The following is a 127,936-nucleotide window of genomic DNA, read 5'->3' as shown; positions in this document are numbered from 1 at the left end:
CCTATTTACTTAGTCCTTGTTTCATGTAATTGCCCCTCAAATTTACAGTAACAGAAATATTAATGGTTTGGTGAAGTAATATTGCAATGTTACGTCATATTATCGTCAGCAAATATTTGGATCGCAATATCACGGCAAGTAGGCTACAATAGACTTAGAAACGGGCAAGGTCCTCTCTATAACAGACACATACACCAACAGAGTATAAAATGTGTATGCCAAAAATAAAAAATTATAAAAGAATAAAAAATACCCTTTATCTCGCATGAGTCCAAAAAAAAAAAAAAAAAAAAAAAAAACACTGATGTTTGTGTTTGGAAAATGTTATCATTGATCGGTGGAAGATGATCTACGGGAGGGTGATAGGGAAGCAACGCGAGGCTGATAGAGACAGATACGACGACTTGACTGAATGAAGTGATTGGCTATCCACTGTTCAGTAATATTTTATTTATGACTAATTAAATATATGGTTATATTATAGCCAACATGTGCTGGTCATTAATATAGAATATTTGGATTATGTTTTACAGTCACAAATGACCAAATATGTGGAGGTTTTGGATTAGATGATACAAATACATTCAAGTACATTTACAGAATTAAACTGATGATTGAAATAAGACCAAAAGTCAACCTCGTTTATTTTCGTGCTAGATGAGGTTGCGTAGCCTATATGAACCACTAGAGGGCAGAATGTTACTATTTTATCAGTTTTTTTTTTTTGAGAGTGAGATAATACTGGTTTCTTTCGGAGAGGTTGGCCACTTGCCGAACCAATATAAATGTTGAAAGCTAAAACGGTCCACTGTGAAAAAGCGGCTTGTTATATAAGAGTAAAACATAAGAAAAAAGAAACTCACCTGGACATGGTTATACTGTGACGGGCTTATAGGGAGGAATGAATGTGCCTCTAAATGTAAAAGAATGTGTGGTTTTACAATAAAATGGATTTTTTAAAAATGTTTTAAGTTTTTTTTTGATGGATGTGGGTTTATTTAACAGCAATTCGTTGTTTTTTCTTACTTTTTATTTAATATATATGTATTATTTACTTTTTTTTTTTGGTCTAATAAACTTTAGGACATTTGGACTTGTTTTTGAGAAATGCAGATTCCCTCTGGTACCACTTTTTAGCATATTTCCACACTTTGACACTATATATTGTTCCATCTGATTAGATGCTTTCTATGCTTTCAATTAAAAAGATTATTACTTTTCATTAAGTAATAATATAAGTATTTAATTCTATAAAGTGATGTAAGAACAATAATGTCACTTCACTCCTGAATGAAAATGGAACTAACTCACATAATGTCTGAAATCTGTGCCTTTTCTGTCTGTGCTCAAGTACAATAATGCAAGACAAGGACACACAAATTGCTTTTTGGCTATTATGTCACAAATATCAGAAAAAAAAGGTCAGATTCATCATACAATTGGAAAATTACCCAGTTAATAAAACTGGTATTAAACATTTCAGTATTCAGAAAAGCCTGATTTAGTGATGCATCTCACCAAATGTACTGTACAGTATCTACAACATGACAGTTCTCATTGGTTAATTTTCATGGAAAGTGGGATTAAATAATCTAACTTTCATGAATGCAGATGTAAACATTTGCTACCTTTCAGCACATGTTCTGTGTGGTCCTGGACTAAGATAAACATCCAGCTGAACAGAAGCCAATCTCCACTGGAGTCTGATCCACTTGCTGTACCTTGGGTTGCCAGATCCATTAAATGCTGAACTGAAAGGCAGAGTTTCCTTGTTGTTCTTACAGTGTGAAATGACCCAAACAACACAATTTTGGGGGAAAACTGAGATAAATTAGAATTAAGTAGACGCTTATAGCATTTAACCAATTTCTTCATATCACCATCAAAAGCAGTAATAGTGGTGTTAGTATTTTTAGTTTTGTATTGCTTTTTTTTTGGTATTTTTTTAGTAGTTGAATAATTTTTAAATTCTTTTGGTGTTCTTATTTTGGAAATGTTTTTTCTCTAAAGACAATGTTACTGTATGTCCAAGGTGGACTACTTTGCAAAGATTTAAAGGGGTGGTTGATTATGATTTCACTTTTTGAACTTTAGTTAGTGTGTAATGTTGCTGTTAGAGCATAAACAATGTCTGCAAAGTTATAACGCTCAGAGTTCAATGCAAAGGGAGATATTTTCTTTTAAACAAATCGCTGTTTAAGGACAACAAAAAACGGCTGGTAGGGACTACAACGAGCTTCTTCCTGGGTTTGTGTTGTGACTAATCATTATGTTTGATGTTTACATAATCCCTGCCCCCGTGAACACGAAACTACCTGTGATGGTAAGGGGGCGTGACGTTTCCGGACAACTTGCATTAGACTGTTAGCGAATCACGAACACACTGAGCCCGCTAACCAATCAGAGCCCATTGCTTATTTCTGAGGGAAGGGCTTCTTAGTACCAGGATCTCATCAGACCCTTTTGATGTAAATGGAAACAGCGGTGTAGAATAATGAACACGTGTTGCACTGAAAACCATTAAACACAATCAAGCTTTCGAAAAAACCTGATCAACCATCCCCTTTAAAGGATGGAAAATTTCAATCATCATCAGGCTGGCCCACTAAAACCATGGATTCTCTTTTAAAAATTAAACTTTATAGGGTTTTAGATTTAAATTGTTATAAGGGTTAAGTCTAAAGCCATAAAACAAATGCACACTTCTTAGTTTTAGTGAAATTTAAGATTACTGTATATCCAGGAATTTAACAGGCTGTCCATCCATGCATTAGCGATTGAGAGTTTTAGTGAGCCTTTCTGCAGATTACATTAAAATGCCAGTAGATGGTGTCAAGTGACCTTTATGAGGTGACTCATTGAAATCCATCAGTCAAAAACGATTCATTCAAACCACTATTCTTTCCGTAACTAATACGTTTTTATGTATTATTCACTTTATATCCTGGCTTTTGAGTCAGTTGTAGCAGAGTCCTTAATATCAAGTTCTTTTTATGATGCTGTTGTTATTGTCTTGTTTGTTTTTTTGATAGATGTACAGCACTTTGGGCGCTCTTGTGGCAGTAGAAATGTGCGATATAAATAAATAAACTAAACTCAAAAATTTAGTGAGAGGTACTTGTATCATTCAAACAAATTTGTTCAAAATACTTATTCATTTCAGGAACAAAACAAGTTGTGTGAGTCATTGGCTGTCCAAAATCAAATATTCTCTGTAGGTAGCCTACTTTTTAAGTCATACTTCCTTTTTTCAAGTCATGACACTTGGCAAATCTTTACAGTACCTAAAAACTCTTTTTTTATATTTTATTATTAGTTTATTATTAGTGTATTTGTTAAGTTATTTATGAATTAAACAGGCTGTACATCCATGCATTAGCGATTGAGAGTTTTAGTGAGCCTTTCTGCAGATTACATTAAAATGCCAGTAGATGGTGTCAAGTGACTTTATGAGTGACTCATTGAATCATTCAGTCAAACGATTCATTCAAAACACTATTCTTTCAGTAACTTAATAAGTTTTTATTTATTTATTCACTTTTATATCCTGGCTTTTGAGTCGGTTGTAGCAGAGTCTTTAATATCAGGTTCTTTTTATGATGTTGTTTGTTATTGTCTTGTTTGGTTTTCTTGATTATACTGTACAGCGCTTTGGGCTGCTCTTGTGGCAGTAGAAATGTGCTATATAAGAAATAAACTAAACTAAAAAAATTAGTGAGATGCTGAATCATTCAAACAAATTTGTTCAAAATACTTATTCATTTCAGGAACAAAAATCAGTTTGTGTGATTGGTTGTCTGTAATCAAATATTATTTGTATGTTGTCTGTTTTTTGAGTAATTTTTTTGGTAATTACTTTGACTGTTGTGTAAAGTATGAATGTGTGTAGTAGGAATCTATTCTGGACAAACATTTGGCATGTTGTCATTGTCATGTGACCTGCAAGCATCAGTTTCATTGCTTCACTGCCATTCACAACTCATGGGCCTCATGGAATAGTGAAGTGTCCATTGGCTGTGCACTTCAGAATTTTACCAGTCGTAGGCCATCCAGGTAGTTTATGCCTACTGCTTTACGAATATTGTAAACTTGGATATTCTTCTATTTTCACATACTGTTTTTTCCCCTACTATATACTGTAGGAGGGAAGTATACATATATGTTAACATCCACTGATTTATTTAATCAGCCAATATATTTAAAAGCACTCATTCAGGAACAGAACAAGTAATTCTCTTTATAACCGAGTCATTGAATAATTCACCTAATTGTAGTTGTACACTGTAGTACCCTTAGTGTTGCTTGCGAAAAACAGCCTTGTTGATATTTGGAACAACAGCCCGTGTGACATTATAGCAGAGTTTTAGCTGCTGTGGTCACTGATCATGATATTAGTTAATATAATGGATTAATGAAAACAAACATGTCTATGTGTGTAAAAATGTGTGGCACTTGCAGCACAGCAAAGTCTAAAGATTTTCAATGCATCTAATTTACGTGCGAGTCAACCATTAAACAGACTGTGTTGGAGGTATGTCAGTCTTTTGTCTTTATTACAGAGGACTACTGAAAGTGACGTGAATACTGTATAAACATCAACACCAGAGATGGAGCATCAATATTTCATCTTGAACTCCACTAATCAGTCTGCAGGGAAACAAACAATTTGTTACGCGCAAAAATGTCCGCCCATTTAATTAAATCTGCTGTGAGGAGAAGTCAAACAAGTGAGCGATCTGTCAATGGGCTGACGAAGACTTTAGAGAATTAATTAACATAATGTAAGCAAAGCACAAGGGCAGTTTAAAGGCATTTAAAGGGTCTTTGAGTATATGACAAGGTATCATTTTGTTCATTTTCAAAAAATTATGATGTTGTGATAAAGTTCATTATTTTCCATAATGTAATGATAAAAATTAAACTTTCATATATTTTAGATTCATTGCACACCAACTGAAATATTTCAGGTCTTTTATTGTTTTAATACTGATGATTTTGGCATACAGCTCATGAAAACCCAAAATTCCTATCTCAAAAAATTAGCATATCATGAAAAGGTTCTCTAAACGAGCTATTAACCTAATCATCTGAATCAACTAAATTAACTCTAAACACCTGCAAAAGATTCATGAGGCTTTTAAAAACTCCCAGCCTGGTTCATTCCTCAAAACCGCAATCATGGGTAAGGACTGCCGACCTGACTGCTGTCCAGAAGGCCATCATTGACACCCCCAAGCGAGAGGGTAAGACACAGAAAGAAATTTCTGAACGAATAGGCTGTTCCCAGAGTGCTGTATCAAGGCACCTCAGTGGGAAGTCTGTGGGAAGGAAAAAGTGTGGCAAAAAACGCTGCACAACGATAAGAGGTGACCTGACCCTGAGGAGGAAGATTGTGGAGAAGGACCGATTCCAGACCTTAGGGGACCTGCGAAAGCAGTGGACTGAGTCTGGAGTAGAAACATCCAGAGCCACCGTGCACAAGCGTGTGCTTTTGAACCAGAAACAGCGGCAGAAGCGCCTGACCTGGGCTACAGAGAAGCAGCACTGGACTGTTGCTCAGTGGTCCAAAGTACTTTTTTCGGATGAAGGCAAATTTTGCATGTCATTCGGAAATCAAGGTGCCAGAGTCTGGAGGAAGACTGGGGAGAAGGAAATGCCAAAATGCCTGAAGTCCAGTGTCAAGTACCCACAGTCAGTGATGGTCTGGGGTGCCATGTCAGCTGCTGGTGTTGGTCCACTGTGTTTTATCAAGGGCAGGGTCAATGCAGCTAGCTATCAGGAGATTTTGGAGCACTTCATGCTTCCATCTGCTGAAAAGCTTTATGGAGATGAAGATTTCGTTTTTCAGCACGACCTGGCACCTGCTCACAGTGCCAAAACCACTGGTAAATGGTTTACTGACCATGGTATTACTGTGCTCAAACTGGCCTGCCAACTCTCCTGACCTGAACCCCATAGAGAATCTGTGGGATATTGTGCAGAGAAAGTTGAGAGACTCAAGACCCAACACTCTGGATGAGCTTAAGGCCGCTATCGAAGCATCCTGGGCCTCCATAAAACCTCAGCAGTGCCACAGGCTGATTGCCTCCATGCCACGCCGCATTGAAGCAGTCATTTCTGCAAAAGGATTCCCGACCAAGTATTGAGTGCATAACTGAACATAATTATTTGAAGGTTGACTTTTTTTGTATTAAAAACACTTTTCTTTTATTGGTCGGATGAAATATGCTAATTTTTTGAGATAGGAATTTTGGGTTTTCATGAGCTGTATGCCAAAATCATCAGTATAAAACAATAAAAGACCTTAAATATTTTCAGTTGGTGTGCAATGAATCTAAAATATATGGAAGTTTAATTGTTATCATTACATTATGGAAAATAATGAACTTTTTCACAATATGCTAATTTTTTGAGAAGGACCTGTATTAAGATTGTTTTTTGCCATGATTTTGCCAAGACATGTTCCTGGATCAACATCTTCTGATGATCCTGGATCAACATTATTGTCCAAAAATATAGACTTAACCCAATCCCTACCCCTAAACCTAACCCTACCCATAAATCTTATTAAGAAGCTGTTTTTGTATCTCCTGCAATTCATCTTTAGAGAGATGTTTGAGTTTAATGAGACACTGATGAATTTAGATATTTCATAATGTGTATAATATTAATGAAAATTAAGCTTATCAATTTAAGCATAAAAAATACACAATACTGCAGTAACTTGTGTATTAAACTGCAATAACTTGCAGTGTTAAAATTGCTATTAAATGCTATCTTTTTCATATTTCCAAGGAAAGGATTATGCCTTTGTTGTATTCTCATCTTTGTCACATCAGGCCTGTTTGTTCTGTTTTCTATTTTTTTAATCACACTCCATCCTTTACTGAGACATCAGACAAACGTTCTGTCCCTCTCTTGTTTTTTGTCTCTGTCCCGCCTGTCTCTCTTTCTATTAATCTCTCTCTTCTTTGCCTATTTTGGCAGGCCTGTGACAGGTATTTGTTGAAATTCCACACACCCCGCAGGGAGAGGTATGTTGCCCTTCTTCTCGTCTTGGCCCTGGTGCCTGTCTCTGTCCATCTTGTGTTCTCAAATATACAGCACATGCCTGGGACACGCTAAGCCCAGATCACCTCTCTAAATCCTGCAGACTTCACACAAGTGTTATAACCCATTTTAGAGCAACACAGCAGTGGCCTGAGAAAGGAATATCAGCCAATGCCTCAACAGACTGAACTGGTATAGAACAATTAAAAAGCAACATAAAGTTCTTTTCCAGACAAAGTTCATAGTGACCTTGGCTGCTACAAAATATATGTAGAAAAATATTTTAGTGTTTTTTTTTTTTATAAAATGAAAGTCATTGGGGTCCAAAACAACACTGGACCTCAATGCCTTTCTTTGGTTGGATTACTTTTGTGTTCCAAAAGTAATACGGGTTTGGAATAGCATGAGAGTGACTTAATGATGACAGGATATTAATTTTGTCGCTACCCCTTTAAACTAAACGTCTGTCATACACACTGAAGACTTTGAATAATATTCAAATGCAAGATATTTAAAGTGTACCTAAAGTATACTTGCAATAGTTCCACTTTTAACAAAATCAAATATAGTTCAGCGTATCTTTAGTCGGACTTCAGAACTACTTCCAATAAAAGTGCATTAAGTACAAAATTAGTTGTTGCAATTTAACAGACTTTAAGTATACCAGTTTAGTAATATGTAAATAATATGTAAATGTTTATACACGAAATGGAATAAAACATTGGTGCTAAAAAGGCACATGTGACTTTTTTTAAATTAAAAAGAAATGTAAAAAAAAATCCATGTATGTACAAAGTTTTATTATAAACTATTGACATCAGTACACAAAGTCAGATCAATCTATGGAAAATTTTTGTTTTGGCCCTCCTGTAAAGTTGGTGAAATTTCACTTATGCCCTTCTGGTTCTCACCCCTAAATACATAAATCAATCAATCAATCCAAAAAAAAATTATAAAATAAAATGAAAATTAATAAAATAAGAAATCCAAAAATGACTTGAAATGATCGAGTAGTTTGTCATAAAAGTGAAAAATATTCAATAAAATAAATTAAAATCAATAGCAACTTTAAATGCTCAACATCACAAGCAACTTGCCATAAGAGTGAAAAACATCCAATAAAATAAAATAAAAATAAAATAACTAGAAATGATCAACATCACAAGCAATGCAATAAAAACAATCAATTCAATTCATAATAATGTCCACCATATTTTCATATTACTTAATAACTAAAATGTGGTCTCACGCATTTCATAGAACTTGACATTAGAAGTACCCAGTGACTTTAATGTCACAATATCCATTTTGCACTGAACTTTTCTGTAAAGAAAAGTGATCTGACATATTTAAGCTCTATTTATTTCAAAAATCACAGAAACTGTCTGACAGTAACTCACTGAGTGTTTGTGAATATTTCAGTGACTCAAATGCCTTCAGTTTGACTTATTTTACTGCGGTCACAAAATAAGTGCATTGAAAAATACGGAAGAGTTGAACCTGGAGACTGATTCATTAAGCAGGCTTTGATGATCCAGCTGGCTGCTGGCTCTTGCGGTCAACTTCACACATACTCTCCTTACTTCATTGATTAGATGTGTTTGAGTGTTTACCATATCGGGTGTTCAGAGCTGGTGTTAAGTTGAAGTGTGTCTGCAGTGTGTGTGTTGGCGGGAGTGCGGTAGATGTGCAGATATGTGAGTGTTGGCCTCGTGCAGATATGTGTTTTGATAAGGTGCAAAGCTGAATTTGGTGTCAGTAGCTCATGAGGAGATGGGGTTATAACTTTTTTGCTCTCTGTCTGTCTTTGTTCTCTTACTCTATTACTCTTTCTTTCTCACGGTGGACAGTCATATACACTTGGTTGTCCTTAACACTGGTCCGCCTTCACCTTATGAGTCATCTTCATTTTACAGGAAAGAGCATGTGTCCGCTGACCTGCTTGTGTGCTTCAAAGATCTAAAAACCATTAGAGCTCCTCAAGTTAAGGAAATGTATTTAATTTTTTTGGACATTTTTAACTTTTATTTGCTGTTCCCAGTTAGAATCTAATTTGATTTTGGTTTTTGTATGGATTACATATTCTGACCTAACTGGTTAAAATCTCATATTTTTTGTGGTTTGCACCAAAATTATATATATAAATAAAGGAAAACCAGTCACCATAATCAAAACTGTATGGTGCTCAAGTATCACTTTCACAATTTTTTGTTTCCCTTCTTGGTTTAACAAAACTTTAAAAGGACAGTTTACCCAAAAATGAATATTCTGTCATCATTTATTCACCCTCATGTCATTCTGAACCTGCACGATTTTCAGTCTTCTGTGGAATATAAAAGAAGATATTCTAAAGAATTGTTTTTCCATATATTCTTAGATAAAAGGTACAAAAGCTGTCACTGCAACGGTACCTTTTCAAAAGGTACATTTTGGTACCTTTAAGGTTCATATTATGGTGTTCTTGTATTATTATTATTATGTGATGTGTGTGAGAGAGTGTGACTCTTTGGGGTGTTTTAGTGTGATTGACTATGTGAAATATTGTGGCGGAGTATCTGCCATTTGGTTTGAAACAAACCAAACAGCAGAATAGATTAACTCTTTTGACATTTTGAAAAAATGTTGTGTTGACGTCTTTCCCGCAGGTGAAACAAGGTACCTTCGGATGTTTATTCATGTTTATTTTGTTCTTTGACTAGTAAAGAGGAAGAGATGATTGGTATTGACGTGATGCTTAAACTGAAGCGCTACCTTCATCTGTCACCACACATTAAAGAGCCACAAATGGTATGTATTGTTTGAATAATGTTATTTTAATGTTTGTTACAAAAATTAAAAGTAACAGACAGTAAAATAACAATTAATAAAAAATTACTTTAAAAAATGTATCATTATTAGAACATGATGTGTGGCATGAGAGTGCCATGGCTTTTCGGATGTAGCAACAGTAACTAAGGTGGGGGCAGGTCTTTGTGAAGGGTCAGTTGTCACAACTGGTTGCTGGAACACCAGGACTCTGCTGTTTGTCTGAAAAATAACTCACCCAAAACATTTAATTCAGGCTTCAAAACCTTCAGATACTTATTTCAACAGTAGGTAAAAATGTATTTGGAAAAGTCAATACTGTAGTACAGAAAAAGAAAATGAATATTTGTATTTATACAGTACATTCATTTTTGTAGAAATGTGTTACATGCCAACTGAAAATTCACCATAACTTTTTTTACACACTCTATTGTCTTCGGCTCACACCACCACCACACATTCTTACAATTGCTCTTCCTATTGCTCTTTCCGTGACAAGCAACTGTGAAGTTTTAGTTTACATGTAAACACATTTCTACAGATAAATGCACTGTACAAATATAAATGTATTATACAGTACTGCTGTAGCTGCTGCTATTTAGGGTTGTGGCGTTCTTCCTTGTTCATAAATGGTAGTGATTGTGCTGGGCAAAAACTCCCATATGCTTCCAAACTTGATTGATTGGCAAGATTGTGATTCTCTGTTATATTACACTGGCAAGGGGTGGAAAGTTTGAAGTAAATTTCCAGAAAATTTCTGAAAATTTACACAAATTTTCTGAACATTTGCAAAAATTCTGGAAAGTTTCCGGAAATTTTCCACCCCATGATGGAATATAGACTCATGTCTGACAGAATTTGATAGAATTTTGAAAGGCACTACACTGACAGTGTAGTGTAAGATCACTGAAAGCCCATTGACTTTTCATTGTCATGGACAAAAAACAAACATTTTTCAAAACATCTCTTTTTTGTGTTCCATTGAAGGTTTGGTGTGACATGATGGTGTGTAAATTATCATTTTTGGTGGACTATCCCTTTAAGTATCCATTCCTGTGATTCTAAATGTCAGCATACTTGAGTCTGATCAGAAATGCAGGCAGGATGTCCACACCATGCATCATTTTAACTTTTGCATGACTAAGGAGGTGAAAATGTCTTTTTCCACTGAAACCTTTTCTGTCCATTAATGGTTATGTATTTCTTTATGGTAGTTAGGGAGCGATACCATATTTCAAATGATTAAATGGTTTCCACTGCCTCAGCTGTGGTTTGGATTGTGACGCGTAACAAAATTTCATCCAACATTTTTCACACATGATTCAGTTCAGCCTCAAATAACGGGTTTAATGATATGTTCATTTGTCCTCTGAGTACCTGTATAACTGAAATCATTTTATGTACCTTTTATGTTTGTTGTTGTAATTCTTACAGTTTTCTAATAAATATGACCTGAAATGTTCCCTGCATGCTCCAAAACCCAAATAACTTTGATGGATGGTGGACATAAATATTGTTCTCTGACTTTTAAAAGTGTTTTTTTTCTTTGGTATACTGACTGTATTGCATTTGGCACTTTTTAAATACTAAATACTAAGTGTTCGTTAAAAATGGGTTGAAGGTATCTAATCACAAGAGAGAAGTTAATGATAACACCACAAATATCAGTCAGGGTTAGAGACTAAACATCAAATCACATTCAGTCCTCTGCCATTGAAGAATGAATTGTCTCCATTCCAAGGCCATTCATAACAGTGGTGGGTCTTTTATTAAAGACACCCTTCTTTCTCCAGGCTTTTCAGCACAGCTTCTCCTCATCCCTCCCTTCATTTGCTTCAGACAACATAAGAGTGAGAGATGAGGAGTGGGATATTCTACACCATCCTAAAGTTTCTCTAAGTCTGTCTTCAGAGGAACATTAACATCTCGCTGGGCTTCTTGATTCATACCTTGTAAAGAAACAATTTAATTAGAATTTCCTAGAGTGTCACAGTCTCGCGGTTTTAAGTGTGGATATAGGTCGACATATGGAACATGGCATCTCTGAATACTCAGTTAAGGGTAAGACGATTTTCGGATTATAAAAAAATAAAATTTAATGTAGGCTACTGTATAAGTCAAGTAGATTTCGTAAAATAATAATAAAAATAATGAAAAAAAAATGTAGATAATGTGTTTGATCGTATACTGTTGTATTAAAGTTGTTTCAGAATAACAGTTACAAGCTCAGCTGTTTTGTCTATGTCGTTCTCACAACCATAAAGCGTTCTATATGCGTAAATTAATAAATGCAAAGGAAGACCGGGAAGTGTTGTTACACATTTTGCTTTAACATCTATGGTGATGCGTATTTTTTTACTTTGATATCACCATATTTTTCTGCTATATATTAATTTCGAAATCTACAACGAATCCATATAAAATAATGTCAAGTAGGCTGGAAAGAGTGCTATTCTTGAATTTATGAATTTATTGTGCTTATCAATAACTTGTTCAAAATACTTATTATCGCACCCACTCTGCTTTCACTTAATTCAAAATAGCAAATAAACAAATTAAATAAAGAACTGTGCATATATACATATACGTAAAACGTGGAAACAAATCACCTAGAGAAATGCGTAAAACAAGCTAACATAACGCACAGTGTGCGTTTGTGTCAAGTGGCCTACAATATGTCCTATTTTGTACAGTATAGAAGTATGGAAAGTGTTAGAATCCTCCCCGTCTGGTCAGACGCGATATTTCTATTTTTTTTTTTTTTTTTTTTTTTAACAGGTGAAGAGTTTGTGTAGATAGGATAGGCTATATAAAATTAAACTAATGATAGAGATGCTATATGCGTCTCTGTTTTGTCATTTAACATTTATAAACACGAAATTACACTTTCTTATCTCAAAATAATTTCCCCTCTGTAGAGTAATCGTTTAAATGTTTTACAGGCAATACACCCTTCTGCTGTCACCTCATGAATGAGAGTGTTTTCACCCTGCAGCTCATTTTTTACTAACTGATGGTGTTACAAACACACGTGCTGCAACATTCCCCGATAGGCTGCACAAATTCGGTGCAGACATGCAGTGTTTGACATTTTTATATTATGAAAACAATAAATTACATCAACTAAAATTACAATGCTAGGACTCGTTTGGCACGGTTAACTCTCAGTTCCTAAAATTAGCCAAAAAAAAAACAATACATAGTTAATTGTTTTGTTTATTAAATTGCCTTATTGGTATCTCATAATTACTTATTTGTATTTGAATTAATAAATAAATTAGGCTAACTCTAGTAAATCTGTCAGTCGCTGTGTCAGTCTATTAAGAAAGGTGTTATTTAAAGTAAAGGGGTGCTAGACGCGGGGGGTACTGTGCCAGTGCGTCACTTCAACAGCAGCTCGTAACCCTGTCTCTCTCAGGGTCACCATGTGCCACCAAATGTCCATGCGCCCCCCGACACAGAGCTTTGATCTTTACAACCGTCATATGATGAAGAACAGGATTCAGAGAGCCTAACGCTTTATGACGTAGACTGCATGACAATTAAAGACCACAGTCACTGGTTTCTCGGTGTTTTTTTTCTTAGGTTAGGCAGGAAATGTATAGGTTCATAAGGATTTTTTTTAGCGCAGCTTACATCGCGCTGCTGCTGTCATTGATCCGTCTCGTGCCGCAACAATCATTTTGACAAGAAAAATATCTTTAATAATAATATTCCAATAATTATATATTATTAATAATCGACTATTATTATTATTATTATTAAGCAAATAGCCCTGATAGCCTAGCCTAGTTGAATTAACCCTTCCGAGTTTGCTGCGTTGAAATTTAAAAAAAAATTTTAATAAATAAATACATACATACATAGGCCATATATGTACGTACCTGGAGCAATTATATGCATTTTATTTAAGAGAGTCGCCTTTTACTGTTTCAGCTCTGCCGCTGTATAGCTAGACTAATTATCTTGCAAATTAGACATTTTAAACTAAATGTAGCCTAATTATATTGCTGATTAAAGTGATTTTTTCATTAAAGGGGTCATATGATGCGATTTTAATTTTGCCTTTCTCTTTGGAGTGTTTCAAGCTCTTAATGTATGAAGAAGATCTGTAAAGTTGCAAAGACTAAAGTCTCAAATCCAAAGAGATATTCTTTATCAAAGTTAAGACTCTGCCACACCCCCCTAAAACGGCTCATTCAAACACGCCCCACATCTCTTAAGTCACTATGTGGAAATATTTAATATTAATAACGCAGCCTAAACTCACCCTGACAAACTTTTGTAGTTACTGAAATGTTATATGACCTGAAATGTTCCCTTCATGCTCCCAAACACCCTTCAGCAAATGAATACATAGTTTAGGTAAAGAGACGAGGAAAAAAAAAAACTTTATTTAAAAAATAAATACAAAGATGTTAACAAACGTTTATTAAAATCACTATTTCTTTTTCCCTTTTTTGTTTCTCTCTCTTACCTCACCTGTTAAAGCGGTCCACTCACAGCTCTCCCCTTCTACTTTGGATTTCCTGATAACCTGAGCTCAGTACTAGCTGCTCGAAAACACTCTGAAGGTACCATTGACCTCCTTCTCTCAACGGACGGGAACTCATCTTGGGACCCTTGCTATCCACGAGAAATGGACGCCTCTGGCTCTACTTCCCTTTCCTCTTCCCCTTCACCTCCATACACCTTTCCCTTTCTCAATAACCTCTCCCTTCCCTCATCCTCCCCCTCTCTCTCCCCATCCCCAAGTGTAGCCTCCACAGCTCTCTTCTGCTTTTTCCTATCCCTCCTTTCTCTGCTGGGCATTCTGGGTAACCTGTACACCCTAGGGCTTCTCATTCGCCGTCGTAGGATGTCAAGAAGGCGGCGGCGTAGCGTTCCTACCTGTTGTTACTCCTGCCTCGGCACCTCTTCCCCTTCTTTCTCTCCCTCCTCCTCTCCCACCTCGTCCTCCTCCTCTTCCTCCCTTCACCTGCAGGTTCTGAGTCTGGCTTTGGCAGACCTGGTGTACCTCTCCACCGCTCCTTTCATTGTGTATGACAGCCTGGCATCTGACTGGGCCTTCGGTGAACTAGGCTGTCGGCTCCTGCTCAGTCTGGACTTGCTCACCATGCACGCAAGCATCTTTACCCTCACTGCGATGAGTCTGGATCGGTATCGAGCTGTGGCTGATCCACTCGCAGCCTCGTCCACACCTTCCTCTGGACTCCGGAGGAGTGGCTTTGGCCTGGGTTTTGCCGTGGCTCTCAGTTTGCCCATGATGATCATCACTGTGCACCTAGAAGATGGAGAGAACCAGGAAGGCAAGTTGTGCGTTCCCGCCTGGGATGAACAGAGTTCAAAAGCCTACCTCAGTGTACTCTTCTGCACCAGCATCCTAGGCCCAGGACTGGCCATCGGAGCTTTGTATGCAGCTTTAGGGAGACTCTACTGGGTATCTCAGACGCAACCTGCTTGGGCCGGAGGGGGCAACACCTACCCGCCCCGTGCACCGCGCCCCAAAGGCCTGCTCCTCATCCTGGGGATTGTGCTGACATTCTGGGCTTGTTTCCTTCCATTCTGGATCTGGCAGCTTCTACCACTGTACCGACCTGAGGTTCTGCGCGTGGTGCCGGTAGGCACGCAGGTGACCATTAATCGCATCCTCACAGGGTTGACTTATGGAAACTCATGTGTGAATCCATTCTTCTACACACTGCTGACAGGAAGGCGCAGGCGGACCAGCAGGAAGACGATAAGTGCAGCTGCACCGCTTTGCCACAAGGGCAGCTCTGAACAACAATAACAGCTGCCCAGCAGTTAGTACAGCCCATGACCAATAAGACTGTGCATAGTTATCTTTATAAAACAGATTACTCTTTTGGTGCTATGGAGCTTAACGATTATAGATTATACATGTGCTGTGCAAATAGTAATACTCTGTAATCCAAAGCAATGATGGTGTGTGTTCTCTGCTCCATGGACTACATATATAATTAAAGATAATCTGATCAGCATTGTGTATTAAGGTCCCTGCAATCCAAAATTAAATACTAAGTGATTATGAAAGTGCATCTGAAATATTTAGGGTTCATCACCTTTGAAATGGCAACCAAAGAAAATTCTGGTCAAACTGCTGCTGAATATCAGTGGACTACAACGTGTGAAACATCTGTTTTAAGGGGCAACTTGAAAGGGACAAACAAGCTTTGTCAGGATGAATCACCCCAGGATATTCTAACAACAGATGTGAAGTATTTAACTACCAAATTGGCTTATTAGTCTAAGTGCAAAGGAGAAATTACATAGTATAGATCTGGCTCAAAGCTAAAGGTCGTGTCAGAGTTTGCTCTTTTGAGGAGGATAAATCACTTCTGTCATGAAGCCAAGACACACAATCTCTCATTCTCCAATAGGACATTATGTTCTCCATGAGGTACTTTCATTATACTCAACTTAAACATTTTTTAGCCAACAGGTCTGTTAAAGACCTGACTTTGTGTATTTATTGGCACCTTTTGTGAATAATTTGTGCTTTGTTTTATTCTACCTGATTTTTTTTAGTTAAACAAAACTTTTACTTTTTTTCACAAATTTGTTCCATTTTTAAAAACTACTTCCTTGTCCCCCCAGCTTGTGCATATCAATGGACAATGTCAGCTAGAGAAATATTTCTGTTTCTATAAAAAATGAATAAATGAATAAATAAATTCAAATGGTAAAATCATACTGTATTCAAAAATTGCACCAAACCTGGACCCTTCAAAATATATATATATTTTTTATGTTTTCTTTTTTCAGCCTATCTGTATTATATTTGTTTTGTTTTACTGTTCAATAATGCATTGCTTTGCACACAAAAGAAAGCTTGCCTGAAAGAATCTATATATGAAATCTGGTGCTTTATCATAACATACAATAAAGAAATATTCTATGTAAGAACACCAGCATAATGGTTTATGATCTAAGTGAGTCCTCTGGGAATCTTTAGAAGACTTCCTGACCTGAAGAGCCCCACTGCCTAAATGTTACTGCAGAAACGTAACACTGGTAAAGCAGCAGTACTGTCCTCATTACAATAGCAGATGAGCGAGTTTTTCAGTGAAGAAAGATGGAATGAAAGGGCACAGAGATGGAGAATGTGAGAGAAATTACATAAGAAATGAAGAGAAAAAAAAACAGAAAAAGAACGGGGGTGGGGTGGGGGGGTGAGACTGCAAATGAATTAAAATGAAAAATTGTTTTCATTCAGGAAACATTTATTTATGTGTCTGCATTGGCCCGAACTATGCTTTTGCTAGCTTTCAGTTTTTTGTGTGTATTGCATGGGGGGTGTGTGTATTGCACTGCAGTGCTTGGATGTGACTGTGTTTTTATTGGATAATATGAGGCTTATTGAGTCTGTATCAGCTTTTTACACTTTCTGAAATTGACCCACAAAGTGTGTGTGCTTTGACCTTCAATGCTAGGTTAGTATTTTTGTAATGCTGTTTGTGACTTATTGACATCAGCATAGATAAGTACATAATACCTAGAAGGAACCTTTTATTTGCAGCATGTAAAATTCATGTGTATTGTTGAATGGCAGAAACTGTATTGGTTTGTGGTTGCCTGCTGCTCTGTGACGCACATGAACAAATATTGGTTTGACCGAGAGCAGAAAAGGACTGTAAATGTCTCTGTGTGTGTTATGGGGGTGTCCTTAGCTCCTTGGGGATCTATTTGGGACTTGGCAGAGTATGGAGAGTGTTTTTTTTCTTTAAGATGAGACATGATAAAATAACGTAAACTTAATAATACACAAATAAATACTGTATGTGATACACCTTGAGTTAGATAATCTGGATACATAAACTATTAATAATCAAACACCTAATCTGCCTTTGAACTTAATTTTTATGTTTGAGCTCATGATCACCGCACTATATCACACAACACTGATGCTCTCCTCATTGAGTCTAATACATCACACTCAGTATGTATAATGTAGTTTGGAAGAACACCATCTAACATGGGACTCCATGAGGACCTGATGTGTGCACCTCCCTACTCTTTTCATTTTCATTGGGCATGTGTGTTCCATTTACCTGAGGAACATCAGAGCATGTTGAAGAAGTAATATGTGCATATTGCTACCTCATGGTGTGACCACTTAAAGTCATAAATGATGTCCTCTGCGTGACAATATGCACACTCATATGCACTCATCCACACTGCACCCGTGATGAAAAAACAAGTAAAGCTATTTTATATTAAAGGCTAGTTTAGTGTTTACTCATCCCCATGTTGTTGCATTCATGTATTATTTATTGTGTATTTTAAGCAGTAAGTCTTCCAAACAGGTAAAATGTGATATATACAGTAAAGTTCCAAAAAAAGTGCCATTAAAAATAGTTCCATGATTAAGTCACTATATTTTTAAAGTCTACTGAAGCCATATGTATATGTCAGTGTTCACTTATGGGGAAGATTATCAGTGGATAATGTCTTAAATTTGGGTCAATTTTACATCACAAATTATTGTATGGTTTGGAATATAGCGCATTAGTTTATATGGACAACTATTTGTGATAATTCATATTGTTTTTTGGAGCTTGGCTGAATAAATCAATCTCTCATTGTAGTAGTAGAAGAGCTGAGGAGGCTTGAACATTTTGCCAAACATAATATTTTGCGTTTCACACAAAGAAAGGGAAATAATATGGGGTCAGAATGACTTAAGTAAAGGTGAGTAAATGATCCAAAAATGTTAATTCACAAGAAGAATTACTCCTTTAAATTTAGGCTCTTATGCTCAGTCCTTGTTCTATAATATAGGCAGCACTGATAGATTCATTTAATAGTATTTAAACATGAAGAAGTCTTTTGGGGAATGTTTTTTTTAAGCCTCATAGTTTTAATGACAATTTTCAAGTTCAGCTGGGGGGAGTCCGTCTGGGGTCCTGAACTCGGACCCGCTCTCCGTTGTTCTCCCTCAAGAGGGTCTGAATAACTGAACCATGTGATAAACTTCAAACATATGCTAGTATCCAGCAAATCCAAACAGTGGAAAATATTTTGCCATGAGGGGGGCAAGCAAATCCATAAGATGTCAGTTTATATTGGTAGTCACCAAGAGCTGGTAGTTGAGGTTTCCAACAATAACCACTGTGACTGTGTTGGAGAGAACCTTTTCATTTTGAAAAAAGGCAGCAGAAAGCTGTGAAGACATGGACTTCAGAGGTAGTATGGGGGGAAAATAGTTTTCCTTTTTTTTTCACTGCATCGTTTTGTGTTACCTGTGTGCTTCATAAATCCAACACATGTTCCTGTTCCTGGAATCCTGAGTGTCTTTCCATCCTCACACTTCCCCTCCTCTTCCTCTGGTCTGTGCTGCAGTGTTTGTACCAGGGGCAGGTGCCCCTCCCTTGGGCAGGGAGCTCAGGAAAGTCTCCTGCTGTGCAGACGGGGACTAGGCTGAAGTTTAGGCCAAGCTCCTGCTGAGAGGGAATAAGAAGCTCCCTTTTTCTAAGACACATACATAGACCCAAATTCAAAATTCCCATCTGTTTTTTTCTCTTGCTCTCATCACATCGCCCTTACTTTCCCCTTTCCCCCTCTTTATGAGCAGTCAAAGAATATGCAATTACCCCAAAATATATGCTTATCACTGCAAACAAAATATCAAACCATTTTTTGGGCTTTAGAAGCTCCTAAACTTTACAAATGTTTCAAATCAGTGCTTAGAGCTGACCACGTCATGTGATTTCAGCAAACAAGGCTTCCTTCAGCTGAGATCAGTGAACATATGAATGAATCTGTATAAAATGTACATTTGTAACTGATCCTGAGTCACTTTTATAATTAAAGTAGATAAAAAAGTTGTAGAACATGTTATTAACACATGAGTTTTTGCTTGATGCATTTACAAGGCTTTTAAGATGTTCCCTAGAGTGGGGAAATTTTGAAAGCTTCGCAAAAGAGAATCTTTTTGAGAAGCAACTGGTTTGATTTAAATCCAGACTTCAAAAAAGCACAAGCATTTTTCTAGTAAAATATTTCAGAGAAAAAGTTTGTGAGGTGTGTTAATTTATAAAAAAAAATAATTGTAAAATTTCTAATACTCCTGCATGATGTGGCCAAAATGGCCAGTGACAAGCAATTTACTTAAACGCAATGGGGCTTGGCATAACACAATACAGCCAAACAGAAACTGTTGTCTTGTACTGCAACACTTACCTTATACAGTCCAAAAATCCAACCCAGTCTAATGAGAAAACATATAGTAAGTATTTTCTGAGGTGACAATTGCATTTCAATCTGTACAACGTGGTTTGTAAGAAAACAAGGTCAGCCCTTAAACTGAACTGATGGTGCGGAAGCAGATCGTCCAAAAACATGTCAAAATCAAACGACCTTAGTGACCAATTCAACAATGCGTAAAATAGTTACATAGTGCCATGAGATTCTGTTGATCCAAATACTTTTGGGGCCACTGGTCAAGTTGTTGTGCATGATAAAAACTAAATGAAATCAGTTTTTGTAATATTTATCTGAGCTTGCAAAGACTCTTGAAGCAAGAAAAACCACAATGACTTGCTCAAAGGTGCTGATCATCGGCTTTAATACCGTAACTTATGTTCACACACATACACCAGAACGTTTATGTCAGCACGTTGCAAATAGTCTTGCTGGATGTGACTGAAAACCTGTCTAACACAGCCAGCAAACAGAAGAGGCCAGCAATTACAAGTGTCCCTCTGTAGACCGTGGGGCTGTGGTGCCATAAAGCACCCGTCTCCTGCCTCAATCCCTGTCTTCACACGTCGATGTCAGCCGCCAAGATCAGCAGCGAAACCCAGGCTTGCATACTTTGGAGGCCGGGAGTTATTCAAAATGAACATCAGAGCCAATGTTCACACTCTGGTTCTGACCAGCAAAACTGGTTTAAAATGCCATGTCTGCACCTCTCGCCATACTCGTTCTCAGCTAATCACTCTGTTCTTATGCCTGGAACTGCACACCTCAGATAAAGTCTGAGACAACTAGTAAAAATGCTTATATTTTGCATTTTTCTAATTTAACACATTGGGTTTTACTACAAATTAAATTTATTAGCATATTAATTAATGTTGGTTAAAATTGTACATACATGAAATCAAGAATATGATTTGTTCTGTACAAATTAAGGTCGCATATTTAAAATAACACAATATTTGCTAACGTTTGATTAGGGACCAAGAAAAATCTTTCATTTTATATCATTATTGCACACTTTATATTATTTTAAAACTTTGCTTAGACAAAAATTTTCAGTCATACTTCACTTATGGAACATTGCAAAATAACAATGATCGGTTTTTTGAAGAACAGTAATGCTTGTTGGGCTTTTGTAGAGATCTTGCACCTCCTTGTGGTCTGATGTAAATGACAGCACCTGAAAAATTTAATTCCTGCTTCATGATGTCCACACTGAAGGATGATGAATCTGGGAGTGCACACACATAGTTATGAATGCTCTCAAAAAGAGAATTATGTTAAGAGAGAGCCTTACAGTTAATTTGATAAAACATTCATTTACAATATTTAAACCCATCATCTCAATCAATAAGGATCTTCTGGAACAGTAATATTTTGCTCAATAGCAAGGTCAATTCAATGCCACATAATATTCACAGAAGTATAATTGTAAGAGAAAAGTTTTGCAAACGGAAATTAAAGTGTTGAGGAATATAAAAAGTGCTTTTGCAAACAAACATAAAGAATTGCAAAAGAAAATGAAGTATTGCGAGAAAAAATAAGTTTTGCAAACAAAAATTAAAAAAAAATTGTAGGCTATGTAACTTCCAGGGAGGCGTGTCCAGGCCTGTTGTTCATGCCCCAGTCCCTAGACTCCACCCCTTATGTCAAAACAAAGCCAACTCGTTTCTTTTTTTTTGTTTTTTTTTGTTTTTTTTGTTTGCCAGAACTTCTTTTTTCTCTCAATACTTAATTTTTGTTTGCAAAACTCTATTTTCTTTTGCAATTCTTCAATTCTTACATGGTATTAAATTGACTCCATAGGTCTGATTTATTAAAATCCACAAACTCAATTCTTTCGAAGCCATATTTATGTGCATGTTGCTATTTATCGCATTAAAGTTGTATCAAACAGGCCTGTTATTCCATGTGTCTCAATTTCATGCTAGCAATTATTGGCTAATTCAGTTCTCAGTAGGGGCTGTGAATCTTTGGGTATTGGACAGCGGATCGATTCAATACACAATTCATAGGTTTTTCGATTCGATCAAGAACGATTTTTGCAAATTCAGAACGATTCGATTCACAATTAAATTGATTCGATTAACTATTCGATTCTGCATTCGTTAAGTGCATTCACAGGATTATTTAAATGCTCCCCTAAATTCTTTAAAAAGCTTAGTCAGCGGTGGCAAATTTAACAGCCTTTATGGTTACAGAACCATAGGTTAGAGAAAAGAAAAAAAATACTTTTGTCCATTGTTGGATAAAACTAGATGCTAGCTTTAATGATGCTATCGCTTATGGCATTGACATGGCATTAAGTAGAAATGTATGTGAGCCAAGATTTTAAAAAAGAACTTTAAAAGTATTATAGGCTAATGTTTTGTCACACCAGGGGCATAGCCATCATTTCAGAAGTGACAGAAATGTCAAATACAATAATTTTTAAGTATGTAGTACGTAATATTATTATTATATTTTATATATACTATAAGGACTAAGGAATTATTTTCGTTATCTCTTATTTGCTATAAGAAATCAAAATACACTGCTGGACAATAAATCAATCATTGTAATTTATCATTTTTTTCGAAAATGGCAAATTTATATGAATGTTTTATATACTTCAAACAACATATTGTCACTTTTCTGCACAGAATAAAGTAGAAAATATATACTTTATAGTTTCTGTACTGTAATAAATGATCTGTCAATTAGCACTGCCAACAATCATAAATTTAATTTATATATTGTGTTTATTGTCTTAACGTGGCATCAGTTCATTCTGCTTTTTATACAGATTAGCTGCAGACATAGCCTGGTATATCTTAAGTTCTTTGAGCGCCAGATCACTTCTCTTTCAGTGCGAAAACTTCATCTAATGTACATAAAAACAAAATGCTATATTTAACTTTTCCTCTCCATCAGCTAATGATGATCCTTTAAGAAAACGCGCCCGATGTCTGTTTGCTATAGAAAAAATGCTACTTTCATGCATCTAATTATCAGGCCCCCAAAAGCCAAGGACCCCCCCTGAAGCACTTTTCATCTGCAAGATGCACATTCAAACTGTGCTTTTACAGTGTTTATCACCACGGCAACCATTTATGTCTGCCGTTATGCCCGAGTTGAACACTACTTCTCTGTGTATCTTGAAATTAAATGAAATTAAAATACGACATGCATTGAAGCTGTAATTAAATATTGAACAAACAATGCTTATCGTATTGTTTATTGTTTTAAATGCTGCTTACTTGTTTATAAGAACCTAAGCAGGCATGTGCAGAATAAAATTACACATCAAAAGGGGCTTGAGCACCTGCACCTTTTTGCTCTACTGAGCAACATGAGGCTGTTTTTGTTCTTGAATGAATCAAACGTTTAAATGATTCGGTTCAGCTCGCAAAGACTCATTGTATTAAACAGTACCTTGCTGCCACCTACGGCGGCGGTTTAATTTAATATTTAAAAGTATCTTCTATATATATATATATATATATATATAAAATGTTAAAATATCAGATGATGCACACACATTTAGAAAAGTGGCCCAATAAAAGATAAAAAAAAAACAAAAAAAAGAACAATTTAAAAACTTATTTCCGGGGCCCAACCTCATTTTCTTTCATAGGGCCCAAAATTTCAAGTAGGAGACCTCCCTGAGTTAAAAGGTGGACTGTTCTTAAATTAAAGCGCATGTGAAACCGCATTTAAAGCAAATACTCTGTAGCAGATTTCAAATCTAAGGAGCAACACCAGTGTAATGGCTTTGGGCTTAAAGATTTAGTTTTGGTTACACTATTTTTACGGGGGCACCAGCCAAGGATTTCACTTGACAGTAAAGAACAATCATGTACGATTGTTGAAGCAAATAAGAATTAATAAATTGGAGGGAAGGAAGTTGTCGTAGGATCAAATCTTGAAGGAATTTGGAGATATAGGCTTAATTGGTAATTTGTAGATCCTGGTTTGACTTGCAGTATCAAACAAAGGGGAGAGACACAACTGTACAATAAAATAGGTTACTATTAACAAACGGCCATGGGACTAGCAGGCAGTATACTAAACAACTACTAAATGGTGTTACAACGAAAGGATATAAATCGTGCACAAAGAGGGTGAAAGAGGTAAGGTGCAAGATGAGCTGATTTGGATGTTTACTGTAGGACGTTTATCTTTATCGCGAACTGTAGTTTCCTGGAATTAATTGAGGTAAACAGTTATTATAGCATCAACAAAATCAATGAAATTGAGAGCTTGTTTGATAAACTGCCATCAGTTATATAAAATCTAATGCAAATTAGATAATCATAAACTGCACAACTCTAAACGTCTGGGCCACAAATCATCTCACTTGTTGAATGCTGGGACAATGCTGCAGTGGTTAATAATAAAATCAGATCACATTTGTAAGGCCACGGAGAGGTCCTTGGTCTGGAAAAGGCAAACCGCGGATGCCTTGAACGGTGACATAAAATATCCAGGAAACCCCTGATGAACATCGCAGAGGGGAAAAGGATCTTTGACGAGACAATTTCGAAGTTGTGGCGAGAATATCCTCGTCGTTTGGAACTCGAAAATGGCGGACCACTGAATGAGCGTATTTTGACAGAGGCTCTGACAGTTGTTGCAGAAACATGTGCGATGGACACTAACGTTCGTGGTCATTGTGGCCTGGTGGCACTTTCCAAAAATCCCCAAATTTTCTTGCCGTTTCGCACATCTTAGCTTACCACATTTTTCTTCACGCTAATTAACGCACACAGTAGATCAACCAAACAGCCTTAGGCACACTCTTTGTGTTGAAGCTAGGCACACTTTTATCTTTCCTGAGCGATTTTATCAAACTTGGTCACCTGTCAGTTCCAAGTGCTTTTGATCGGCCGATGCGCTGTCGGACCGGTGGCCATGGCTATGGCCCCTCTGGAAACCTAGGTCTATCTGCATCGATTAGAAGTTCCAAGTTTAGACAGCATATGTCTTTGAAGATTTTCCTATGCGAGAATTCCCTTTCCAAACCAATTGTCCACAGCATTCACCACATTGTGCCTGAAAAATATGAAGACCAAAACATTAATGGGTACTACTGAGACCTTGACCCATGCATTCTATCTACAGTATAAATTAGCTAGTGTAAGGTCTGCCTTCATTGTTGTATCAATACAGCACTCACTAACTATTTTATGCAGTTCTAACAAATGGATCGTCGGCTTAACCTCTGCCCTGTTTGACCACACGACACACACTGGAATGAAGTTGAGTGAAGAAGTATAGTTCTGGATTCACCAAGGATTTTGAAAATGGCATCACTTCCTGCTGCCATTTTGGTGGCGATATAACTTTGACTCCTACTAGTCAAATCTATGTGATGGGCCTCATTACAAGCGAACAAAACTATTGATTATAAAGAAAATGTATGCAAAAGGGAATACACACAGTTCTCATCCTTCTGCTCATTTTTTGCCCATGTTAATAGACACTTCCTGTTTCTCATTTCTCACGAACATAATTTTATCACCCCACCACAGCTAAAACCTAATTGAGATATCAAAATATCCCTTCACAATTTTGACCATCCCTACTGTCTCAAGCTCATGTTGACTGAGTTTGTGGTGATCAGATGAAAACCCTAGGAGGTAGTATCTTACAATTCCATAGCCTGCACTGTTCAACTAAAACCCGACTAGCCCAAGCGCGCTTCAGGGGTGGAGATCTCTGGGTGCGTATGAATTTTGGTGGAGGCACTGTAGGTAAATACACGAGTGTGTGCTAAAGAGGCCGTGTAACATGCGCTCTATAACAATGCAGGGGTCACTGGACAGAACACACCGTGGCCCCGCTCATGTGAATCCCTACCCAGCCCTCGATAGCTGCAGATTCCGTAAAATGTTGCTGCAAAGTTTCAAGATTTCTTTTGGGATGGTCAGGGGCCTGAAAGCCCCCAAAACATTGAAAAAAAAAAGCGAGGGGCTTGAGACCCAATACCACGCTTAGAAAAAACAATAGCGCCCTGCCGCCTTCTCTGGGCTTGTGCCCTAATAAAGTAACGATTCATTGCGCATTAATTGACAGCTTAAATAATAGCGGTCAGCTACTGCGAAACCCACGTATCTTACCAAGCAATTTAGTGATAGAGAATTTGGTTAAGCATTGCAAGTTCATAATTTAGATTCCTGCTAAGCACTAGCTTTTAACATAATTGGCTTCTGCGATTGACCACTCAAGTACCTAAACACTGAACACTGATTTGTTTTGTAGTATTTGGAGGTTTGTACTATCCTTAAGAAACTATGATCCATAGTAGTATATCTAGGCCTTAAGATCAATTAAATGTGCCTGGATGCAACATAGCGCATAAAGGCCATGGAATCCCCTAGTTTGTTTCCTTTATCATCATAATGAAACATTCGAAAGCCCTGGTCACAAAACAGGCAGGGAGTCCGTAGGGGCAAAAGCATCACTGGTTGTTATCCATCTGCCATGCAAAGATAAAACAAATTCCTTTCAATATACAAAATATTACTTTAATAGTAATACTAAATTATTGAACTGGTTAGTGTTTTATAAATTTAAACCGAGAAAAATAATTCCTAACTTTCTAATGGGTTTTTATAATAGGCAGTTTTTGATGTTAGAGAGTAAAATAAGGTCCGATTATTGACTATATAGTCTGTCAGCATCTTGATGCAGACTGTTTTCCTCTGTAACGTAATAGATTTAAGATTATCGTCAATTCTGAAGCACTTGTGTGCTTTAAAAAAAAAATTGTTACATAAGTAACTACAACAGATTCACGTCATGCAACAAAAAAACCTTTCTAGCAAGCTATTAAAAACGCATCAGAAAAAACCAAAAAAAAAACGCTTTAGAAATTCACATTTGAGGTACAAAACTGTGTGTTGTTCAAAATAAAACTAGACATGGTTATGAACCTTGTGAAAGGTCTCTTCAACATAATGTTAACCACGATTAGTAACTATCAAAACTGCTGTTTGTAAAAACCCAAACAAAACAATATGCCAAAAGGAACAACAGCATTTAGCATTTTCGGACTGCTTGAAGCAGCAGCGCTATAAGCTTATGTTTCCTGCTGAGTAGAGATGACACACAGAACACTTCCGAGTCACGGACTCTAGCTTATGAGTGATGAGTGGGTATAGCTTCATGTCCAAACAGTCATCTCCTGATGGACAAGTCTAACACCCTAGAACCAAATCAACTCATGACTATGAACTTTTTATTTTTATCGGTTTACTGTGTAACACCAACCTCCAATTTTTTGTAAGTAGAATTTTAGAAACATTTTTAGAAGCTTTAAAAAGAAATGTGTATGAAGTCTTGGAAAAATGAGCATGAAATGAGGAAGGGCTGACCTGACATCAGTGAGGATAACCACAGCCTCTCACAATCCACCCCTGCAGGAGTGTATAATATGGAACCCAAACTTTCATCTTCAGGTCATAGAAAGAGCTGTCCTCCATCTTTTGCGGTCTTGAATTCTGGGAAGTCTCTTGGTTCACTTCGTCCACTCGCCGTGTTGTCCTTACAAGTACAAAGCAAACCATACACAATTTTAGGTAAATTATTTCTTTAAATTGTCAAAGAGATAGTGAAAACAACTGCTTACTGGGGCCATAACACTCCTCCCAAGTATTCTAAAGCCATAAATCAACCTCTTGTGATGAATGGACCAAATGTATTTTATTTTATTTTATTTAACAGTTTTAACATTTGAAGCTTTGTGTTCTAAAATGCTTTTTTCTTTTTCAAATCAATCTAAACTTCTCAAACCTTATAATGACAAAGCAAAAAAAAAAAAAAAAAATTTGATAAATAACATTAAAAACAAGAGAAAGCTAAGAAACATTGCATTGGCACAAGTATTAAACATGTAGTTCAGTACATAGTTGTAGAACCTAAAATCTATGGCAGCTTATATAGCCTTAAGTCTTTTTTGGGTATGATGAGACAAAGCAATCTGACTTGGAATCCCTGAATGCATCAGATGTTTTGAATACTTCCTCAAATCTGTTGCCTTAACAGCAATTCCGTCTCTCAGAATCGGCAGGCAGTTCCTCTGACCTTGTGGCTTTGGTTTTCTGCTTTTGATATGCAAAATTTGCATCTTTAGTCTGTTTCAGACCATATGTAGACATGTCAAGATGTGATTTCATTTTACTCACAGGTGGACTTCAAAGTGTCAAAACATTTTCAAAGTGATCCAGAGTAATGGGATGCAACCAAGTTAAGTGTCATAACAAGGTATCTGAATATGCACATCATGTGATATTTTTAGTTTTCTTCTTTTTAACAAATCGTTTTTTGCCTTGTACTGATGGAAACGATGGAGTGTAGATTAAAGTGTCATTACACAAACAGCTGTCATTAATTATCGCGAACGATTTCCTTAATCATGCAATAAAATCGACTGCGATTTGTTTGTTTTTTTTTTATGTGAACTTGTCAGTGAACAACGCTCTGTGTAGTAAATGCTGCTCTATCTGAAAGTTAACGCGTGATGATGCTTTTTACTGCTGATTACAGAACCGGCTGGCTTTCTAAACAAAATGCGCATGACAATCACATTCGATTAATGGAATTGCATCCCTAGTACCTCACTTATATGCCGACATACAGCTGCCCCCTCCAGAAGTAGTAAGTCCCGCCACACTTTAGATTTCTAATGATTATTTGAAAATGCGCCTCTTCCACAGAAACAGAGGGGGCGGTGTGAGCAGAGCTCATTAGCATTTAAAGTGACATGCACCGAAATGGGGTCGCTGTGAACAGAGCTGTTTTTGACAATGTAAAAATGGTGTTGTTTTGGCCACAACCACTGAGGAATTTTTAACCAAAGTATGTTGCAATACACATTTTATGAAGACCCTAAAGAATATACCAACTTGTGAAAAACAGGCATCTGATGTCCCCTTTAAACATTAGTACTTAATTTAATATTAAACTACATTTTAGGTCTTACTTGCTGATGTCTTGGCATTCGGGGAACCGTGTGTCATTGAAGAACGTTCCATTGAAGAAAAAGAAAGCAGACTTGTAATGATCCTAAAATAAATACAAATTCACTTTTTTTAGCTGTATGTTTGATATCTATGCCCATGTCAGTTTAGCCCTGCTCTAATGCAATTTATATGGAGTGTTTTTATGCCATCCTGTGTATGTGTTTGTTTCTAACCTTGCTGATGAACTGTGGTACTTCCTTATCCGAGTGTTGCTGAACTCTCCAGAGCACCTGCAAGATCACTGGCGCTGGCTGGTGTCGCATCTCTAGAGATCCCTCGAGCTTTTGCTGAGGCCCAGCCACATGCAGAGGTCCTGATATGCCCTCCTCCAGCTTACAACTGGCACGATTAAATAAAACAAGTGAGTCAACGGAGCAACCGTAACAGAGACTACTGCTATATGAAATTACATGCAGGACATTTTAACTTGAAACAGAATGGGATACATAATATTAAAGGTCAATATGATTTTCTCCTTCAGGAAAATTTTTCCCAAAGGGGGGGTGTTTCTCCTGAGGTTATCAGGCTTCTTACCCACAGACATCATCATCCTGCATACAAAAGCATTGCGAGTTGTAAATTTCATATTTAGATGATGTGTGTAGCATTAACTCACAATGAACATATCACCATTTCCTTGGCCATATGGAGCCTAAATGTCTATGGCAGCAGTGTCTCTGGTGAGAGTTTCTTTATAATCTTGTCTTCTCTTGCATTAATCTGAAAAGGCAGCATGTTTTGTACATATGTCATTAGATATTTCTACACTGTGCAAATCTTCCAATAAGTTTAATCAACTCGTGTTCAGATTAGCGAGATGAGAGACTTTAACCTACTTTAGAGTGGAGTAATGAACGACTCTCTGAATGGTTCTTTGTCTAGTAATCTTCATGTCGACTATCAGAGAATCAAACACTTAAAACAAGATAACATATGTCATACAATAGGTAACTATTAACAGAAATAAAATTTAAACAAAAAGAACAACACCTCTCTCTGTTATACCTTGCACGGACAAGTGTCAGTTCCTCCTGTGTCTTTTGCGCGTCCAATCCCCCAATACACTCCGTTCAATGACACTGCCACGTCCCTCTATCTCTCTGGGCTGGCTCACCGTATGAATACACCTCCGGATCTTCACATGTCCAGCCACAAATCTCTAACGCGCGCCGATATGGAAACTCCTTGGGGTTTACATCTATAAACTCATACACAGGCACGTTTTCAGTATTTACGTTTCGTGTTGCTTTTCTTCGCATGTCAAAGTACTGGATTCAGCCATGACGAGCTGTGAAACAACATTGGCGCAAACAACGTCCTTCTTCTTCTTCAATGGTGACCAACTTTATAGGAGCGCTGTCGCCACCTACGGTACTGAGCTGTACTGTACACCTACTCCTGCTTTGCGCTAGGGTTTGTGGGAAATGTAGTTTTAACAGTCACTTTGGCCTGCAACGAGATGATGATAGCAGCATACACCAAGCAAATGAGATGGAGATGCTAACATATGAGATACGAACGCTAATTATATTCACATTATATGTTTTGAGTTAACATGCAATAATATGGTGGTGGGACGAAAAGAGTGTGTTTCTCTGGATAGCTAATGAACCCATACAGTTCAGCTCGTAAAATTGAGTTACACTGACAAATAATTAAAAAGCTATTGTTTTACTAATTGTACTAATTAATATAAAAGTTTAGACCTGTTAATGTTTTTGCTGCTGTCTGAGGATTTCCAGTGGCTCAAGTGGTTGCCGAAATCCGAAAAACAGGGCTGCGTTCAGCCCTGACAAAACGGTGCAAAACGTTTTTTAAACAGAAACAGTGGTGTGTTGAACAACCTGTTCTGATGAGGCAAGAGTAAAACGTTAACTATGGCAGCTGAGAAGGTCATTATTGTGTTCTTTTTGAAGAATTTTCAGAGCCTGATGAAATCGGTATAAATATGTTTTATACTGCAAAATAAGCTCGATGTTACAGTCACTGCCCTTGCCGTCCAGAATAAAAGAGAACATCCCAATCAAGTAAAGGGATTTGCAATTACTAAATGATATTTAGACAGACTTAAAGAACAAAATACTTGCTCTTGTGAATTTATTTTGACGTTAATTACATTTTGCATGCTGTCTCTTTAATACCGCATGGCTTATATAAATGTTGCTGCTGATTGGGTTGACATGGTTTGACACACCCATCATCACAAGAGAAAACGTATCATCAAACCCGCTGCACAATTCATTTCCAGGAAACATGCGTTCAAAACCGGAACCGGAAATGCCAGTTGTGGACGGTTTTTGAGCTTGAACTTGCACCTGATTAATAAACAACCAGTCTGTAGTAGTTTTCTTTCAGATCAATTTGAAAATACACCCGCATAACCCCTGTTTAAATTAATATAACAATTTATATACTTCTACGACTCATTCCTTTTCTTAAAAAAAATTGCTTAAAGGCAGCTGTGAGGGTTTATTATTTTGCTGATTTATTTTGGTGAAAACCTACATCCCAGCTGTAAAATCAATTGCTATTTTGTAGTCCCCATGAAAGAAAGCCAATATACACTGAACACAACTATGGGGCACCATTGTGCAACTTAGCAAGCATCACAGCAAAAAGGATCCTCAGGTTGTTCCAGGTAAATGTGTGTGTAAATGTCTAGAGCCCCATTCTATTCTCCTATATTCTGCCTATAGGGCCCCAATTTAACTTTGTTCACTCGTTGTGATTGGTATGAATTGAAAAACTACAGAAAAGTAAAACTACTTTTAGGATTACTTGCCACAAGTACTAAGATCACACATCAGCTGCTCAAAAAAAATGTGTCAGTGAGATCGCAACTGAGCGCGAGCGCAATCCCGTGACAGTCGAATGGCGGTTAATAGTGGAGCCGCGTGGAAGGAGAGATGCTCTAGAGGGCACCATTAATTCATGCTTGTAGTAATTTAATGTGTATTAATAACTTTTGAGGCATTGAATGGCTATAAGAACTCGCGATTCATTCGACTATAAGCGTTAAATCGACACTGTCCAAAATCATTTATTCACGATCTGCCAAAAAATCCATTGCTTAATGTGCCTACTTACACTATGCCCTTGAAGTATGTACTCCCTTTGGTGAAGAAAAAGTGCACACTTTGAGCTGTAGTAGAAGAGTAAGGCAAGCTTTGGGACATACTATCACCGCCACACAATTGCGTCTTTTAAAGGACCGCCATACTTTTCGACGTTACACGCACCCTGTCACTGTAAACTGGCCTGTCAATCAACTCGTCGCCAGCACATCCTCCACATTTCATTTCATTTAACTTCTACCATGACTGGAGAGAGAAAGAAGTAGCTTGTTGATCTACCAGTCTAGCTGGTCTTTCATGCTGAGAACTCTGCTCATATTTTCTTCGTAATGACCATGAGCATTTAAAAAGTTAACGCATCAAATTGATGTTTTATAAAGTTCGCATTGCTTGTTGCAGATGAAATATTACACGGATAACAATAAATAAAAATTTTTTTTTACCAGGTTAAATGTTGATTATTAGTAACTCATACCACTTTTGGTAAACCTCTCTGCCACATTTGTCGTTTTTCTAACGCATTTTATTCATGTTTGTAGTTCTGGACCGAAACCTTCGCCTAAGCGTAATGGATTGTGGGCAATTTTAACCATTAGAGTGTGCACGGATCCACACTTCAAAAATCGACCTGAAATAGTAGACCATCCGGGGACTTTTGGCATACTCTTTTCAACATACTATGCTTTGGGACACACTTGCTGCGTCCCAAATGACGCACTATACACTATGCAATCATACACTATGTACCATGTAGTGTATGAATTATATAAGGTTATATTGTCATTCATAATCAGAATCTGATAGCCTCTCCCCCTTTGCTACGTAATTAAAGCTGCGACAGTTGACTGCATGAATAAGTGTCCAACATTCACTTCGTTTTTTTTGGTTAAGTGCATCATCCAGGTATTTAAAGTGCCGAGTTGGTCGAGTTGCGCCACGTTTGGCAGGTCGGGCGTCACTAATACAAAGATGAGATTTTATTTTTATTTTATTTTTATCAAGGGTCTGAATTATTGGCTTACTTAGCTAAAATACGGTTCACTTGTATTTAACATTTAAAATATCGTTCATTTGCAACTGAATAAACTTTGGTGGCTTTCCCTATTCTTAAAACTGAACAGTTTGCATCATATTTATCTCAGCATACGCAAAGCCATTTACAGAACATACGATTCTGGAGCGCTCTGGGTGGACTAGCAAGGGGAATATCTAGTAACGTTAGCAGGTTGCTGCATATTGGTAAGACGACACCTATTCAAAAATAAAAACTAACATTACTATCATTAGAGCTCTCGAGGAAAGCTAAAAACGATCGGTTGCCATGCGTTGTTGACTTTAGGCACCCTCATGGACCAGTCCGTGATTCAGCCTGAAAAAGTAAGTTGCCGTTTTCTCGTGGTTTTCGGAAGTCATACCACGAGCCAATGTTTGATCGATTAATTTTGCTTATTGTTTTATTAATGCAGTGGAACTGGTGGTTGTCACCATGTTGTTGATGCCATCACGTTTTGGGCTCAGGTAACGCCAGTCATTTAGGCTACTGTTTACTCAAGTCAATTTGATACGACAAAGATATCTCTTGATGTCTGATTACATTACTAGCTGCCATTGATAGTTTATTGAGATCAAAATTTAAATTCCTTCAACATTTATTTTTAGAGTTGCTGTTTTTTTTTAATAGTATGAGCATATCTAAATGTAGTGTGTTTTTTCAGTTGGGTTGTTTTTTTTTTTGTTTCGCAGAATGTGACAGAAAAAATTAATGAGAAGATAAATATTATGTTGGGATCGAAAAGGAAATGCCCGGCGCCTCTATACTGGATGGTAGCATCCCAGGTTCACACAAAGGCAAGTAATATGTGGTCAAATAGGAAAGTTTGAAAAGATTAGATGTGACTCTTTTTTCCATTTTCTATGCTAGGTCTATGTGGGGGCAATGATATTCAGAGGACAAGTGCTACAGGTGTACTGTGCAACAGCAATCAGAAGACAAGGTGTGTAAAAGCTGAGAAAATCAAGAAGGATCCGGGCCATTGTACCAAATTCCAAACCTTAATTTTAATTATTTGTGTACTTCCCTCAGGCCCCAGTACACGTTAGTGTGGGTGCAGGAGTAGAAATAGGGACTAATCAAATAGCAGCCTCAACAAGGGACATAACAGAGTGCAACAGCCAGTTCTGGAAGTAAAAATCCCATTTTACTGTGTATTTCTCAATCATTTTTTAATTGAGTTATTTTATTCACAGTCTTGTACAGCATACTATTTGTTTGATTCAAATCAAAGTTTGTAATGTGTTGTGGATTCACCTCATAGCTAGATGGTTTGGCTTTTATGCAAATCTCTGTTGGAAAAAAATGAATGGGAAAAACACTATAGAACCAAGGCTGCTAAAAAGCGGGTGCTACTGTTGCACTTTACTATAATCAGAAGTGGGTCAAAAGTATTTGTTTTTACTGGATATGACAGTAACCCTGGACTTTATTCAGAAATGGCTGCAAGTGCAACATCGCGAGAATAGGACTATTTGCAGATTAAATAATTTTTTTGACATATGAGCCGCCCAAAGTAGAATAGTAAAAACAGTATATATAGAATGATGGCTTTGACTTTGCTTACTTTCATTTCTTGATGTAAATATTTTTTTTATTATAGTGGGTAAAGCATTTGGAGGCTGTTTTTTTTTTGTTTGTTTTTTAACACTGATGTGGTTCTCACTAATATCAGATTTTTGATTTGTCTTTTTTTTTCTAGCGTTCTATATTTTGTACATTGATCTATGAAATACAGAGATTATTAAATGGGTCTGGATTTAGTGGAACTCCCAGAAGAACTGCAGACAACAGGACTTGCAAAAAGTACAAGTTCTACAAGCCATGTGTCAAGCCGCAGCAGGATTCCCGCTTTTTCACAGGTATTTACCTCAAACTGTTTTTGAAGAATGGACTGTTCACCACCATAGATGTGATTTTACCCCATGCATCTGAGCCACTGGTGTTGTCACTAGGGAAGTCCTTCCTTCACAATATGATTCATGGAAAAAAGTTGAAGTGATGTCCATAAAAAGTCAGTTTGCTTTGATGGAACCATCCTGGTTGAAGCTTCCAGAATCTTGGCATTGGTGAGAGCTATGAGAAATTTAAGTTCGCCAAAGTCAGTCTCCCAGGCAACAGGAGAACTCCCCTTCCCACAGTGCAACCCGCAGGAGTGCACAGGACTGTAGCCCAGCAGAAACGCCCGGGAGTTGGACACACTTGGCTCTTCATTGGGGTGCTTGCCCCAAATTGCACCGACAATATTCTCAGACCAGAAGCCTCAAATTATTAAGTACGTTTTGAGACACACAGACAATATTAGAAGCATTGACCTCTCATTGTGTGGTGTCCACTCCAGATATGAAAATCAGCCTGTTTTCATTTCTTTCTTCTGTGAAGATAATAGAAGATATTTTGAAGAATGTTGAAAAAAATGTTGGATTTTTTTTTTTGTACATTCTGTTGGATTTTCAATAGGACCGCAAAACCATTTGGTTACCAACATTCTTCAGGAATATCTTTTTTTTGTGTGTGTGTTCCACAGAAGAAAGGAAGTCATTATTATAGTTTTGAACAACATGAGGGGTGAGTAAATGATGACATAGTATAAAGGGACAGTTTTGCCCCAAAATGAAAAACGCTGTCATTAATTACTCACCCTCATGTCTCATTCAAAACCCATAAACCCAGAATTTTCTTACTTTTTGAGTGGTGCTGTCCTTTTTGGGATAACATTACTATTTACTTTAAATCATGGCAGTTGGGTATAGCATCCATTACGATTATCTTGAACATCTCCGATAAATGTTCGAAAGTTATGAATATGTGTTTTTCTACATGCTTTAGGGAGCAGAAAACCAGCGTTGCTGTCCAGCCTGTGGGAGAAACTGGAATGCTGGTCAGGAACCCTTGCAAGGATCCAGTCCTCAAAAACTGATGTAAATGGGACAGCAGTTGTGCTCTCAGGATATTGAGCAGGCGCCAGAATGAAACCGAGTCTGAAATCTACAGGTAGCTCTTTTTCTCATTGTCTCTGGGGGGTGGGGGTTGTGAAATAAATGCAGTCTTGGTGAGCATAAATGACTACTCTAAAACAAAAAAAACAAAATATTTTTCATATTTCTCTCCCCTCACCCAGTTACACTAACACACACGCTATCACATACACACACACACAAATCATTACTGATATGTATGTTGCCAGGTTGGTCTCTCGAATTTGTTTTTGCATTTAATTAGTTTTTTGTAAATATTGTAATAGTCTGTTTGCATAATAAAAAAAAAAAAAAAAATCTCCAAACGTTTAAAAGGTAGTGTGTGAAACACACTGATGCTTATAAGTCTCATGATGCCGCATGTAAGAAATCACACTTGATTGTATCATGAACCTCCTACAAGTGAAAAACCCTAAAGTAACATGTGAGAACAGGGACAATCTGTGACCGATGTGCTGTTTTGTGTACTCAGAGGATGAGAGAGGTGATAAATGATAAGGACTTGGAGATCAAGCAGCTAAAGGGAAGGAAGTGCCATCCAGCTGGCATGCATCTCTCCTGGGGCAGCAACTAGAGAGGGAGGCCAAATTAGAGCTCCCAGGTGCACACAGTGTTGATTGTTCAGTGTGTTTAGGCCATGACGCAGATTAATTACATCCACCTCATTTTTATGAACTTATGAGAATGCGACCCATCTTGAATGTGCTCGCCGCTTCCAGTGTCATCTGTTTCCATTTATTTTGGCGCTTATACAAAAAACTGCTTGATATTGCAAACTGGTAATTCATATCATATTATTGTATTATAAGTAACTATAAATGCACTAGTTTGTAGTGCAAATAGCATGTACATTTGTTGTTCTTCTTAGTTGTTTTACCTATAGAGCTACAACGCACATCAGGAAATCTCACATTATTGATAGATTGTAGCATTGTTCCATAATGTACTATGTGTATTAAGGGTTGTTCTTTGCAAGATACCTGAAGGAGAGTTGTGAGAGAAGACAAAGGAGACTGGGCATAAATCATCCTACAACATTTGCAAACAGAATATCCCAGCTGGCTAAGAAAGTGCATTCTTTGAGGGAAACTAAGGGCAAAATCATATTTCTTCTTTCTTAGATTCTTCTTGCTTTCCAGTTTCCAGTGGCTTAGTGTATACTTGTTTCTGCTTCTGACTTGTTTGGAGACAATGGCTAAAACCCATTGAAGATTTGTTTGAACCTCAGGGAGAGTAATTCGTGCTCCCACTGATGAAGATCACCTGTTAGAGTCCGTCACTGTCATCTTGAACTGCAGGATCTCAGTGCCGGATGAGCCTGTGAGAGGCTAGGACCTCATGTCAGAAGAAGCTTACGATCAAACCTTGGAGAATCTAAGAGGCTGTCAAGCCGCGGAGTAAAATATACATTCTTCTGATCCAATCAGTGAATGTGAATGAACCAGTGTATAGAAGAGAACTGTTCTTGTTAGGAGCCTCTCTTCCTTATTACAGTTTTACATTCCCTGTTGTCTCTTGTTTGACTGTGGCGCTATTTAAGATTGCTTGTGTGTGTTCTATCGATGGCGGAAGCAGAGTCACAGAACATTAGGAATGAGGCTCGAGGTGCTCTCTTTAACTGCTGTAGATACCCCCTGCAGGAGGTATCGCTGCCAATCAATGAACGCTTTGACAGGCTGGAAGGTATGAGTATATACAAAACAAGTACTATTTTATTTAATATTATGTTACAGTGTTTGATATTTTCAGCCTTGTTTTAATTTTAGTTTGTTTTAGTAATTTTATGTTAAGTCATTTATAATAGTTTTTTTTACCTATTTTATTTCAGTTTAAGATAAGTTTACGTTTTCTAATATTTCTATATTTTATTTCAGTTAAAAGAATGTTAAAGCTATCAACAACAGTGACACAAATACATCACTTTCCCAAATTTCTCACAGAGATAGTTTTTGTATTGAATTTAGTTACATTATAAATTCTGCAGCATCATCAGGATAAATTCCTTGAATCAGCCTGTCAGGAGGCTGTGCTCGATTTCTGGTCTCTCTCTTGTATTTTAGTTTTCTTTTGTTTTCTACCTAATAAACGAAAAAAGCCCCAGCCAGCTTTCTTTCATTACTGCAGCATTTTGTGTCGTCTGCATATATAGAAAAGTTGCATCCTCATTGACGGCAATGGCAAATGTGTGTACTCTGTTATGCTGGTGGAGCAGACCGAAGAGCGCTCTTTTTTGAGAAGTTCTGTGAGTGAGGAAGGAGCACAAACAAAAGAAGATCAAAAATGTTGCGAAAAGCTACAGATGAAGCTCTCCTTGCTCCTTAGCAGCTGGGCACACCAGGCTTAGCAAGGTGACGTTTGCTAATGTAAACCTCATCTAATTCATGTCTCCTTTTACTGGTAGGTTGAAACTTGTTTGGCTTTTTATTTAAATGATCAGACATGGGTTTGTAGTATCAAGGAACTTTATTTCTTGCTCTATAAGATGAAGCCGTTGTTTCAGTTTTCGTGTTTTGATGGAGAAAACATTCATTGACTGAAGAAGAGTTGCTAGAAGGTGTGGATGAGATCCTGATGAATGCTGACAAAGCCTTGTGTGAAGAACTCAAGTACTGAATCCTCTGGAAGAGTTTTTCTGTCCTGTTCTCCCACTTTTTCTACACTATCTGTTTTTTTCATGTGTGTCATTCCCTCTCTTGAGCAAAGGCACAAACCCCCAGGTCTTCTCCGAGGGTGGCTTTATTCTGTGCAGTTTCAGATGTTTGGGAAAAACAAAGCTCACAATTGCTGAATGAAACATTTTTCTCACTGTTAAAGGAACAAGATGATCAAGAGATGGAAATGTTGTGTAATGCCTTTAATAAAGCCATTCAGAGCATCCAGAGAGAACAAAGTATGTTAAAAGCAATCAGGCAAAAGTACACGAATTCAACACACAGGTCAGTCCTACTTCAAGCTTTTAAACTGTGTAATTGTATACAGTGCATGATCATTTTTCATTATCAGTGTTTATTTGTTAGCTGTAACAGCCATAAGGGTTTAACTGCGTTTAAGCAGGAAATACAGCAGTGGCGAGATCGGGCCCTCCTAAAGCAGACGAGCCTGTTTGCGGTGAAGAAGCGCATCAGGAGCTTGAGATCTCAGCTGCGCTGGAAACTGGTGGAAGTCAGACTGTCTGGAGGAGGTGAGAACACACTAATGTGGCGCTGAAAATCCACATGCGGGGCCACAGTTCACCAAAATGTACCACAGTGCCTGGGGGCCTACAGATGGCTGGGGGTCTAAATATTGCATTTATTGGTTGATTTCGATTTGTTTTTTAATTGTATTGTATGCAGCACTATTTATGCATTCTGTTTCATTGATTAACTTGGGAGAGCTGGTTGCGTTCCCACTGGAAATGGACACTTTTCTCAGTTTGAGTTTCCTGCAGGCAGAAGAACTGGACCTGCCAGAGATTCTTATTAGAGCATGGAAGATGTATTTTCAAGGTCTGTGAGCATTGGAACAGAGTGATAGTTATTCATTTTTTTGCAAATGTGTGCTTTCAGAGCTCTGCAGGACTGTTAAATGAAAGAGCTTTGACAGAGAACATTTTTGATGCGGACGGGGATATTTGATAGTACCCGACTGGGAGAGCTGAGTTGCGTTCGATGGAGACCTCTCTAAGCACAGATTTCCAGGGACAGAAAAAGTCCTGAAGTTGGTGGTAATATCCAAGAATGTTCATTTGCTTTTGCTTTTGCTTTGGTTCAAAGTATCAGGTCATGATTGCCAATGTGTTATGTTATGCCTTTGACTGGTAATGGCAAAGCTGGACATTTTTGGCATGCATCCAATTTACTTACTCCAGGCATTCAGTAGTGGTCACATGATATCGTGGGGGTGGGTCAGGAAGCATTGCATAGGCTAATTTAGTAATCTGTTATCTTTTACCTTTTTTTTTTTTTAGTGCTTTAGTATTAGTATTAGTGTTGTTAATGTTGAAAACTGCTGCTTAATATTGTGTGAAATCCGTGATACATTTTTTCCAGGATATATTGTTAGATATTAAATCTCTAGATATTGTTGCTGTCCATTGCTGAATGTTTGTAAAAGATTTAAGGGTTGTTTGCAGTGCTATGCTGTAGGATGATGAAGAGTCAGAGGCGAAGATGCTTGAACAAGCGCGCCCACTATCACAGAGCTCAGCAGCAGAATCCCACCACAACTGTTCCTCTCCTGGCGCTGTTTTGCGGCAAAGTTCTCTTTCATCTTTTACTATACTAGTTTCTTCATAAAGCAGAGTGGACCTACAATCTTCTGTGATGTTTTCAGCTCATGCGTTAAATGTCTTCTGTTTTGTCCAGTCCGATCCACTGGCATACGTCATGGTACCACACTACTCTAATGGAAGTCTCAGGGCCATTCAGAAATCCTCTCCACTGTCCTCTTCTGGTAAGTGCATCAATTCCAAATGTATTTGTCAACACGGGGTAAACAAGTGAAGTTTGTCAGATTAATATAAAGTTCTTTCAAAAGCACATTTTTAGTTTTTAATTTACTTAGACAAAAAAGTATTTCATGGCCATAACAGCCAGAATTTTGGTGCTTTCTCAAACAATTTGCAAACTTTTTTTTTTAAGGTTTTTTTTTTTTTTTTGGCCTTTTTTTTGTTATTGCAATGTAGGAGGTTAGGAAGGTGATGAAGGGTGTAGCTTCGGGACTGCAGGGTCTTCATGTCTGACATCTCTTACTCCTTGCATTCTCCTACTCTGCACATCCCAAACAAAAAACAACACCCAAAAGTGTTTTGCCATCGGACGGAGACAAGCAGTGTGTGGAGATTCTGCTTTTCACGGAAGACAACCTGTAAGTAAAAAAAAAAGCCGGCCAGGCAAATTCAGTGATGTTTATGGATTCATGTACTTTTTTTGGAAATGAAACAGCTCAAACGGAAGCATGACCTGGTCCTTGATTATAAATCTTTGTAGAATGCTTTTCTTAATGACTAGTGTTTTTTTTTTTTTTATAGAGCAGAGGGTTTACTGACAGCGGTGATGATGGCTGGTATGTCCATCGGAGAGGTCTGGTGGCTCCAGAGTTGAAGCAAGGTCAGGAGGGCGCCGCCTCTCCGGCCATCCATGATATGTATTCCTTCTTGGAGGCATCCTGCTCTGGGTAGAACTGTGAAACTTATTTGCTTGCTTGCTTACACTATCATTTTAAAAATTCTGGAATAATCATTTCTAAAGAAGACTTTTTTTTTTTATCAAAAATAAAGTAAAAAAGTATACTGTCGTGAAATATAATTGCAATTTAAACAAACTGTTTTCTATTTGAATATATTTTTGAAAAATTACTTTATTCCTGTGTTGACAAAGCTAATTTTTAAGCAGCCATTTCTCCAGTCTTCAGTGTCACATGATTCTTCAGAAATCGTTCTAATATGTCGATTTTCTGTTATTGCTGTTTAATATTTTTGTGGATACCGTGAAACATTTATTTCAGAATTCTTGAATAGAAGGATGAATCGAAAGGTCAAAAGAACAGCCTATATTTGAAAGAGAAATCTTTTGAAACATTATAAATGTCTTCTTTACTGTCACTTTTGATTAAGACTCGAGTAATACAAATCCAGCATTTCCAGCATAGGAATAAATTACATTTTAAAAACATTCAAATAGAAAACATTTATTTTAATTGTAATAATATTTCACAATTATTTTAAGAATTTTTGGATCAAATAAATGCAGCCTTGTTGAGCATAAGCTCTTAATTATTCAATTATTTATTTGACCATGTTATGTTCTTATTTATTGTCCTTTTTTAAATATTTTATAAAATTATAATTTATGAAAACAAAAATGAATACAATTTCTAGTGTGTAAAATATAGAAGTATATAAATGTGTAATTCTAAAAAACAATCTATAAAAGCAACATTAATTTTTTTTCTGTCAGTAAAGGAGTCTTGTTTGTTCACAGCTGCATGTTCCAGACTTCAGCGGAACTCTAGAGAGTGAGCGTCAAAATGTAAGTTCTGTGGTTTGCGGTCTGGTATGTAGAATAGAAGAGCTGATAAATAGTATTTTAAAATTATTAATCAAAATGATTCAAACATTTATCTCTGACAGGATGCCACATTGCACAAGCTCCTCTCGAAGCTGCTGATTTCATCTACAAGACTGTCTGCTTCTGAGGCCCTGAAGGAAGACTACTTCATCTCAGTTGATGTGTAAAAGTGAATTGTATTCATGCTTGCGTTCTATGCCCTTTTTATTTATAATTTTCTTCTAAGAAAAAAAAAAAACAGAGGTGTTTGTTCATTCCTCAAACCTTGTTTCATGTTCCTGAAATAAATAATAAAATAAGTTTATAAAGGCAGAATTAAGTGGAAATCTTGGTCAGTACGTGTATCAGAAAAAGATGATGTGCATTTTCTGTTTGTAAGATGCTTGGATTTTTTTTTTCCAATTTTTTTTTAAAAATGTTTTATCCTGTTCCAGCCCAGATCCATGTAATGTGAAAGGCTGTCAGCTTTAATCTCAGTCATTGACAAGACCTTACTTGGAAATCGCCCCATTCTGTTCTTTCTTCTTCTTCTTCTTCATCAAAATGTGACTCAAAAACGGGAGATGTTGGCAGTGCTAAAAGGGCGAACAGTTTGGCATGCTAGTGAATATTCACAGAAATCCTTATATGCAGTGTAAAGTAATTTCCTGTGTCATCAATGAATTAGTAGAGAAAATAGCACATTTTCATTTAGGGCACACTCACCCTTCACATCGCAATCTGTGATTATTGACCTTGAATTAGCCCCGTCACCTGGCTTTTTCAAGTGTTGTTATATACTCCACTAATCACTCTTCTTTTCTTTTTTTTAACACAGCAGTCCCAGCATTGATGAAGGCGTACAATTTTAGCCACTTAGGAAGATAGCTCATCAGGACTGTGGGAGATGTTCAAAGTTATGTAACGATGCGTTTTCAAAATCAGACCACAGAGTAATTAGACGTACAGTTAATTTGACCTGGATGACACCAAGGTCATTTACTCGAATATAGCACTATATAATATAAGGCTTTTACAGTTTCTTCCTAAAATAGAATTGTGACATAACAGTTAATTCAGCAAGTATTCAGAGTCAGACCCCTGCATTTGTTGTTCCCCACATTTTGCTAAGTTCTGCCAAAACGCTTTAAATTAAAAATTATTCCAGGACCCTTAAAGGAATAAGATGAAAATTGTAATTTACTCTTATGTTGTTCCAAACTCATAATTATACCTGAAACATGTTCTGTGGAGCATATAGAAGATATCTGGAGAAATATCTCAGTGTTTTGTTTTAGGTTTTTCTTTACCAGCATTCTTCAAAAAAAATTGTGTTCCTCAGAAGAAAGAAACAATATGAGGGTGAGTAAATGATGACAGAGCTTTAATTTTTTTGGTGACTATTATTTAATTTAGCACCTTCTGGCAGCGATTACAGCATCAGGTGAGTATGATGCGACAAGTCTGAGATATAGCCTACTTATTTGCTGCATGCAGTACGTTTGAGAATATTTTTCCCTTATAAAGTTGTATAGCTTTTGCATATTCTCTTAATAGTATACATATCTTTATACCTTGTTAAAAACAATGACGACACGCCGCCTTGTAGTCAAGGGCTGCACTTAAAGAGCCGTGCCCTCACATCTGCTGCTGTATATATACAAGCAGATCGAGCTGCTCACTGTCAGTCAAACCTCACAATGAAAGAGTCTGCCATCAGTAGGAAGGTAAGTAAAACAACCTTTCTGTTTGTGTTGTTTACATCGTATGTTGTCCGTCGCTCAGTTTATAAAAATGCGAAAGTTAAACCCACTCAAAACTAAAGTAACCTAAGAGTACAGTTGCTGTGACAGAGAAGTAGCTAAGGGCTAGCCTGTCACGCGTTTTCAGCTCTAGTTTAGCCAGTGATTTTTGTGTCTTATAGGCTATAATTGGGTTGTTAAACACCTAGTTCAAAACCCTTAAGGTAAATTCTTTATATTATTCCTAACGCGTCACATTTTATTATACATAAATTAAAAAATGTCGAAATAAGTGCTGAGTCATATGTTTACCTTTAGAAGCCTAAATTAATTTTTTGCTGAACAAACACATGCTGAGATTGCTAAGATCGATAGATGTTGATTGAGTGATTGTAATAAATGTTTTAACTGTGTCTTGTAGCGCCAGTTTGACCTGTATGTATAAATGCTTTTATAAAACAATGTATGTATAACAAGTATATAGAATTACTATATAACTAATATAATAGCCTATATTTTATTCCAATAAACAACAACAACGCTGCCCTGAGATGTCGTTGTCTTGAATTCAAAGAATGTAATTGATTAAAAATGTTTTTTTTTTTAGGCTGCCTTCACATTATTAGAAGCATTTATTAATTTGTAGATATTCAGTCATCATTTCATTTCAGTATGCAGATCTCCATCAGCCTGAGTGTTTCATGCTCAGTGCTGTGTGATGATGCGATTTATGCAATAATCATAACAGATGCATATCCATACACAACAGACACCCAGACTATCCTGCACGAGGACATCGAACCAATACTAATACTGCACTACGACACTATATCGAAGCTCATCACCGACAAGGAACGAAGATTTTAAAAAAAAAAGTGTAAATTGATCAATAAAATACAGCAAGCTTGGGACAATAGCTAGTCCCAAAGTATTTAAGCAAACAATTTGACAATAAGTTTCGCCAAAGAAAGTAGGTCTTAATTTAAATTTATTTTTTTACATAGTTTTTTACACTATCATATGTTTATGATCTTAAATAATACTTTCTCAATATTTTTAGGGAATATGTTGCGGATATCAAGTTAATTTTGCTGCCAGCAGCTTTATTTCCTCCGATGCTTTTGTTGCTCTGATTGTCACCTAACCTAATCTCAGGTATGGAAAGAGAAGCCAGTCCTGAGCCCATGTTCCTGAGTGTCTGCCTGTTGAATGAGGAGACACAAGAAGAAAGCATTCCTGACGTCAACTATATGATGAAGCATTTCTCCTGCAACACGACAAAGATCAGGTTAAAACTACAACATATTTATTTATACTGGACACTGGATAATTATAACTTTTTGTGCTTATCTAAGCCTCTCACTGATTGTTCCATTCTAAAAAAAAATAAGTTTACCTCTACTCACTTTTTCATGTTATATGATTGTGTCTTCTGAATTCGGAAATATCAGGTTGGTGGCCGAAGGTATTTTCCATCCGCAAGTGATGTCAGCGGTGAGGTGAGTGTGCAGCTTTAAACCTTTGCTCTGATACTGTTTCATACCCTTTGGTCATTATGTTCTGTATTATTAATTATACTGTTTGCGAATTAAATGCATTGAAGAAATTAATATTAGTGGTTTGTTACATTAATTAAAGCACAGACACATTTTTAACCTCATAATAGACTGAAAACATTTATAATTCATGAATATATTTTTAGGTTTAGCTACTTTTCAGACCTCAAAAAGAAATTTAAATTTCTAAAATATATTTTAATATGTGAGGCAAGCACTATTTAAATATGCTTGAAATATATGTAAATATATGATTACATGTATAAAGGCCAGTGACGATGATATCAAATGACATCTCTCATATTTACATTTTGTAAATATATGGTTTTTAGCATATCACATTTCAGAGTCCCTCAATGAATATATAAAAATTATACACACACACTCACACATTTTATATATATATATACACACACATACAGTGTTGTGAAGGTTACTTTGGAAATGTAATATGTAACAGATTACCGGGTACTCTATTTAAAAATGCAATAAGTAGTGCAACTATTTCAATTACTTTATTAAAGTAATGTAACTGATTACGGTTGATTACTTTTTTCAAATTTCTAACACCATCTTTTCAACTGGTAATCATTTTCAGACATTTCAAGCATGCAGGGGTTAACCTTACAGCAGTGAATTACACTGATCACTGTCGACTCGAATCTTCTAAAGGGGTTTAAGTTACCATAATTAAATTTTAAAGCACAGCCACCACAGAATGAGAGACTTTTAGCACTTGTTTTTACTTTGAAGATCGTTCTGAAGTCAAATACAGATTTAAAATCATAAGATACCGTTTAATAGTTATGATACTGTTTTGAAATCAAATCCTTGCATAACCCCTCACGACCAGGAAACACCCGGCATCTAATAAATACTTGCCGAAAAAAACAAAACAAAACAGATTAAATCTACTTACATAGCACACGCATAAATCCAAAAAGCAAATAAAACAGTTATGGAATAAGCGTGTCCTATTCTGTGTTCTAAACTCCTGAAACATTGGTGATTTTGATATTTTACAGCAGTCAATGCAATTTGGGAAAAGCAATCATATCTGTAATAGTGGAAATATTCAGATTGAACCCCCTTTGTGATCATTAACATTTTCATAAGTAACTATAATTAATTACACATTTTTCTCAGTTACTGTAACAGATTACAGTTACATTTATTTTATTGTCTAGTTACTCCCCAACACTCTCTCACTCTCTCACTCTCACTCTCACTCTCTCGCACTAATAAATGCTTTAAATGTGTTGATGCTGCCCTCTTCTGGACAATAAGATTAAAATAGAAGTCACCACCTGGACTGAAGATGTACCTGAAAATTCTATATCTTATTTTATTACGGTGTCATAGCTGATGATCATACCATAGCTTAAAGTGTGTTCCTGTTATTGCAAACATAATATTTAATGACGATGAAAGCTATGTTTTTATTTTTGTTAAACAGTTATTGTCCAAACTCCTAGCTCCCTAATAGATTCTTTATAAGGGGGGTTCTAAATGAAATATTTAAAATTATTTATGTAATAAAATTCATACATATTAAACACTGTTGCGTGGTCATACTTTGAAATGGCTCAGGAGGAAAAATATATTACGCTTTCTGATGCCTTTGAAACCCCATTGTTCGACTTCTTCAGATTCTCTTTACCGTTGGGTTATGCAGAAAAAGATGACAGGGCAGTTCCGTCTTTATTTCGCTTTATGGGCAGGGAGGATATTACCCACTGAGAAGTGCAGACTTTAATTTCTCCCGGGTTTGATGCTTCATGAAGGATGTTGTGATGGAACTGTTTTGTGCGGGCTTTGATTTGGCAGAGCTGTGTTTTCTAACTACCACTGGACACTTTGACCTGGGCGCTGCTGCCAATCTGGTTATATCTTCGGCGCTTGGTGCCTTTATTCTTGCACCCGCACGACCGCTGTTCGGCTTCGGCAAAACTGCGGCGGTAAACGCTGCCCTTTGCGTGCGGAGAGAAAAACGGCGTTTGCGCTTCTTTGCTGCCACGACTACCGCATTTGTGAACAGGCTGGACTTGCTTTCTTGCTTTGGCGTCTGCGCTGTGGCTGACTGCCATTGCCGGGACTGAAGGCATTATGGTCCGCTCCCGGGTACGTTTTCAGCAGAAGCTTTGCGGCGTGTTTTATTTCTGAGCAGGCGTTGCCAGCACATTTACTAACCAGCCTTTGCCAGTCGGCAGCTTTGGCTTTGCTGCTTTCTGGCTTCTTCCGTTTGTTTGCTGCGTGAAAGGGAAAACTCTGATCTTCGTTTGGCTTGCTGACTCGTTGTTACTACTTTACTTTGACTGCTGGAAGGCTTGGCGAAACTGAAACTGGTACCGGTGAAGCCCTGCGTTTTGATTGTGGCTGTTGTTTTTATTTGTTTGCACTTTGCTGGTTTGGGTGTTTGCGTCGGCTTTCTTTAAACAGCTAAAAAAGTTGAACAGGTGGCAGATGACCTTTAAAGCCTCGACTTTAAATACTGCGCTTTGTGGCTGGCGGGCCAGGAAAATAACACGGCTTTCGATAACAAAGACTGAGGATGTTCTGGAGGAGTCACTGGGCACTCAACAAATGAACCAGGCTGAAATATTTAAGCTGAATTTGGTTTGCATTATATTTATTTCTTTCTTCATTTCTCAAATGTTTTTGAACAAAAAATGCTGGCTTTTTTTGTTTTCTTTAAAACTGTTTTGTTTGTGGCTATTCATGCCCCCTAGGCAACTGGTGTTTGAAATGCGGATTTGACTTTTAACACTTTCTTCTTACTGTTGTATGCCTTCTTGCTCTCTTTGAAGCGCTATTTATTGTTTTGAGCATTTTGCCGCTCAGTTCTTTATGCCATGGGCTTTGCCCGTCTTGATGGTTCCATCCCCCAGACAAATTAACTTTCGTTCCTCCTGGCTACCTGGTGGAGTTTGCTAACGCCAGACTCTGGGGCTTTTGATTCATTATTGATGGCTTTGTTCTTTGGTTCTTGCATAATGCAGACCAGGCTGACTTATGACAACTCAGATTCATTTGTTCTTCTTGTTTGATAATGCCTTCCTTTTGCCCCGGCCCTGGCTGATGGTACCGGAATTTGTTTCTTTATTTGGTGGTTAAGCATTTGGCAAAGCTGGCAAACCAGATACTGCGGCTGGTCGGTTAACTATTGGTCTTCAGGCTGGCTTTCAGAAATGTTGTCGTGTTGAAACATTTCGTGCTAAATGTTTTTGTGGAAACCATGATGCATTTATTTTTCGGGTTTCTTTGATGAATAGAAAGTTCAGAGTGACCTACGGCATTTGTTGTAATATACATCTTATGTAACAATAACGTCTTTAGTCACTTTTACTGTTAATTGAATGTATCCCCTGCTGAATTATGAATTTGCTCTATTAATATACTGACCCCTAACTTGCCGGATGGTGGTATATATCAGTTTGATTTACTTTACAAATAATACGTTCTTCCTAAACGCATGTTAAAGGAAGCAGAAGTGGACAAACCATTCTCTGTGATCATGCGAAGTGTGTTTATTACTTTCAGAGGAACTTTTGATAGGGGTTGTTGTTATTGCTTGCATTTAGCTGTCTGCTCATTTTTTCCCTAATATAGTCTTGGGTGCATTGTTTCATGTAGGCCCCACTGACGGGTGGGCTTTGCAGTTTTAATGATGTTGGAAGTCTGTCTCTCACAGGTTTTTTCTGTCCATGAAATCCAGATAGAAAGAGGGGGTGAGCAGAGGGTTCTGTGAAAGGGACTGAAATTCATTTGCAGGTGAGTCGTACATGTAGCATGTAGTGTTATATATTCTGTTGTCAGAATATTATCCTTTCTGGTTGGCGTGTGTATGAAAATAAAATACTCACTTGCAGTACCTCAAAAATGATGGTAGGTTGCTGTGCCATATCCAGAGATGCTGAGATTAAATGTTTTTGCCGACGCTAAAAAATTGCAGCTGAGAGTTTTGCTTTGAACTTACTGGCCTCAGGTATGTCTTCTGTTATCTTGCCGTCATGGTAGAGTTTAGTGGTGTTTGTTGAGAAGCTATAATCAGCAATCGACAGAAACAGATCCAGGTTTTAACTTGTGGAATATCTTTGATCGTGTCTCTGATCGTAATATGGATGCTGTTGTGTGTATAAAGATAATGGTTTTGTTTATTGGGTAAAGTCCTTTTCTCTTGAATTCACCTCACTCATAGTTTAAGGGTCTTTAAAGGTTCAGTGACACAAGATTTCAAGACTACTTAAATGGATGAATCCACATGCACTGTGACACTGACTGCATGGTTAAAATTTCTCTGATGTTTTTATCATAACCGTTTTGACTTTCATTGTGTTTCAATGAAAATGGGAGAAAGCAAACTTTTCTGAGAATGATGGAGTGAATAAACATTCTGATGTGGACCTGCTTCTTCCTGTGTCCCCCAGTTGCATGGTTCGTTCCCATTGCTATTGAGAAAAAATTTTGTCTTAGCAGGTGAGCTTTTCTAGGTAAGTGTGGTAGTTGCCAATGCCAAGTCTGGCACAGGTGGCTGTAGAGCAGAGTGCTTTGAAACTCGGTCCTGGAGGGGCTGGTGTTCTGCAGTTTGAAGCCTGCCTTGGGAAGGCCTCTTACAGGTTTATGAGATGCTTTATAGATGGCTTGGTGCATGACATTTGTATTATCCACTGAGATGATGGCACAGGGGCATGGCTTCTGAGTGTTATTTCCTTTTTTAGACAAGTGACCAGGTGATGATATTTAGCAGAGCATTGCTTTGGTAACTCATCATGCAATGTTCTTTCTAAAATGTGAATGATCATTGTTGAGAGAAGCTGCTGTGACCTGTCTTTTAACATTTAAGAAGACCAGGCTGCAGCTGACCCAGAGTCTTCCACTGTGCTGAGGAGGCCCAGGCAACCAGTGGTGGTGCACTGTCTGTTTGTGGCTTCTGCCCAGACTAGGCGTACCCAGTGCTTTTCTGCTGAGTGGCTAAAGGAGACTCCATTGTTGCCTTTGGCTTCCAGCCTTCTGACTGCCAAAAGTCAAACAGGGGCGGGCTGGCCAGCAAAACATTCTTCTGTTAGTATAGGCTGCAGTGCCCAGGTGACCTGCCTTCTGTGCAGATGAGCTTTGTTGTTGGTACTGCCATGCTCAAGGCTTTACCCGACTTCTCCTTCCCAAAAATTTGCTGAAGTGGAGAGGGTGGCTGGCTTTGGCTGACAGCTCTTCAGGCTGTTGACCACTAAGACTTCTAATATTTTCTTTTCTCACTATTTTTTCTTTATGCCTTCCAGTGGCTACTGGTGTGCAGGAGGGATTCAGGACTGCTACTGAAATGTTTCCTCTTTTACATTAGACCCTTTGCTGTTGGTCGGCTCCTTTTTAAATAAGACTGTTTCTTCGGCTGCCAGACTGCTGAGCTCCATGCCTTGACTTGGTTTGGCTTTGCCTGAGGCTGGGAGGGAGGCATTGCTGTCTGGCCTGGGTTCAAACTCAGCTACCAGCTGCACACGTGAGGCTCCCCAGGATTCTTTCAGGCTGCCTTCCTGTCTGTCCCTTGCAGGAGCCAATTTTGAGGAGTCTCACCCCAGCTAGAAACAAAAACTAACAACAGGCAAAAATCACTTTTGACTTGGGTGGTTGTGCTCAGGAAGCCTGTTGCCGTCTCTTCCTGTAATTTTGTTTGTTGGGCATTTTAGACAAATGCCCCAATCTCATTTCATTCTTCCCACCCACACCCCACTGCAGCACTATGCTTGTTTGGCTTTGTTTTATTTCACTTCTTTTAAAACAGACACACAGGCTGCTCCAGCTTTGCTGTTCATTCCTATTAATGGTGCCTGGCTGGCCACTGCCCAGCCTTCCCAGCCAGTTGTCCTGGGCTGCTTGGGACTTTGGTGCTTTTTGTTTGGTATGGAGTGCCTTCCTTGGGACACCCAGCCCCCCGCCTCTCCCCAGCAGGCCCTCCAGACCTCCCCCAGTGCTGTGTGCCCGAGCAGCCCCCAGCATTTTGATGCCTCTGAGGGACCCCACTTCTTTGGAGGCTGAGCTTGCATTTCTCAGGCAGCCATTGGGGAGTTCTCCACTGTTGTTCACTGGCTGGGCCTGAGACTAACTGCACTTTTGTCTCTGTTTGAGTGCCTCTGGGTTTTCAGGCAATCAACTTTGTTAGCATGCCTCAGGCTTGCGTTTTTGTTGGTTGTTGTTCTGTTCTCAGCTGGAGAGCCTCCACACTGAGCACTAAGCCACCTTTTTGTTTAAAATTGGGGACTTTGTTTGTGCCATGCAGGTGTGGGCCAGCCACAGGGCTACTACTATTTCTGTGCTGGAAGACCTGTTGAGATAGTTTGAGGCCTGCTGGACTGCTTTTGAAAAAGTCTGCGGAGCTGCCCCCTGTGCAGGCTGGGCCTTCACTGCCACCTGTTCTGTTTGGGTTTGTAATTTTGTGTTTGTCTTTGGACTTTGATCCATTTTGTTTGACCACAGTGAACTTTGCAGTGCTGCCCCAGATGTCCACTGTTTTCATTCCTGCTCTTTACTTTGGTCTTCACTTTTTAGGCTTTTCCAGTGGCTTCCCAGGGGGATTTTTCATTTGGGTTCTTTACACTGTCACGTTGTTGAACAGCTTGTTGGGAGAGAGGATAATTACCCAGCTTGTTTGCCTGCTTTGCTATTTGTGCTTTTTGGGTCCAGGCTTTGGTCTCAAATTAAAACTTTCCTTTACCTTCTCTTATAAATCTGTGGTAAAATTATAAATCTGTGGTAAAAGCTGATTCACACCTGCCGTTTTGTCAGCGTCTGAGTACGTTAACTTATAAGTTATGCGAAAAGTTATATCTTAATTTCTGGATAAATAATTGTAATAATAACAATAAACTTAAAATGTAATAACAATGGGTTGGTACTGTCAGGTCAGTGTTTTCGAAGAAAGGTTTCCCTCACGCGCCACAGGTAACTTAACATTAGGCCTAGCTAACGTTACAGACGCAATGTCAATTAAACATGAATCGAAAGGGAACAAACGGATTTTCACAGTACTTAAAACTAAACTTACCTCTGAATTTCTGTGCTTCTTCTTCAGTGACATGTATTCCAGCTTCTTTTAGTTTTTCAAGAAGATCCTCCGTCGACAACGTCTGAAGTGAGACAGCCATGATGTCGAATAACCGTCACAATCTCTTCTTCTTTGCGCGCATAAAATGCACCGCGCGGGCTACAATCCCATTGGACCACACGAATTTAAAGAATGCCAGCTGCGAATATGCGTACTTCAACTTTGAGGCCAAGTTAAAGTACACCATATAAGGTTAAATAAACGTCAAATAATTTTGTCTACATTGTGCAAAAAAATTAGTACATGTTTTCTCTAACTCTAAATTAAAAGCAAAACTTAAAACAGCTCTTATATAAGTTTAAAATTAAAAAAAAAAAAAAAAAATACAGGCATACACTAATACATTTGCTTTATGTTTAAAAGTTATTGATGCTCTGCATAATCAATAAAATATCATGTGCTTGTGTAGCTACTGTTCAGAACTAGTCAGTAAAGATGTGTGGGCTCTTAAATATATTTGGTTATTTTGTGCATCTTTTCCAAATAACCAACAACTCATGAAAATGATTATCTTGATATGTTTTATTTTGTGTGACGTTTCATACACTTTGAATTACTACTTTTGTCACACAAGTGATTGTACCTTTGTTTGGGGAGTAAATGGTCCAAACATGGGCCCTCTGACAGTTGGAAACATATTTGTACCTTTTTTATCCTTAAATGGTACATATGAGTACCCTAAGGTGTAACTATGACCCACTGAGGGTACAAATTCACCATTTGTACCCTAAGTGTTCACAAACGGACCCCAACCGTACCCTTTTTTCTGACAGTGTATTTATATAACGCTTTATACAATACTGGTTGTGTCAAAGCAGCTTTACAGAGTCAAACAGGAAAATAGTTTGTCAATGATGCAAGAAGACAATAACAGACAAATTTTTCAGCTAAAGTCAGTTCATTGATGATTCAGTGATGTCATCATCCAGTTCAGTTCTCTTCCAATAGTGTCTGTGCAATCAGTCAAGCGTCCCCAAGCAAGCCAAAGCAAGCCAAAGGTGACAGTGGCAAGGAACCAAAACTCCATCGGTGACAGAAAGAGAGAAAAAACCTTGGGAGAACCCAGGCTTAGTCGGGGGGGCAGTTCCTCTCTGACCAGACGAAACCAGCATGGCTTGGTTTAATTCCAGACTGCAACACAGGTGCAGAGGACTTGTCTGGTCTTGTGCCGATGGTCGTCGAGGTCTTCACATGGGATCTGTCTCTGGGGCGCATCTAGTTGGCATGGTCTCTGCACATTCAGGGCTGTAGAGGTCGTCTCTAGGTGCTGATCCACCATCTGGATACAGACTGGATCTGGGTGGCTACGTTGGCCTCAGAATAAGAATGAAAGAGACTAATATTAGCATAGATGTCATTCTTCTTATGATGTAATGAGTACATCGGATGTTATGGGAAGTGTTCCCGGTTCCAGTAGACTTAATTAATGCAGCCTAACAATACTTTAACGGATTTGAATTATAGAAATTTGATAGTGTGTTGTGTGTATGCTAGGTTGAAGAGATGGGTATTTAATCTAGATTTAAGATGACAGAGTGTCTGTAGACTGTTTTGGAGTTTGGGCACTAAATAGGAAAAGGATCTGCCGCCCACAGTTGATTTTGATATTCTAGGTATTATCAAATGGCCAGAGTTTTGAGATCGGAGAGGACGTGAAGGACTGTAATGTGATATGAGTTCGCTCAAGTACTGAGGAGCTAAACCATTCAGGGCTTTATAAGTAATTAGCAAGATTTGAAAATGTATTTGTTGTTCAATAGGGAGCAAGTGCAGAGTTGACTGAACTGGGCTAATATGGTTGTACTTCCTGATTCTAGTAAGAACTCTAGCTGCTGCGTTTTGATCAGCTGGAGTTTGTTTATTAAGGGTGCACAGCAACCACCTAATAAAGCATTATAATAATCTAACCTTGAAGTCTTGAACATATGAATTAACGTTTCTGCATTTGACATTGAGAGCATAGGTCGTAATTTAGATATATTTTTAAGATGGAAAAAGGCAGTTTTAAATGAAAGATTGCTATCAAATAGCACACCTAGGTAAGTGTTAGACAGTGTTTTAGGTTATGAGGGTACAACGGGGCTAAAGGCGTCCAGGGGTAAAAGGCACCTTTGATATTATTTTCATCTAAAACACTAGATGGCACAAAAATGCACTTTCCAAAACATCCGCTTCAAGATGCACGTGTATTTTTGTCTGATCCTTAATGTGATCACGTGCCAAGTTGATTCTGTGCTTACTTGATCTAATATTTTTTTTTTTTTTTATTGTGATTTAAATAGCAAATGATAATTTCTAAAATGATTGCATATATTTTTTGAGACAAAGGTCTTCTTAATGATTTTCATTTTGTTTAAGATAATTAAAGCAACTGTTTTTAAAGGGGTTTAATGCAATTTTTGGTGTAATGCAATGTGTTTATGCGGTTTAAGGTTAAAAAAACACAATATTTTCTACATAATGTACATTATTGTTGCTCCTCTATGCCCCGCCTTTTAAATTTTTTTACAAAGCTTATCATTCTGAAAAGCGAGGTGTACGATGATTGACCAGCTATTCAGTGCGTTGTGATTCGCTGAATACCTCAATAATACATTTATTTATAATGCGCTTTTCTCACACCCAAAGCGCTACAACAATGTAAAAATAAATAAATAAATAAATAATTAAATGCAAAATTCAATGATACAATATAAAACAGCAAAATAAATCAAATCAAAACCCAATCAACACCTTAATCATGATAAGCAATTTTAAAGAGGTGGCTTTTCAACAGTTTCTTTAAAGTACTTAGTGTAGGAGCACTTTGAACATTTAAAGGAAGCATATTTGATAACCTCTGAGTGGCCTGAGAGAATGCTCTCTGTCCCATAGTTTTTAATCTGGAGTGGGGCTGATAAAGAAGAAGAGAATCAGCAGAGTGAAGAGGACGAGAAGGCATGTTAGGGGTAACTAAATCACAAACATAAGAAGGAGCCAATTCATGCACAGCTTTATAAGTTAAAACGAGTGTTTTAAGCTCAATAAGCAATTGAACTGGAAGCCAGTGCAAGTTACAGAGGACACGACTGATGTGTTGCCATGAGGCTGTGTGAGTGATAATACGTGAATAGTAAGCATGTGACAGAAATGTTACGACCACTTAATATGCTGTGATGCCATCTCCCTGCACGATGAGACAAAACCAATAAAACCCATTACAAACGAGGCATTTGTTGGATCCAGTGGGGACATAATTACTGATTATAATGACTTATACTGTGTTTTTATGCGTTGAGTTGCGTATTGCGCTGCGTAAACATAAAACAAAGTCTGAATTTCTGATCAGAAAAATGACAAACAACAAGTACTACTCTACACTGCTCGTGTTTGAAATATCCATGGCAAATTCATTAAATATTAAAAATGTACTTACAGGCGGTGAGTCAGAAGTGCCAGATTGTCCTTACAAAGTTGGAACTGCCCCACTTTATAGAACAGCCTTTGAGCACAGATCCATTGTAGGCTATGCAGAACTACAGGTTCAGGAAACAGTCCTCCACAAAATGTGTCACACAGTGTCACAAACTGCGGGCTTGAGTGAGGAACGGGCATTTTAGGAGGGGTGGACAAGTCTTAACTTTTATTAAGAATATCTCTTTGGATTAGAGACTCTTTGGATTAGAGTCTTTGCAACTTTACAGGATCTTCATGCACCAAGAGCTTGTAACACTCCAAAGAGAAAGGAAAAATTTAAATTGCATCATAAGACCCCTTTAAATAATGAAAGAATTTGTAAAAGTATGGTATTTGGAATATGTAAAAGTATGGTATTTATAGTATTAGGGGCTAAAATGATTGTTTTGAACAAGTATTAACTTTAATTATTAACTAAAATTATTAACTAAAATATAGAGCTGAGTATCATCAGCATAACAGTGAAAGTTAACACCATATTTGTTGATGATATCTACCAAGGGTAACATGTAAAGTGTGAAAAGCAATGGTCCTAGTACTGAGCCTTGTGGCATTCCATACTGTACTTGTGATCAATATGATATCTCCTTATTTACTGCTATGAATTGATGACGGTCAGATAAGTAAGATTTGAACCATGACAATGCAATTTCCCTATGCCAACATAATTTTGTAGTATACTCAAAAAAATACTGTGGTCAATAGTGGCAGACGCATATAGTGCTAATATCCAGTAGCAATAATAAAGAAATACAATCACGATCGGATGATAAGAGCAGGTCATTTGTAACTCTGATAAGAGCAGTCTCAGTACTATGATACGGTCTAAATCCTGACTGAAAATCCTCAGAGATACCATTTCTCTCCAAGAAGGAACATAGCTGAGAGGATACTGCCTTTTCTAGAATCTTTGACAGAAAAGGGAGATTTGAGAACAGTCTGTAATTAACTTAATCTCTAGAATTGTGTTTTTTAATTCTTTATTAAGAATTATTTTTATTATTTTTTTTTTTTTTTTTCAAATGAGAGGCTTATCAGGTTTTTTTAATGTTTTGGTTAGATATAGTAAAGACATTGATGAATTAATAATATTCAGAAGAGGATCTATGACTTCTGGAAGCACCTCTTTTAGTAGCTTAGATGGAATAGGGTCTAACATACATGTTGTAGGTTTTGATGATTTGACAAGTTTATACAGTTCTTCCTGTCCTATAGCAGAAAATGAGTAGAATTGTTCCTAAGGGCATCTATAGTGTGCAGTCCAAGATACCTTTTGCTTAATACTATGTCACAGGTATGATAAAATACCCAGCAAAGTAATGGCTGTGACATAAAATACCTGTTCTCCATATTACTGCTCAGCACCTGCAGAGGACAAATAATTACATTAGATCACATGTAGGGACTTCTTGCAGAAGGATGGCACATTATGATTTTGCTTGATGCAGCATCCTTTTAGTGAACATTTTATACTTGTCTTATAAAAGGAAACTAATTAACTAACAGACTTGATATTTAGTATATCTGATAGTGATTTTTCTTACTCCTTCTCTCCCTGCAAGAGGATGACGTGGATCTGGAGGCTCTTGTAAATGACATGAACTCATCCTTTGAGAGTCTGTATACTTCTTGCAGTGTGCAGACAGAATCCACTTCACTGCTGCACAACGGCCAGCCACCCCGGCCTGCCGCCTATCATACACACGCCCAGCCCACCTCCCAACACCAGAGACTGTGCCGGTCCCAGCCCATGCACATCCTCGCTGTCAGGTAAAAACCCTGCACATATATGCACACACACACTGTGGCCCCAAAAAGGATTTGGACTCTAATGCCACATGTATGAAAGTCATTGTATTAGACAACAAAACATCAAAGTGGCATTTATTTTAAAGAAAGATAACACACTTTCAAAGCAAGAAATTTACCATTGACGCTTTTAACGACAGAACTGGCTTTGCATGTTTTCACTGTTATCTCGGAATCAAACACAGGCAAAGAAGAAACAGAAACAAGGGACTGATTATGTAATCAGATGCATATGTAAAATAATGTGATCATCAAACATTAAACAGCATATAAATCAAAACTGCCTAATGTTACAAAACACATCTGTGTTTTGATTATCATTCTGAATCCGATCCAGTGTCCTGACATTTTATCCTACATGTCAGATTGTCCTACCAGGGCTTACTGTGCATGTGCACATCAATATTGCGTTAACTCTCTCACACTGATCAACACTAATTACTGTAAGGGTAGGATTAGGGTTGGTGTAGGTGTACTTGTTAATAAAGCTTAATCTGATGGGTATCATAATTTCATTCTGAAGTCATAACATAATATTATCCAGTGCAAGGAATTGTGCGAAAATTAGGCTCTGGCCCTGTAACTCATACGTTGTGTGAAAAGGAATAAAAGTTATCAGAATTTTAATGCCTGCCTCTAGTGTTTATTTCAACTGGCAACTGCAGCGGTTTGTATGTTAAGGTACATTTTTTGAGTTTTGTAGGAATGCAGCTACAATCAATCAATTAATCAATCAATCAATCAATCAATGTAAGCTTTTTTAAGATTTACACAATTTAATTAATAGTAAAATTCCAAATATGATTGAATTGAATAATCCTTATGTATTTCAATTGAATAATTGATTAATTGTTCAATTATTCAGTTAAAACACATAAGGATTATTCAATTTGATTTGTAATTTTACTATGAATTAAATCTTAAAAAACAAAAAAAGAATTACTTGTTTAATGAGTGTAGAGACACGTATTTCCAATAGGCCATGGGTAGAAACAAGAGTGCATGTTTTTTTTTGTTTTTTTTTGGGGGGGGGGGGGGGGTGTTTGGCAGAGGCTCTGTACTTTCAGATATTCATGCATCAAAATATTCTGTGGGCCACAGGAATTTTGTGAAAATGACCAAAATGATTTATTTATAAAAAAAAAAAAAAAAAACTTGGCAAGGAAAGAGTTATGAAGTAAATTGGTCTGAAATTTATAAAACAATCGATGCAGAGTTCAAGATGAAGTATTTGACAGTTTATGGCTGGTAAACATTAAGGGAACATGTTGCTAGTGACTTTATACACTAAAAATCACCTTTTAAATTTTTTTAATTACTCAAAAGTCATGAAAATCGATGAGAAATTAGTAAAAATGTTAGTTTTCAGATTATACTTGCATTGTTATTGTGCTATTTAGCTAAAAATATATATATATATATATTGTAAAAATAAAAGTGGGATGCATTTTAATATACGCACAGCACATTTTGCTCAAAGAAATAACAAAGCAGTGTAAATTAAATTAAAACGTCAAAGAAATTTCCAAAACAACACTACCCTCTTTTTCAGCTTGGCTTTCTTTGTTTCCATCAAGAGTGGCATTCCTGTTATTCCATTGCTCCATGCTCTGTTGTACCGAAACCTCTGAGAATACATGGTTCCATTTGGTTGAGCATCTTTTTCCCTCTTGGCTGTAGATCAGAGCAGGAAGTTTAGCATAACGAGCTCATGAACAAGGGTTCACTCAAGCAAAGGTTCATTTAGAGGCTACCGTTCAGACTTGAGTTCAGGTCAGAATTCCATATCACACACTCCCTCATGCTTTCAAATCTACAGCATGAATGTCTGTGTGTGTTTCAGTTTTTCTCTTAAGTCCACATTTCAAAAGGACTCCTTATCTACTGACTTCAAAAAATGGCCCAAAATGCTAATGTTGCCACCAGCCACCAGCCATTCTAGGCCGGCAGTAATGCCCACAGTTAAAGGTTGAGAGAAAAGGTTCTTTGCTCATTTCATGTCCGTGATATAACCGTAAATCTAAGATTTTTCTTTATTCCTCCAGAAGACTTCAGGAAGAGGAACAACAGTACCGAACGTCCTCTCTACCTGCCATACCCAACCCCTTTCCTGAGCTCTGCAGCCCTGCGAGTTCCCCTACGCTCAGCTCTGGCTCCTTTCCTCAGTGTCAGCCCTCAGGGAAATATGTAAGAGACCCTTTGTTCTAATTCCTCTCTCTCTTTTTTACTCAAAAATTTAATTTTTTATTTTATTTATTTACTCACCCCCATGTCCTTCCAACACAACGTAATTATCTCTCTTCCTTGAAACACAATTGATAAATTCTGAAGAATATTTGTGTTTTAAACTTATTTTCATAAAACATTAGTTCAAAATGTCCGGTCTCATGCTCCAAAAATCACAAAACAGCATAAAAGTAGCAGTAAAAAAATGCATGCATGAATCCAAAAATGCAATTGCAAATTATATTTTAGAGAGGGAAAAACAGCTTAAATTTCAATCTGTTTTATTTAGTTGTGGTTTTTGAGGAACTGGTTCAGTATGGACTGTCATTTGTGGAGCTGCAGAAAGATTCTTAAAAAAAATAAAAATTCTTTCTGTGTTCCATGGAGAAATTACACTTGGTTGGAACAACATCAAGGTTGGGTAAAATTTTTATTTTGTGTTATTTTGAAAGTCTTTTCAAAGATTGTTTATATTTGTAGATGTTACTGTTAGGACAACATGGGTGTTGTAATTTCAATCATGGTGAAATGCAGTGTATTGCTTTTTTGGTTTATTCTAGACACTGATTTCTAGAATCAGTGTCACTTCCTCTACAGTGTGACTCATATATTCTTACAGTAAAACTTACACCTCACTTACTGTAGTAATAAAAAGTTATGTCCACATGTCCCCTAAACCATAATTATATCTAAAATGAAATAAAATCCTTATGGGAATATTTAATGGACTTTTAAATGTTAACGGAATAGGACAGATGGGATGTGTTAAGAAAATATTGAGAAATGAGGTGTGAACAGAAAATGATTGAAGACAGATTTGAACTCAATTGCCCACATATAAGGACCACCATATAACATATCTAAACATATGCCATATGCACCACAATGCTAGACCATGATTTTGTAATTTTTAACATAGTCATATGTGCACGTGTGTCTGTGATGATGTGCCGGCACCTGTATGTATTTGTATACATTGCGCGTACATTGTTTGGATCACTGTGTGTGCATGCGTGAGAGCATCTGTTGTGTGCATGTGTGTACTGTATAGCTATCTTATCGGACTGAGGCCCTGATATATTCCTTGAAAGCCCTGTCATTGCTCCAGGCTAACCACCTCCATATGGGGCCATGGTCTGTTACCGTAACACGGCCCCCATGTTACTGTAAAAATCACTACAGACATTAATAAATTACCCTAATCCCTCTTTCTAAACTTTTATTGTCCTGTGGATGGAACCCAGTAGGAATCTAAGTGCTTGAGAAGGCTTTTGGTCTGTTCAAAAGAGAAAACAATCTGGAAGAATGCCTGGAAGTAATTTAAAACAGCTGACAAATCTTCAGTGACTGATGATGTCCATAAATGTAATCAAGATATCAAGCACATTGCCTGTTGTTGTATGCGAATTGAATGTGAATTATATTTGAACATGGGAAATGAGATCATATTTAATGTAGGGCCTTCCAACTTGTGACCCAGCATTGTTTTTACAAAGGATGTGAGCACCACATCTCAACACGACAGAATTAAATCACCTTCATTCTGATTAACCAGAGTGTGCCATTAGGAGCGCTGTATTGTTATGCCGTTTTTATATTTTTGACATGTATAACTTCCTTTTTGTTAGAGCTGTGGTGCCAACCAACGTTTTTCTCACTTCCATGAAAAACAAAAGTAGAAAATTCTGAAGAATATTATAGTGACCACTGTCTTGCCCCCACCCCCCAAAAAACACAAAAAGACCATAGAAGTAATTTAAAAAGAAGCCCTCTAAATGTATTATATTTATTAGCTTCTGACTAATAATTTTCATATCTCCACCTCACAGCCAATGGTCTTGCCTTACGTTTTACTAAAATAAAGAAAATAATTTATAAAACACGCAAGCCTAGCTCACAATAGGCTATCACTTTTAATGCTCCGATGCAAAGTAAACCACATTTTCTTTTTAATAATGTTACACATAATTCATATTATATAAATAATACTGCACACTATTTAAATGTATCTAATCTAAAATATGGTGTAGAGAAAATATAAGCACAGGCTAATAGGCTTGAGATTTATCCTGCTTGAATTCGTTCTAAGAAACGCACATATCTTCATAAGGACTAAACTTTCATCTGTGAATATTAAATATTTTTTCTTTCATTTTCCCCGACTGCAATCAAATATAACACTTCGGTGAGGCAAAGCTGACGTCTATTTGCGAAAATGTGCTTTGATGCGCTTGTTTGAAAACCTGTGATTAAAGCGGCACTCAGCGGTCAAAAGCTGCAAATGCACTTTGCAGACGCCGCGGCGGCGGTAGAAGCAACATTTTGGATGTCCAGCTACTGTATATAATCAGGGATCATTCTACAGTAATGTGCAGCTTGATACTTCCAGTGTAAATCTCAAGGCCATCGCATATTGATGCAACATTGGTCGCTTCCAGGGTAGACATGATGTGAGGCATTAGAACTAGTGGCTGAAAAAACATAACATACAAATCAAACAATCAGGTCACTAAAAGCTATTCTAAACAATAGATTAATTTTAATCTAATTTTTAAACTGTGAAACAGAATCCATCTACTGAGTATGCAAAAGTAAAGAATTTCACAATTTCGGCCCGAGCACCAAAGGAATAAGTGTTATGTGTCTACAGTTATGTGACTATGTAACAATCCTTGCAGCTGAGTTCTGAATGAACTTGTTTTTCAGAAAAAAATAAATAAAAGAAAGAAAACTTACAATAATCAATCTGTGATGTTGTCAGCAACACACACAGGGAACACTCAGGTAAGTGGCAATGGCTTTATTAAGATGAGGAGCAAAGGATCAAAATGATGAGAGAAGGAGAAGGTAAGTATCAACAGTTTAGTAAAACAGGCAATGAAACTTAGCTGAGCGAGTCTTTCCTTGTCTCACAGAGGGCGAAGGAGCAACGGGACCTCAAACACTAACACTATCAGGTAAGAGTCACTATTAGCAACCTTGAGACCAGACACTGATGCCGGGGAGTGTGAGTGGCTTTATAGGAGTGCTGATTGGAAACAACAGGTGCGGGTGATTAGAAGGCTGGTGTTTGGGAACATGGCAGAGCGGATGGTGATGTATAGCAAGTGACGGGTGAGGGAGTGTGAAGGATTGTGGGTAATGGAGTCCATGAAAAAAGAGAACCAGACAGGGGAACAGACAGGCCCTGGAGACTCATGGAACACAGGAATATATTAGCGATATAGGCACTCTTGGCCATGACGAGGGAACTAGAGCCATTGGAACAGGGAACTGCACTCCTGCCATGACGAGGGAACTGGAGCAGACTTAAGGGCTGGAGCAGGCTCTGGAGTGGATTTAGGGACCGGAGTGGGCTCAGGAATGGATTCTGGGACTGGCACGGACACCACCACCTCTGGTGCTTCTGCAGAGGAGGCTGCCACCTCTAGGAGAACTGCGGTGGTGTGTCTGGCCCAAACACATAAAATGGTGAATGCCATTACAGGGAGCACTGAATCCAGGGGAACAGTCTCTGAGGTAAGTAGGTCTGAGGACCTTGGGATGCTTGTTGCTCTGGCTGAAACCAGGGGTTGGATCCTCCAACCTGGAAGCCACTCTCGGATACCTTCGGACTGACATTGGTGCACTGAGCATGGTAGCCATGATGGGATAAGGCTTTGGAACAGCAGCCATGATGAGACGAGACTCTGGAACGCCAGCCATGACGGGACAAGACTCTGGGATGGCGGCCATGACAGATATTGACATTGGGCTGGAGGCCATGGCAGGTGATGACTCTGGACCGGACTCCTGTTTACCCATGGTAAACGCTGATCCATCTATATAGAACACGAACCTGATGTAATTTTCCAGCATGGGTCAGCTCTGGGCATGACGAATCGTATCTCCTCGTCCAGCCCGCACCAGAATCATTCCATTAAGGTGAGACTGTCACATGTGGAGAGATGGCATTTGTCCACAAACTCCAGTACATAGTCCTCTAATTCCTGGCCATTTTGAAAAATAAATATGGTAGCCCCAGAAGGGCTGTTATCATCCTTCGGGGCCACGTTGATGGAAGCTACTTCCAGCTTCATTTTGTTGTTCTGGTCTTCTATCAGCAACACACACAGGGAACACTCAGGTAAGTGGCAATGGCTTTATTAAAATGAGGAGCAGAGGATCAAGACAGCAAGAGAATGTAAGTATTAACAGTTTAGTACAATAGGCATTGGAACTTAGCAGAGCAAGCAAAACGTGTTTTTCCTTGTCTCACAGAGGGTGAAGGAGCAATGGGAGCTCAAGAGAACACAGGTAGGTAAATGCTGTCAGGCAAGAGTTACTAGTAGCAACCTTGAGACCAGACACTGATACTGGGGAGTGTGAGTGGCTTTATAGGAGTGCTGATTGGCAGCAACATGTGCAGGTGATTAGAAGGCTGGTGATTGGGAATGTGGCAGAGTGGAAGTGATGAATAACAAGGGACAGGTGAGAGAGTGTGAAGGATTGTAGGTAATGGAGTCCATGGGGAAAAACACAGGAGAAACAGGCAGGGGAAAAGACAGGACCATGACACATGTTACCAAAGCATGAATAAAATCTTCAGTGCTACGCTGAGAAATGATTAATGGAATTTGGCAATAATTACATTTCAGACAGAACCACTTGGCAAGTTACTTGAGTTTATTGAGCTTGGAAATACATAGACAATTAAGACACTTACTAATGTCTTTAAAGGCAAACAGCGGTAATCATGTAGATGTGGCAGTGGGACGTCTGTACTGTAGCTTGACTATGAAGATGATTGACTCTCAGCAGTGGGGTCTATGCCAGCCAGAACTTGAAAGCCTTAGTGATCTGAAACAAAAGAAGACGACAACCAGAAGGTGCACAGTAATATGCTTATGCTTATAATGTGGAGGGAGGGTGGGTTGCGAGCAGTTTGAGCATCCTTACTGAGCAGTAATGCCACATATATATGTCCCGTATCTAATTGGAGAATGGTAGTGATTGGAGCGATTTTACAGCTGACCATGTCAGTTGGTCGCAGCACTGTGCCTACATGGCCTGACTCAACTAACGCTGCACTCGATAACATAAAAAAATACAATTCATGAAATATTAGTATTAGAACCACACACACACAAAGCAAACCACTGAATATAAAACCAAGACTTTCCACTTGGTTGGAAATATTAACTGTCCAGTTATCATTAAGCAGAGCAAAAGATTGAGTTTTATATAAACTAGACCAAGACTCATCAAGAAGGACTTCTGATTTGTTAGTATTATGCTCTAAGAAAATCTTAGTCATCCATATGTTAATGTCCTGCAAACATTTAGTGAGTTGGGGGGATGTCACATATTGGGTTTTGTAGTTATGTACAACATTGTACCATCAGAGTAAAACTGAAAATTAATGCCATTAGTGTTAAAATATTACCAGGAGGTGACATATAAATAACATAAATAAAATAAAAGTGGAACCAACACTGACCCCTGTGGAACACCATGAGCAACTGAGCATACTTTTAATTTGAACTGCCGGTTATTTGATTTCACATTTAATTTAAGTGAAAATAAGATATTTGGAAGAATGTGTGTAACCATTGACAGTCCTCTGCTGAGTCCCATAGTTTTTTTTTATTTTTTATTTTTTTGCCACATTGAAACTATTAATTGCTATTTATGCTGTTACATTCCTGCCATCATACTGTACATAGTTTGGCTTGTGTTTTCAAATACACTTTGGGACAACTGTATGTGTTGGCTGAGTGTTGTATAGAGGCAACATAGTGCATTCTAAAAATTACATGTGATATGAAGCTGGTTTCTGGACTCTTTTACATGTTACCTTCCCACAGCTGCCTCTGGTTTGCACCCCCTGGATAGTTTTTCTCAAATGCACGCTCAAAGAAGTGCAGATGTCTGATGGACTCCTTGCCTGGTAAGAAACAAGACGTTTTGTGTTTACAGAATTTTCCGAGCCGCGGGCACTTTCTGACAGGCCCCCTTTGCTCTCCCAGATACCACATGGAAGGCACGCGAACCAGAGTGCTTCCACAAGCCAGCAGTCGCTTTGACAGCACTGCATGGCTCTGCAAATTCAGAAATTCCATGTGTCTTCTACACTCAAGTTTAAAGTTTATTTGTAACAGACTTAATAGGTTCTATTCCATTCTAGAATCTTCCACCCACAAACACAACAACAGCACGAGAGAGGGAAAGAAAGTGACAGAGACAGAGTAACCCGTAGGCTTTAATCCATTTAAAGCACTCACTGACATCAGGTTCTGGCATCCGCCGAAAAGGCCTGGAACTTAAATAAGGGGATGAGCAATATGCTTAATAGTATCTTACCTCACTTTAATGTGTTGATGCATTTTTACTTTAGAGTGAGGTAAGCTGCTGGAAATAACCCAGAACTGGGAAGGGCTTGCAGGCTCATCAAGCCCACACGATACGGCACAACTTGAAATAGGATGAGGAGAAATGCTTACTGTGTTGGGTATGCTGTAGATGTGTCTGTTTTTGTCACAGCAGGAGGTGATATTTAAGCAATGTCACACAAGCAAAAGGGCTGTTGTTCCAAATATCAGAGCAGGTAATCACAGCCAAGCTGATATTCAGACCTACAGCATGATTGCCAAACTGATATTTTGCACACTCGCATTCATGCTGTTGGCTAACATGTGACCCATACAGTAGTTAATGAATGAGAACTTAATGTGTCCAAGATACTGTCCTTAAATAACCATATTTGCAAAAAGAATATAACACGTTCATATAACAATTATCTGTGCTGTTAACCTGCCAGAACCTATTTAAGTGATGTCAGCTGATTTTCCATATGCCTATAAGTCTTGTGTTGTGTGGAATGGTGGTAAATTAAGCAGTCTGCTGTGATGTCACAATCATGTTGCATTGTGGTACGTGGCCTGAAGTGTACATATGAGTTGACTTGCCTCCTTTGTCAAAATTGAGGGATCGAGGGCCTGTCCATATACTCTTCCATCGCCCTGCGTAGGGACCCTGTTAATTGGAATGCAGCTTTGGTTTTTAAGTATGGTATGTTCTTAATAGCTTCCCTGCTTTATGATTATTATCATGTTTTTTGTTTAGTTCTTGGTTTCAATGTGTATATATAGACTTGTTTTCAGTTTCAGTTTGATGCATTTCTGTTTCTGTTAGATTACCTCCTTTGTGTGGTTTCTACACCTATAGATCCTCACCTCACCATTTCTTCTTCTCTCCACAACCTAAATGTTACACATATACAATATTTCTAGTTACTTTGTCTATTTTTGCTCTGTCAATAGACAAAGTTACCAACAAAGCCATTGCAGAGCAGTTGCACATCAAGACAGTACTGGTGTTTTGTACATAAGGGAATCAAAATTTTTGAGAGATTCAGTTAAGTGAATGATTCAATAACTCACTCATAAAGACAGCCACTTGTTTTGTTACTGAATTAATCTGCATTTTTGAACAAGTTGGTTTAGTGAAGAACTCAATGAATTGTTCCAAACCTGTAGATATTTCTTCTGCTTTTTTTTTTTTTTTTTTTTTTTTTTTTTTTTTTTTTTTGGTGCAATGATTTCATGTTTCATTAGTATGCAATGCTCTGATGCTGTCATATATCAGCATTTACACTACACATGCAATGTAGCCAGCGTTCCTTACAAAGTGTGGTTTAAGTGATGTGATCATAATTTTTCCAAGGCCCTTTTACCATTGTAGCTATTATTCCAGTGGTTACAATCTTGCAAGGCTTGAACCTAAAAGTTTTGCCACCTTAAATGTTTAGCGAGTTGTGGTTACACCACCATACATGCCATGTTATGTGTGTGCAGGTTATCACACCATTCACCCAAACATGTCACCCTATGATGCCAAGACAGTGTGGATCTTTATTACAGGGAAGTGCTGTAATCCATTTTTTGATCCACCAGCTTTGTGCACTGAGCTCACAACTGGTTGATCTCATGGTCTTAGAGGGGTAAATACAACCACTGGTATTCTGAGAAGCCTCGGGACTTTGTTTGCTCAGAACAGAGTTCCATGTGTTTCATATTCTGACAGATAAAAGGACCAGTATAAGAAATATGCCCTCAAAAATATGTTCAAAAACATATTTCCACATTGCTTTCACGTAAGACATGGTACTTTGTGATTACTATAGTATTTACACTGTACTCCAGTGTATGTCGAAGAATACCTTGGTATAACCTTAATGCATGACCAAAAAACATTCATTGTAGTCTGTTACCATAGTACAATGTTCATAAAATCACGCTGTTTCCATAATTATTTGGTATAAACCCATGGTACCATGGTACTTGAAAGAATACCATAGTATGGTACTTATCCAAAAATGGTATTACTTCAGTACCATGTCCATAAAATCATATGGTAATACCACAGTACTTTAATATACTGTAAACCTTGGAACATGGCACAGACTATAGTATGCATATACCATGGTATTTATACACTGTGTTCCAGTGTGCTTCAAAGAATACTGTGGTACATGTCTGAAAACATGGTATTACAACACTGCCATTTCCAAGTTAATACTTTTTACTAAGTAAAACTGTGGCAGTACTATGGTACACTGATGTTATCGGATGGTAATACTATTGTACTTTGAAATATAACAAGGTACTAAAATTTATGTATTATAGTATTGTATGGTACACCGTAGCACTTCCAAGAATACCAGAGTACTACCATGATACATGTCCATGCAAAGATACTTATAGTCTTTATAATGTCTGTTGGGTGACCATTAAAATAAAGTGTTATTTATTAAATATTAAGCAGACAGGGTCTGCTAATACTCTAATTACTGGTTGACATGTGGTTGCAAAGTTACTTACAGTCAGCAGAATGTCTAAAGTGGACTATCAAAATAAAGTGTGACCTATATAGCTATAATCTACAAACAAGTTTCATTTCATTTCTTTTTTTTTTTTTTTTGGAGATGTCAATCTTAATTCTACTAACCCTAACCCTTACAGTCTACTAATAATCTAATGAGAGTTAGTTGACAAGTATTGACTAAGTTACTTTTAGTTATTAGAATATCTAAAGTGGACTATCAAAATAAAGTGTAACTTTATTCTAACAATAAATATTCATATACCATGGCCTTTAAATTGTGCTCCAACATAGATTAGGTGATAATAAGGTACTGCCATGGTTATACATTTGGAACTTTTTTTGAAATGCAGGGTTGCTATGTGACATGTAACTTAGAAGATAGAAATTATATGATCCAGAAAAAATTAGCTCAGATCTGAGCTGTGTGTAGGATCCTGAAAGGTTATTTTGAGAAATGTGTGTCAGGTGTTCCTATTATATTGCAGCTAAATTACATAGCAAGGATGAACTGTAACACCTAAGTATATTACAGATAGCTTTTCACCCTCCTGGTCACCCGTGTGATGATGCAGTACGTGCCAGTTTAAGCCGGTGGTGTGTGTGTACGTGTCACATCACACATCCAGGTGAGCTCCTGGACATAAAATCTGGGAAGTGGATTTGGTACTCTCTGCTGGGCTAATACCAGTCACAACAGAGCTGTTGACAGATGCTGGCTTAGAGACTGGCCAGGCTGTGGTTAGTCTAAGGCTTCTCCAGAGTCAAAGAGCCAATTTTATCCTTTAGCCCACTGAGCAAGTCACAACCTGCCTGGATTGCTGGCTGCTAAGTACAGTTGTGACCGAGAACAGTGATTTAAGCAGTTCCTTCAGAAGGGACAACAATTAAAACAAGCCATAGAGTGCACGCTGCCAATAAAACCTTGTCCTAAAGGTATCTTGACCCCAGTGAACCCAAAAACACCCCAACCTGATTCCCTGACCCAGAGACTATGGCATATTCCTGAACATGACCTGCTGTCACGTTGTAACCTCTAAATATCACTGAACTATAAGGGACTAGAGAAATATGATTCCATATGTGTTTACATGGTCATATTTAATAAATCTAGACTGGAAGGTCCACACTGTAGAGATACAGCACATAGTTTTCAAACTAATATCTGTAAATGATTCTTAGTTCCTTGCTGTTTTTCTTATTGTATAAATCCTTCCTGTTCACCAGGGTTAGTGATTCTGCCCTGAACTGCTTTGTCAGCATTTTGAAGACTTATAGCTGAGGAGCTCAGAGTTGTCAGCATAGAGCAGCTGGATTCATGTAGGTCACGCATATGGCACGTAGCAATCAGGCTTTAGGCTCTCATCTGGAGTGCAGGAATGCATGTCTTTGAGAGAAAAAAAAAAGAAAAAAAAAACCAGGACACCCTTACGAAAAAGAAGTTTATTCAAGTGTGCTATTAGTATACTTCTTTTAAACTAAAAATAGGAAAGTATGCTTTTAGTTTACTTTTTATGTACTTCTCAGAAATGGGCTTTATGTACTTCTCAGAAATATACTTAAAATGACATTTAAGTATACTTGACTTATACTTACTATTACAAAAAGTCTAAATATACTTGAACTTTACTTTAGTATACTTAATAAAATAAACTTGAAGTATACTACTTTTTGGTAAGGGCAGAAAAAAAGAGACAACAGGGAAGCCAAAAAAAAAAAGTGCTGTGTGCTTCTCTGTCAGAATGCAAACATTTTGAACAGAAAAATTCAAACAACCAACCTAATTTTGTGCTGTAGTTATGTCTAGAAAAAAAATAGCAAAAGGGAGGTGGAGAAGGACATGGACTTATAAATGCACTGTATAAACATTCTAGATTTCATGCAGTGATCAGAACTCACAAATTTCAAAAGTAGTTTTTTGTCTACTCAAAGTTTTTTGGAAAGATGTTTCATCAGATGAACAATTGACATGTTGGTAAATAACTACTATCTATCAAACACACTGTACTTCTATCCCTCACAGCCTTGTTTTCATTCCTGACGGCAACGTTACTCTGGCTAAGATCCAGTGCGAAGACTTAGTGAAGCACAGTGGATAGTACCGTACAGAATTCCATATATTAACAGTGAAAGCACTTTCACCTTTGGCCTCATTCTTCTGCTGGCTCAGTTTGAGAACCTCATTCCAGTCGGTTCCTCACCCCATTCAAAATCCAAGTACTCTGGTTAATGACAGTTTAGAGCTGGACCCTTCAAAAAGGTCAGAGGTTAACTGTTTAATCCTTGGAGGAAATTTTGAAAATTTATGGGAAAAGTAAACTCATATCATATGGTACGTGGCTCACAGATATTTCAGTACTTGTTGGGACAAAGAAGTTTGTTGTATCTGAAGATGATTGAGTTGCTATGCCATTATTTTTTCCTCATTAGCAAACATGATATTTGACAAGTTGGAAAATGAAATATATGACCCTTTAAACCAATTTGATTGATGTGGTGCCAGAGCAAGACAAGCCAGCCTTTTGATATGTTTTTTTTTTTTTTTTTTTTTTATCTTTGTCCCACATCACCATCTGTTCATGAAAGAAAAAACAATTAATCCCATCGCCTGGGCTTTTGACCATTGCTCATTCTTAATTCGTAACATTTATTTAAGGAATAGTTCATTTAAAAATGTAAATTCTGTCATCATGTACTCACTTTCATGTCGTTCCAAACTTGCAATGGCTTTCATTCTTCTGTGATACAACAGAAAATATTTTGAAAAATGCTTCAGCTGTTTTGGTCCATATTATGAAAGCCAGTAATAACTTTGAATGAACAGTTTAAAATTTAAGTATAAACAGATGTATAAACAGAAAGTTTATCTACACTCTGTGGAGCATGCAAAGGACATTATGATTAAAAAAAAAAAAAAACAAAAAACATGACATGGGAGGGGAAATTATATTGAAATTATTTTGTCATTTGCTCGCAAAACTTTTGTGATCCTCGAAAAAGTTTATGTTCTTGCGAGTGAACACAAAGGTGGTGATGGAAATAATATGAGGTACAGTATGAGGATTTAATTCCAATGCTTTTGTGAGTCAAAGCAGAGTTTCTTGGGGACATGCAATTCTTTTTACGAGAATACAAAAGTTTTGCGAGCGAACGCAGTTCCTTGGGGGAATGCAAAACTTTTGCAAGCGAACACAAAAGCATTTAAATCAAATTTTTCTTCCAATCTCATGTTTGTTTCCATCACCATGTCCCCTTAGGGTGCTCCACAGGTTGGAGAGTGGATAAACATTCAATCTTTTTATGCTTACATTTCAATCTGTTCATTCAAAGTGATCATTGGTTTTCAAAATTTGGACTAAAACAGCTGAAACATTTTTCAAAATATTGTCTGTTGTGCGGCAAACTGAGTTCCTGGAGGCCCACAGTCCTGCAGAGTTTAGTTCCAACAAGTCTCCAACACACTTACCTGTAGTTTTCAAATAATTCCGAAGACTTGATTAGCTGGATCAGGTGCATTTAACTAGGGCTGGAGCTAAACTCTGCTGGACTGAGACTCTGTACAAATCAAATAATTGTTCATCCCACTCATACAGTAAACAGACTACATCAAATATGACACAAACCTCAGATGTGAACTAATGTCATACCTAATTGGTTCTCACACATCATGTTCTAAAGAACAAATGGAAGCCATAATGGAAGGACATGAGGGTAAGTATTGTATTATGTTAAACAACGTGTGGTGTCACATTTTGGAACGTAAAAATGCAACTACACAAATTAATCTTGCGTACCTAGAAGAATCTACATTCACATATTTGCATAAATCATGTTTCTGACCTAAATGATGACAGAATTGTCATTTTCGGGTAGCCTGATGCATTAAACAAATGTGTAAGTTTGAGGATTCGGGAAGTGTTCTTAAAACCTGTTTGAAAAAGAATGTAAATTGTGTTTGGGGTTAATACTGAATTCACATAACTTACAGACTTTAAAGTCATGGAAATAAAGTTTGAAAAGCTTACATTTATTGGACAGTGTTCAGCAGTTTATTTACATGAAATATTTTCCTTCATGTAAACCCTGTCTTTGTCATGGCCCAGAAATAAAATGGGATCAAAGTCAAAAGTCTGACCATGTTCAAATTTAGGGATGATGCTAAAGCACTTGTGTAGGTCTTTGTCAAGTGAATTGTCTTTTGGAGACTTCCAAAGGACAGCAGATATCCACTTCATGCTCCTACACTTAACAAGCCATGTGACAGAATAAGGTTAAGCTAGAGAAAGGTGACCCAGCTTGCATCATACATATCTAGATTTCATTACACATCAATCAGAATCTCTGTGTGAATCCTTTAACTGTGAAATGGATCTCTGCCATGTGAGCAAATGGCCTTTAGTTCCTCTGGTTATGAAGAGGAGGAGTTAGCGTCTGAATGGCATGAATGGGAAGAATTGGTGCTTGCCCTGAAATGACTGTTAATTTAAAAGTAATGATGTCATTCTTTTTGTGTGCTGGGTTTTCATCCCTTAAACAGACAATGATCTGCTGTTAGGCTGAATGAGCGGCCCTGCGGCCCAAGGACACAATTAAATTCCCTGCTTCTATTGGGAAAATATTTGGCTCTTCTTTGGTTTTATCTCAGTTGGATACCAAAGGCTAAAGAGGCTGTCCATTCAGGACTGGATTGTTGGTGCCTACGTGTGTGGCTGAGAGCGAGATGAGGGGCCAAAGGAACAGACGGCAGGGATTCATCCACACTGCTAGTGTCCGTGCGATCTATATGTAGTCTCTCTGTTTCTCCGCTTGTTGGCCCAGATGAAAAAGAAAGCCTTCTGCCAAAGAAATATGCTGACTAGACCATTTACGATTTATTTATTTCCAAATACTGTACTACAATGATTTTCTTTAAATTACATTTCATACCTTTTTTTATTTTATTTTATTATTTTTTTTTTTATTAATGTGTGTGTGTGTCTGTTTTTGTTTGTCTGTTTGTTTGTTTGTTTGTTTGTTGTTGTTTTCTTTCATCTAATATAACAGGAAAAATGCAGGCTGAATTGAAAAAAAAAAATTACTTACATTTCAGAATTTTAGTATTTGGCCCACTGGATGGAAATCTTTTGCTCAAAGAATTTTACATGATTAGTGTCACAATTGTACTTTTTTTTGGTTTCTTTGTTTTACATCCCCCCCCCCCAATTCCAGATAACTTTTTGTGTACATTTATAAGTACTTTTATAAATCCAAGATTTCTGACAGTCTTTTTGATTCCACTGTGTTTTAAGGCATTTTTTACTAGATCTAAAAAAAACATTTAAACTTCTTAAAGCTTTAAAAATGTTTGTAAGCCATTGTATTAATAAGTCATAAGTAATGAAATTATTATTGAGATTTATTTATTTGTTTGTTTAATCATCCTTATTTATTTTACCTTATTTATTTTTCTTTCTGTCCTCTCCTCCTTTGTGTGGGGGTGTTTTGATGATGATCAGTTTTGTAGTTCATTGAAACCTTGGTGTGGTGAAGTCTATAGTCAGAGAAAGTGAGTGTGAAGAGTGTGAAGCAAGCTCAGCACTTTTTGGCCCACCAGAGACTTCACTGCAACCAAAAGGCAGTGCCGGCTTATTTTAGCTCAAGGTTAATCATACGGTCGCAGTTACATTTTTGGAGTTGTGTCATCTGATAGGAGTGTCCTAGTCAAAAACACTGTATTTGTCACAATAGATAGAAGACATTATTATAGTCTGTTTGACACTTGTCAGTATTACCCAAAAGTAATGGCTGATAAATATTATATTAATGTTGGTATAATGCAAATACATTTGTATGGAAGCCCATTTCTGCCATTGAATTAAAAAACAAACAAACAAACAAACAAACAAAAATCTCACAGTTCTTACTTTTTCTCACAATTGTGAGTTTATATCTCACAATTCTGACTGTTTTCTCAGAACTGCAGGATATAAACTGCCAGTTTTGAGTTATAAAGTCAGAATTGTGGGATATAAACTTGCAATTGCGAGAAATAAAGTCAGAATTAAAGAAATAATTTTATTTTAAAAATTTTTTTAGTTTTTCATTTAGGGGTAAAACGAAGTTCGAAATACGTGAGCAGTGGTATACTGTTATCAAACATCCCGACACTGCCCACTCTGATGAAAGCAACATTTCTATGAATATGGAAATATGTGCTGTGAGTTTTCTTCTTGGTAGAAAAAAAAAAAAAAAAACGGAGAAAACAGCAAGCTTTTTTGTTTATAAAAATCATCTGTTCATAGCAACATGGGTATGTTTGCATGAGCTCTGCAAATGAACACTCCCGTGAAGTCACATCACGTGCATTTACTGTACATGGCACTTTATTCAATATATTGCTTAAAACCTATTAGCGGTATTATACATGAAAAACAGTGTCAGTGTCTCATTTCATCAAAAGCAAAGCTTAATTTGCTACTATAAAACGGATCTCCACTGTGCAAACATCTCACTTCCAAGGACTCGATAGACGAAATGAACCCAGAGAAGAGTTCCATGTGAAAGAAGGCAGAGCCTCAGTGCACATCTCCTATGACATAATCGTCACGGACCAATGGTAGTGCAGCCTTTTCTGGAAAGTTTGCTTTGGCAAGCCATTTCGAACTCTCAAAACGAACTTCGTTTTGGCTGGATTTTGTTTGAAATGACATCGGGGCCTTAATTTTGAGGGGAAAAAAACTAAAAATTATTTTCTTACAACTGTGAGTTTGTTGCATTTGCATGTTATAAAGTCAGAACTGCGATAATTTTTTTTTTTTTTTTTTTTTTTTTTGCTTTGCGAGTTTAAATCTTGCAGTTCAGACTTTAGGCTACAACAAGCACAATGCATCTTTATATTAAGCGATTTTGACTTTATAACTCCCAGTGGTGATATCTCGAAATTCTGAGACACAAGGTCAGAATTGCGAGATAAAAAGTCGCAATTACCTTTTTATTTATTTTTTTTCAGTGGTGGAAACAAGCTTCCATACATTTTAGTGGTGCGGTATTTCATTAAATTGCTGTTTGTGAGCCTTTCCAACAAATGTTTCATGCAGAACCATCATTTCCATTCATTCACATCACTTCTTTTTTTTTTTTTTTAGATTATTGTAGACAAATGAAAGTATTAGCCTAATAGATGTGGCAAAAATTGAGTCCAATCAAGCCACCCATTCAGTCAAGCCACACTTTCCACAGAACCTGTCATCATCCACCTACTCTAATATCACTCCAAACTCTAATTCTTTTCTTTTTTTTTTTTTCCAGTGGAGCACAAAAGGAGTTCAGAATGTCACATCTGTTCTTTTCCATACAACACAAAATGCTTGTTGATGAGTCAGGCCTCAAGCTTATGCTGACTTGCGAATGGTGTATTGATGACTATATATAAAGACAAATATTGTTTAAATTTGTTAAATCCAGTCTGACACAATAATTAGACAACAAGGAGCATTTGATGGAACAAGGAGCGCTTGACTCATGAATCAGCACAGTTACCCAAGCAGGCAGACAGGAGTGATAAAGGGGTTAGCTGTGTCTTGTTGAAAAAAGGAACACATTTTTATTTATTTTTTCCAGTGCCCTCTGATTGTTCCTGCTCTGGTTTTGTCTCAGTGTCTCATTAGAGGTGAAGTCAGGCCTCAGCCCTCAGCAACTAGGAGGAGGAGTCTGGTTATTAAAACAACAACTAGGAGGAGGAGTCTGGTTAATTAAAAGGCCCTTGCAACCCTGAAGGGAGGAGGGAGGGGGAACCTGTCACTTATTTATTTATTTATTTTAAATCATGTAATTATATGAGGTGGAGAGGGTGGCATTTTACCCCCACTAAGTGTAAAGGGCTTGCCAGCATGAGGCAAAAGGCACATAATAATACATAATAAGTGATATATTTTGTGTAATATGGAAGTAAATAATTACTGAAAAATATTTTTAAAAAGTTTCTACCATATCCTCTTTATTTTGATAAAAATGTCACAAAAGAATTGTTATTTTTGTAATTTTGTTTTTCTTAAAGTTTGTTCGATTGCATTTTGTGGTTTGGGGACAAAAACATTTGCCCGTGGACCCTTAATTTGAGCTATTATTATAATATTTTCACACTTTTTGCATCATTTTGTAAAATTACAACTTGATTGGAAGTGATCCAGAATACAAAATATTCTGATCACACACATCACATGTATCATCACTGTTACTTTTTTGTTCCCTTGGTAAAGTACACTTACATTTGAAAAGACTGTTTGAAGGGCAGGATTCTTTATTGTGGGGAAAATGATACCACAACTGTGTGGCAGTCATATAAATAATTTTCACACAATAAATATTGAAATAGTTCATATTTATTTACTGACTTAAATTTAAAATATACTGTGAACATATGCTGAGACATATAATGTAAGGCTAGAGTTTTATTAAAACTATTAGTTCTTCTGAATATTTTTACAGATTTAAAAAACAAGACTCCAAGGACCCACAAACACACATAGACATGTTGTCTTCTCTACAGCTATGTCTACCTGCAGTATGTAGAATAGCATTCAGGGATTCATCCGTTTCCAGGATTTTCAATCCTTGGGGCCTTGGGGAAAAGTATTGCAGAGGTGCTTGGACAGAGACAGTATATAAAACATATTATTTATACATACTGTATGGTTCAGAACATAAATGAAGCTGACACTTCTGTAAAAAGCAGTAGATTCATTTTAATTAAAAGTGTGAAGAAAATTACTGAGGAGGAGAACTGGCACTTTATTCCCTAAAACACTTGTTGATAGTCTTTGCGAATCAGAGATATGAGCACACTAGAAAAAAGGAAAGACAGGAATTGTGGGTCTTAGCCTGGAACTGAAAGTTAACTCCATTCCTTTCCTTTAACAGCTTTAATCACCTACTGGAAAACTAGATGTGCTAATATTTGTTGGTTTCATTAATGGCAAGTCTGTCACAATCTGGTGTCATCACTTACCTGACTTACTGATGAATTAACAACCTGAAGACATGAATTCTCATAATATGTAATTTATTTTTTTTATTTTATTTTTTTTTCTTGACACTGTCGGGAAAAAGGCTCCTGCGTGACAATATAACTGTGTTATGTAACTTAATAGATCTACTTTGGGATGAACTGGAACATCTCAGAGCTGATTCATTCATTTGCTTATAGCAATCTGATTGCTAACTAATCTTTGTTTTTCTTAGTAAATGGAGATTTAGCTATGCGTTGGAGGCTCTTCGGGGCTCTGAAAGATTCCAATGACTTCCAGATTTGCAATGGAAAAAGTTCCTGTGTTGTTTTAGACCATTTTGGATACAAACACTTGACACAGTTGTAGCTTAGTGGTTAGCATGTGTGCTCAAACACATAAAGAAATAGTTTTTGTCATCATTTACTCACACTCATGTCATTCTAAACTCATACTACATTTCATTCTTCTACAAAACAATATGTTTTGAAGGATGTCCAAGCAGTTCTTTCAATACAACAAAATCATATTTTGTAAAGCTTCACAAAGGTAACATAAAAGGAGTCCATATGACTTGTCTATATCCAAGTGTTTTAAAACCATGCAATAACTTTGTTTGAGTGACAGAGCAAAGTCACTGATTATTTATAGAAAATCTTGCCCTTTGCTTTAGCTCTCAGAACTTATTTCCTTTTTTACATATACAAATTTAGCAGGCATAAAAGTGAAGCTAATTTGACAAAGGGGGCTGACCCATAAAACTTTTGTCCCAAACCCTGTGAAATTTAGTGATGGCCCTGATTATTTTATCCAAAGAGATTTACAGTTGAGGAATAGAACAAGCGATTTACCATAAGATGGCAATAAACACAAGAAGGGCCCGTTAAACAAGGTTTCAGTCATTGTTTATAATAGTAAGCTATTTTTTATTTTTTTTTTTTTTTTGTGAGGAGGCAGTTAGATACTCACGGATAGATGAGTTTTTTTCGGTTGTTTCTTGAAGATTGTCAGGGATTCGGCTGTCTAAGTGGAGTTAGGTAGGTCATTCCACCAACAGGGTGCGGTGAAAGAAAACATCCTAGATAGTGATTTTGCCCCTATCTGTGATGGGACCACAAGCCACCACTTATTTACCAACCACAGGCTTCTGAAGGGGATGTAAGACTCGTAAGAGTGAGCAGAGGTAGAAGGGTGCGGAGCCCGTGGCTGTTCTGTAGGCAAGCACCAATGACTTAAACTTGATGCGAGCCACGACTGGAAGGCAGTGCAGAGAGATGAGAAGCGGTGTGACATGGGCTCTCTTGGGCTCATTGAAAGCAAGACGTGCTGCTGCGTTTTGAATCATTTGAAGAGGTCTGATTGCACATGTTGGAAGTCCAGCCAGAAGAGCATTGCATTAGTCCAGCTTAGAAATGACAAGGGCCTGGACAAGAAGCTGTGTTGCATGCTTTGTAAGGAAGGGTCTGATCTTTCTGATGTTGTATAGTGCGAACCTGCATGATCATGCTGTTTTTGCAATATGATTTTTTTCATCCATGCCGAAATGTCTGTCAGGCAGTCTGAAATCTGAGTAGGTACCATTGGATCATCTGGCGGAAATGAGAGGAAGAGCTGCATGTCATCAGCATAGCAATGATAGGAAAATACATGTGCCTGAATGATTGGTCCCAGTGATGTAGTGTATGTAGAGAAGAGGAGGGGCCCAAGAACTAATCCTTGAGGAGCCCCAGTGACCAGTTGATGTGATTTGTATACCTCTCCTGCCCAAGACACCCTGAATAACCTACCTGTGAGGTAAGACTCAAACCAGTGCAGTGCAGTCCTAGTGATGCCTAGCGATGAGAGGGTGGACAGAAGGATTTGATGATTAACACTGTTGAATGCAGCAGATAAATCTAGAAAAAGGAGAGCTGAAGATTTGAACTCAGCTCTTGCACTCTGTAATGCTTCAGTGACTGACAGCAAAGCAGTTTCAGTTGAATGGTCACTTTTAAATCCAGATCGGTTATTGTCCAGCTGTTTTTTATGTGAGAGGAAGGAAGAAACTTGGCTGAACATAACACATTCAAGTGATTTTGCTATGAATGGGAGGAGAGACACGGGCCTGTAGCTTTCAACAAGTGAGGTGTCTAGTGTAGGTTTTTAAGCAGTGGGGTTACCCGAGCCTGCTTGAATGCGGTGGGAAAAATGCCTGTGAGAAGTAGGGATGTAACAATTAACCTCGAGCTGGTCGGAACTCAATTGAAATATGTATATACGATATAAATCGGTTGAGATGCCAAACAAATCACGATACAATTGGTGTAGGAGTTTATATGAATGTATGTCTGAGGGGAAATGACTTTCTTTAGAAAAGTTTACATGGTATTTTCTTTTCATCTTGCCTCTGAACAATGCACATTAAAGCAGCGTTCATAAGCGCAGCTCTGCTTTGTTTACAGCGGTAACCCAGGAAACACTGTATCATTGCTGTTCATAAGTGCCACCTGCTGTCAAAGAGTGAATCTGCGTCTCATTCAGCTCATCTGCTGAGAGATATACAGATATACAGTTTTATGTAGTATAGTTTCACAAAGCTAAAGACAGACCATTCTGTTTTTTCTTCAAATTTCTAAATTATACAGTCTAATTTAGATTAAAAACTACTCATGCTACATGTATGCTGCATCTTTGTTTGGATCATGATTAAAGTTCAGTGGTTGCCTCTAATTTCAAATGAAAAGAGCACAGACGAAGCCTTAGTTTGTTTATATTAAGAAATGTATTTTATTTGTGTAACTTTTTGATTTAGGGTTTGTTTTAAAATTTTAATTTCACAAAGAAACATGCAGCAATAGCCCAATAAAACGACACCTTTTTGTTTACTCTATAATGTCTTTAATCTCATTTTGTTTAAAAAAATCATAAGAAAATCAAATCGTGAAATCAAAATTGTGAATTGAATCATGAGTTGTGTGAATCGTTACATTCTTAGTGAGAAGAGATGTGCTGAAGATGTGTGTGAATGAGGGCAGAAATGCAGGGGAAATCGGAGATGTGAGGAGACTGGGTCTAGAGCAGGGTTCCTCAATTTTCAGTTTTCGCCAAAGGCCGAATTCCGCCAACAATACCAAGCTAAGGGCCACTGACCTATATATATATATATACTATATATATATATATATTTGTTATTATTATTACAATTATTATATTATTGTTGCTTTTGTTAAAATAATCACAAGATGAATATTAAGATTTTTCCCCCAGTAGTCTTTTATTCAAACAATTAAGAATATTTTTGCATTTAGATACAGAAGAACTTTGCCTGTTGAATATTAAAAACAAATGAGCAAATAAAAAATCTGGATCTCCATGTCTGCCATGCAAATCAACTAACTGTTCCTGCTCATCTCCAGCCTGGATCTCTTCTCTCCACTATCCCTAATTGAAGATTCATTTATTAGATTTATCAGTATTAATATTTCTATACTTCGATTTTTTGGGGGTGATCAAACTGTAAAACCATGTGTCCCAACCAGACACAACATGATAAAAAGTATCGTTTCCATGTAGTTTTTGTTCTAACCACCCGCGACAACAACACGTGACAATAAGCGACATGGGATTATATTTTAGGAATGTTTTTTGTTTTCTGTGACCTTTCGGCAGGATCAACATACAAAATATGACAGTGATAATCTCAGGTAATGATTATGTGCTTTATTAAATGTTAAAAGTGTCTAATGTGAGTTTGAATATTATTTCTGTATAGCCATAGTGAAAGCAACATTAGATATTTTACCTCAGATCTTGAAAATAAATTAAAACAAACTTGTACATTAAAACTGTGAACTCACTGTGAACCAACCCGAGTATTCAATAACAAAGATGGTATCAGTCACTCACTCACTCACTCAAAACGGTTCGGTCCTTTCACATCTGAATCATATATTTTCCATGTCCACATTTTCTTTTCTACACACTTGCCATGTTTTTGCTGTCACATTGTACAGTATCTACACTGGGTGCGACAAAGCATTGCAAATCGAATTTGAACTTTAAAAAATAGAACGAGTCAGCAGTTTACTGTTGAAGATTTGTCGTTTCGTGCCACATTGCATCCAAGACAGCATCACTGATTATAATGAGTTCTATTGTATTTTACTGCATTGCGCCGTGCTGCTCTCATCCGGTGTAGACACAATGTAAGTTAATGTAGCTTTCTGATGCTGTGTTTGAATATTCATTCCACATTATTTGAAATTAGTGTGGGCCCATACCAAATACCAAAATCATAGATCTTTCTTATCTTATTTTACAAATGCTTAAACACAGCACGACAGAAATGAAGACCTAACATTCCAAACTTTAAATATAGTGTAAAGCCTCTATTTCTGCAACAACAGCAACTCAAAAGTATTGAAAAAAAAAAGACAATACAAACAACTGATAAGCATTTTTAAGTAACAGATCACTAAAATATTTAGAAATAGCTGATTCCAGTCTCAGTTGGAGGAATAGTCAGGTGTTGATGCTCTTTCCATTACATCAACATAGAGTAAAAAATACCTCTTTGAATTGGTTTTGTGGATGCAGAACAACACAAAGAATCAGAGAGAGAAAAATAATGCCTGGGAGAGGGAGTTGAATAGTTGGAGGAGGATGAGGAGTAGTTGGATCAGAAGAAGATAGGTAAGGGAGAAGAAGAGGTAAGGGAAGGGGTAAGAATGTGTGCTGGACTGTGCATTTTTATGTTTGTTTGTTTGTTTTTCCCTCTTATACATGTGGAACCTGTGAAAGCTATGGAATATAAAGGGTAAAGGGTGATTGTGACTGTGTTTCATTTCACAGTTCTGACTTTTATTTCTTGCAATTGTGAATTTATCTCACAATTCTGATAAAGTCTGAATTGCAAGATGTAAACTCGCAGTTCCAAGAATAAAAGTCCAAATTGTGAGATAAAAAGTTCACAATTACGTATCCTTTGACGGAAACAAGCTTGCATAGCAACCAAAGGCCATGTATGTTGTAATTTTTGTTGATCACTGGCATCAGCTACCATACGAGAACCATCCACATCCAACCCCCACCCACTGGAAAGCAATTTCAATCAAGGTTCCAATTGAATTTCTGCATAGAAGACCCTATTTTTTCTATTGTACATTCTATAAAGTAATGACTCATTCAGTTTTAGACAGTACTGTATGTTGCCAAGAATGAACACATTCAACACTTAAAAATGTAAAATGGGTTTCAGTTGAAGGTAACTAAATTACAAAAAACAATGAATTTTTATATTGTCTATTCAAGTAGAACTGAAACATGTATGTCAAACATGTACAAGAAAGTAAAGTTTTTTGTAAAGCCATCAACTGTTAGTATTTTGACAGTCACTGTGCTATGATCGACTATATGTTCCTATTGTATAGAAAAGTAGTGCTAATGTTTTGTCCGAATGACTCTATTTTGAATTGGGTTTGCTGTGTTTTGATAGAGTTACTGTAGTATATGTAGAAAAAGGTATTCAGCATTTTGGAATGTAGAGTTTGTATTTATTTAACAAAATGTGGTTTTGGACAGAAAATTAACTATTTGGCTAATTGTGTGATGTAGGTGTGTTGCTGTGTTAAGAGTTTAGAAAAAGAACTTTAAGTATTGAGTGAAGTGACGTGACATACAGCCAAGTATGGTGACCCATACTCAGAATTCATGCTCTGCGTTTAACCAATCCAAAGTGCACACACACAGCAGTGAACACACAAACACACACCGTGAATACACACCCGGAGCAGTGGTCAGGCATTCATGCTGCGGCGCCCGTTTTGGGGTTTGGTGCCTTGCTCAAGGGCACCTCAGTCGTGGTATTGCCGGCCCAAGACTCAAACCCACAACCTTAGGGTTAGTAGTCAAACTCTCTAACCACTAGGCCACGACTTCCCCATTGATAAACGCTTGTTAGCAATTGAAAAAAATTTAATATAGTTAGCAATAGAATAGGTGGTACCGGGAAAGACGCGCACATGGGTTTCGGTACCAGGGATCCAAACTTTTTGAAAATTTGCCATTTTGAATTGAATTTTGAGTTTTTAAAATTGTTTGGGTGTGGGGTGGGCTGGGTCTTTTCACAGTTCCAGACAGTAGTATCAACTCAATTATATACACGCTCAAAAAAAAAAAAAAAAAAAAAAAAAAAAAAAAAAAAATATATATATATATATATATATATATATATATATATATATATATATATATATATATATATATAATGCATTATTTAATTATTATACCATTAATAATTAACTTAATTTGTAGATAACTAGTTACAGGCACAATATGTAAGTTTTCGCAGCTAAAAGGGCGCATTTTCAAAACAAAGGTGTAGTTTGATGAATGTGGAGTTGAGATGTGGAATCATGGGAGTTGCTGTCTTCCTCAACCACAGCCGATGCAGTCCGACAGAATTGGGCAGAAATCATGTTTATGGATGAGCTAATGATTTATTAACATTGTAGAATGAAGCAGGGTGAGGCTGAAAGTTGTCGATGCGAAATGAGGCCGCTAAATAAGCGCGACACAGTCGACCGCTTCCGCTATTCCGCTGTTTCTATTCATATTGTGCCTTTAAGCATTTAAATAATTTACCATACTAGGCTGTTCGTTTCTGGGCTTATTTATTTATTTTTAAATGACATGAGACTCTGTGACTTCTTGCACTTGCTAGACTTCATAGTCATTTTATAATAAATCCAAAAGCAAGACTAAAAAAAAACTATTGAGTTGAAATGGCAACTTAGCTAATGAGTGATCCACTGCTGCCATCTTTTAGATATAATGGTAACTTCATGTCATTTTCAATCTAAGTCTTTGTTTTTCATCAGGAGAAAGTATTTTTCCCGTCTTCTTCATGAATGAAAGTGAACATTTAAAATGCATTTTGGCAGAGTTAAAAAATAATAAAGGCTTTAAATTATTATAAGTGTTTAAAAAAATGTAGGGTTTATTGTTATTTCTTTTTTTTTTTTTTTTTGCTCGTCTTTGTCACCCACGATTATTTTGCATTCCTGGGTACTGTGTCTTGCTGCCAGTGTGGAGCCCAAGAATCAATATAAATAAATATCATTACATTTACTTAGTAAACATTGTTTATTTAGCTCTTCTACATTAAATTAGTTGAGTTAACATGATTAGTTGTCAACTAATAAAAGCTGATTAAAAACATACCTCAGGTCAACAATGAACCACGAGAAACTACCCGCACTGGCACTAATGTATGGAAGCAGATTGGTCTCAAATATAATTCACGCAAAAAACACGATTCACACATGCATAGACAATTTCACATGCATGAAACCTAATTCACGTACACACAAAAAAAATTCACGTGCGTGAAAAAAAAAAAATATATTCACAAAAAGCAATTCATATGCGCAAAATAAAATTATATATTCATAAAATACATTTCACAAATGCAAAACACAATTCGTAGATATACAACTGTGCACAAAAACCTTTGAATGTTTAAAATGTACGAGTGTCTGAATGTACAAATCGTCATTTACTACGAATCCACTCGGATTTGCGTGTGTGTGTTTTTGAGACTTTCCTGGCAGAGCTCTCTTCCCACGTGGGTCTGTCGTACTCTTTAGCCAATCAGATGCGAGCTTACCATTCAACCAATCATATCATAAGCCACTGGGACTGCATTCAAGGAACACGATTCTTCGCACCTTTTGCGCAATATGGATTAATTAGAATGGAAATTAAGCCTTTACATCAGTAATCCCATAGACAGTAAAAGAAATGGACACAGCTACCCAATTGGAACTCAATTGAGACAAGTGAAGCCCATTTTTAGCGATTTTTAGCACTTCCGTTTCTGACGCGCAGACTCAAACTAAGCTTGATGACGTCAGCGACCTGTCTGACAGATGTAAATCTTCTAGTAGCTGTGCGTGCAAACTGCCATCGTTAATCTTGCAGAGACGGCGAGCTTGAGCGGGGAGTTCTTTGGCGTGAGTGAGCAGGAGTAAGTATTCTGATTAATTATTTTGTATAGTATTTTAAAATGTAACGCCAGGGCTTCTATGGGCTTCTCTCTTGACGTCTCCCCCGATTGCCTGCGAGCTTCTGAATGCAGTCTCAGTGGCTTATGATATGATTGGTTGAATGGTAAGCTCGCATCTGATTGGCTAAAGAGTACGACAGACCCACGTGGGAAGAGAGCTCTGCCAGGAAAGTCTCAAAAACACACACACGCAAATCCGAGTGGATTCGTAGTAAAATGACGATTTGTACATTCAGACACTCGTACATTTTAAACATTCAAAAGGTTTTTGTGCACAGTTGTATATCTACGAATTGTGTTTTGCATTTGTGAAATGTATTTTATGAATATATAATTTTATTTTGTGCATGTGAATTGCTTTTTGTGAATATAATTTTTTTTTCACACACGTGAATTTTTTTTGTGTGTACGTGAATTAGGTTTCATGCATGTGAAATTGTCTACGCATGTGTGAATCGTGTTTTTTGCGTGAATTATATTTGAGACCAATCTGCTTCCATACTAATTTGGACATAGTGGCAGCAGTTGCTGTAGCTAAGGCTGGTAAGCACAATTTTTAAGGTGGCAGTCCGTTACTGTAAATATGAAGATTGTACTGTGTCTTCAGGATTGTATTTGTACAGTATTGTATCTTCTGCCATAAAGATGAAGATTAATATTTTTTCTTATAGAATAAGCACATCGTTTTGAAAAATAAACAATTTATGTTCTATTATATGTTTTAACTACTTTTTTATATGTTGTATAAATATATATCTAGGTAACAAAGATATATTAACAAAATAATCTTTTAGAAGGGCCTTAGCTATTAATTTTGCCTGAGGCCCCCGCTTCATCTTGTTCGCCTCTGCCTACGATGTGGATTTTTACAGGGAGTGAGACTGTAACAGCATGAAATTCAAAGGAAGTATTGTTAAAGTTATAAGAGCATGTGAGGTATTTCCAGTTTTTGGAAATGAGGCCAGTACCCACACCTACCCCCACCCACACCCCCACCCAACCCAATCTAACCTAACCTGACGAGGGTGTGGGTGAAAGAGAAGTTGTTGGAAAGCGCACCAGGGATAGCTGTGTCTTCAGGTTTAATCCAGGTCTCAGTCAAGCCCAAAAGACTAAGAGCTGACTGAGTAGCAAAGGCTGGAAAAAAGTCAGCTTTGCTGACAGCTGACTGACAATTCCAGAGGCCCATAGAAAATGAAAGAGGTGCAATCGAAGAAGTGTGGATAGGACACAGGTTAGCATGATTGTGGCGTCTCCTGCGTGTTGTATAAGAGTGTTTACATTGAGAGACAAAAGGAATATAATGGAAACACATGTGGAAAGTTGTGGAGAGAGGAAAGGAAAGGAAGTAGAATAAGGGAAAGATACTGCTGTGTTTTGTCCATGTTGTCTTTTGGTTGAGTCACGCAGGTAGCGTTGCAGGTCTTTACCTAGTCAGTCTTCACACGAGGAGGGCTGAACATAAGGGCTGACACTTCGGCACCAGCGAACTGCCTCCACTTAAACACAGCTTAACCCTCTTGAGTGAATACAGCTGTCGACACCTTTCTAGCACAGCAAAGCCTATAGCACGCAAATGGCTTGAAATCGAAACTACTGTGGTACAGTTTGCCACTTAAGCACAAATTATCAGGTAGCAAAAAGTATTTTTGTAGATTCTAATTGTAGCTAATGGCAAACACCATGCACAAGCAGCATACAGTTTTAAAATAAAATAAGCATTAAATTAATTAGTCCTCCGTACTAGCAGATATTTATTCTAAATGAAAGGAAAAGAAAACTGGAAATAAGCAAAAAACGCACAAGCTCTTGCCGTGTCCACTGAAAATCGCTTTCTCCTTTGATTTTAGTGATAATGTTATGTCCCTGTTATACTACAAAAATGGCAAAAGATAAAAAAAAAAATTAAAAAAGTTCAAGATGGCGATGCAAACATTTACAGAGGATCTCCTATATAGAGTCCAACAGTCACCTTGTGGCAATATGGGTCAGTAGGGTAATGATGGACACACTGTACACTCCATGACATGGCTGCAGATTATGACGCTATGAGATGGTGTGCGCACATATGTGACCCAGTGTTCTCCCCTCTGACTGCTTAAATGGTAGAGTGATGAGTGAAAGAGAGGAGGAGGAGAAGAGGAGAAGAGGAGGAGCAGTCAACCCAGCTGGAGGACTGGAGAGTTTGCATACCTTTTATGTTACCACCCCTACTGACTCTTTCTTCTGGACTGATTCCAGTACTCCCTCCGGCCCTCTATCCCTGACTTCCTCTCGCTCTCTCCCTTCCTCCCCACCCCCATAACTGAAATAGTCTCCTAAAGGATTGAGTCATCCATTCTGTCCGGTTTCCTGTGGTCACAGAAAGTTAATTTTAGCAGCGGCTGCCAAACAGATATGTGTGCAAGTGTCAAAACGGAGAGAGATGAAGCCTTTAGATGAAACTCTGGGTCCATTAAAAAAAGAAAAACTCAATTCACTTCCACAGAAATGGGTGGGTGTAGTCTCTTTGTGTTCTTCTTCTGTTGAATTAGTCTGAAAGTGTGTGTCTGACTTCTTTCCTTGTTTGCGTGTATTTAGATTTGTGTGTGTGTGTCTGTGAATTCAGGGGTCACCAATGAAACCACTGGGGTTTGCTTTTCGTTTTTTTCCTCAACTTTAGTGAAGGAATGTTGGCATAAAGTTTGGCTAGGGGGGAAGGCAGTGAGCGGTGTCTCAAGTGCTGGCAATTGTTTCAGTTCAGCTGTAAAGAGTCTCGTGAGAGAAATTTCTGGCTTCAAACTACCAACTTCAAAGCTGGGCTTTTGAAAGTAAGAAAACTTTCAACAAGTCCTCACATGAAACTCATTCAAGACTCTGGAAAATTTAGGTTTAGACAGCCGAGAAGCTTTGTCTGTCTGGTGCTATCGCCGTCTTCACTTCAGAGGAACACACAATCTGCTAAAAACGAGCCTTTTCCCCTTTCGAGAGTGAAAAGAAACTGAAGATATGCAGAATGTGGGAAAGAAAAGTTAAGGCTGTACGTGCATATGACTGCGCGTCTGTGCATGTGCGTCTGTTGGTGTGTGTGCGTGTGTGAGTGCGACTGTGTCTGTGTGGGAATGATTACATCAGCTTGAGCTAGCCCTATGATTGGTTAGGGAAGTGTGGTTTGATTCACTACCTAAAAGCCTGTGGCTGTAACCCTTTGTGAGGGGAACAGAGGCAAGTTGTCTGCCAAGCTGGAAACAGTGCCATCTACATGCTCTGTCCTGCACCAAAGCTAGAGAGAGAGAGAGAAAGAGAAGGAGGGAGACTGTGACAGGTAGGATACGTTGAGCCACTGACAGGAAGAAGCATCTGCAAAGCATCGGAACTGCTTTTTTTCCTTTTTTTGGTCCTTTTTTTCTCTCTTGTGGAGTTGTGGAGACATTCGGGGAGCTGGTTCATCTCTCAGAGTGTGGAGGAGGACACAGGCTGCTGGGGAAAATGCCATCGTGTTCTCCTGACTGTTGCCTGCTCAGGCCTGGGGAGGTAAGATTTCTCCTCAGCCCCACATGTACAGCTCCTCCTGGGTAGTTCAGAATCCCTCTCCCTCTAGGCGACTAAAAAGGGTCTGGAGAGTTGATGTCTGTCTGTAGTGGGGAGAAAAATAGAACCTGTAGAATGAAAATGAAAATCTACAATAGAGTGTGATGGGAACGGTTACGTCCACGTTTTGAGTGAATGATGGAATTTGTCAAAGTAAATGGTGTGGAAAAGCTTTAAAGGCTGGCATAACAGATTTCTGAATATATGTGTTGTGGGGTGAGGTGTGCTGGAATAGAGAATTTTCGAGAAAAGCTAGTATGTGTGTGATGAAGGGGACACAATGGCACGGGACTCGTTTAGGGTGACTATTTCAAATTATTCATTTTTTCCCTACTCATATAAGTAAGAATGTAATCTAGACATGAAATTTGAATTTGAAAATACCTAGATCTGAGCATTAATGGCTTTTCACTGTGGAACAAAGCCTTAAAATATTGTCATATATTCTCTTTTTTGTGTGTTTGTAAAGATATTGTAACATCACATTAAAATATGTTGTGTATCACTTTTTAATGTTAATTTTATTTCCGTTGGGGCCCTGAAAATAATATTTCCTTGTGACACAGTAAAATTTCTCAATGTGTAAATGTGTTTTTCCATACAAGACATATTTTTATGTTTAATTGAATCTCAACATCATATCTGAGATCTGATTTTTTATTTTTTATTTATTTTTTCATTTATTTCAGATCATAAAAATCTTTAGCGAGGATGGGATGGGAAAGGTGGTGGAGATCCCAGCCGACATGACAGCGCGAGACCTGTGCCAGTTTCTCGTCTATAAAAACCATTGTGTGGACGATAACAGTTGGGCGCTTGTGGAACATCATCCAGCCCTGGGACTCGGTAACTGGCTTGCTAGTTTTCTAGGCTAGAGGGGAGCGAGTGAATTTATAGAGCTGTTTTAAAGTGTCTCTGTGTGTGTCAACCACTTTAGATGCAGTAATTATAGGGTCTTTTGTGCTAGAGTTGAAATCAATGATGACCATGTAAGAGAAGAAGACAGACTTCCTTGATTCATCCTTTTATGTCCTCGGGCTGAGGGGAATTGATTAACGGTTGCCGGGGGAAATCCCGTCTTACAGAGACACATAACAGGAAGTTAGGTTCCCCAAGAGTAGAACTGGTTCTGGTACTTTAGAGTCGAGCACGGGACTTTCACATGTTTTGTGATTCAGGACGAGTTTAAAGGTGACCCAACACAGCACCAAAGCTGTTGATGATCCAAGATTTAACCTAGATGATTTAATTCTATTGCCAAAAAAAAAGAAAAAAAAAAGAAAAAAGAAATCACTGCTTTGTGGTTGGCACAAATCATGTTTATTTGCATCCATATGCATATAATCCAGATGTAAAGTAGTTTGAATCATATTTCATTTTACCTTGCATAGTTCTGTTTGTATTTTTTGAGAATGAGAGCATGTTGACACCTGCCTAATTTGGCTAGATTTTAGAAGATAAACAGATGAATTTGTGTCTAAATACCAGACTTTGAATGGACACACAGCTTTGGGAAGTGTTTTTCATACCTCAAAAGTTTATAAGCCTACTGATTTTTCCATTCTAGCTATGCAGAGGTATATAATTAATTTAATTCTATTGTTTGTAATTTGATTTATTTTTTTCTCTCTCTGATGTTTACGACCTTATCAAAACAGACCTGTAACTCACTGGTTGAGAACTACTGCTTTAGCTCTTAGCGCTTTAAACTCAATCATGGTCAGTGTGTTTTTTGACGTTGACGGTTACTGTCAGAGTGCACTTGTTGTGGGCAAATCTCTAGGCTAACACATGCTGTGCATTAATTGGTTACCTCAAATAACCTGTGGCATGAATGTGAGGCTCGCTAGTAGAACTGAAGTCAGCCTAGGGCAACGAGTCATACAGGAAGTTCAGCCACCCGAGTGTGTGGTCTGGACAGGATTTTGTTTGGCAAACAAACCATTTTATTTTTTATTTTCAACTGCTCCCCTTCTCTGTATCATCATTATTTCATTGTTCTGTTTTACTTTCAGTTTCCTAGTGAGTGTAGGGATACAACAGATGATTTGGAAATATGGGAAAATTTTGGGCAATTTTGAAACTCTAGCTTGTCAAAAGCTAAAAGTGGTTAACCTACAGTACAGTCGGGTTAATATTATTATTTTATTTTTTTTTAAGTAGGTCGCTACATTATAAGCTTAATAAAAAATAGCTAACTACATTTCAGATATTAAAGGGGATAATGTAAATATATTGTTTTACATATCTAACTACCAGAGATTATTTTTAATAAACTTTTAATCATTTAATCGTGTTTATCTGACACAAAAGCAATGGGAATCTCAGTGACGTTAAGTTGTTTAGAAACTAAGCACTAAATACAACTAATAAATGTATAAAATCGCTTCAATTACTATATCTGATGAAAACATGCTGAACAGCATCATAAACTAAACAGAAAGATATATATATAAAATTAACCATATACCATAGAGATTTCAGTTCAGAGAAATCAGTATGGTCATTTATAGAATTGCTATTTGAACTGATTTGTCTGAATGAAATTATTCACTAAAATAATTGTGGGGGCAGTCGGACTTGCACCCAAGTCTCAGGTCAGGCAAGGATTGTAGGTGGGGGGAGTGAATAACCAGCGCTCTCTCCACCCTCAGTAACACGACTGAGGTGAGACCCTTGAGCAAGGCACCGAACCCCCAACTGCTCCCTGGGCGGCGCAGCATTGGCTGCTCACTGCTCCGGGTGTGTTCACTGTGTGTGTGTGTGTGTGTGTGCGCGTGTTTGTTCACTACGCACTGCTGTGTTTGTGCACTTGGATGGGTTAAATGCAGACCACCAATTCCAAGTATGGGATGTCATACTTGGCTACACGTCACATCCTTTCCTTCCTTTCCTTCCTTTCCTTCCTTTTCTTCCTTTTCTTCCTTTCCTGCCTTAAAATGAATCAGACTTCTCAATGCTACACATAAGAAATATATATATATAATTTGCGTTTAATAATATCCTTAGCTTGCTTGATTGCAAAGTTTGTGAAATACAATATTTCAAATAATAATGTAGTTTTAGCATACTACATCACTACATAGATTTTTGAGGGCAAAAACAGATTGTTACTATAAAAGCTAAATGTTTTGTAAAGCAGATCATCTATTGTCATGCTACTGGAAAATGTAGTTAAGTTATTTTTTGTTTAACATGTTTAATGTAAACCCAGTCTCTGAAAGTAGATCTTGTGTTAGTATTTAGTATTATTATTTGGTATCCCTGAGACCTTTACAATAATAATATTCATTTCTTCGTTTCATGTCTTGATTTACTTTTTCTACGTTGCACAACAGTATTGAATAATGAACAATTTGGAAAAATGTTTCATTTTATATTCAAAACAGGCCACATTTAAAACACAGGTCCATTCCTCATTTGTTATGGATCCACTCTGCTCGAATAGTGCGAAATGCGGTTGAGCGAAAGCATGACATCATCTCTCTGCAATGCTCGACTCTCTCCTTACTAAGCCAAATATTGAAAGACAGGATGATGGAAAAGCTTGTCACTTCTGAGTACCTCTGTATCTCCAAGCATCATTTCAAGATGGATGTGTTGTGGGGAAAAGTTTAACAGGGTTTGTCGTAAAAAGTGGATTAAAGTGTGCATAAATTGATATACAAAATTGTTGAATTGGGTGAATAATTGCTATATGCTTGCTATATGCTTTCTAGATAGTGACTGTATAAATGAACAAATGTAGAAAAAGAAGAGTTTAACTTTTTTGCACTGTAACAAGTGAAAATGTGCCATTCTTACCATAAAAGAGTAGTTTACTCAAAAATTTTAATTCTGTGATCACTCACCCTCATGTCTTTTGAAAATATAAAACATCATTGCACATTAAAGGAGAAGCCCTCTGAACAGTTCCACAGTTGGATGAAGAACATGTCCATGTAAGGGTTCAGAGTTAGTTTTTTGAGCATCCATGGGCAGCATTAGCTGCACCATCATTCAGACTGGTAGGACAGAGATTGTGAGAAAGACAGGGAAACTAAATAGAGGTCAATTTATGCACAGATCACATTGAGGGTTTTTTAAGTCAGTAAGTCCCTGTACTGGTTAAGCTGAACGGGGGGTGGGGAGAAAGAGGTGGTGTGCGGGGGGCTTTATCTCCTCCAGACAAACTCTCTTTTCATGCAGGCAGGGAATGCTCACCCTGTTTATTTTTTGTCTGCCTGCATGAATGCTAACAGACTGATGTCATTCAAGATGCAAATTTTACACCACGTTTTGGTTACAAAGATGCATTTACATAAACACAGACCTTTTCACAAGTGTAATACAGATTTGGAAGTGAATACAGTTTATGTGACTTATTTTGACCTGATTTTTATTATTTTTTTTCTCCGTCATTCCACAGAAAGATGTTTAGAAGACCATGAACTGGTTGTCCAAGTGCAGGCGTCAATGACCAGTGAGAGTAAATTTCTCTTCAGGAAGAACTATGCCAAATATGAATTCTTTAAAAATCCATTGGTAAGTTAATCCAAGACCTCACTTGAACTATTTCATAATTAGGTTAATATGATTGTTTCCTTCTCTTAGTATGGGTGCAGGTGTCAGTAGGTACATAAGTAACGTGACATGGATTAGCGCTAAAGGAAAGTTCCTCACATTAATGGACTGTTTTCAGTCTTACTTGGTAGATGCAGATATCAAGTGACATGATTCCAGTTCAGTGAGCTGCTCTCACACAATCCAAAAGAAACCCATGCCTCTTACTGTTTGGGCTGGTAATCAAACACTTTCACAAACATTCAGTCCTCTTGTAAATTCAGCCGGAGACAGAGAGAGGAAGGAAATCTGTGCTTTAACCATACAATTATTTTCGTCCCTTGACACTGTTTTAAATTGCTGTAACACAAGTACACTTTTGACTATAGAATCTTTGATGACACTTTCTTTGGGCCTATTTACACATAGTAACTTCATGCGCCTTGATTGATCAGATTGCATTCCATTTGCACTTAGCAAAATGTCTGTGCTTCCGTAAAATGAATAAAAACGGTCCCACTTTATATTAAGTGGCTTTAACTACTGTGTACTTACATCAAAAAATAAGTACAGTGTACTTATTGTGTTCATATTGTATTGCAAAACACTTTTGTTGCTATTGAGGGGGGATACAGGTAAAGTTAGGGACAGGTTTGGTGGATTAATGGTGGGTTAAGGTGTCAGGGATGGGTCAACAGTGTAATTATAAATGTTATTACAGAAATTAATTACAGATGTAAAAATATAAATACAATGTAAAAACGTGTATGAACACAATAAGTGCATTGTACCAAATGATTAATTAAAATGAAAGTACATAGTAGTTAAGGCCACTTAATTATAAATATAATTGTTTGTCACCCAATGATTGATCAGTCAGTTGTGGATTGTGGGATTGTCATTTGTATGATGATGTATTTCCATTTGAGAAGAACTGAAGTATGTGGCCTGAACAGCTAAATGTGGCTCATTGGAGTACTAAATTCCGATAAACCTGGATCTGGTTTCATCTTAATGTAGTTCATCTTTTAATATGGCTTAGGTTATATACAATATTACACCAATGATTTTCATCTAACTTTTAAAAAATTATGTGCACTGCAACTAATATTAGTTAATCATTTATTTTATTTTAATTATTTATAAATTTTTCTGAGCTATGCAAAGCTTTGTATTAAATTTCCAGAAATTCCTTGTGCTGGTAGAAAATTATTAGAAGAAAGTCAATGGGTGGCAGACTTATGTTTTTAAAAGTTGCATAATACTTCATTGTTTTGTTTGTTTTTGGACCAATGAGCCTTTAGAATAATACTGAATAATTGCTCTTTTCTTTCATCCACCTTAACCACAAAAGACAGGCTTTTTTTCTTTTTGTTGGAGATTGTTTTTGTTTTGGAAAAAAAAAAGTTACACAAGCAGATGAATGTCTTTTAACTTTTCTATCATTTAATAGACATTATGGGTAGTGTTTCAGAGCATTTACACAAGGATTAACTTTGCATGATACTACTAATAAGCTTTATATAACATTGAATTCATATGACTGTGTATTTTAGAGTAAATGGACTATGTATTTAGAGGATAAGGATTTAGCTGGGAATGTCTATTCTGACAAACTAAAGACAAATTAAAATCCTACAACCTTGAGCTAAAACATGTTTTTCGACAGAACTTCTTCCCAGAGCAAATGGTTGCCTTGTGTCAGGAGACCAGTGGGACCATCCCACCATCCCAGCTCCTGCAGGTACAACATAGACACGTGTTCTCTTTCCTATCACCCCCGATCTAACATCAGCCCATACATCTTTGAATTTTTTACAAGATAAGACCACTCTCTTATAATCTAGCTGATGACTGTTAGTGAAGAAATATACACAACACACAATTAATTATTTTTCATAATTGACTAATTATTACATTTACATTCACATTTATGCATTTAGCAGACGCTTTTTTTATCCAAAGCGACTTACAGTGCATTCAGGCTAACATTTTTTACCTAACATTAACTTTTTAACCTTAATTATTTTACATTATTTTATTTATGGTATGAATTTTTTTATTAATTTTTTTTTCAAAATAACATTTCCCTAAATATAAATGCATTTTGTCAGATTTAGCTTATTTCCCTGTATACCCCATAACCTTCCTGGATATCAAATTTAGAAAATATTACTTTTAATCAGTGGTTTATTAGCACATTTAGACCTTTGTTAAAACCTAGTGGTGAACAGTTCACACTGAAAGGAAACCACAAATCTTAGCTGACTGTTTGATTTATTGAACTTTCAATTATTTTCTTCTTTTCCCTCCAGAACTTTTTAAACTCCAGCAGTTGTCCTGAGATCCAGGGATATTTGTATGTGAAAGAAATGGGCAGGAAATCATGGAAGAAACTGTATGTGTTTTTAAGACGGTCAGGATTGTACTTCTCAACGAAGGGAACGTCAAAGGTGAGTTAACTTTGATACTGGAATGGCAACCCTGAACTTAAATTTAGCTTGCTTTCTTTCAAAAAAAAAAAAAAATGCCTGGTGAAACAGCTTTACCAGTCTATATTATGTACAAGCCTCTGTTAATGTCATCAGGTGCTGATTTGACCCCTCCTCCATTTTTGAGTGCTCTTTTAGTGCCCTCTCCCCTCTTTATCCATTAAATGAAATGAGCTGTTGGCTGATCTTTCACAGGAGCCCAGGCATTTACAGCTACTAGCAGACCTGGAGGACAGCAATGTCTTTACGGTAATAACGGGGAGAAAGCTGCACAATGCACCGACTGACTTCGAATTCTGCATTAAAGTAAGTTTATGTGGTCTGTTATGAGAACTCTTAAAGAAGATAAGCTTTGAAAAGTTAAATGTTAAAAATTAAACACAAATTCAGCCTAAAAGGCTTTAAACATTATCCTGTCTTGTGTAGAAAAACACAGTTAAAAATCTTACAAACTTTTAGTCAGCAGAGGGACTAATGTTGTGATTATGATAATTTGCAGCCTAACAAAGTAAGGAATGAAGTGAAAGAACTGAGGATGTTGTGCGCAGAGGACGAGCAGAGCAGAACATGCTGGATGACAGCCTTTAGACTCTTCAAGGTTGGTAGTGGAATCCAATTTCACTAGCTGATAGAACTGTGCCTTTTCCCTTCATCTGGAACCTTAGCCCTTTTCCTGACTGAGCTAGAACAAACACTCTTTTTTTTTGGATTATCCTTATCCTGGTTATTTTATTTAACCATAACCCTTCACTTGACTGATCTAGAACCTGAACGATTTTACTGACTGATCTGATACCTCCACTTTTAACTGACTCCACTGTTCAGTAAACCTAAGCTTTTCCTAACTGAGCTAGAACCCACACCCTTTCCCGGCTTATCTAAAACACACCTTTTCCCCTGGCTGATCTAGAATCTGTACCCTTACCTTAACTGATCTACAGTAGAACCTGAAAAAATTCCTGACTGGTCTAGAATGCTCACCCTCTCCAGGCTGATCTTGAACCCCCTCTTTTCCTTGCCTGATCTAAAATCCTCTTTCCTTGGCTAATCTAGAAACTACCAAATTCCCTGACTAATCTAGAATCCCCTACTTTCCCTAGCTATTCTAAAATCGGCACCCTTTCATTGGCTCATCTAGAAATAGCACCCTTTCCAGAATTCGAGCCTTTTTCCTGACAGATCTAGAACCTAGACCCTTGTTTATAGGCTTATCTGAAACCCACATCCTTTCCCTGACTGATCTATAACATGAACTCTTTTCTAGGCTGATCTAGAATCTGCATTCTTTCTCTGGCTGAGCTAGAACCCTCACACTTTTCCAGGCTGATCTAGCGTCTGTGCAATTTTTTTCTTTGACTGATCTAGAGCATCTGTGACAGACATAATGCAGTGATGTTCTATGCATCAGACGTAAATGGTGTATGACATTATCTTGTGTACTGAAAAGAAAAAAAATTGATTAAAATACAGTTATGACAATGCTTACCTTACACTTCCCTCTAAGGCTGCGTTTACACTTGGCATTAACATGCGATCACCGTGATCCGATCAAGCAGATCGGATCATCAGTCAATCAGAACATGGCGCGTTTACACTTGGCAACATCAACTGACTTCTCTATCTGGATAACCGATTGGATCTGTCTTTCCTACGCAATATTTAAATGATTCTGCAGAGAATGGCCCACTGCAAAGTCAACCTGAAGTGGTGGGTTTTCTTCTGAAAAGCATTTTCAGTCACGGGATATTTTCCAAATCAAAGATGAGTGTAGGAATCTCACTAGTCTCCACACGGATGTTCTCCGGCTTTTTCTCTGACAGTTCACAAGAGAGGGGGCGGCGTTTTGCATGACGTCCACCTGCAAATGCAGACACGATAGCTGGATTGTTACATTACACTGAGATCCGATCACAATGCGTCCTCGACTACCTCTAGACCAGGACACACTGATCGGATAACATTCCGATCAGAAGTGCGTTTACACTTGTCTTTTCAATGTGTATGTGGACAACATCCAGATACAGGTCGCATGTTAATGCCAAGTGTAAACGCAGCCAAATACTACACTCATGAGAGTATATTTGAGGAGCAAATTGTGGTCGAACACATTTCTGAATTCAGGCAGCATCATTTCACTTTAAGGAAAATGCAATGGATAGTTTTGTATATTAGCATTATGTTTTATTCTTGTGTTTTGTTAAAGAGTATCATTCTTTTTTGACTCTTTAACACTTTTTTTTCTTCCTCATAGTATGGAATTTTGCTATATCAAAATTACAAGATCCCCCAGCAGCGAAAAACGTTGCTTTCACACTTCTCAGCGCCTGTGGTAAGATCCTGCTCCTAACCTACTCCTCTCTTCCTCTTTACCTCACAGATGGAGCATTAATCAGACATGTGTCAGTATGTGGGCCATGATGTCACATTACGGAATGATTGTTCAAGTGTTGGCAGTGAAGTTATTATTACAGCTTGTCTTATGAATATATTATTCAATGCTGACAATTTGAGAAAAAAATAACATAGAGATGAAAAATAAGTAATTTAAAAACAAATTATAAGGAAACAAACCACAACAATTCATCCATGTTCATGTTATGCTTAAAATATTTTGACTATTACTTACTGGTTTAGAACATGTACTAGATATTGACCAGATAATTAGCAAAAGACAACACATCTGTAATATGGCAAACTCATTGGCAGTCATTGTTACTTCCGATCTTCTTTTCCAGAGGAGTGTCTCAGAGAACTCTCTGGTAGCCATGGATTTCTCAGGGAGGATAGGCCGAGTGATTGACAATCCCGTGGAGGCTCAGAGTGCTGCCATGGAGGAGGGACATGCCTGGAGAGTAAGTTCCAATAATCATATTTGTTTTGATTGTTTAATTATTTGATTTATATTTAAATTTAAATTTAAACTTGTATTCAAATTAGCATGATGTAGAAAATTTAAAGTTGATTGTGTGGTTTATGTCTCCCTGTGTTTTTGCAGAAGAGAAGTCAGCGTATGAATATCCTAGGAAGCCCCAGCCCATTACACGCCTCATCATTAAGTGGAGGTACTTTCTAAGTTTAATTAATGTCTTTTGTTGATTATTATCAATATTGTGACTTGTATTTACACTAGCAATAAATAGTTAATCAGGCTTAATCATGTTTATGAAAGGAGTGTTCATAAAGTGTTATCCAATTTAATATACTTTAAAATGTAAATTATTTCTGAGATGGCAAGGCAAAATTTTCAGTAGCCATTACTCTAGACTCATGTGATCTTTCACAAATTATTGTAATATGCTATTATGGTGCTCTAGAAACATGTCTTATTATTGTTCATTTTGAAAACAGTTGTGCTGTTTAATATTTTTGTGGAAACCATGGAATATGTTGTACTTCGATGCACTGAAAGTGAAAGTAAATTCTTTGAAGCAAAGTGAAGTTATTTACTGTCACTTTTGATCAGTGTAATGCATTCTTGCTGAATAAAATAATTTATTTATTTTAATGTAAATGGTAGTATGTTTAGTATGAATCCAAAGCCCAGACTTTTGGCTGGTAATGTAAATAAAAGTAAAACTGAATAATAATAATAAAAAATTGTAAAACAAACAAAAAAAAAAGAGTTAAAATTAATTTTCACTATACATTATAGGAACAGTTCATTAATGTCAGATCATGTAGATGAAGCCCTTGCAATATAAGAATGTGCAATACATGCCTTTAAAGAAAGATACCATTGAATGTGCACAGTATTCCATTGAAAACTGCTCACTTGTCTTAAAGGCATTTTGTATCTCCTTTGATCCAGTTATCCACAGAACTCAGCTTTGGTTTCACGGTCGTCTTTCACGGGAGGAGTCTCACAAGATGATCAATCAGCAGGGCAGAGTGGATGGGTACATATCATAGCTCATTAGTTATTCAAAACAACATTCTGGATGATTCTCTGTTCTAACTATGCAATATATACTTACACTTAACTGTCTTTTGTGCAACAGAATGTTTCTCTTGAGGGATAGCCAGAGCAATCCTAAGGCATTTGTACTCACACTGTGTCACCACCAGAAAATCAAACATTTCCAGATTTTACTGGTAAGATTTTATCTTTTTTTTTGCACTCAGAATAAATATAGCATATTCACTTATATGCTGATGCACATTTGGCACTCCTTAAAATACTCTGAAGTATTCCAAGAATGCAAAAGATTTATTGAACACCACCTTTAACTTGCTGAGAATGAGTGTGAAAGACAAGAAACCACCTCCACATAAGAGTGCAGATGCAAATGGTTGATCAATGCATTGCAAGTACATGCTGTACATAACAAGCATTCTTGCTTTGCTGTGCCTCTAACAAACCTCAATACTCTAGGAGGGCGATAGAGATAAAACCTCAAAAGATTAAGCCTTTAAACCTTGTAATTAATCAGGTATCTTGCTATAAGGATATCAGCATGACTTCAATTAACATGCTCAGCAAGAATATTTTCAAATTGTAGCTCTGCCAGTAGGGAAAACTCACAGTAGAAGAATAATATGTGTTTTTAAATCGCATGAAATGAAATTGCAGTTTTCAGCACATATAAAATGGTTAATATAAACTACTTGACTAATCTTCCTTTTTTTCTCAGTGTGAAGAAGACGGTCAAATGTTCTTGAGCCTTGATGACGGCGCCACCAAATTCACGGACCTGATCCAGCTGGTGGAGTTTTACGTGCTGAACAGAGGAGTTCTGCCTTGCAAGCTTAAACACCCCTGCACCACTGTGGCCTTATGACCTCCGTTTGCCTGATTCTGCCTAAAAACAAACACTCAGACGTCATGTGCTGTGGTGTAATGCTGTGCTGCTGGGCTGGAGAAAAGCACACTGCGAGAGCAGCTCGCTATCAAGGAGAGGGAAAATCAAAACAACAAACACAAACAGGACCAGCAAGAAATAAAGGAAATAAAGCTTGTGTGTTAGCTGCTGATGAACCTCTCAGCCACCTGCACACTAGACGTGGCCGGAGCAGGTTCTCAGGACAATCATCCAGAGGGAGTCTTCAGGATCCATGGTCTTAATCGAGCAGATAATGATTTGGGAAGACCAGCAGAACACTCGTAAATCACATTTGATTTCAATTTGCACTCATGAACCAGGAACAAGCAAGCTATAGCAATTTTTGCTTTCATAAATCAAGCAGATTTGATTCAAGAATGTCCTGTGAGATGTGGACGGCCAATTGGTGGTTTCAGTACTGTGAAAAGACAATTCCTGTGAATTCGTGCTTTCGATCCTTTTCTCTGGTAATCACTAGAATATTTAGACACTTGTCTTATTTTTTTTTTTTTATATGCTCATTTTCTTGAGCAAAGAACTCTCATGCATAATGCATTTGGCCTATTTTTTTTGTGTATTTTTTTTTTTTTTAAGTTTCTCCCCCTCACAAAAAATATAATGTGGAGCTCTCTATTGTGGATATAAAGAGGTGTGATGTGCCTTTTCTATTTTTAGGGGTATTTTTTCTCAAAAATGAAATTGGGTTATTTACTCACCCTATTGTTGTACCAAAACCGTATTATTATTTTTATTTTTATTTTTTTTATGTATTTCAAAGACAGCTCATAGCGACCACGGCTGTTAGTTTCCTGGACAAAATACACCACGAAAGTATTAAATACAGTGCTTGCGCTATATTTCAAGTCTTTTGAAGCAATATGACAGTATTGTATTGGAGACCGCAAGAAAGTTGAGTGCGAGTCAAGACCGAGTCCAAATGCTCCCATGTGCATTACAACACAAGAGTCCAGTCTTGAGTACTAAACCACTGCCATATGATACATTTGGTGAGGAACCATCTGAAATTTTGATGGCAAGCCAAGCTTACGTCCAGAAACTGGAGAAAAGACAACAACCTCAAAAAAAAAAAAAAAAAAAAAACTTAAAAAAACATACAATTTTGGAGGGACATGAAGGTGAAAGAATTATATGGCCAAATTTAGTTTTTGAGTGAACTATTCCTTTAAACATGAGTACAAAAACATGGCCTGACATCATCACCACATCCTTTAGGAATGGTGCCTTGATTTTAAAGAGGAGTCTGTTGAGTTCAGTGATTAATAACCACTAAACCCTCTGCTGGGAACTCTGCAGTGGGTCGCAGTCTATCAGGAGCTAGAACAACCAACTGGAATCTTTAGAACTGCTGTCATCTTCATTCCCAGCTCCAGTCTATTTTATTGTTGACTTTCATTTTTTCCCTCCATGTTTTGAAGATTGTTCAAGGACAGCACACTGTGAAGCCCGGGCTAAGAACACCCACAGAAAAATGGGGTTCGAATTTATAATCTGCCTTGTCCATGGTAGCAGTAGGTACAACGGATTTGTAAAGATATTTTTTGTACTTGTGACGCAATGTAAAGAAAGAGCCATGTTTTTAGTTTGTACCTATATTGTATTAAACTAGATAGAAAGGGCATAGCCACCATGTCTACAAGTTCACCTAAGAGACCAGTACATAGATAAATGCAAATGATGCAATCACTTTTAAATATTGCTTCAAGAAATGTATTTATTTATCTGGATTTGTTTACTTGAAATTTAGATTAGTTTTTTTTTTTTTTTTTTTCTCAGCGCTGTTCAATAATTTTCTTCCACATTTTTGTGGATTTCTTGGACCTCAGTTAAATAGACCCCCTTTCTTGAACCTCTTAATACTAATTCTTTGTCAACATCCTTCTTTTGAACACCATCTGCATAGTCCTTAGTTATGGAGAGTCATATATATATCTCACGACAGCTTTCTTTCCATTCACATTAGATGAACTGGTGTCTACACAATTATGGTCTATCTTGCAAATTTCTTATTGTTGTCTATCAAAAAAAAGAGTAGTTTATGTCACAAAGTAACATGAAGCTGTTTGTTCATTTTAGGATACATATAATTCATATAATCTCGGTTAAGTAAGGGATAATGTACAATCAGCCGCCGGCTTTCACACAAAAAAAAAAAAAAAAAAAAAAAATATATATATATATATATATATATATATATATATATATATATATATATATATATATATATATATATATATATATAAATAAAACTAAAAAAATTATCGAAAGTGCAATCCTGATGAGGGATTATTTTGACTGGACATTATGCTGCTTATTACACGGCTACTTACCAATAAAAAGTCAATTAAAAAATGAACATGAAATATTGATTTTATTGAAACTATTTGTTTATGATTGCCTAATTAAAATCAAGTATTTCAGAGAGCCGTGTAATAAGGATATGATCTCAGTCTGCCAGGTACTACTTAGACCTCATTGGATGATTTAACCACAGAAATAGACTGCAGGGCTTAAATCAGTGATATTGTTATTATTATTGTTCACTTGAATATCTTTCTCAGTATCAGTTAAGTTAATTAAAGTGTGTGTCAGTGTTGATTTAGATGCAGTTTGGGTGGGTCTTGCATTCACCAAAAGGCACAAGCATACACACACAAGCTTTCTGAACTTGACATTATGTCTTTATTTTTCAGGGTTTGATAAGTGAAGCTATACAATCAGCCAGCCAAGGACTAAACTAACAACACTGCAATTATGATGCTATTAATTAGCATATTCTGCAACCAGTTTTGATATACTATAATTCTAGTCTAACAGTATATCAGGACTTTTTCCACCTGATTCAGACAGATGGATGTATTGACTTTAGAGGTTATATGTTTTTTTTTTATGAGATCATTAAACAATAAAATGAAAGAATGAAACAATTTGAAATTGTAGGTTACTTAAAGACTAGTTCACGACATGTTACTGGTGAATCACCTGTGTGAGTAAAAGTGATCTGTATGGTAGTCTGAGTATCATTAGCGCTTAACCTACTTGTTCATTAGTTGGCCGTTCAATCTAAAAGTGAGTAGGATGTCTGTTCACAATCCAAACACTCGGGGCATCATTTCTAAGTTAACACAGTAATACATTACACCTCACATTGTCCATACAGATTTATTTAATTTGTCACATTGTTTCGTTTTTGCATATATCATGTAACATGCAGCTCAACACAACATTATAGTTACACTCCATTCATGTACAACTGTACATGTACACGTTTGTAGATACCACACTGAATTTTTGGATACGGATTAATTTTTATTTTTTTTCACAATGGCATATAAAATGAAGAAACTTGACTTATTTTAGTGCATTTGTATTCTTTGGTTAAGTGTGTAAATATTGAATCTATCCTATTTTGTGTTGCTTTGTCATGACCTTAAAGAATATGTTATGTTTGACAGAAAACTGGACTTTAATCATTGAAGGTCATTATTAAGCTAAATTGTTGTTATAAAAGCTCACTTATTCTCACAAATACACTTATTCTGAAAACAATAACAATTTATGCCTTGTAGATATTAGAGAAATGTTTGTTTAATATAAATCAAAGACAAATTCTTTTTTGCATTTTCCCCAATGTTGTTTGAAAGAAGCTGGTAGCAGCATTTGGAAATGTGTGATCTGATGAGAGTTTATCAGTGAAAGAAAGAAATGTCATTTTTATATTTAAAAGAAATGAATGTAACTGGGTTGCTCAGGGTTGAAGTGGAGGCTGTTTTAAACTGGTCCTGTGGACCAGCAAGACTTCTTCTCTGTATTTTTCTTTTTATTAAACTAACGGTGTACTTCTTTTTATTGAGTCTTTGACCACATCAGACCTCTTTTATCCATCCTTTCTTAAAGGCATAGTTCACCTAAAAATTGCTCATACAGTGAATTCAGTGGAACAGAGCAGCTTGATCTTTCTGCTATATCACTCCTTTTGTGCTATTCCTTTAAAAAAATCTGTACATCAGGTGCCTCAAAACCCTACAGTCCATCCTCTCTCTCCTCACTAATGTCGACCTGAGAGGGTGTTCCTACTCAGGTTATGGTTACTGATCTGGAATTTGTGACCATTTGTCACTATTATAATTTCTGATGAACGAGGAGGTCATGCTTTTGATTACACTGTTCATGTTACAGAGTAATTGCATTATACCTAAATAGCAATTTGTAATTAATCTAATGTGTAATTCTGTGGATCTGCTTTTAATTATTGCTACTGTCATGAATCATAACATGTTTAACATGGATGCTGTAATGTAATCAGAACTTATGTGACCTTATTCATGCCATAATCAGAACCTTCTCCCAACTGTCAGTAATAATTCCTGAGCTTTGCATATGTTTTTCTCAATGCAAATATATATATATATATATATATATATATATATATATATATATATATATATATATATATATATATATATATATCATGACCATAAATGTAAGTAAAATAGAAGTAAATATAAATCTATGTATTTCAGGGAATGAAAAACAAACAAACAAACAGAAAACATGGATAGAAAAAAAGGTTTCTTCTTTTCAGATTCTGTGTTGATAATGTGTTCTGCTTGGTTCTGTAAATAGCTGAATGGCTTACAAATTCTAATTGTAACCTTTTCAGGTATTTTTGTACAAAGAAGGGACTGATATATTTGTTTAGAATAAAACATTAATTCATTGCTATATCTCAAGGTGTGTTGATATTATCATAACAAGCAAACATCAGACACAATGTTCAAATGATTACGCGACTAGCTGTTGTAGGGCGTTGTAATATGTTTACTTATGAAGGAACATGTAACAAAGTTGTAATATCTTAGATTTTTTGCCGAACCCCTTCAAGAATCTTAGCAATGGTAGTTTAATTTAGCATTGCTTTAGGTGAGGCAGTTTATTTGCATAATTCATCATTCATAAAATGATTTGTTTTCTTAATATTAATTAATTAAAAATTATTTAGGTTAAATAATTATAAAGAATTCCAGAAATATTAATATAAATATATAATTTACAAAACTGGTAATAGCTCAAGATAAATATTCATGCCATTTACTTATTACATTGAAAGTTGAATTTATTCTTATTTAATCTTATCAACAGTACAAATCATATATATGGCCATGTGGAATGTGAAATAAAAATGTGTATTAAGTTAACAAAATGAATTGGAATATTTCTAAAAAAGAAAATGTGCAAAAATGTAATTATAGACTGTTGTAACAGTTCTGCTGCATCACAAATGTGGACTACAGTCACTGAACTAACCAGCTACACACATACACAACAGTGAGCACTTCTCATAAAGGTTCTAAATGTAACAGAGACATGATCAGCAGATATTACACTACACTAAAACTACATGTTGTACTGTTTTATAGAATCACCTGTTGCATTGTGATGCAAGCCGTGTTCATTTCCACTAGAGGGCAGACAATCTCATTAATAGTACATCATTTCAGTCATCCTCACCTGTTGGTAAAAAAAAAAAAAATGTTTATTTCCCCCCTGTTTGAAATCTACTAATTAACTCTAAATCTCCTGTACATCCTGAACAGTATTCAAGCGTTTTATATCAAATGTAAATGTCTGTCAATGTGACAAGACTAACTTCGCACTGTAAATTGTTTTGTCAGGTAACCAAAATGTACTTCAAAGATGAATTGAAATTGGTTCAGCTATTTAAGAGCAGCTCTTTTAAGATAACATGCAATTTTACTTTTAAAGTGACATGCACTGTGATTGTCAGAGACTGTGAATTTTATAGATGCTCAGTAATTACAGTCAGCCAGTGTTGAGCCCCCAGCAAGTTATAAAAGCTAGCTGTGTGAATTTACAGTATCAGCGGAAGACTGATTTTAAGAATAATGTTTTACTTTGAACTGTAATACCGAAATAGGCCTATTTACATTTTTTTTATTATTATTATTATTATTACCAAACACTTGAGAATTAGAAACCAGTCACATTTTTTCTTAAGGGAGGGGCTTTAACCCATTCATGACTTCATATATTATGTTTATGCTCCGCTATAAGAGAATAATTACTTTTATTATTTGAAATAATTTTCTCAGTTTGAGAATTGATGGGATCTGTTTCATCGCTAAAGGTTTTATTTTTGTATAATGGTTTTATTGACAACATACATTGTTTAGTGCAAGGCTAGTCCTGATGGATGTATTCAATATGTGGCTTTTGTGGATAGGTTTTCACTCAAATAGTCTGTTTTTGTTCTTTGGGTTCAGAGCTAATTCACTCAAGATGTGAGAGGGAAGCCTGTGATCTAATGACTTACTTTACAAGAAAACACATTTATTCCATAATACAATATATTATTGGTATACTGTTGAGTCATTTAAATTAAATAGCTGTAAACTGAGGTACTTCAGATGCCCTAATAACTGCAGAATAACGGTTCAATAAAAATATTGACGGCTAAGACACAGGATAGGAGACAACTAAAGATAATCTGTGTAGTTCATACATTTCATGTGTAAAACATTTTTTTTTTTTCAGTTGGTATATGCTATTATTGATTTTTTTTTTTATCATTATTCAGAGTGATAATTTGTGTATGTGTGTGTGTGTGTGTGTGTGTGTGTGTGTGTGTGTTTGTGTATGTGTGTGTGTGTGTGTGTCTGTAATTGTACTAATGTTTGTGGAAAGTGAACAGGTTCTCATTAACTCCTTATGAATCAGCTCCTCTTGCCCTGCTTGTGTGTGTTGCTCTGAATGAAAGCCTCATTCTGATTGGCTGTCTGAACAGTGGCAGGGCTGATAAACCCCCAGGCTTCCCTGCTGTTCAGCATCACTCTGCTTTGCTCTGTGTGTGTATGTGTGTGTGTATATATGTGTGTTTGAAACAAACAGAAAGCGTGTAAGGACCAACGAGAGGGAGGACTCTTCTTTTTTGCCTAACACTGTAAGTACAATGAAAGCTATTAGAGGAAAAAAAGAGAGAGAGATATTTTAAGCACTTGTTGAGCGGTTAGAATACAGTCCAGGTGCAAGGTCCAAATACAGGATTATTATGGGATTTTGTCAGGTGGATTACATATAACTGCTGAGGTGGATTGTCTTTAACTATTTTGCTATATTTTGTTTCACTCTAGTATACAGAGTTCAAAAAAAAAAAAGTCACCATGTCAGTTAAAATGTGATTAGCAAAATGTCAACAGACTTTAGGTACTCTAATTTTACAGCACCTGCTTCAGAACAGCATGCCATGTCATAAAGATATCTGAACTTGACAACCTTCAACTTTAATTCTGTTGACAAGACTTTACAAATCAAAATCAGACTGATAATAATCATTTAAGATGTTAAAATTCTTTTAGGAAAATTAGGACAATAATTGATTCATTAAATGCTTCTTTGCATTTGCTTGTCTGTATTGAGGAGTATTCCTATCATATTCCTATATTAAAAATTGATATGTTTGTGCTTTGTCCTCTTATACTTAACATATGTTTGCTTGTTTGTGTGCATGTGTAAAAAATTAACAACTTTAATAGTACTTACTGGTACGTAATCAAAAAGACCAGTCACCTTCTGGATGAGTCATCACACACACACACACACACACACACACACACACACACAGACACACACAGACACATCTCAATCCATTTGTATTATGTGGATTAGTGTGAAGAGATAACAGGCATACAAATAATTAGTAGTAGGCACTGTTACCAACCCTGCTGACAGAGCTCGTTTAGAACAATGATTTGATTAGTGTCTTTATATTACATTTGCATGTGTCCTGTTTGAGGACAATCAGTGTAATGGATTATTAAAATGAGTGTGAATTAGCTAGTATGCTGTTAACACTATCTGTTGGAAAAGTTAACGTCAATGATAAATTATCATTTTTCACTTTTTATAATATGTATTTGGCAACCTGTGATGTTCTTATCAGCAGAATGTTGCGACTCATGTGAGATGACATGGATGATGACTGATTATGTTGTAACACAATTTTTGGACCTGTTTTTGAATGAATTTGTGCACTCCGTTTGAGGTGCATTTGTTATTACAAAATATGCTGCAGGGTTATTATCATGAACTAAAACTATTGAAACATTTTTTTTTTTTTTTACTGAATTAAAGCTGAATAAAAAATAAATAAACAATAAACTAAATTTCAAATATAAAAAGTGTGATGGAAATATTTTATGTAATGGCCTCAGAAGAGGTCAAAAGGGTTTGTTCAACATAGAATGTTCAGAAAAGTGCAGACTAAGACTGCTCAGATCAAAGATTGTGTTCCTATGATTAAATAATCTATACTTATCCAAAAAGTGCTTAAAACAGTAGAACTAACAGCAACATGACAAACCAATGACCAGATCAGCATAACCAATTACAGCGAAGAAGACTTGAGTGACATCGATTTTTAATCAACTACAATGTATAAATGTTCACGCATCCTTCTGTTCAAAGAGTCTCTCTTGGTTTTTGTGACCAGTGGGCTCCCGGCCGTGAATAAAACTTTCATTCCTGCAAAGAGCAACTTGGGAGTGGTGTCAGATACATGCTGTGCAGCTGAAGAACAGAAGTACTAAATATTCTATGCTCAAAAGACCACCGCATAGTGTTGGATGACTATAGAGCCGTCCTCTGGCAAACAGCGTACAGTGAGAGTGTATAGATGCTAAAGATCTGTGTGCTCATGCGTGATTGAGGTAGTGATAGTAGCTTCTTGACTGGACGCTGTCACCATACCTTAGGGAAGTATTGGATTATATTGTACATGTAAGTATTCAAGGAATTCAGAGAATTAGTCTGATATACTGTAGTCTGTAGTTATTATATTAACAATTGTTAATATAATTGTTGTTTGAGTGAAGTCAGATTAGCATTGAAAATTTCCATGACAAAAGCAAATTCAAAATATTAATAAAGCTACAATAGTATTTAAAATAATACTAAAATAATACTTCTATGCTGTGTTATTATTATTATTTATGCTGTGGGAACTCTTACAATAAAAAGGGGGGGGGGCAAAAATAATCTTTGAAACTAATGTGTAGTTTAGTATTTGCTATAATTACATTTCATGTCTTTAACATGTGGGCTCTGGCTGTGGTTTTCCTGTTAAGATACCGAGAGTCATGTTGACCATGCAAACAGAGAGAAACCCACATACAGTAAGTTTGTCTTTTATTCTCCACACTGAGAGATTCTACTCCTTTTAGTCAAAAACATGGATGCTGCAGAGTTCCGGAGACGTGGGAAGGAGATGGTGGACTATGTGGCCGATTATTTAGAGAACATTGAGAAGAGGCAGGTTTACCCTGATGTGGAACCTGGATATCTCAGGTCGCTGATTCCTGAGGAGGCCCCGGAGGAGGCGGAGAGCTATGAGGATGTGGTCAAAGACATAGAGAGGGTCATCATGCCAGGGGTGAGTCAGTGCTGACCAGCTATGACAGTTCCTGTACAGTTTTTACATACTATGGTTCTTGTGTGAAAAGATTTTTAATGTCTTGACTGGTAATACTGTATTTCTTTTTCTTTCATATTTTAATAGGATGTTTCTCTTTCTTCTAGCTTTATGTCAATTTATACAGTATATTTGTAAGTGTTGCTAATAAGCTATTAATCATTTCCACCATTTCTACAGCAGAAAATATGTGCAACTTATTGTGCATGTTAACATCTGTGATGACAGCGCTCCAATAGCAGAGGCAACTACAGTTTATTGACACTGATTAGAGAAGGATACTTTTTTAAAAATAAAATATTAAATAATATTAAATATTTAATGTCTGTATTTAAAATGTATCTGTTTTTATTTTTCATTTAATTATATTTTAATCTATTTAACAACATTAAAAAAAATATGAATAACTTACAAAAATAATAAATAATATTAACTTATGTAATGTAATCATTAAAAACTTTAATATTTCAGTTAAAATCTGCATTCATTATACAGTATAGCTGAGTATGTTAGTATGGCTTTGTGTTCACTAACACTTTTTAATTTAGGGACCAATTCTCCCTATTAACTAGTTGCTTATTAGTATGCATGCTACTAGCATATTGGCTGTTTATTAGTATTTATAAAGCTTATATTAATGCCTTATTCTGCATATTTAAGAACCCTTAATTGTACCCGATACCTAAAATTAACAACTACCTTACCAACTACATTATAAAATAAGTAGCAAATTAGGAGTTTATTGAGACAAAATTCATTAGTTAATAGTGAGAATTGGTCCCAAAACTAAAGTGTGACCTTCACAGGTTTATCCAGCAACTATTGGATAAAAATATGGTTATTGAATCCACACACACACACACACACACACACACACACACACACACACACACACACACACACACACACACACACACACACACACACTCACACTCACTCACTCACTCACTCACTCACTCACTCACTCACTCACTCAAAAGTATTGAACTTAAAACAACCCCCCCCCCCCACCCCCAAAAAAAAAAAAAATAACTAGTTGAGTTTTTAAATCTGTCTTTTTAATCTTTTTCTTTGATCCTTTGAATTTATTGTTTCTATCTATCTATCTCTCTCTCTCTCTCTCTCTCTCTCTCTATATATATATATATGTATATATATATAAAGAAAAGAAAAAAAACACATTATTAATAATTTATCTTATAGTAAGCTGTGTACATTCCACTTAATGACGTTATGTCCATCATTTAAACTTTACTAAGCAGTAAACAGATAAGGTGATGTGGTTATATACTATATCAAGGATGATGTAACAGCAATGCAAATATTCACAAATCTGCATGATTTATCTTTTGCAGGTAAAAAATATTTAATTCTTGTCGGTGACAACATCAAGAGAACCTCAAGGTTTTCTTTCATTACACAAGCTCAAAGTCCACCTTTTGAGGGGCTTGAATCTGATGAGGGGAAATGAATCATTAAACTCTGACCAGAGGTCAGAGAAAAGCCTCCCCCACCCGTTCATCTCATAGCTCAGAGGAAAAACCAAACACTTTAATTCAGTTGCTGGTGTTAAACCTTCCCACTGTGTCCAATTGGACCAATTTTCCCTTTCAGAAGTCTTGTTTTAATAGTTATTAAAAAGTGTGCTTGAGCTAATAAATGACTCACAATAGGAAAATCCTGCAAGAGAGACAGACACACAGTGCCTCAAGCTCTCGCCTCCGCTAAACACATGGAATAATTTCATCTAGCCTTCATAATTTCATCTAACCTTTAACGTTCTGAGCGAAAAACCTTGATGTCACTATTACTGAAGTCATAATCCCTTTTCAAAAGAGCAAAGGTGAACAACAACAGAACAAGCAAACTAAGTCTGAAAGATCAGTCTCAGGCTACTATTTAGCTTGAAAACATATTACTGTAGCAAACGGTTTTAAAAAATATCTTTTGGAAGTGTTTTCATGAACACTAAATAAATTTTAAAGGAATGTTTCTACATGTTTCCTGAACTGTTTCAGGTGACACACTGGCACAGCCCGTACTTCTATGCATACTTTCCTACTGCCAACTCTTTTCCTTCACTGCTGGCAGATATGCTGTGTGGGGCCATTGGCTGCATTGGATTCTCTTGGGTATGTTTTTTTTCTCTCTCTGTACATCCACATATCTGTCTATCCATCCATCCATTCATTTTTAGCAAACCCATCCATCCATCCATCCACCCATCCACCTATCCATCCATCCATCATTTGCTTTCCCATCCATTCATCCAGTTTTTTTTCTGTCCATCCACGTATTCAGTTAGCCACCTGTCTGTCCCTCCATTGAACCATCTATCCATCCATTTAGCCACCTGCCAGTCTGTCTGTCTGCCCATCCATCCATTCATCCATCCATCCATCCATCCATCCATCCACTTATTTAGCAACCTGTCTGTCCATTTCTGCATTTATCTGTTTAACCACCTGTCTGTCCATCCATCCATACATCCATACATACATTTAGCCACCTGTTGGTCTGTTAATGCTGCATCCATCTGCTTTTCCATCCATCCATCCATCCATCCATCCATCCATCCTCCATTCATGACATCGGAAGCTCTCATCTTGTAGGCTGATGCAGGTTTTTATTTATTTATTAATTGATTTTATTAACTTATTTATTTTTGTAGGCAGCAAGTCCCGCCTGTACAGAGTTGGAGACAGTGATGCTGGACTGGCTGGGAAAGATGCTGAAGCTACCAGCAGATTTTCTTGCTGGTACAGAAGGCAGAGGGGGAGGGGTCATCCAGGTGAGATAATTAAGAAAATATTTTATCTATTTATTATTATTATCAATTATCAATATTTTATAAGAAAATATTTAATAAGTTTTTATAAAGGTCTATATGGTATCACTTACATGTTTTTTTAACCAAGGGTATATGAAGGGTGTTCATGTACTGCTGTGGGTCTTTGGCGAATATAAGATATTAAATATATAGTATATATTTTTAAATTCAAGATATGTCTAAATATGTGAATGCACATTACCTTTAAGCATCTGTTGTTATGCAAAGGTTGATTCATATTATGAAGTCCATAACATGTGTAAAATGTCTGCAAAAATGGTTTTAAAATAATTGCTTATCCGAATTCCCATCAGGATCTTGTGCCCGGTGTCAAAATGTGGACATTTTAAACCACTTTAATGCCACCCGTGCAACCTTAATCCATGTTTACGGGCAATTTCTTTTGACCAATAACAATTATAAAAAACATGTCCCTCACAACAATTTCTTTGTCATTGATTTCTTCTCTAGTCCCTGCAAATTGTTATGTCCTGTTGAAATTGCCTTTTAAGACATCAGCTACACATGAGAGGAGACAGTCAGGAGGACGTGCGTTGAGAGCGGTCCGCGATCATTTAGTCACTATGGATGTAGCAGTTGAGCAGCTGTGACCATTTAGAGAGAGATACAGGAAGCTCAGCGTATGGAAAGGCCACTGATGACAGTCGGTTTGATGCTCTGTCATTAAGGCCACTTTGGAGTGTGTGTGTCCTCCTACTGAATGGTTTTTGTCTCTGGGCTTTTCAGAGAGCTCACTATGGCAACAGCCTTTTTTTTCACTGATAGCATGCACTAATGAGGGAGTTTGTGGGTTTTGTAAGCAATGCCTCTCAGCAAAGGAGGGCATAGTAGAGAGGGGAGGAGAACAGTAGGAAGTAGAAGAAAAATCTGTAAGTAAACCTTAGCAGTAGAAATTTTCATGTTTTTGTTGAGTATCATGTTTGATACATCATGCTTTTATGGCTCATAGGGGAATGTGTAGTTCACGCTCAAAGAGGAAGAAGGAGACAAAAACATCTCAATCTTATTCAGAGGACCAAAATGAGCAAAAATATGCAATGTGGTGAAGTTTATTCAAGTGTGCTTTTAGTATACTTCTTTTAAACTAAAAATAGGAAAGTACAGGTCCTTCTCAAAAAATTAGCATATTGTGAAAAAGTTCATTATTTTCCATAATGTAATGATAAAAATGAAACTTTCACATATTTTAGATTCATTGCACACCAACTGAAATATTTCAGGTCTTTTATTGTTTTAAATTCTGATGATTTTGGCATACAGCTCATGAAAACCCAAAATTCAATTCTCAAAAAATTAGCATATTTCATCCGACCAATAAAAGAAAAGTGTTTTTAATACAAAAAAAAGTCAACCTTCAAATAATTATGTTCAGTTATGCACTCAATACTTGGTCGGGAATCCTTTTGCAGAAATGACTGCTTCAATGCGGCGTGGCATGGAGGCAATCAGCCTGTGGCACTGCTGAGGTGTTATGGAGGCCCCAGGATGCTTTGATAGCGGCCTTAAGCTCATCCAGAGTGTTGGGTCTTGCATCTCTCAACTTTCTCTTCACAATATCCCACAGATTCTCTATGGGGTTCAGGTCAGGAGAGTTGGCAGGCCAATTGAGCACAGTAATACCATGGTCAGTAAACCATTTACCAGTGGTTTTGGCACTGTGAGCAGGTGCCAGGTCGTGCTGAAAAACGAAATCTTCATCTCCATAAAGCTTTTCAGCAGATGGAAGCATGAAGTGCTCCAAAATCTCCTGATAGCTAGCTGCATTGACCCTGCCCTTGATAAAACACAGTGGACCAACACCAGCAGCTGACATGGCACCCCAGACCATCACTGGCTGTGGGTACTTGACACTGGACTTCAGGCATTTTGGCATTTCCTTCTCCCCAGTCTTCCTCCAGACTCTGGCACCTTGATTTCCGAATGACATGCAAAATTTGCTTTCATCCGAAAAAAGTACTTTGGACCACTGAGTAACAGTCCTTTGCTGCTTCTCTGTAGCCCAGGTCAGGCGCTTCTGCCGCTGTTTCTGGTTTCAAAGCACACGCCTGTGCACGGTGGCTCTGGATGTTTCTACTCCAGACTCAGTCCACTGCTTCCGCAGGTCCCCAAAGATCTGGAATCGGTCCTTCTCCACAATCTTCCTCAGGGTCCGGTCACCTCTTCTCAATTGTGCAGCGTTTTTTGCCACACTTTTTCCTTCCCACAGACTTCCCACTGAGGTGCCTTGATACAGCACTCTGGGAAACAGCCTATTCGTTCAGAAATTTCTTTCTGTGTCTTACCCTCTCGCTTGAGGGTGTCAATGATGGCCTTCTGGACAGCAGTCAGGTCGGCAGTCTTACCCATGATTGCGGTTTTGAGAGAATGAACCAGGCTGGGAGTTTTTTAAAAGCCTCAGGAATCTTTTGCAGGTGTTTAGAGTTAATTAGTTGATTCAGATGATTAGGTTAATAGCTTGTTTAGAGAACCTTTTCATGATATGCTAATTTTTTGAGATTTTGGAATTTTGGTTTTTCATGAGCTGTATGCCAAAATCATCAGTATTAAAACAATAAAAGACCTGAAATATTTCAGTTGGTGTGCAATGAATCTAAAATATATGAAAGTTTAATTTTTATCATTACATTATGGAAAATAATGAACTTTTTCACAATATGCTAATTTTTTTAGAAGGACCTGTATGCTTTTAGTTGACTTTTTACGTACTTCTCAGAAATGGGTTTTATGTACTCCTCAGAAAAATAATTAAAATTACATTTAAGTATACTTGACTTATACTTACAACAAGTCTTTAATATATTTGTGCTATACTTGTGCTTCTAGAATTTGTGTTTTCATTGTTATACGGTAGAGGGCGCTAGTACACATCTTCTTTACAGCATTTCCAAACACATATAACATGATCATCTGACATCAAACAGCATCAAAACTGTAACGTTATGGAATAAAATGTCGAGTGATGAAGAGGTAATAATTACAGTCAAGCTTTGGGGTGTTGATCGACTCCATCTACATTTTGATTATCATTCTGAATCCAATTCATAGTCTTTTTTCAGCTTTTTGTTCAAAATATTATTTCTTTATTTTTTATGAAACTTACCCACATTAAAGTGTTTAATAAAAAGAATGCATGAAGCTAGAATAAAATGTTTTTGTTTACAAGCAGATACCCTGTTCTTTCTTTGGATGTTTTGTATGCTCAGATATTCATATAACAAAATATATACAAATTAATAGGATGATGTAAAGTTCACTTAAAGAAAACTTATGAGTATACTTGCAGTATAAAACTATTAAACTAGTAGTTTACTGAGACTATACTTCAAAGTGTACAAAGTATTTAATTAGTAAACTATCCGTATGCCTATAAAGTTCACTTTTAGTATAATTGCAGTACAAACTACAAACATAGAGGTAAACTAGTTGTGTACTCAAAGTTTGCTACTGTTATACTTAAAGTATACTTAAAAGTATACTGTTATATACTAGAAAGTGGGCCAATTTAGTCCCAAGGAGTACTGAAACAGTACAATTACAAGTATACTACTAGAACACTGATATGTGTATACTTGCTACATAAAGTATACTTAAAAATGTACTTGAACTTTACTTAAGTATACTTAATAAAATAAACTTGAAGTATACTACTTTTTTGGTAAGGGTATACTGTCAAAAAGAGTACAATTCTAAGTGTTTGTAATATAAATCAATGAGATCTTGATAACAGTATAGAAGTCTACTTACATAAAATCCATTAAAAGTATCAGCTGTCACACTAATCATATAATGCAATTCAATTGAGACATACAAATCAAAGTTCTTCAAAACCCTGATGTATCATAATTGATACATTTAAACATAATTTTTCTAAAAAGATTATCAATGTGTAATATAATATAAGTACATTTTCAGTTCACTCATCTTAAAATACTACTAACAATATAAAAGCTATTCTTATATTTATTTTATAAAAATCTGTAAAGATTTCCCAGCAAAAAGACTGCGATGTACCACGATCTGAATGAGGACATTTTTAGACTTAAAAAGATTATAATAAAAGGCCTTTTACTTGCTAAATATCAATCAGATTACAGAAGGCATGTAGTAGATTGTTTAAAAAAGGGGTTTTAGCAAAGTTTTGATCATGTTGATCATTTAGAGGCCTTAGAAATTTGCATGTCAAATATGATACAGTACGCTTGATAGGGTTAAATATGGTGAATATGGCATTTAATCAAAGAATTTGGAATTGAAACACAAGTGTGGCTACAGTTTTCCAGATTATCTCATAAAGTACACTGAATCATTAGTAATCAGGATGTGGGTGTGCTCTGTCAGGCTCACGAAGGGAAATCAAAGACAGCTCGTGCTTCACAATGAGCTGAGGTGATCTGTATTGAGGGGTTTCGAGTGGAAGTCTTCTCATTCACTCATTGAGAACATACAAAACAGAGCTGGAGAGCTGATGAAAATTCATCACTGCTGCATTTACAATCAGCAGCATCAGGGCATATTGATCAGGGTTGTTTTGCTCAATGTGATTTTTAAGATGAGGGAGACCTGCTCAATATAGGCTGCTTTTGAATTTTCATAAACAGCAGCATTTGGTGTACATGTTCAAAGTATCAAGTATTAATAAATATAACGTGTTTTGGTTTGTACAGGGCACTGCCAGTGAAGCCACTCTCATAGCTCTTCTTGCTGCTCGTTCCAAAATCATCAAACTGATCCAGGCTGACCATCCGGACCGATCTGAGACAGACATTATATCCAAACTAGTTGCCTACTCATCTGATCAGGTAAGACAACAAGCCCAGATAAAAGACTGCTGCAGAGGTATATTTAGTCTAGAATAATGGTCTGCAAGATAATACGCACCATTCAGCAGGCACTATGACAATGGCATCATGTCCATCTGTAAGTAGGGATGAGTATCTGTTAGTGGGGATGATTAGCAAGAATTCTCATTGAATGGAAATATAAAACTATGTGAAAGAGCCATGCAGTGGGTGTCTGAGGTATCAGTGTAACGGTGAAGTGCCACTTGTTTATGAATGTGCTTACAGCATATATGTGTCTAATAGGGAACCATAAAAAAACTGGTTATGTTTTTGAAGCAAGATCATTCATTCAGAAATAATATGGCAGTGTTTTGTTGATATTTCAGGCGCACTCATCGGTGGAGAGGGCAGGTTTAATAGCTGGAGTAAAGATGAAGAAAATTCCCACCGACAATAAGTTTTCTGTGCGAGGAGATGCACTGCAGAAAGTTCTAGAAGAGGACAGAGCTGCAGGACTCATACCATTTTTTGTATGCATCTCTAATAACTACAAGCTTCTCTTAAACAGCACAACTATTGTCTTAAGGGTAACACTTTAGTTTAGGGACCAGTTCTCACTATTAACTAGTTGCTTATCAGCATGCATATTCCTTATTACCTTATTAACCCAAACTAAAGTGTGACCACCTTAAGAATTGTTCTAAGAAACACTACTTTGCTTTGCCCATTTGAAATGCATAATAATATAGCCAATTAATTCATCAAACCGACTACAGATTCATTTGTTTAGAATTTGTAACAATATATATGGGAATTCTGATGGCCAAACATGGGATTTTATATAGTTTCAAATACAATAATTCACGTTTAGTATTTTTTAACACAAAAAATTCCAGTCAACTGGAAATCATGTAGTTTTATTTATTTATTTTTAACCCTGACATCATGCTAGGAAATGTTGCAGCATTTGCTCTCGAATCTTAATGATTAACCCTTACCATCAAACTTGCAGCCACTATCTATAACAAGTGCAAAATTACAGAATCAGTCAACATCATGGAAGAAAGATAGCAACCACTCAGACTGTTAGAGAGCATGAAATGAGAATAGATTGGACATTTGTCTTTGCTCTTTCTCTGAACCTATCCCTCTGCGGTCTGCATGATGGTTAATGCTGTTTGGAGAGCCTGTTTTCTGAATCACATTAGTCAAATTAGCTCCAGGCTCAGCCAGCAGACCTGTGTTAGAAGAATCACAGCGTAATGATAAACCAAGCAGGAACAAATCTTTTTGTGATCAAAATGAATAGGTCAAATAAAATTTTCATTGAACATTCTAGATTCGGATAAATAAATGTCTACATTGACATATTTGTGTAAGTAGTACATTAAATAATAAAATCAACACATAATAATCCACCTATTTTATTTTCTGGATGTTTCTCTTAGTTTTGTGCAACACTGGGAACTACTCCATCATGTGCATTCGACTGCATCACTGAGCTCGGCCCTATATGTAAGACCGATCACCATTTATTGTTATTTTCTTTTGTAGCTTATTTGTGGTTGCAGTCAAATATATATGTATGTACAGTATGTTGAATATTTTTTTATAGAAACATTGTCATTGTTTCAGGTAATGCAGTGGAAATCTGGATGCACATTGATGCTGCGTATGCTGGGAGTGCATTTATCTGTCCAGAGTTCAGACCCCTGCTGAATGGCATAGAGGTGAGATAACATTCAAATCACACAGTGTGTTCTTAAGCACACTTCATACTGGGTGTTCCTGAAGCCCTGAGAGGCACTGATGATAACAGAAGAGCAATCTGTGCTGGGCTCAAACTATTGATCCTGTTACGTGGTGTGTTGATGACGGAGTCATGTGTGTGCCATTGAAAATATTTAAATGTCACAAATGATGCGAGCTGGCATGAACGATGTCTTGTGGAATGGGCGAGATATTAGAGATCCCTGATTGTCCTTTGAGTTGTCGTGGAGCCCAGCTGGGAGTCACAGTGATAAGGGTAAAGTAATTTCCTGAGGCATATGAAGACCTTTAGATAAGTTCCTTTTTTCCCTCGCTAAAGAAATATCAATGTTTATTAGCAGCACTAGTTCAAACAATAGCGAAGACTGCTCCCCTGCATGGAAAATGTTTTTTTTAATTTTAATTTTTTTATTTTTGTTATTTTTTTTTTTTTACTTTTTTTTAGTTTTTTTTTGTTTTTTTGTTTTTAGTATTTGTAAGTTAGTAATTTGGTAATATTTGCTTTTATTTAATTTTCATGGCAGTGTCTCCCTTCTTTATTGCGTGAGATAGAAAGGATATTGGAAGGGGGAGAGTGAGCAAAAAATATTAGACTCTGAGATAGTGGCTCTTTTTGAATGCTCATTGGACAGATGCTGCAGTTGATTGCGAGTTTGATGCATAATATACTATTGCGTATTAGAGTCGAAAGTAGTTTATATCAGACCATGCTAACAGGTAGCTGACAGATGACTCATCTTTATTTTCAGCAAGCCAAATATATTTTCATATTCCAAAATCACAATCTTTATTTAAGCACCGATTTTTGAGTGAAGGGATAAAACAGTCTGCAAAACTGAATGAATGAATATGTAAATACTAGTATATTATTAGATAATAATAAGTTAGTTAATAATTAATAATTAGTTGATAGTAAATATTAGTTTTATTATAAATATTTACAAATCTAGCAAGCACTTGAGATACAGGGCTTTAGCTTTATCAACTGTATTGGCACCTGCTGTTGGTGTTGCTAGATACTATTCTGGCCTATTAAAAATGATGGAAATTATCTTAAAATCCCAAACAATTAGTATTGCATTTAGTTACCATGGTCACAATAAAGAAAAATAGAAGCTCACCAGTGTCTCTGGTGGTAATGGAATGGAAATGTTACTTATTTAACCAATAGCAGGTACATTGTGTGGCATATTTTGTCACCTTTCTCAATAGTAAGTGTTAGATACATCAGTTCACAACAAATCACATACAAATTTGCTTCTCTTTTAGTTTGCAGACTCTTTCAATTTCAATCCTCATAAATGGCTCCTGGTCAACTTTGACTGCTCAGCAATGTGGTAAGTGTTTAGTGGCTCTATCAGTAAAAATCATATTTAATTTATCCTCTGACCTGATCTACTGTATCCCAACATGCTATTAGTTTGCTATATCAGTCAACAGAGGAAACAGTCCCAGCTGCCCTTTATGTCAGCACCAGTCAAACAAAAATGTTCATGGTTATATATAGAGAGAAAATACAAGACAAGCATGTATGCAAGTTTACCTTGATATACACCACTGGTCTTTTTTTTTTTTTTTTTTTTTTTAAGAAATTGTTCATTCAGCCAAGATGCATTAAATAGATCCGATGTATAACACAACTGTTTTCAACATTGATAATAATAATAAATGTTTCTTAAGCACCAAATCAGAATATTAGAATAATTTCTGAAGGGTCATGTGACATTGAAGACTGAAGTAATGGCTGCTGAAAAATCAGCTTTGCCGAATTTTTTAAAAATAAAAATAGGAAAAGTTGTTGCAATTATTACAAAACTTCACCAACCCCAATTTCTCAACGTTAGTCTGTACAGTGGCCCCAAAGATATTTCAACACTTCAGCCACATTTGAAAAATGTAATGTATATGCCAATTCATCACATTAGAAAGAAAATAATTAAACTGAGTGGTGTCCTCAAATCTTGAATCCCTGCCTTGACTGAATGGCAATGACTTGAACATTAACCTTGAACCTGAAAACAATGCAAATCCTTTTCTAAGAACTAACTGCACTTTTCTTAATCAATGACCATAAGTGTACTGTAAATACATAAAACACTACATATATAAAAAGGTTAATTTGTGGAGAAAAATGTGATTGCATCTCAATGTATAATAGCCTTTTAGTAAATTCTTTAATATAACTTGACTGGCGTTGTCCTGAAACAACTCAGTTCAAGAAATAATAGTCTTTTATTACAGTACCTTACCTCAATTCCACATAGTATTTTAGTATTATGGTAAATCACAGTCAACACAGACACACACAAACTTTAAACATTGTGAATAATAGTTTGTTTTTCATTGTCTCTTATTCTGGTATGTTGCGCTAACTTTGTTTAAAAAATCAGATAAAGCATTTGCATACATTTAGTGAGCTGATATATTACTCTGTCAGGAAATAATACCAATTAATTACTGAACATTTGATAATGATATATGCTGTCGTTTGACTGCTGTCTCCTACACTGTGATGAAGGAAAACGTTTCTGTGCAGGGTGAAGAAAAGATCAGACATCATTGGAGCATTTAAAATAGAGCCGCTTTATCTGAAGCATGATCACCAAGAGTCAGGTAACCACTCGGCACTTTGCATTGCATTTGCTTCATATTTTAATTGATCACACAATCTTACACATTGCATTGGAAACTGTCATTCATTATTGCAAGGAATAAACAATAATAACACTAATAAAAGACTGAAGTGCATTAGCACAAGGTGTAAAGAGGATGACCATGATCCTCATTAATGAGACATGACGTTTTGTGCTGACATCCATTTTACGTCACATTGAAGGCTCGATCAGATTATTCACCTTAGTGCTCTGCTGTGTTTAGTAAGCCTCTGTGTGCTGGTAAACAACAGCTTTCTAACCCGCTACACAGACCTCAAGTAGATTTCAGAGTATTTTTTTCATGCATATGCTTTTGTGTGTCTATTTAGCAATAATACAGTATTTCACATACATACTGTAAGTTATGTATATCAAATACACTGACCATAAAAAATATTTGGACACCAAAGGCACTTAAAAATTATTCCATTATTAAACAAAGTGACTTTTATTTTTAATAACATGATAAATAAATTCATACATACATACATACATACATACATAAATATGTTACAGTTGACTGCTGGTTAACATGTTGTCTAAAAGGGCACATTTTAGGCAGGATTTATACATTCACTAAAATCATTTTTATACTATGGGTACAAGTAATTGTAAAATGTCTAAAAACAGTCTATGATTATTTGTTTGCAGATGCCACTTTTTTATATTTTGATATCTAATGCAGTACCAGTAATCTGACCTCCCATTTCTGTCATTTCCTCAAACATGTCCACCAATGAGCTGACTGTTGCTTGTTGAGCATTTAAATATGGCTGAACAAAGACAGTTCCTCTGGTAATGTGTCTGTGGGCAGCATGCAGCTGTGCAGACGATTGTAACTGTGCTGACAGCAAAACAAAAGAGCAGCCCTGTCTCTCATCTCCGTACACAACACACACACACACACACACACACACACACACACACACACACACACACACGTGCATATATGAATACACACCTTAAAGCCATTTCCATCATGAACTACTTCCTGATTAAATTACCAACAGGCTTGGCCAGTGGAAAAAAGAACGATGTTATTTTTGGACATTTTATTGCTTGCTATCTGTAAAGAATAATTTGTGTGGTGTGTACTTGTCTCATGCTATTATTTAAATCTGAGCTTGCTTTTTAGTGTGATATGACTAAGTATTGAAATATATATATTTTTTCTGTATTCATAGGACTTGTCACTGATTATAGAGTAAGTATACTGCCTGCAATATGTGTGTGTGCATGTGTGCATGTTTAAGATAATATGTGTTTAGCCAGCTGATGACATCTGTTAACCTATATTAGGTTATTATCTGAATGTATTGTAAAGAAGTTATGATAATATGTTATTACCTATCTAACTTATCTAGTACAGATGATTAGTACAGGTTATTATCTAGTACATATGTTCAGTGACTGAAAAAAAAAGTAGGTTGCAGGTTTTCTGTGACAGAGAGTCGCTAACAACAGTGAATAACTATGATACATATTTAGGATATATACAAATATATATGGTTATAAACTTAGGTTATGGATAGGGTTAATAGAATATGTTGACATGTATACTTGCAAAGTTTCTGCACAATATAAATTTTGGTCTTGAAGTAAAAACAGACTGAGAATAATGTCTATGAAAATTTTGACACCAATAATCTGTATAATTTCATCCATAGTTATTTATCTCTGTGTACTCAGTTGTTCATTATATAGGAAGAAACAAGTATTTTAATGTGTATTTAAGTCAAATATAAGTGTTGAGAGAAGGAGACAGAAACCTTTTTTATCAGAATTACAAACGTCTGTATATTCAGTGGTGTATGTGCACCGGTTTATGTCTGTGATTTAAGTGTATTTGTGTGAACACAGTTCATATGTCATATCTCATCTCATCTCCCTTCAGCACTGGCAGATCCCATTGGGTCGTAGGTTCCGCTCTCTCAAGATGTGGTTTGTATTCCGAATGTACGGACTCAAAGGTCTCCAAGCCTACATCCGCAAGGTAACTGCCTTTAATCCATGCTGTCAATCTAGTTAGCCTTGCCAGTCACATCTTATTTGGCTCCACAGTCTATTTGGAATGACGCAAATCAGTGCACTTTTATTCTTTAAGACATTTTCATTATATGTTCTGTTCTGGACATATACTATATGCGGTCTGCTGAAGACTCTATGTTTGTTGTGAAATACATACAGGACCTACATGTATTTTTAAACTCAGTTTTTTGTACTTTTAAACTTGTATGTTCTTGTTAGTTAAAAATTAGTAAAATATAATAAAGATCTATCAAAGAACATAATTTCCCCCATTTGTACTTCTTATTTTTTCAGTAATTCTGAATGACTCAGGTTTAACGGTCAGCTCTCAACTGCTAGACAGTATAGCATAGGGAATAACTATCTGAGAATGAGGAAATTGTGTGGTCAGATTTGATTCCAGTAATCAGCATTGAAAAAAAATGATTACTGAAAAACTTAATCTATTTAGAACAATTTATTCTACATGATTAGCACATGATCATTCTCTGCTCTGGTTGCTCATTTTAATCTACAGGCTGCCCTCTGCTGGTATGCATGAAGAAGTATTTCACCCAAAGATGAAAGTTCTGTTTTCTCTTTTTTAGTCTATTTAATTATTTGTCTTTGATCGTTTTATGGCTGACATTCATTTCAAACAAATTTTGTTTTGTTTCTGATCTGTTGGGTTACAGTTTTGGGGATATATTTCATATGTCACAAGAATGTCCTTCTATCCACCCATCCATACATCCACCCACTATTTATTTATATATTTATTTACTTATTTACATGATGAATGATAATTTAGTCATACAATGTTGCTGTGTCAGTTTTACACAAATTAGGTGTCTAATGTCATGTCTAAAATGCATTGTCCATTTTGTTTCAGCATGTAGGGCTGGCCAAAGAGTTTGAGTCTTTGGTGAGAGCTGATCAACGCTTCGAGATCTCAGCTGATGTTGTGTTGGGCCTCGTCTGCTTTAGACTCAAGGTCAGAGAAAAACATTCTTGCTACAGAAACAAACCCATCTCTTTCTGTGGTTGTAATAGATTGACCAAGGGACTGAGGGAGGTTGTTAACTATGGAAAAATTGCAGTATGACTGATTTTAATGTCCAACTATGTACAAAGAGAGCAGCACAAATTACACAAAATTGTGTAAGTAATTGCAACAGCAAAGTGTAATAATAATAATAATAATAATCTTAAAATAAAATATTTATAATATAATTATAAAAATAATTTAAGATAATAGTTTTTTATTCATGATTTATATTTATATTTTGATTTTTATTTTTATATTTTTTTATTTTTTTTATATATAAAATTCATTACATTATTTATATATATATATATATATATATATATATAGGAGAATAAACTTAATATGTTCATTTACATTTAAGATGCAAACTTAAAATGCAATCATCTGCATTCAAGGAAAAAGTACAATTTTATTTTATTTCATTTATTTTTTTATTTTAAATTTGTAGATATTCTGTTGTGTTTTTGGCATTGTTTTAAATATGTACAGTGTTTTTTGTTTTTTTCACACTTTATATTAAGGCCCAATTCTTGCTATTAACATCCACTCACTACGATTTTTGCCTCAATAAACTCAATTTTGCCTCAATTAACTTGCTGCTTATTAATAGTTAGTAAGGAAGTTGTTAAGTTTAGGTATTGGGTATTGATATTTTGCTGGTTGATTTACTTAAACACAGTCCAAATAATTCTAATGCAATGCTAAATATATTTGACTTGACTTGTATTTGAGTCAAGTGTCTTTGTAAGCACATTTTTTAGATCAGTGAGCAGTTACAAAATATCCTAACTGAGCTGTGTGTTAAACCCTGCAGGGCTCCAATGAATTAAATGAAACTCTATTGAAGAGGATCAACAATGCACGTAATATCCATCTGGTACCGTGCCAACTGGCAGGCAAGTTTGTTCTGCGGTTTGCCGTGTGTGCCCGTACTACTGAGTCACGGCATATTCAGGAGGCCTGGTGCCACATCAGCCACCTGGCATCAGAGCTGCTTCAAGAACTGCCCCACACCACTGTGGTGGGCATCACATGTTAAGTCAAATGGGTGATCTGTACCATGTCTGCTATCCACACTGTCTTACTTTCACTCTACTGCTGCGATTCTTTCTACTATTTATTGTCACAGTGTCAGTATGTGAGTGTATGCATGTTGTCACAAAGGTGTCCACTAAGAGTGCAGAGTGTCTGTGTCTTTGTGAGCTTGATCATACATGTCCTCTGCTGTGAGCGGTTTTTTTTTTTTTTTTTTGTCAAAAAATGTACTGTTGTATACTTGTGCACTTGAAAATGTGTCTGTACTGAAAATGAAATATGTTTTGTGAGATGTTCAGAGAATGTTTTCTCTGAATAATAGTATAAAGAAAGCAGAATGCTTTACTGGAGCATTGTCCTTTACATTTTGCTCTATAGCTTTGCTCACTAGTGCTGTATTTTCAAAAAGCAAAATCAAATATTGAGCCTAGACATAGCCTAATTCATCTTTTCTTTCTTTTTCTAAAAGCATTGTTCTTGATTCAGCACAGCTGCTGTGATGAGATACCTCACTAACATTCTTTGACAGTTGTTGTGCCCGACTAGTTAAAAAGATTTGACTCTGGAAGATATTAAACAGTAGTGTGTATGTATTAACATTGACAATAAAGTGCATTTCTCCCAAAGTGTTGCATGTGAATTGTATATTAGTGTATTGCAAGATTTCAGTTTGTAAATTCATTAAGCGTTCATAACCTGCATTTGGTGTCCTGCAGAGTTTAGCTACAACTTACTTCAACACACCTCTCTGGAAGTTTCTAGCATGCCTATAAGACCTTGATTAGCAGGTTCAGGTGTGTTTAATTAGGGTTGGAGCTAAACTCTACAGAACTCCGGCCCTCCAGGACTGACCCCTGTTCTAGACTTTATATT

At 36.8% G+C, this 127,936-nt stretch overlaps 3 protein-coding genes across 7 annotated transcripts; all 3 read left to right on the top strand.

Annotated features, from left to right (window-relative positions):
- The first annotated feature begins 14,354 nt into the window (after positions 1-14,354).
- On the top strand, positions 14,355-15,685 carry LOC109082119 (urotensin-2 receptor-like). Its single transcript, XM_042773342.1, has 2 exons — positions 14,355-14,720; positions 14,823-15,685. The coding sequence occupies exons 1-2, from the start codon at positions 14,495-14,497 to the stop codon at positions 15,644-15,646; spliced, it is 1,050 nt and encodes a 349-aa protein (XP_042629276.1). The 5' UTR covers positions 14,355-14,494; the 3' UTR covers positions 15,647-15,685.
- A 41,545-nt stretch (positions 15,686-57,230) lies between these two features.
- LOC109076381 (growth factor receptor-bound protein 10-like) lies at positions 57,231-102,022 on the top strand. Of its 4 annotated transcripts, none has more exons than XM_042772020.1 (14): positions 57,231-57,833; positions 59,921-60,059; positions 90,248-90,404; positions 93,967-94,082; positions 95,770-95,844; positions 96,416-96,553; positions 96,788-96,898; positions 97,092-97,190; positions 98,844-98,921; positions 99,328-99,444; positions 99,588-99,654; positions 100,401-100,488; positions 100,591-100,684; positions 101,224-102,022. In XM_042772020.1, the coding sequence occupies exons 1-14, from the start codon at positions 57,661-57,663 to the stop codon at positions 101,368-101,370; spliced, it is 1,599 nt and encodes a 532-aa protein (XP_042627954.1). In that variant the 5' UTR covers positions 57,231-57,660; the 3' UTR covers positions 101,371-102,022. The 4 variants fall into 4 exon arrangements, with proteins under 4 accessions (XP_042627954.1, XP_042627953.1, XP_042627955.1 ...); XM_042772019.1 differs by having other exon boundaries at positions 57,233-57,833; positions 59,918-60,059; XM_042772021.1 differs by lacking the exons at positions 57,231-57,833; positions 59,921-60,059 and adding an exon at positions 86,958-88,482.
- A 6,227-nt stretch (positions 102,023-108,249) lies between these two features.
- Positions 108,250-127,227, top strand: LOC109071918 (aromatic-L-amino-acid decarboxylase). Of its 2 annotated transcripts, none has more exons than XM_042772018.1 (14): positions 108,250-108,391; positions 110,670-110,878; positions 112,936-113,049; positions 113,589-113,708; positions 118,433-118,567; positions 118,936-119,079; positions 119,998-120,064; positions 120,185-120,279; positions 121,589-121,656; positions 122,856-122,932; positions 124,158-124,177; positions 124,868-124,966; positions 125,873-125,974; positions 126,843-127,227. In XM_042772018.1, the coding sequence occupies exons 2-14, from the start codon at positions 110,678-110,680 to the stop codon at positions 127,065-127,067; spliced, it is 1,467 nt and encodes a 488-aa protein (XP_042627952.1). In that variant the 5' UTR covers positions 108,250-108,391; positions 110,670-110,677; the 3' UTR covers positions 127,068-127,227. The 2 variants fall into 2 exon arrangements, with proteins under 2 accessions (XP_042627952.1, XP_042627951.1); XM_042772017.1 differs by lacking the exon at positions 108,250-108,391 and adding an exon at positions 109,901-110,226.
- The last annotated feature ends 709 nt before the right edge of the window (positions 127,228-127,936 follow it).

Source organism: Cyprinus carpio, chromosome A16 (assembly GCF_018340385.1).
Source record: "Cyprinus carpio isolate SPL01 chromosome A16, ASM1834038v1, whole genome shotgun sequence".
NCBI lineage: Eukaryota > Metazoa > Chordata > Actinopteri > Cypriniformes > Cyprinidae > Cyprinus > Cyprinus carpio.
The sequence above is the reverse complement of the archived record's forward strand: the minus strand, read 5'-3'. Positions and strand labels throughout refer to the sequence as shown.

What these genes read in the sequence shown, in the direction of transcription:
- LOC109082119 (XM_042773342.1), top strand. Translation starts at nt 14,495, where the DNA reads ATGGACGCCTCTGGCTCTACTTCCCTTTCCTCTTCCCCTTCACCTCCA. An exon ending in TCGCCGTCGTAGGATGTCAA is followed by an intron (nt 14,721 to 14,822) that starts GAAGGCGGCGGC and finishes CCTCCTCCTCTT; the next exon opens with CCTCCCTTCACCTGCAGGTT.
- LOC109076381 (XM_042772019.1), top strand. Translation starts at nt 57,661, where the DNA reads ATGAACTCATCCTTTGAGAGTCTGTATACTTCTTGCAGTGTGCAGACA. An exon ending in TCATCCAGCCCTGGGACTCG is followed by an intron (nt 90,405 to 93,966) that starts GTAACTGGCTTG and finishes GTCATTCCACAG; the next exon opens with AAAGATGTTTAGAAGACCAT. An exon ending in CGCCTCATCATTAAGTGGAG is followed by an intron (nt 99,655 to 100,400) that starts GTACTTTCTAAG and finishes CCTTTGATCCAG; the next exon opens with TTATCCACAGAACTCAGCTT.
- LOC109071918 (XM_042772018.1), top strand. Translation starts at nt 110,678, where the DNA reads ATGGATGCTGCAGAGTTCCGGAGACGTGGGAAGGAGATGGTGGACTAT. An exon ending in CAGGACTCATACCATTTTTT is followed by an intron (nt 119,080 to 119,997) that starts GTATGCATCTCT and finishes TGTTTCTCTTAG; the next exon opens with TTTTGTGCAACACTGGGAAC. An exon ending in GACTTGTCACTGATTATAGA is followed by an intron (nt 124,178 to 124,867) that starts GTAAGTATACTG and finishes ATCTCCCTTCAG; the next exon opens with CACTGGCAGATCCCATTGGG.